Source organism: Prionailurus viverrinus, chromosome B3 (assembly GCF_022837055.1).
Source record: "Prionailurus viverrinus isolate Anna chromosome B3, UM_Priviv_1.0, whole genome shotgun sequence".
Classification (NCBI taxonomy): Eukaryota; Metazoa; Chordata; class Mammalia; order Carnivora; family Felidae; genus Prionailurus; species Prionailurus viverrinus.
In genome coordinates, this window is record NC_062566.1 from 117,735,021 (window position 1) to 117,854,219 (window position 119,199).

At 46.3% G+C, this 119,199-nt stretch overlaps 5 protein-coding genes and 1 pseudogene across 10 annotated transcripts; 3 read left to right on the plus strand and 3 right to left on the minus strand.

The window, feature by feature from the left end:
* Nucleotides 1-5,834: 5,834 nt before the first annotated feature.
* On the minus strand, nucleotides 5,835-11,403 carry NGB (neuroglobin). The gene is made up of 4 exons (XM_047863510.1): nucleotides 11,218-11,403; nucleotides 9,727-9,838; nucleotides 8,380-8,499; nucleotides 5,835-6,979 (listed from the first exon to the last, which is right to left on the minus strand). The coding sequence occupies exons 1-4, from the start codon at nucleotides 11,304-11,306 to the stop codon at nucleotides 6,845-6,847; spliced, it is 456 nt and encodes a 151-aa protein (XP_047719466.1). The 5' UTR covers nucleotides 11,307-11,403; the 3' UTR covers nucleotides 5,835-6,844.
* A 3,464-nt stretch (nucleotides 11,404-14,867) lies between these two features.
* On the minus strand, nucleotides 14,868-57,960 carry POMT2 (protein O-mannosyltransferase 2). 2 transcript variants are annotated; one of them, XM_047862859.1, is made up of 21 exons: nucleotides 57,293-57,960; nucleotides 51,623-51,707; nucleotides 46,497-46,601; nucleotides 44,416-44,524; nucleotides 42,585-42,693; nucleotides 40,543-40,702; nucleotides 39,129-39,235; nucleotides 38,380-38,462; nucleotides 35,506-35,615; nucleotides 31,078-31,144; nucleotides 28,469-28,538; nucleotides 26,652-26,730; nucleotides 25,159-25,310; nucleotides 24,391-24,482; nucleotides 23,236-23,312; nucleotides 20,264-20,335; nucleotides 19,895-19,954; nucleotides 19,703-19,808; nucleotides 18,489-18,629; nucleotides 18,224-18,338; nucleotides 14,868-17,373 (listed from the first exon to the last, which is right to left on the minus strand). In XM_047862859.1, the coding sequence occupies exons 1-21, from the start codon at nucleotides 57,748-57,750 to the stop codon at nucleotides 17,268-17,270; spliced, it is 2,463 nt and encodes an 820-aa protein (XP_047718815.1). In that variant the 5' UTR covers nucleotides 57,751-57,960; the 3' UTR covers nucleotides 14,868-17,267. The 2 variants fall into 2 exon arrangements, with proteins under 2 accessions (XP_047718815.1, XP_047718816.1); XM_047862860.1 differs by lacking the exons at nucleotides 40,543-40,702; nucleotides 42,585-42,693 and having other exon boundaries at nucleotides 46,570-46,601; nucleotides 57,293-57,945.
* On the plus strand, nucleotides 57,944-67,987 carry GSTZ1 (glutathione S-transferase zeta 1). The gene is made up of 9 exons (XM_047862861.1): nucleotides 57,944-58,036; nucleotides 60,997-61,048; nucleotides 62,922-62,989; nucleotides 63,463-63,543; nucleotides 63,893-64,018; nucleotides 65,121-65,199; nucleotides 65,752-65,804; nucleotides 66,249-66,298; nucleotides 67,085-67,987. Exons 1-9 carry the CDS (start codon nucleotides 58,022-58,024, stop codon nucleotides 67,209-67,211), a joined length of 651 nt encoding a protein of 216 aa, XP_047718817.1. The 5' UTR covers nucleotides 57,944-58,021; the 3' UTR covers nucleotides 67,212-67,987.
* Nucleotides 67,988-71,237: 3,250 nt separating this feature from the next.
* On the minus strand, nucleotides 71,238-107,801 carry TMED8 (transmembrane p24 trafficking protein family member 8). 3 transcript variants are annotated; one of them, XR_007153061.1, is made up of 8 exons: nucleotides 107,613-107,801; nucleotides 89,541-89,622; nucleotides 83,496-83,625; nucleotides 81,805-81,931; nucleotides 81,272-81,577; nucleotides 78,480-79,945; nucleotides 71,832-71,837; nucleotides 71,238-71,248 (listed from the first exon to the last, which is right to left on the minus strand). XR_007153061.1 is itself a non-coding variant. In XM_047863294.1 (6 exons), the coding sequence occupies exons 1-6, from the start codon at nucleotides 107,695-107,697 to the stop codon at nucleotides 79,728-79,730; spliced, it is 948 nt and encodes a 315-aa protein (XP_047719250.1). In that variant the 5' UTR covers nucleotides 107,698-107,801; the 3' UTR covers nucleotides 72,960-79,727. The 3 variants fall into 3 exon arrangements, 1 of the variants encoding a protein (XP_047719250.1); XR_007153060.1 differs by lacking the exon at nucleotides 71,832-71,837 and having other exon boundaries at nucleotides 76,557-79,945; XM_047863294.1 differs by lacking the exons at nucleotides 71,238-71,248; nucleotides 71,832-71,837 and having other exon boundaries at nucleotides 72,960-79,945.
* Nucleotides 97,549-97,969, plus strand: LOC125168281 (60S ribosomal protein L37-like; annotated as a pseudogene).
* Nucleotides 107,802-107,881: 80 nt separating the features above from the next.
* Nucleotides 107,882-118,457, plus strand: SAMD15 (sterile alpha motif domain containing 15). Of its 3 annotated transcripts, none has more exons than XM_047863283.1 (3): nucleotides 107,882-110,082; nucleotides 111,059-111,157; nucleotides 118,044-118,457. In XM_047863283.1, the coding sequence occupies exons 1-3, from the start codon at nucleotides 108,046-108,048 to the stop codon at nucleotides 118,278-118,280; spliced, it is 2,373 nt and encodes a 790-aa protein (XP_047719239.1). In that variant the 5' UTR covers nucleotides 107,882-108,045; the 3' UTR covers nucleotides 118,281-118,457. The 3 variants fall into 3 exon arrangements, with proteins under 3 accessions (XP_047719239.1, XP_047719241.1, XP_047719240.1); XM_047863285.1 differs by lacking the exon at nucleotides 118,044-118,457 and adding an exon at nucleotides 117,379-117,459; XM_047863284.1 differs by lacking the exons at nucleotides 111,059-111,157; nucleotides 118,044-118,457 and adding an exon at nucleotides 110,175-110,369.
* Nucleotides 118,458-119,199: the final 742 nt, after the last annotated feature.

A 119,199-nucleotide genomic window follows, 5' to 3' on the forward strand; every position in this document is an offset into this window, starting at 1 on the left:
CGCAGGGCTGCTTCAGAGGAGAGAGACACATGAAGGCCACCGTGGCTGGGTGGCAGGGGCTGTGCCCTGAGGCCTGGAGACAGGGGTGGGCTGATGGCTGCTGGAGGACCAGGGGCCTTTTCCTAGGATCCTCAAAGCCCTGCCACAACAGCTGCCCCTCAGGGTCTCCTCCCAGGGGCCAGCAGCCTCCAGGGTCCCCCAGATCACAGGCCCTGGGCCATCCCTTGGTTCAGCAGACCTTTCAGGGGACTTTGCTCAGGGAGAGACAAAGACACAGATAGGCAAGCTACAGAGGGCGGGTCCTAGCCCCAAGCATGTCAAGTCCCCGACAATGGAATTGGTCAGTCTTCTCTCAGCAGGCCAGGAGCATTGGAGGCCCAGGAGGTCCATATAGCTGGGCTGGAGTGGGACTGGGGCACAGGCCAAGAGGGAGGCCAGGTGCCAGGGAGGCCCAGGATCCCAGTCTGACAGGACTCTGCCCAACAGGGCACTGGAGCAACTGACTGTCACGCTACACTCTGTGGGGCTGGGGAGGAAGCAGAAGGGCACTGGGCTCCAAGAGGCTGTGCCCAGAGGCCAACCCTTGGGGTGGTTTCAGGCACCTCCAGGGCTGGCTCCCCACCACCTAATCCCGTCGTGCTGGGGGTAGCTCAGTTCTATCCCGAGAACACTCCAAGCTGTCCAGAGCCAGGTTTCTAAGTCCACTCTGGGGCAGGCCCTGGGGGAGGTGGTGTGGCGGGGATGGAGGAGCCTGGCTTATGGGAAGGCAGTGCACAGTTTTCTCAATAGAGCTGTTTTCTAAACATCAGGTGGCCCCTGGGCCTTGACAACCCATAGCTGCCCAGCATATCTCCAGCCTCAAATGCTGGGGTTCTCTATCTTGGCTGCAAATGAGAGTCTCCTGGGAGATTTTAAACAATCCCAGTGTCCAGGTCCCATCCCTAAACAAATCTGGGATGGGGCCCAGGCACCCCTATTTTACAAAAGCTCACCAGGGGACTCTAGTGTCGAGGAGGGTTGAGTGGGCAAGGCTCTTATGGGTGGGGAAAATAATCACAGCCTAACACCCCTGGAGGAAGGGATACTGGTCTAAGCACCTCACACTGTCTCTAGCCTTGGGGAGGAAGTAGGGGGCCCCCAACCTGTACATAAGTACAAAACCACAGGCTGAGTGGCTGCTCCTCCCCTCACACTGCCTCCGGGGAGCTCAAATATCAGGCAACAGGTAGGTAATCAACAGACCCAACGTTTGCCTTCTGTCTTATAAGCCATTAATACCCAGTGCCCACACAACTTCCATTATAATCATCTTATTTTGTAATTGTTGTTTGGGCTGGAGAGACACACATGGGGCCTCAAGGGTCCCTTCCGGCTACCCTGTCCCCTTCACCAAGGGTCTGAAGAATCACCTCTTCTCTCTCCTCTAAACACAGAGCCCAAAGTCTTCCCGTTTTGTTTGCAATAGATTATAAGTGCGATAAACCAATGTATATGGTGGGTGTCAGGTAGGGGCAAGGGCTTTGAAGAAAACACAAAGCTGGAGAAGGAGGGGAGTGACTGTAGATGGGAAGGATCTGGAATGAGCTTTTCTGGGGATGAGGCATGTGGGGGCTGCATGAAGGGGGTGCTGGGACGATCTGGCCCGGGAACAAATACAGGGCCCTGGGGCAGCGGGGGGGGGGGGGTGTCAGGGCACACAGCAGAGTAAGGCCATATCTGAGAGGGCAGCAGGACCCTGGGCTTTATCCCCGTGATGTGGAGGCTACTGGAAGTTTCCAAGCTGGGGGTGGGGATGGGGAGGGAGATGTGATCACCTAAGGTTCTGAAGCAATCACTGCAGCCTCTGGGTGAGAACAAGGTGGAGGTGAAAACCTGTTGGGGCTCTGTTGGAAGCATCCAGGAGATGTGGCATGGTAGCTCCAACAAGAACGAGGCAGGGAGCGAGGAGAGAGATGGAGAAGTTCGGAACAGGTCTGAGGATTCATGGATGGATTAGATGTGGTGTCTGAGAGAAAGCAAGGAAGTGAGGACGGCTCCCAGTTCTTCTGCCTGAACAGCTGGGTAAACTGATTTACCAAGGCAGAGGATGCTGGAAGGTGCAGGGAAAATACCAGGCTCTACTTTGGTTGTGTTACGTTTGAAATGCCTAGTAGGGACATTGGGCAAGGGTCTGGATACCGGGGTCTGGAGTGGGGGGCATCGGGCTGGAGATGCAACCCAGAGTCATCAGCATCTAGGTGTTTAAAGCATGGGACTGGCTGAGACCTGGGCAGGAGCTAAGGGGAGGTCCGAGGGAGATGAGAGGGGGGGTCCACAGGGAGAATGAAGAATGAGAAAGGAGGAAAACTAGGAAACCCTGGCATCCGGAATCCAAGGAAAGGAAGGGATTCAGAAAGTAAGCAGGGAGCCCCAGCACTAACCACACTTGACAGTGAATACAGGGCAGAGGGGAGTGAGTTCAAAGACGCCCTGAGGAGGCATCAGTCAAGTCAGAATGCTGGAAATGCCACTGGACAAGTGAACTGGTTTCTCACACATCAAAGGCATGGGGGGAAGGGAGAGGGAGGGAAGGGAAAGTTTAAGAGACACAACCAGATGCAATGTGTGGCCCTTGACTGAATAAACCACCTGCAGAAAGACATCAGGGAAATCTGAACGCAGACTGGGCATTAGGCAATGTTGAGGAGACACTGCTCATCTCTATAGGTATGCTGATGGCGAGGATTAAAGCGGAAAGGGAATCAGCTAGATGTCCCTATGGAAGACTTTACAATGGCATGAAGTCTTAGATTTGCTTTAAAACTTTCCAGCAGAGGGCGCCTGGGTGGCGTAGTCAGTTGAGCCACTGACCCTTGATTTTGGCTTTGGTCACGATCCCCGGGTCGTGGGATTGAGCCGCCTCGGTTCCCCCGCTGAGTGTGGAGCCTGCTTCAGATCCTCTCTCCATCTGCTCCTCTCCCCAACTCGTGCGCTCTCTCTCTCTCAAGTTGTTTTTATTATCATTATTGAAAAAAACTTTCCAGGAGAATAAGAGGTGGGGGAGATCTTGAGCTGCTCACACGGATGCTGGCTGAGGTACACAGAGATTCACTAGGCTCAGGTTTTTGTGCATGTTATATTTTTCCATAACAAAAAATTTAAAAAAAAAAATTTTTTTTTTTTTTGTGTTTATTTTTGAGAGAGAGAGACAGAGTGTGAGCAGGGGAGGGGCAGAGAGAGAGGTAGACACAGAATCTGAAGCAGCTCCAGGCTCCGAGCTGTCAGCACAGAGCCCAACACGGGGCTCGAACTCACGAACCGCGAGATCATGACCAGAGCTGAAGTCAGAAGCTTAACTGACTGAGCCACCCAGGCGCCCCCATAATAAAAAATTTAAAATGAAGGAGCGATCAACTCTTCAAAGGGCTACTGAGCCGAAGAGCAAGGTGAGGAGTGGGACTCAACCTCTGAACAGGGCAGGACGGAGGTCCTGGGTGACCTTGGTGGTAGCAGATCAGGGGCGGGGACGAGAGCCTGGGTGAAGGAGGCTCCCATTCTCTCATAGGCATGAGGAAATGAAAATAGCGAGGAAAGACACTTCTGTAGAGTTTTGCTATCAAAGGAAGTAGAGATGCAGGGCAGTAGCTGGAGTGGGAAGGGACCGAGGGAGGGCTGGCTCCTTGTAGAAGATGGGAGATGGCTGGGAGAATGCGGAAGAATACAGGAGAGAGAGGATTCAGGACTGAGACTGGCACAGAGGAAGAAGGAACCACCCCCCATCCCACATGCACGCACGCTCAAATGCACACACACTCACATGTACACACACACGCTTGCATGCGTGCGTGCACACACAAGTAGAAAGGCAGCCTTCAAGAGAGGTGAACGCGCCCATGCTTACAATGGCTCAAGACCCAGGTCAAAGGAGGGTATTCGGCCTTTCCAGAGGCAGGTCACCCCAGACAAACATTCAGGAGCCTGGCTGCCTGAGTCTCAGCTGTTAGGTCTCGTGAAGGAGGCCTTCTCTCACTGGAGCCTTTGGGGCTCGAGAAAAAATGCTTTTGGTGCCATAGGGAGAAAAGCATCCCCAGCATGCTCCAGACCATGTCTGCAATCACACAGCCTGGCAGGCTGGGTCACCAGAGCTTATCCAAAATGAGGCCCCAGCTGGGAGCTAGAGAGGCCCTGCAGGCACCAGCAACATTGGTCTTGGCGGAGAAAACCGAAGCCTCAGGGCAAGGGCAGTGGGCCCAAGCGGAGCCCCTCCAACCGTTCACAGCCCAGCCCCGGGGCCCCACAAGGCTGTTCACATGATGCCCACTCTTTGTTTTTTAAAAATGTTTATTTAGGGGGCACCTGGGTGGCTCAGTCGGTTAAGCGTCCGACTTCAGCTCAGGTCATGATCTCGCGGTTTGTGAGTTTGAGCCCCATGTCGGGTTCTGTGCTGACAGCTCAGAGCCTGGAGCCTGTTTCAGATTCTGTGTCTCCCTCTCTCTCTGCCCCTCCCCGGTTCATGCTCTGTCTCTCTCTGTCCCAAAAATAAATAAACGTTGAAAAAAAATTAAAAAAAAAAAGAATAAATGTTTAAAACAAATTAAAAATGTTTATTTATCTTTTTTAAGAGAGAGAAACAGAGAGCAGGGGAGGGGCAGAGAGAGAGAAAGGGAGAGAGAGAATCCCAAGCAGGCTCCGTGCTGTCAGTGCAGAGCCCAACGCTGGGTGAGATACACCATGAGATCACGACTTGAGCCAAAACCAAGAGTCAGTCACCCGGCCAACTGAGCCACCCAAGTGCCCCATCATGCCCACTCTTAATGCTGCTGCACGTTCCTGGCTGGGTCTCTACCCCCATCTGCTCACTCTTCCTGACCACACACACACTCGCACACACTCACACATTCTCACACCGGCTCTTCAACTCCAAGGTGCACTGCAGGCAAACCCATTCAATCTCCTTAAAAAAGCCCACCCTGGGATTGGCACCTGCCCAACCAGGGAGGCTCTAGAAGTTTTCCTCAGGGACCCTATGAGTCTTTGGTGCCCTTTGCTGCTGTCCTGGTGCCTGGCCCATTCCTATCCCTGGCCTCACTTTGTCCCCTACGAGGTGGGCTCTCAGACCCCTGACCAGTGAACTGCTTCAGACTCTGGATTAGTGTGGGTGCATGTTGTAACAAAACAACCCCAAATATATAATGGCACAAACACAATAGATGTTTGTGTCTCTTTCCTGTAAAATTCAAAATGGGCCCTTGCTCCACAGGATGGAGAAGTTCCTTGGCCCTACCAGGCACTTCCGATTAGTGGGTGCTCTCCTCCAAGCAGCAATTCGGGGACCCGGGCTCCTTCCATCTTGTGGCTCTGCCACAGTCAACACATGGCCCTCAAGGTCACTGTAAGATCTCCATCGGGCTGGCAGAGGGATGACAGAGCACTGAGGAACTTGCAGGAGTTTGGGAGGACCAGGTCTAGAAGTGGCGCACAGGTCTACACATTCCGTTGGTCAGAACTAGGTCACATGCCCCACCTGTTTGCAAAGGAGGCTGGGAAATGTAGTCTGGCTGTGTACCTAAGAGGAAGAGGAACCGAATTTGGTGCCCTGCCAGCCAGTTTCTATCACAGACCCCTAGGTTCATCTCTGCCATTGGCTTCTTGCCTTCCCCAAGCCTCTCCTTTCTTTTATATCCACTCTCTGGCCTTGGCCCTCCTGACCCCATCCTCCCACCCTGCCCTAGAGCCCCCACCTTACAGCTTCATCTGGCCACAAGCTGACACCCCAGAAAAGACCAGTCCCAGCAGGTCAGAGAGGCACACAGAACAGGTTTATTCCTCATGAGTTTATACAACCACAGCACAGAGCAAAAGGTAAAAGTGCAGACAGCTTGGGCAAGGGCAGAGGGCCTCCCCCGCTGCTTTCTCTTCTATCGCAGCCTAAGTACAGACACACACCAGGTATTAAACGTGGGGAGCTGTGCCCGGCAGTGGATGTGGGCAGCATCAGAGAGGCAGCGCGGGGCAGGTGAGACCCAGCCCTGCTGGGGCGGGGTGGTGAGGAACAGCCACCAGAACCCAGGCCTCTTTGGAGTGAAATCCCCCTCCTTCCGTGCCCTTCCCCAGCCCCACCCCGCCCTGGCTGGCTAGCTGGCTTCTACAGAGTGGTACTAAAGGAGCTCCCAGCAGCAGCACTGAAGGAGGGAACTGGAAACAGCAAAAGAAAAACAAGTTTTACACTCTGTCACGTGACATCTAAGCAGGCCCCTGGGACCCCGCTGAGCCCATCACAGACCCAGGTCAGCTCTCCCTTCCCCAGCAGTTCTCTTGATCACCTGCCCCTACCACCTGTGATTCCACCATGAAGGCTAAAATGGCCCCTCTTGTTTACTTATGAAAGGCAGACACCCCTGGGAGAGAGAAGAATGGAAAGCAGGCAAAATGGGAAGGTGCCCGAAGCTCAGCCACCCACTCCCTGCTTGGCCCAGCTCACCTGAGAAGGATGGATGACCAGAGCCCATGCTCTCAAAGATCTCCACCTTCCCAGCCCCGTGCCACCTCTGTGACCCAAACATTGCTCCTCTCTTAGCAGAGGAGGGGATGCTAGAGGGGGGAAAAGGCAGGCAGGGAAAAGCTACTGGGGACACAAGGAAATCCAGAAGCCCCTTCTTGAAGGAAAAGCCACCCCTGTCTGCAGTCAGGGATGAGGAGGACTGAGACCCAGCCCTGCTCCATCACCTCTCCAGGGTGGTCAAGGGGACAAGGGCCTAGGTGCAAGGAGGCCTAAGGGGAGCTGGGCTACGACAGACACAGAGCAACAGACAGACACAGACAGATGGGGGCCTCCAGGTGGGGGCTGCTGGCCAGGGGCTGCCTCTTACTCGCCATCCCAGCCTCGACTCATGGCCTGAACCACGGCCCCGTAGAGCTGGCTCCAGGCGGCCCGCATGGCTGGTGTGAACGCAGGGCCCAGGCACTTCTCCAGCATGTAGAGCAGGGACTCACCCACCGTCTGCAGAGGTAAGTGGCACCTTGTCATTCCTGAAGGCAGGAAGGCATCGTTCCATTCCACAGGTGAGAAAACTGAGGCCTGGACCTTTCTTTTCTCCTGCACAGGGTTCATGCTTCCCGAGCAAGATTCTGCCCTAATCCTTGGGTGCCACATCGGGCCCCCTTTTCCCTTAAATGTGAGGCCTTATAGTGAACCAAGCATTTCATTCCACTCAGCCTTGCAACCATCCCATGGTTGCCTGGGACCCCCAGCTCAGACCAAGCAAAGTCACTGCCCCCAGGACTCAGTTTCCTCCTCTGCACGGCAGCACTCATGGTATTAAGATCCCAGACTCTGCAACCAGACAGACCTGAATTCACCTCCTGATTCCACCATTTATGAGCTGTGTGGCTTCAAGCAAGTTTTACAACCTGAGCCTCAGTTGCTTCATCAGTAAAACAGGGAAAGTAAAAGTTCCTACTTACCAGATTGCTGGCATGATTAAATGAGACCATCTATAAAGAGCCCTTAGCACAGCATCTGTACACAGTGAGCCTTCAAGAATAATAATGGCTCTTGTTTGTTATTAACCATAACAAAATATCGCTTACTTATTCCACAAATGTTTACAGAATATCCATAAAGACCAGGCACCGCACCAGTGCTCTAGTTAGAGAGGCCAAGGTGAGCGTGGTCCCTTCCTCGGTGTGCTGGCCATCTGGCAAGGTGACTGGACTATGGGGTAGGCTGTCACGTCCATGGCCCCCAGTGAACCACACTTCAAGGATTCACGCCCCCTGAGTGGGGTCCCTCCACCTGGAGCCTGAGCTCATCGCGTGCCTGGCTTTGGCCAATGGGCGTTACCAAGGGGGCTGCAAGCGGAGGCAGGAAGTGTCCTGGCACATCGGGGTTCTGGCCTCTTGGAACTCTGCGAGGAAGCTCAGCTAGGCCACCAATAACGAGACACCACAGGATAACGAGACACCACAGGGAAAGAGGTCCCAAAGGATGACAGGCCAACTTGGATGCACCAGCCCCAGCCGTGCTCTCGGCTGAGTGCGGTACACGAGTGGCTCCAGCCCCACCATGCAGAGCAAAAGCACGGCCCCGCCGAACCCAGAAATCGTTTGCTTGGGATGGTTTTATACACAGTGATAGGAAACCGGGCAGACTGGCGAATCCCAAAGGCTCCTTAAGTTTCCACGGTTCTAAGAGAAGCCACACCACGGAAGAAGAATTGGAGGCTCAGAGAGGTCAAGGCAGTGCCGGGGGTCACATGGCGGGGGAGACACAGATGCAGGCCCCCAGCCCTAGTCATCTCAGGGTATGGAATGGGGAGAGAGAACAGGTGGGCAGGGAGGACAGGGAGAGTGGTGGCCTCAGGTCAGGAGCTCCAGAGAGAGGGGAGCCCCATTACCCACCGAGAAGGAGCTGAACTTCACACCCACGGCACGGTGCTTCTTGCCCAGACCAGCAAGGTACTCCTCCAGTGAGGACAGGTCCTCTACATTGGTCACCGCAGTGTCAATCACGAACATCACCTGCCAAGGCAGAGGAGCAGTGAATCAGAGAGGTCAGAGCAGTGCCACCTGTTCACAACCACAGTCTAGATGGGGGTTCCAACCAGAAGTAAGAGAGGTCACCAGGACCCTCAGTTTTCCAGGATCAGAAATGTAAGGCAATCAGGGCACCTGGCTGGCTCAGATGGTAGAACGTGCGACTCTTGATCTTGGGGTTGTAAGTTTGAGCCCCATGTTGGGTGTATTGATTACTTAAAAATAAATAATAAAATGTTTTAAAAAGAAAGAAAAGGAAGAAATCAAAGGAGGAAGAAAGAAAGAAGGAAGAGAGGGAGGGAGGAAGAAAGGAGGGAAGGGAGGGAGGAGGGAAGGGAGGGAGGAAGGAAGGAGGAAGGAAGGAAGGGAGGAAGGAAGGGAGGGAAGGAGGAAGGAAGGAAGGGAGGAAGGAAGGAAGGGAGGAAGGAAGGGAGGGAAGGAGGAAGGAAGGAAGGAAGGAAGGAAGGGAGGAAGGGAAGGAGGAAGGAAGGAAGGGAGGGAAGGAGGAAGGAAGGAAGGAGGGAAGGGAGGAAGGAAGGGAAGGAGGAAGGAAGAAAGGAAGGAAGGAAGGAAGGAGGGAAGGGAGGAAGGAAGGGAGGAAAGAAGGAAGGAGGGAAGGGAGGGAAGGAGGAAGGAAGGAAGGAAGGAAGGAAGGAAGGAAGGAAGGAAAGAAGGAAGGATGGAAGGGAGGGAGGGAGGGAGGGAGGGAGGAAGGAAGGAATGGAGTGCAAGGCAATCTGAGTTTGCATGCAGGAAGTACTCAACAGTGGCCAAACTACTAATGTTATACTGTGAAGGCAGCTCCTCTCCTCTAAGGGTCTCAAAGCCCTAAACTTGGCAGCTGGATGGTGCTGTCCACCCTGGACAAAGAGAAACTGAGGCACTGTGAGAGTCACAAGCCTCTAAGGGGAACCCCAGCTTGGCTGTCATAGGCAGATGGCCCTAGTGGATCAGTGCCGACACCACCCTCAGGAGCCAGGGACAAGGCTGAGGGCAAGGGTGGGGCTGGGACCAGCTGGCTGAGCACAGGGTGCCCCAGACTCTGCCCGGCTCAGCACAGAAGGCAAGGAGCAGATGCCCCTGGCATGGGGGAGCAGCAGGAGGGGAATGAGAGCAGGCCAGGGCAGGAGGAACTTTCCCTATCCCAAGTCTCTCATTCTCTCCCAAGAAGGCGTTCTGCAGGATCTCAGAGGCCGCTCTGCCTTGTCTCACCTTCCTGATGTGGTCCAGGAACTCGGGGGAGGACAGGCAGTCCTCTGGGCTGGAGAACTGGCGGCAGTTGTACTGGAAGAGGGGCAGCAGGTCAGGCTCCAGGTCAAACAGCCTGTGGGGGGGGAGGCCCAGGTGTCAGTCCCTACAGGCCCCCACTGGCTCCGCGAGCCCTAGCTGCCCAGCAGTGGTGGCGGGCGGGGGGCGGGGGTGTGTGTGTGTGTGTAGGGATTCAGCCGAAACCTAGAACACACCCACCAACCGGGCACTGACCCCTTTGCCATCTTTGCCAGTGCTCCTTTCCCTCCTCCTCCACCGGCTCTGAGGGGCATCCTCAGTGAGTCTCTAGGCCTCTCACAGGACCCAGCATTGAGAAGCCCCTCCATAAACAGTTCAGAGGGCTGGGACAGGGAGTGGTCCTCAAATAGGAAAGCCCTTCTCTCTGTCTCTGTCTCTCTCTGTCTTTTCTCTGTCTCTGACTCTCTCTCTTTCACTCTTGGGTCAGAACGTCTGAGTCTCATCATGTCTGGGGGGGCTTGGGCCAGTGATGATAGCCGTACTACTGAGAATTTCTTACACCTACTGGTCATTGAGTACTTTACATGTAGTTAACTTCTGTATCCCTCACAATCCTAAGCAGTAGGTATGACTGTTATCCCAGGCTTACAGCACAGAGACTCTAAGTAACTTGCCTATGGTCACACAGCTTAGAAGCAGCAGAGCCACAGAGGGCTCCCCTTTTCCCTTTTTGTTGGTGTGTGTGTCGGGGGGGAGGTGGTGGTTTGCAAAAGCCTCCTCAGAAGTTCCGGGCTGGCTTTGGGAGCCAAGGCTCCTGAAAAACCATGGTGACAGAGCATTGGCTCTGGTGATGACAGAGGGGTTACCTAGAGACTCTCGAGGTAAGGTTGAAGACTGGCCTCCGTGCCCTTGGGTCTGGGCAACCCCTTTCCCCTCTCCCCAGGGGTGAGACGTGGGCGTGTATCGTCCCCTCCCTGGCTGTTCTCTCCTCCCAGCCTGGTCCTTTCCTCCGAAAGGTTTATCCTTCTGTTGGCGGCCTGAAGTGTGCACTCCTAGGGCCTGGCCAGTGCCTGCCCTCTGGGAGCCAGGCACACCCTCCCCTCACGGGCCCTCGGGGCACCCCTCAGGCACCACCCAAGGAAGGAACACTCAGGAATAGAGCCAGGGAGAGGGCGCAGCGCGGGGAGCAGAGCCCGCTGGCCAGAGTGTAAGGAGATGAGCAGGGGAGGACAGCCGCCCGTCCCCGGGGAGGCCCCCCCCCCCCCCCACGGCTGCGCCCACCGCCCGGGGAAGCGCAGGAGGGGCTGCGCCACCCGTCGTCGCGCTCGCTCCTTTGGCGCACTTCTGGAAGCGCCCCGGCGCCGCCGAGGCAGAGGGCCAATCTTTCCTCCTCCGGCGCCGGTGCAGCCGCCGGGAGCCCGTTTCTGGCGAGGCACCCCGCCACCCGCACCTCCGGGGCGCTCGGGGAACCCTCACCTGGCGAACAGCACGGTGCCATGCTCCAGCGGGCTGCGGCTCACCGCCCGCCAGCTCTGCCGGATCAGCTCGGGCTCCGGGCGCTCCATGCTGGCCCGGGGACGCGGGGCGCGAGGCTGGGACCCTCGGGGCGCGGGCACCGTCACCGCACGTGCCGCGCCATCTCCGCGGCGACGCGGGCCACTCCGCACCCCCTACAGCCCCCGCGCCTCAGCCGGGCGGGGTGTAGCCGCCGCTCCTTCCCCGCCCTAGGTGGAGGCGCCCCGCCGTGCCCGCCGGGCTGGCGCTTCCGGGGACCCCGCTCCGGCCGCTGCGCCCTGCGCGCCCCGAGGCTCCGAGAGCGCCCCGCCCCGCGCCGCCCGGCTGGGGCGCTTTAAAGCAACCGCGGCCCCCGCCCTCCTCCGTCCGTCAAGGCGCTCATCTCTGGGCAACCGGCTGTGGCCAGGGACGACCTGGTGGCCTGGGAAATGCCTGGGCGTCAGAGCTTAACAGAAAACGTCGAGCCTCTCTGGGCCTCAGGTTCTCATCTGGAAACTGGTGATGATTTCACCACTTAATGGTTAGGGCACCCAGCTGAACTTGATCACCTTAGGAGGCTCTGCATGTGCCATCTCTCCACAAGCTTCCCTCAAGCGCTACCCGGAGGCATTAGACTTTGTCCCCCTTGGCACAGGTTCTCCTTCCTTCCGCCTGGAAATCGGACCAGGGGACGCCCAGCACCTGCCTGTGTGACCAGGCCCAGGCTGGAGAGGCTCTCTGCCCTAGCTCTGGGTCTGAGGCATCCGCACTCCCCATCCCTGCACATTGGGGGTCACCAGGGCTCTCAGCCTTAGGGACAGGGCCGAGACTGCAGCCATTTCCAGGCAGGGCTGGGTGTTCTTGAGATCATCTTTAGCAATCTGTGAGCTCCAGTTCTAACCCCGGCTCTGCCGGCCAGGGCCAGGTCTGGGGTGCAGCGGGAGTGACCACTGCAATACCTGGACATTGAGGGAGTTAAGTGCCAACATGCTATTCCACGACTTTCAATAGACTCAAAAAATTTAAACGGAAGTACTACTTCATTCTCTAACTTGAAGTTCAGGTAGTGCGATCTCTTGCTTGCCATTCAGAGTGTGAAGCTGACCACTTGCCAGGCCTGAGCCTCTCTCTTTCAAGCACCAAAGTTCCCCCGGTCCCACCCCAGTGTGAGTGGCCCGGGCTTTGCAGGGCAAAACCCTCGTTTATCTTTCATCATTTCCAGTCTCAGAGCCCAGCTCCTCCCAGCCTGCCTGCCTACTTCTCTTTCAGTGTCCTCAGCATACGGTAAGGGAGTTGAGTAGTGAGGTCTCTAGGGGCCTTTTGGCCCACCTCCTTTCGTTCCATGGACACAAGGCGGTGCTCAGGGCCAGTGGTCATGAATAGCCTGAGGCTCCATGCCCAGGAGTTTGTGGGGGTGCATCCCATTCCTCTCTTCCCCACCTCCCCACACATCTCTGGGGTCTCTTGGCTGAGCAGGAGAGCCAGGCTAGAAGGCCTAGCTTGTGTCCTAAAGAGTCTGAGATCGGGGACTAGATTTCTCATTCGGTATCCCATGACCCTACAGCCAGGTCAGCAGGTCAGGGGGGAGAAGGCCATATTATGTCTCTGGTGAGCTTCACCTTTCAGTGCCCAGATGTTCTGTGCTCTGTGCAGGCCACCTGGCTTATCTAAGGTTTCCCACTCTACCCAGTCTGCATTTCCTGGCAACAGTCTCTACTTGAGAACTTCTTGATTCCTTTCTCCTTTGGGAGAAAGTGTCTGGGTCTAATAAGTTAGTTCATGGCAGTTAATGGTTTTAGCTGGTAAGTGGTAGAGTCAGCACTCACTCTGCCTAGAATTCTAGAGCCAGGAGAAGGGTTGCTAAGTGCACTGTAATCCCTGCTTCCCTGGGAGAAAAGGCTGGAGAAACTAGCTGGGCCTCTGCAGGGCCAGCCGGAGAGAGGGGAGAGGAGGTTCCAGGAGACAGAAGGTCTGAGTCCATATCAGAAGTTCCCAGGATCTCCCCTCCTTGCCTGGCATCTGCCATGACTCAGGCAGGAGGTGCTAACAGAGGAGAGCTGAGTGCTGTCCTAGAGCCAGTGCTGTCACTGAGTGGACTGTCAACAGTAGACAGTGACAGAGCTGGCATTCATGGAGCACTCCTGTCCCAACTCTGTGCAAGGCTTTTTGCGTCATTTACTCCTTGTCTTCACACTGTCTCTGCCAAGAAGGTACCATTTGTTTCAATCTGGTTATACCGTTGAGGAAACAGAAGCCCAGGGGTTCGGTAACTAGCCCAAGATCACATGGCTGTAAGCGGTGGGGCCAGGAGTTGCCCTCAAGTCTGACTCCAGCCTGTTCTCTGGACCTCTGTGCTCCTCTGCCCCTTCACTTTAATGGACCATGACCAAGAGCTCTATCCGTAGTTCAGACCAAACCAAGGTCACTGGGTTTGGGTCAGTGGTTCCTGACTGGTGTACTGGTACTGGTATACTGGAGCTGGCTCTTAGATCGCCTCGGAGAGCCAATGGTGTGCACTGATCTTTCCAGATTCTCATCTAGTGACGTCAGGTTGCTAGCCTGAAATGGGCCATGGTGAGAATATGTACACCATGGAAATTGGCAAGTGCTACCCACCAGGCCTTTTTTCCCCTCCCAGAAAACCACTGGTCTGGGTGCACCAGGAAACACTGGGCCCCGGGTGCACTGTGGATGTGTTAAGCAGAATGCACAAAGGAACGTGCTAAACGTGGACACCTCTGAGCTGAGTCCAGGCCTTCTCCCCGGGGACCCAGGGTTGTCTGTTGTTCTGGGAAGGTGCTTCTATCCCAGGACCAAGCCGGAGAAACAGAAAAAGCCCAACTTGGTGTCCAGTCCTGGCCCTGATATTGACTAATCACAAGAGTTGAGGCAAATAATTTAATCTCTCATGGGTAGAATGGAGACAAAAGCAGCACTGACTTCACTGTGCCTTTACGAGGATGAAGTGTCACTGATGTGTCGGTGCTTAGTAAACTAAGCTGTGCCGGTCAAGTGTGTTTGGTCCCTTCCTAACTTGCCTGGACTCGGCGTCTTCCCTCCCCTGAAGCTCTGCACGTCCCCCTCCCTGCCTCCTCCAGCCCCTCTTGTCTCAGGGGGGAGGGGGAGTCAGGCCGCCTGCACCTCACAGGGCAGTGCCACTCCTCTCCTCTTCCACCCACTGCCCCACACACACCAGCGCTCACCTCCTTGGGACGCTCGCCATCACTCCCGATGACAAAAGACCCCTGCGAGATGGGGCCTCTGGCGAGCACAATGGCAGCTGCTACAGTGCTTGGCTGTGTGGCTGTCTCAGACATGGACACTCTTACTCTCCACTCTCCTTGCCCTCCTGTGTGGCAGGTTACCAGAGAAACAGTCCAGCTTCCGACTTATTTTGGGATAAGTTTAAATAAAAGAACAGCCCTCATTACTCAAGTAACCTTGTACGTGGGAGGGCCCCAATGTCCCTCGGGGTGACGGGGCTCACCTGCCCAGCCAGGGCCTTTGCTGAAATTAGAATGGCCTCAGACACCGGGACACGGTGGAACGGTTCTTGCCCCCAAAACATTCTTCTCTTTCTGGGAGCCCGAGGGAAAGTCAGGTTCAATTAAGTACAACAAGAACACCATGGCTTTCAAAACAAGGGCTATTTATTACAAAAGTAAATGGCCTCTGATTATCTGTGGAAACCTTTTTTTAATATAAAATCGTGGCTCAAGAAGCTGGCTGGAGGTTGTGCTCACAAACATCTTCTTCCTCCACCAGCAAGTTTGTGGGGCAGATCACATTTCCGCCAATTCCTGGGCACTGGAGCTCATACTCAGGGCACCACCCCGACAGCCCCTCTCCCCAGCATCTGCCAACAACAGAACCTGAACACTTGCAGCTGCGTCCACCCGCACAGCCTCATCCCCAGAGAAAGGTCTGTTCATCTGGGCTAAGAGGAAGCGGGGGGAGTGAGCAAGCTATCCTCTCATCCTTGGAACATAGTAGAAGAGACGGAGGAACCCTTCATTCCCAGTGTGGCCAAATGAGGAGGGAGCCACAGGGAGGAAGGTGGCTGAGCTTTCTCATTCCCCACCCTCCCCCAGAGTGGCTGCCCCTCTGGCTCCTTCAGGGTTCCTCCCTTCCAACAAGTTCCTATTAGGAAAGAAGAAGGTGCAAGGGAACAACGGCCACCTCCCAGTTGTCATCAGGCCAGTGCTCTTAGCTGAGAGGCAAGCGTAGATTCCTGCACTCTCCCTGGGTGGGCAGGAGAGCCCACCCAAATGGCTGTCCCCACCCAGCTCAGAAGAAACCAACTCTCTGCCTTTGGTGAGGAGAGACAGCGGTGCGGTGGAAAGCGCAAGCAGAGGTTCTCCATCCCTGTTCTTTCCTTCCAGAAATGCAATTAAGCACACAGCCCAGACTCAGCACACAGGCAGCACTTCCTGCCAGGGGAAGTCAAAAGGGCTGCAGCCCTGAGAGAGGGAGGTCATCACACCCCAGATCTAATTAACAAACCTGCCTTGCTTTTGACATTGCTGCATTTCCTCTATTAACATTAATGATGGCTGGTCCGAACGGCTAAGGATGGCCAGAAGCTTCCCTCCCCACCTCCCAGTAGATAGCACAGTCTGTCCCTGGGACCAATTTCCAGTCTCCGTGGCAACCGCCTCTCAGAGATGCTCTAAAGAGCTCTGACCCTGTCAGAATTGGTGGGGGCTACAGAGGAGGGAAGATGAAGTGTGGCAGAGCCTCATCATTAAACCTGGAAGCATCACAGCCCTCCGAGACAAAATACTCTGTCATGTACTGGCGGGAGGGAGGCAGGCTGAGGAGCTGGCCTTGGGCTGGTTCGGTTCTCACCCAAGGGTTTCCTTAATCTCTTCTATTTGGGGAAGAAGTGAAAGGAACAGCTAGCTCTGAGCTTCTTCCTTGGGCTTTAAAGTGGCAGAGAGTAGAAGCTTTGCTGCATTTCTAGGTGCTCTGGGTCCTTGGGGAAAGAGATTAGTGAAACAGTGACACAGAGAAAGGGGAATGAAATGGAAATGGGGTGTCAGCAGGGGAAGACTAGAGAAGTAAAAGGAACACCTCATGAGTGACAGGGACATCAATCTGGACGGGCCACACGGCCTACTGGGACCCCAGCCCGGCACCACAGATCCCTGCCCTGCTGCCCATCACCCTCGGCTGCTAAAAAAGGGGCCCCAAAGGCTCTCCCAGCCACCAGGAGAGTGCATCTGCCCCACTGGCGCAGCCAGGCTGGATGCAGAGGGAAAAGGACAGTAGCAAGAAACACCTCTGGCAAGCAGGCCCTGCGAACACAGAGCAGCCCAGGATAGGGTGCCATTCCTCCCACAAGGCATCATGTAATACTCTGAGAGTGAGGAAGCCAGGGCTGGTGAGCTCTCAGCTGCCTTGCTCTGGAGACTTCCCAGCAGTTGCCACCCGGGAAGCAGCTGGGAGGCCGGCCCTCCAGCCCAGAGGTGCTCCGCTCTGTTTGTTGGGAGGAGAGCGGCGCAGCGTGGACAGTCCCGTCTGCTCTGGTCTTGGTGATATCCCAGAGTGGGGTCGGTGAGCTCAGCCTTCTTGGAGGTCAGAGAATTTATGATGGTCTTACTTTCAAACCAAATCCAGCGTGAAGGAAAATACCAGAAAATACTACTGTAGCCCTGGACTATTTCTTGAGTTTATGACACTCAGCTGTCCACAGTCACAGTCTATATTCCACAGGTATATGGGCACATGTACCCTCACACCCCCACACACATCCCTCCTTATGTTGCACACTTGGGGAAACAGACCAGAGAGGTGGTGTCCTCTATTGCTGGGCCATTCCCAGTGGTGGAACCTCTGCAGAGAGAGCCGTGGCTCTCCCTTGTGTTGGGTTAAGTTCCGGGTGTGCCCCCAGAGCTCGGTCCTGGAAGGCAGCAGAATTCCTCAGGCTCCTCGGGCAGCTTCGCCCACAGCTGGGAGGGTCCAAGGGCTGGCTGCACAGCTGGCTATGCCCAGAAAGTTCCTGGACTCAGGCTGAAGTCCTTGCAGTAGCCTCAAAAGTCCCATGATTCAAGCCACCTTAGTCCTGCCATGGGACTTCGGGGATCCTGGGCTAGGGGACCAACCATCCCGTAAGCCAGAGGGTGGAAGAGGTAGAAGCTGTGAGAGAGAATCCAGAGGGGGGGCGGGTGGCATCCAGTGCCTTGGCATTGGCAAGCGGCCCTACAGACCCTTGAAATTCAGCCACCCCCCTGCCCCCTCACCCCCCCCCCCCCCCACTAGAGTTCATTAGGTCTTCTCCACCTACAAGATCTGCTTGTTCTTGTCACCACAGTCTGTCTGGTTTGCTGTTTGGGCACACTGTTGTCTGAGAGCTTAGCAGATGCTGACTTAATGACAATGAAGGAAAGGGCTCCTCCCAAGAGGCCCCAGGGAGAGACCAGCCCAGGGGTCTGGTCATGGCTGTTTGGCTCAGAGTATATGTTATAATGTGCATGTGCTCTCAGGTCACAGACCCACCATTTGCAGTTCATGCTTTAATGCTGCCTCCCTGGCAGCACTAAAGGCCAGTGACTCCCAATAGGGGATCTGTGAGACTGGCATGAAGGTGGGGAGAGGAGGGGAGGCTTGCCAAACACCCTCCTTCCAGTTATTCTGAGCCACAGCCCACACCACTCTTCCCACCCTCTCCCTCACCCTGCCTCCTCCAGAGCTGTCTGGTAGGGAGCCATGGTCATATAAAACCTGGAACCTACTGGTAAAAGGAAACAATGCAGAGTTAGCCCCTGTTTCTCCTATCTGGCTGCACATTAGGGTCACCTGGGGAGCTCTGAAAAATGGAATCAGAGCCTCTGGGGGTGGGGCTCAGTTACCGGAGTGCTTTAAAAGCAGAGTTTAAAAGCAGAGTGCTTTAGAATCCCAGGGGATTCTAAAATGCATCCAGGGCAGAGGCATCAGACTTGTGGGTGGAGAGTGGGGGACAGCTATACAAGGAGTGGGGAATACTCACCTGTAGGCAGTTCCCAGGAGCAGGCTCAGGTTTCCCACCACATACAGGCCCCTGGCCAGGGAAGAGGAGGCCAGGCTCCAGGCCCAGAGCCGCAGGAGAGTGTCCCACAGAATACCTAAGTGTAAGAAGAGACCTAGCACCAGTCTGTCAGAGGATGACTTCTGGGATGCAGCACGAAGGAGCCACTCCAGGTCAGGAATCAGGGAGACCCCCTCAGCATTGTTCCTCTGCCCCTCTCCCCCAGGTCCAGGTAGGCAGTGCTGACCTGTCAACATGCTGGAGAAGAGCATGGCTGGGAAGTAGTGGTGGAAGTAGAGAATCCGGCCCATCAGGAAGAACGGGAAGTAATGGAGAATCCAGCCAAGCAGGAGCTGACCGCCTCCTCGCAGCAGGACCTGGGACAACCCTGGGCCCCAAGCAGCACAGCCCAGGTTATAGCCAGGGAGAGGGCAGAGACCCGGGGTCCTTGTCCAGCTCTGCCCCTTCCCTGCTGTGTGACTGGACCGGGCTGCCTTTCCTCATCTGGAGAATGCTGAGCAAGCCTAGGCAGCTGGAAGAGAGGAGCAGCTGGCCCTCGAGAGCCTTGCACATTACCCACTCAGGGAGGCTGGCACCCATGCAGGTGCACCAAACACCAGCAGGAGGCAGCCTAGCCTCTAAAGAAACCAAGATGCTCACATCCCACAGGTAGCTGCCCCCATCCCACCTCCGTCTCCCACACCTTTGCTGCCACACAGATCTTTGCAGCGGCCGACAGGAGGGAGGTGAAGTTGGAGATGAGGATGGAGGGGGACAGAGGGGGCTTAGGACTGTGGCTGTTCACAGAGGGAGCGGCACAGGGTAAAAAGAGCCTGCGGGAACGTTTCAGGGGCTGCAGTCCGTGCCCTAGGGGCTCCTCCCTACCCCACTAGAAGATGGGCCATGGAACAGGGAGGAGGCAGAGGAGAAGAGGTGGGTAGCTCTCTATAGAGTGTAAAGGTTAAAAGCAAGGCTCTGGAGACACCTGGGTGGCTCAGTCAGTTGAGCATCGAACTCTTGATTTCGGCTCAGGTCATGATCCCAGGGTTGTGGGATCAAGCCCCCATGTGTTGGGCTCCATGCTGAGCATGGGAGCCTGCTTAAGATTCTCTCTCTTCCTCTGCTCCTCTCCTCTGCTCTCGTGCTCGTGCTCGCACTCTCTCTCTCTCTCTCAAAGAAAAAAAGTGAAGGCTCTGAAGTCAGACTGCTTGGGTTTGAATCTCAGCTCTACACTTACCAGTGTATGTTCTGGGACAAGTCTCTTCTCTTTTTGCCTTTGCTTCCTAATCCATAAAATGGGGGTAAGAATGTTCTACTCTACAGGGCTGTTGGGAGGATAGGCATTCGGTGACTGAGCTTTAAAGAAGGGAGAGAGTGGGGGCTGAAGGCAGAATGGCCCGGCAGAAGTATAGGCCCCAGCCAGCTGCTAGGTCAGGGGAGGGAGAGCCCAAGGGACCCAACCTTCAACCTCCGCAGGCAGGTGTGCCCCTCTCTGCACAGCTACAGCAATGATGCTCCCCAAGAGGAGGTAGAGGGCAATGCTCAACAGATTCAGCCACCAAACCACCTGCATGGAAAGGAGAATGGGCAGGTGAGAGGAAAGCCGCAGTCCCCAGGCTAAAGGTCTACACAGGGAGAGGGCTGGGTACTCACCGGGTTGCCAAGCAGATACACACGGAAGTCTGTGTCATTGACCCCTGAGAAGCGCAGGCCCTGTGGGGCAGAGGACACCCTGCTGATCCAGGGCCCAGTGCATCCAGGCCACACGTGCTCCGGTGGGGGGAAGACCAGTTACCTTTCACAGATAGGGAGCCTGGGCAGGAGGCTCAGAAAGTGCCAATTCTACATGAGCTCTCGGGGAAGGTGGGTCAGATTCAGGACAAAAAACAGAGCCCTGTCGGCCAGCCACCTCATGCCAGGTAAGGCCTTGCCTAGTTACCCTAGCTCACCCCACCCAACCAAGTCTCAGTGACCTCTTTTTTGGCTCCATTTCCTGGGATAAACTCTAGCCTTGAGCCCTACCTGATAGTTGACAGGCCAGTGCCAGGGTTTGGACGTGAACTCATTGTCCTTGGGTTTGAGACCATTGTTCCCCTGCAGGAAAATGGCAAAGAGAAGCTAGTCAAGGCAGAGATCTAGAGAGCTGACAGAAGTGTGAGCAATGGGCATCTCTGACATATGGCCAAGTGTCCAGAGGAAACCTCCCCCTACCGTCCCCCTCCCTGCAGGGAAGTCAGGTGCTCATTTTCAGTCACTGTTCACCTGCTTACAACTGCCTTACTTCTCCCAACATACAAGCCTCCATTTCCACCAGAGACAGTCCATTCAGACCCACTATGCTTGAGAGAAAAGAGAATGAAAGACTTGTTTCCTGTGAGCACAAAACATATACCCATCTTTCAGACCAAGGAGAAGGTGTGAAGAGAGCTAGTGGGGATACAAAATCAAGCCAACTTGTTCCCTCAGGAACCCAATTTCAAACACAGAACCAGAAATCTGATGAGTTCCCAGACTTGGAAAAAGTTCCTTTAACCTAGTGTTTCTCAACTTTTTTTTTTTTTTCATTATTGCCCCTCCTGGAACTTTTCAGACATTTTTTTCCTAAATGCCTCCAATGACATTTTAATACCACAGCAATACCGTAAATATGTTTATATACTGGATGACTACCTATGCTTCATACATGAAAAAGTTAACGGTTTTCTGCCCTCCAAGAACACATTTTACCCTCTGGGTGATATTACGCATTGAGAATACATACTTTAGCCTGAAGGAACAAGATTCAGCCCCTTTAATCCAGTGGCTAAGACTGTCCTCTACACGGCAAAATCAGGGCTTTTCAAAGGCAAGAAGGAAAGGATCAGGACCCTGGATACTAAGCACAGGTCTGGTGTCAGCCTCATTATCAGAACAAATTGAGAAGGCACTTCCTGAGAACAGCTGTAAGATGCTGTGAGTTAGGTCAGGGTTTCTCCATTGAAGGGCCTCAGAATGAAGAATGAATCTGGACCCCAAAGGAGCTGTGGAGGGAAATGAATTCCTTCAAACCAGTGCAGTTCAGTCCCAGGCTCAAGGACTCCAGCCAGAGCTATAACAAACCAGGGGCATCCTATTTACTACATTAATGTCAGAAATCCAGTTCCTTTACTAAACCAAGAAATGGAAGGAAGGAAAAGTCTGTAACCATTACAGGCATATACATTTGTACACTGTTCTCTATGCTTAACACCTTGAGTGGGCTCGTTCCAGCTGACCTCACCAGACGAGGCAGCCTTCTCTGCACAGGACTCAGGCCCTCCACTCAGCTGGCAGAAAAGCCCTCTCCCGTGCAGTTTCCATCATCTGGACTATTTTGATCTCTTTCCCCATCTTGATGCTACATTGGTTGAGTAAGAAAGCTCCCTTATGCCCTTTTATTCTTTGGCTCTACCTCTTAAATAATGAAAGAAGAAACGAGACTATTTAGACTTAGTCTTAAAATTCTACCCAGACGAGGACACCTGGGTGGCTCAGTTGGCTGGGAGACTGACTCTTGATTCCGGCTCAGGTCATGACCTCACGATTCATGATATCAAGTCCCATGTCAGGTTCTGCGCTGACAGTGCAGAGCCTGCTTGGGATTCTCTGTCTCCCTCGCTCTCTGCCCCTCCTCCACTCGTGTGCGCGCGCACGCACACACACACATGTGCTCTCTCTCTCAAAATAAGTTAACAAAACTTTAAAAATAAAAAAATTCTACCCAGACCTAAAATGATATTTTGACTGACAGGCACATATTCAAAGGAGCTATGTCATCAGGCCACAGTGACAGCTACAAGCAGAGAGTCAGAGAAGAAGTGACCCAGAGATCACTTGATGTGAAGTCATCACCTCACAATGTGCAAAAATGACAAAATCTGAATTTTTTAATTTAATCTGGTGGAAGAAGTCAACTATATTTACTGAGTACCGCCTATAAAATCACTTCCAGGGAGGTCCACTTGACAACGGCTCAGCAGGGGAAAAATAACAATCACTAGACCTCTCTGCTGCCCTGTGGGTGGAGTGATAATCACAAACCTGACTTGGGATACAGTGACTCTTAAACACCATTCCTGCAGAACACTGGTTTCCATAAGCCAAAGGAAAGGGGTCTCTTCTACACATCCACACCGCAGCAAGGTTTCTCTAACACACCGGGAGAAGTTAAGATAATGGGTAGAACCTTCTCAACTTAAAGCTCTCTTCTCTCAATTGTTCTTACGCCTTTGAGCTACGACTGCTGTCAGATACCAATGATGGAGAGTACAAACAAAGAATCTTATAAAACCTGCAAAAGACTCAATCAGGCCCCCTAAATAGATCCCAAGTCTAGGAACTTGAGGGGGCTCATGGTAGGGATTTTATGCTGCAGCTAAACAACATGCTCAGGTTAGCTATTCATCCTAATTCATTCTAACCTCAGGTGATGGAATGAACTATCAGCATCTCATGCTCTTCAGGCAAGAGCACTCTGGCTTTCAGGAGCTCTGCCATTTGAACAGATTTGAGAATCACTTAGAAATGGAAGAGTGTAGCAGTAACCAGCACTGACTCTGCCAGCCTCGCTGTGAAGCCCGGATCCACCTCTTACATTTAGCTGTGTGACCCTGGGCAGCTTTAACCTCTCCGTGCCCCAATTCCCTCGTCTATAAACTGGGGACAATAATCTCCATAGGACTGTAATAACCACTGAATAAGTCAGTTCACGTGCAGTGCTTAGAGTGGTGGCTGGCACATAAGAGCTACATACGTGTGCACTGGTGTCTGTTGTCATCATCATCATCATCATCACCACTATCATCATTCTGTGATAAGGGAAATGCCTTTGAAAACCAAGTAAACTGTAAGTGAAGACCCTTTCAAAGTCCTCCATGAGGGGGCAGTGGATCTATACATAGCTCCTGATCTGTGATGCAAATTTGTGGATGGCAAGAGCTCGTAGAGAAGCCATCGAATGAGAGGGGCCACAGTACCCGGATCATCACCATGTGGGACTCCAGCAAGACCTCAGGAAAACTGGGCTGCAGCACGTCCAGGCTGATGTTCGGCACTAGGCAAAGAAATGACAAAGAAGAAAACCTTGGTCGCACATTCTCCCAGCTGTCCACAGCATCCACACTGTAGCCAGAGTCTGAGTGCAGCCTTCCTGATGCTCTGGCTAACCAGTAGGTAGGAGTGTTGAGGAGACAGAAGAAAGCTTGACCCAATTCTTGATCATCCGCCTTCAGCTTGTGTGAAGCACTCATGAGGCATTTGGAGAAACACAAAGGCAACAGACGATGAGGCCTGTCTCCGGTCTGTCCCTGGTGTGGCCACCGCTCTCGGCACCATCACCCTTCATTATGGTACAGCTTCAAATGCTGCTCTCCCTGCCAGGCAGGTCTGTGAGGACAGGGGCCAAGTCCACCTCATCCACCAGTGTCTTCCTGGGACCCCCAGTCTTCCCCTCATACTCACTAAAGAGTTGTTTAATTGGTGAATTAATTAGCTGGTTGGTTAAATTAGGTAGTAAGAAGAATGTAAAATGGGAAGCATGGAGAAGGGAAATCAAGCAAAAGCTTGAAAGGGGTGGTTGGGGAGGACAGACGATGAATCCAAAGATTCACCGAGTTGAAGATGACACTGATGTAGAAATGTCAAACAGGAGCCTGGGAGTACAGATATGGGGCTCAGATCAAGGGCTGTGGCCATCGCTTTCTGTACAAGTGTTGGCTGGCTGTGGGGAGGGGAGGAGCTCTACATAGGGGCATAAAGGGAAAGCACCAGTCTGCTCTAACCCTTGAGAGTGGGAAGCACCCCTGGTACAGGGGACAGAACAGCCCAGAAGGAGATGAGAGAGGTGGGCCTGCACTGCAGGCAGTCAAGGCGAAGCATTAAATCCAGGGAGAGGCAAGGAAAATGAAAAGAGGAAATTAGCTCTGGTCGTGAGTGAAGTCACTGGTCACTTTAGGGAGAGTTTAAGGAAGACGGGAAGTTCACATGGATGGGAAGAGAAAGGAGCTACCTTCATACAAAAACTCGTGTGAAGAGATTCAATAATGATACAAAGTGACAGCAGAGTCTATAAAGGTTTATTTTTCTAAGATAAGAGTTACTTATAAATGTTTCCAGGAAGTAAGTTCACTCACGTTTGGGGTTGATATGGTCCTCCACATTCCAGATAGAGTTGAGGGTTTCCTTTAGGTATGGGGTGCAAGTAACCTCCAACTGCTCCCAGCCCCTGTGAAAAGCAGTCACAGATGTCTCTCAGAAGATGTGAAACTCACCAGAGTAGCACTGTTGAATCTCTTAAATACACAGGACTCTGTTCTTTTCAATCCAGGGGCTATGCTTTTATCAACCTCACTCTTGTATTCCACGACTATCACAGAAGTCATCTAGCATAGAGCATTCCCGCTTTAGGAAGGTCCAGAGCAGTTAGAAGGTCCAAACCAGATGAACAAACATTGAACTCTCAGTACACATAAAATACCCAAGGGACTCTGGAGTTCTCTGCTCTATAACACACCCGATGCCTTTTCTCCCTCTATTTACCATACAAAAACATGAGGGGCGCCTGGGTGGCTCAGTTGGTTAAGCATCCAACTTCAGTTCAGGTCATGACCTCATGGCTCGTGAGTGTGATCCCTGCGTCGGGCTCTGTGCTGACAGCTCAGAGCCAGGAGCCTGCTTCAGATTCTGTCTCCCTCTCTCTCTGCCCTTCCCTGCCCCACCCCTACCCCCATGCTCTGTCTCTCAAAAATAAATAAGCATTTAAAAAAAAATTTTTTTTTTTAAAATACAAAAACATGAGGTAAACATTGACAATGGAGAAACAGAAGTTTCTGGTATACTGCTTGTACTGTGAAAGGAGAAGCGTGAGCCTCAACTGGGACATCAGTACCCCAAAGACTCACCATTTGGGCAGGACCTTTCCCGAGGAGCCCAGGACACAACCTGTGACCAGATGGATGAGTCGAATTCGACTTCTCAGCACTTTGATCCGGTTTCCAAATTTTCTGTTTACAACCTCAATCCGCCAGAAATCATTGGAGTCTCCTGTCCCATTCTGCCATGTAAATCAAGGAAAAAATACAAAGAAAGCAAGATGACTTTAGAGAACGCATGTCAGGAAGGGGAAATGCCACCCTTTCAGATGCCACCATGTTACAAAGGTCAAAGACTAAATGGGCCTCAATGGATAAGGTGGGAAAGGGAACACAGCAACACCCCAAGTGATACACATTCCTCAGCACTCACTATCACAACCAAGAAAAGTAGTGTAACTTCTACAGCCTGCAGTCCGATTCTTCACTTCATGGGACTAGAGTTTAAATTCTAAACATATGTTTTTACTCTTAAACCAAACTCAAGACATCACCCTGAACCAACAGAAATAGATTTGGGTCATTTGCACCCATTACTTGGCCATCTGGACACTTACTCATCTAAGCCAGAAATTAAGACACTTATGTCTAATTCTCCTCAGGAGATACCCGCAAGAAAAAGATGAGTTGTGGCTCCAGTACTGTAGGCTGAGCAAACAGAAAGAGGGTTGGGAAGTCCACCTAGCAGAATCGTTACTGATTCTGCACCAAAGCCTCTGCAAGGGAACATAAGATGGTCCTAAGTCTAGCTGCCCACAAGTTGTTTTGTTTCCAAATTACTCCCCAAGCCATAAGTATAAAGCTTCTTCTATTAACTACATCACCCCAAGGTAGTAAAAATCTCAAAATAACGTGGTGATTAACATCGCTCTGCAGAACAGGCAAGTAATCCTTAAAAACAAAGCCAATGAAGATTTGGGATCTGGCAAAGGATAAACTTATATATTCACCTAGGATCATATTGTGGATCCATGGCTTCTATGTCCAATGTGATTTTATTTTATTATTACTTATTTTTTAAGTTTTTAATGTTTATCTATTTTTGAAAGAGAGACAGAGCAAAAGCAGGGGAGGGGCAGAGAGAGAGGGAAACACAGAATCCGAAGTAGGCTCCAGGCTCCAAGATGTCAGCACAGAGCTCGATGCAGGGCTTGAACTCACAAACCATGAGATCATGACCTGAGCGGAAGGTGGGCGCTCAACTGACTGAGCCACCCAGGCGCCCCCTCCAATGTGATTTTAAAAGAAACCCAAATAGTATTCATATGTAACATTTATTAAGTGTCAGAACATAAGAATGGCCTGGTTATCATGGGAGGAGAGAGATGGAGACAAATGGAAGCATATGTTGCTTTTCCCACAGCAAACTTAGCCAAAACGTTCCCAATGTTAACAGAGTCCCTGTGTAGCCCCCAATCCTTACGAACATTGCAGAATTCCAGGGAGGATGTATTCTGCCACATGGCCCTGAGCCAGGCCTCACAATTTTTTACATCCTACTCACACTCCAGTTGCTCACTTACTATGCCATAGCCAGTGACCTGATAGTGCTTTCGGGTCAGGGGGGCCTCATGATAGTGACTGTGCAGGTTCCGAGAAGTCCTAGAAGTTAAAAGAGAGAGAAATATCATCATCCTGGAAAAAAGAGATATGCAGTGTCTCCTCTTTTACTGAGGATATTCACAATCATCTGTTAGGGCAAGAAAAATTAGAATCTGAACTATGAAATCCAACTTATCAGGAATGTCTTGCCTACTTACTTACAAGAAATACCCAGAGAATCAGAGAATCCCAAACCAGGAAGGACAGATGGTAGGAGTCCTGGACTACATGCCAAGAAAGGGGTTAACTTCAGCAGTCAGAGGGATGACTTATCACATTTGGTGGCTTTGAAACACTTAGCTTGCCTGACTCATGAGGCAGCTTTGGGGAGAAGAAGTTAAAATCTGTATTCTATACCTGCCTGAGCCAGCTAAGCCTCCTCCCTCCCATTTACTCTTTCTACCCTCATTACCAGTTTTACAAAGTGGGGAACTGTGGGGTAAGTAGGGGGATTAATTTAGCTTTTATTTGCTTTGTGCCTTTTATAATAATTCTTACTTTTATCTACAATAAGTGTTCATTATAAAAATTTTGGAAATTTCCAAAAATAAAACTTAACAATAAATAATAACTTTTAATTTGTTTATAAAACAAAATGAAGTTTAAAAGTGTCTATAATCCTACCGGATAGGAAAAAAAAAAAAAAAAAACAAACACTGCTTATAGCTTTTCTATATACATAATCCCTGATTTTCAAAAAAAATCTGTACCTGATGATTCTTGTATACATAATTTTTGCAGGGTTGCTTCTGCAATCTATTGTTCCTGTTCGCTCTTGCACATGGTGCCCTATTTCCTTGTGTGCTTAGTTATTTTTTACTATGTACTATTCACTGTCACTGAAAAGCTATTTATGGGAATGGATGACAATGTATTTCCCAAAAGCGGATTTATATTTGCTTTTAGGCAGGTACCTAGGAGATATTACCAGTCTAGGATTATGTTTGTTTAAATTCATGGCCTAAAGATATCGAGACCATCCAGATAAAATTAATTTGGGCCACAAATTCATGTGAGGATCAATTGGTAGTTACAACTTTTCAGGAACCAGAGATAGCCCCTCTTCATCCCTGCTCCCCCTGCTCAAGCCCTTTGGGGTTCCAAGTTTAGGGGAAGGATTACTTAATAAATTTACCACATTGGGTGAGCTTAGAGCTTTGAATTTACAACTCTTTCTCTCAAGGCAGACAAAACCAAAGATCGAAACTCAACATTGTGGGGTCAAGGCAGAAGGGGCTGCAGCACCCCACTCATTTCTCTGGATTCCCACTTTCACTTAGATTTTGGCCTGGTAACTCCCTACTGTCTGTCAGCTCTTTGATGCTTTAAGATGTTTTCATATCATTCCAGCATTTTTAGTCATTTCCAGTGAGAACATTGCTTAAATAAACTAGCTTGCCATATTCTCAGAAACAGACTTCTATGTTTTCCTAAAGGCAGCCACTTGAGAAGAAGCTCTGGATAACTCAAATATATATATATATTTTTTTTTCTCTAGAAGAAGGGAAACTGAACAGTGCCTTCAAAGTTCGAACTCCCCAAAGCCAAAAGAGGTGGACAAAACTGGCCTGCTTGTTTGATCAGCCTTCATAAAATGGCTCTCCCATTCTAGCACAGCAGCCTTGTTCTATTTACTAGAGCCTCATCCAATCTGACTTCTATTTATTTCCAGCTTAAAAGAACTCTCTACCTTTGGTGCCCATACCACTCATTCATCCCAGACAGCAAATTTACTTACTCTTTGTGTTCTAGCCGAATGATGTCTCCATGTCTTACAAACTCCACTGGTAATGAAGGGTCTAGGGGATCTGCCGAGAAGAAACAATCACTGATATCTGAAATCATTCACTCATTAGTGCCAATTGAGGGCCTACAGGTAAAGAGTTATGGTACAATATGGTATATTTGAGAGGTACAGATAGAGTGCTGGGAGAACAAAGAGAAAGGGCCCCTCACTGTCTCAGAGAAATGCTTGAAAAGACTCTTCAAGGAGGGGAGAATTTTGTCAGGTGAACAAGTGGGGCACAGTTGTATGAAAGAATAAAACACTTTTGATCAAAGGTAAATGGTTTCATATGAGTGGGAGAGTGGGCGGGAAAGACAGTGGGAATAGGTGAGGGTGTGAACAAGTAGGGCCAGACAGTGAAGGACAGGCCTGTATCTGACAGGTACCGAAGCCCCCACAGGAAGATTTTTAAGCTGAGAAGGCAAATAATAATATTTTCCTTTTAGTAGTAAAAATATAGTATTCCAAAAATTAATTCCATGTAAACGACCATATGCCCAGCTTTCCTCAGAATCCAATGTTAAACCTACAAATTTTGCCAGTCATTATCTTGTCTCTGGCAAAAACCTGCTAAGTGTGAGGCAAAGAAAATGATGAGGTAACAAAAGAAAGGGACCACATCTTCCAGAAGCCAAGAGCAATCAGGTCTAGCAAGGCAGTGACAATGGCAAAGTTGCTGGCAGTAATCAGCAACACAAAAGGATCCTTGCAAACTTCTGTCCCAGACAGTGAGACAGTGACACTCAAGGTCAGGAAAGAGAAATGTGCCAGAACAAATCACTGGCTCTCAAGAGAAATAGAGAATTCAAGTGTAGAGATGCCCATTCCTCTGTGGACTTTAAAGTCTCCGAAAAAGATTAATCAGCAAAGTGACAAAATAAGTCAATGGGGAGGGAAGAGGGAAGTTTCAGCTCACATGGATTTGGCGGGGTGGGGGCATTTACAGCCATCAAGAACACAGAGACCTAAATAAATAAAATCACAAATGAGAGAGGAGAAATAACAACTGAACCACAGAAATATCAATAATCATATGAGAGTATTATTTTAAAAAACTATATGCCAACAAATTGGACAACGTAGAAGAAATGGATAAATTCTTAGAAACAAATAAACTATCAAAAGAACACAAAGACCTCAGTATATATGGCCCCCACTTCCCAAAGTGCTTATACCTCTCTGTCTTCACACAAAGCCTCAGTTGCCTAGGTGAAATGCAACCACCCTAATCTAGAAGCCACATCGAATAACAGATCCTAGATGTTCAAAGATTTGGTCGATGCCCACATAGCTTTAGAAGTAAAGAGGTCTTGGGGCGCCTGGGTGGCTCAGTCAGTTAAGTGTCTGACTTCGGCTCAGGTCATGATCTCACGGTTCGTGGGTTTGAGCCCCACGTCGGGCTCTGTGCTGAACGCTTGCTCAGAGCCCGGAGACTGCTTCGGATTCGGTGTCTCCTTCTCTATCTGCCCCTCCCCCACTCACGCTCTGTCTCACTCTCTCTCAAAAATTAATAAATCTAATAAAAAAAATAAAAAGAAAGAGGTCTTGCCTTACAACCCCTCATTGTGATAGACCACTTATGTTTATCCTGTTGGATGAAAACAATCAATACTGGTATTATAAAGGTATACAAACAGACTCTGACCAGTGGTGTCACAACATATATCACTGAGGATTAGGAGGCAAAAACAGTGGTTGTGTGTGCCACATTTCTAGTCTCAAGACCACAGCAAGAAGAGTTGGGGAAAGGAACAAAGAAGGTGAGTTTAGATGAATAGCCGCCCACTGCCACACAAACACTCAGGAGCAGCTAACTCAAGACAGGCTGAGCCAGGTGGTGTTTACTGAGGAGTCACAGAGAACGCCTGTGACATAGGACAATCAGCAGGGGCTCAGAAGGTGAGCAGGAGATGCCCTCTGTTCTCTTCCTAGCTGTAGCAGAAGGCACAGCCTGCAGGTAGCTAGATCACTGACCAAAGAAAGATCCAGATATAGCCCATGTCATAAAGTCCTGAGAGCCCATTAAGTGTGCTTCAGAGCAGCTCTGCCCAGGCCAATCAGGGGCAGGCCAGCAGGTACTGAGTGAGGGGCTAAGCACCAGGCTAGACGAGCCCAGCCACAGGCCCTCAGATCAAGACAACTTGAGCTGCACCATATGCTGGGGTCTGCAAGGCTTGGTGTGCTCTCAATTAGAAAGGACAGCAGCTACCATGTGCCCTCAGTTGGGGCTACTCGACCAGCCCCTGGCAGCAAGTCCAGGCAACCAGTTCTGGATTAAGCCTGAACCTTGGCCCCGCTCTCTAGCTTCAAAATGACAGCTGTCAAGAGTGAGATCTTATCCGTCTTGCTCACTGCTTATCTCCTATGTTGACTGCAGTGCTTGGAACATAGTAGGTGCTCAAAAAATAACTGTTGAAAGGATAATTGACCTCAGTAAAGGTATTGCCCAAGAATGATCAGGAGAGCCCACCTCTGTACCATTTGAAGGCATGAGAAATGTTAAAAATGGCTCAGAGTGAGCAATAACACAAGAGACATCACTCAGTTCCCTACCGTATTACCTGCATTTGTATTATGTTTCTTGATAATCCACAGATTGTTGTAGTCCTTGTGCAAATAGGTGGTGACCTGAGGGGAAGGGGTGGGAGGAGGTAGGGGGAAGAATACCATCACTATCGGCACAGCCACAGGACAATCAACAACAAATCAACATTGCCTAAGCCTCTTTCAGAATCCCGAGCTGCTGACCCGAGAGGCCATGTTTCCCAATGGGGTTCAGAAGTAACACTGGTAAGATTCTCTCCTTCCATCTGCATTTAGAGGTTTCTCCCACAACAGCCTTTTTGATTTGTCTCTTCATATCTTTCTGCATCTTGTCTTTAAAGTTTCAGCCACCTAGAGGAGGAGCCATGATACCTTGTATAACATAGTCTCCAGCATACAAAGAGGATTTAGTGCATTTTAAGAAGTAATTAAAGGATGCCTGGGTGGCTCAGTCTATTAGGTGTCCAACTTGTGATTTCCGCTCAGATTATGATCTCACTGCTCGTGGGTTCAACCTCCACATCAGGCTCTGCAGCACAGAGCCTGCATGGGATTCTCTTTCCCTCTCTCTCTTCTCCTCCCTCACATGTACACACTCTCTCTCTCCAAAAAAAAAAAAAAAAACAAAAAACAAAAACAAAAAAAAACCAACCTTAAAAAAAAAAGTAATTAAGACCATGCCTCAAACTTTCTAAATGAAAAATTCATGCTATATTTTCTAGAATGTGGCCAAATGAAACTAAAAAGCTCCATAAATGTCTCATCCTAGAAGCCTGAAGTTTTAGCCCACAGCCATCCTATATACAGATTTTTTAAAAATTAAATGTGTGTGTATGCATGTGAACATGCCTGTAACACTGTGATGAATCTAACAGCAAAAATTTGAAAACAGTATAAATGTCACTAGAGGAATAGTTAACATGATGGTATGTCCCAGGACAGAATATTACACAGCCACAGGAAACGTCTCTGAGCATTTTTTACCAGCATAGGAAAAGGCTTATAAAATGCTGATGCTGAAAATGGCTGCCATTTATCACTAGGTACTATTCTAAGCACCAGGCACGTCTTATCTCCATGCTATAGGTACTTTGGTTATCCCCACCTTAATTATAAGGAAACTAAGGTTAAGTAATTTGTTAAAGGTCACCACAGCCTATCAATGGAGAGACATGATTCAAACCAAGGCAGCTAATTCCAATGCTCCCAGGATAGAGACCATCTAACAAACAATTATGCCAATTATGTAAACAAGAACATAAATACCCAGAGACAACAGAAATACTTACAAAGTGAGTTTTTATAACTCCAATTGGACAAAACATGACTGATTTACTTGCAAAGAGATTTGGAATTAGCATTTAAGGAAAAAAAAAATATGCATGTATTATGGCCAATTTGTTTTGGTGGCTTTTACATTCTCAGAAAAAAAAAAATTAGGACTAATGGTATTAAGAATATACAAGAAACTAAAATATTTTGGCAGCCATAGAGAAAGTAAGTCCATGCTCCTGAACACAGATATACAGAGTCCACCTTAGATTTGCTTATGGATCTTAAGATTTTTCTGGTGGTTATGTGTGTGTACTCTGTGTATTTTTTTAAAATAAAACCTATTATTAGTAAAATTCCTGTAAGAAAAATTACTTCTTCATTGTCAGTATAGTCCACGGCCTCTTTTTCCCAGCCAAACATTTGTTTTTACAATGCATTTTTCACTAACACGAGGTCTCCAAGAAACACTGGTATCCTCTAACAACAGAATGTTGTGCACCAAGTCATGTGGATAAAAAGTGATCTTCCAGAATTATGTGTAGCTTTTATCTTTTGGGGGTTTTTTCGTTTTGTTTTTGTTTCATTACTTTTCTATATTTCTCAATTTTATAAATGTTATAGTTTAAAAATATTTAGGGGTGCCTGAGTGACTCAGTCGATTAAGAGTCTGACTGCGGCTCGGGTCATGATCTCGCAGAACATGAGTTCAAGCCCTGTACCCAGGCTCTGTGCTGACAGCTCAAAGCCTGGAGCTTGCTTTGGATTCTGTGTCTCCCTCTCTCTCTGCCCCTCCCTTATTTTCATTCTGTCTTTCTCTCTCTCTCTCTCTCTTAAAAATAAATAAAACATTAAAAAAAACTTTTTTTTTTAATATTTAAAAATGGACACTTAGAGTTGTTGACAAGACATTAAATCCCGGGGCAGTGAGGGTCACTAGAGGTGATTTAGTCCAATCCCCCAGTTGGCAGATGAAGAAACAGGCTCAGAAAGGCTTAGTGTGATTAGGACATGACAGAGCCAGACTCGTCCACTCCTTGGCCCCCACATGCTCTCTCCACACTACCATCATGACATCACACCTCCATGTATGGGCCACAAGTGTGTAACCCTAGGACTAGCATGACAGGGTCCTTCTCTCCCTCTGTACAGTGTAGATGTTCCTGGCCACCATGTCTGTAACTTTACCTTGTACAAGATAGCAGCAGCTCCCCATAGAAGGGTGAGCTATGGTTTTCTGCCCTGACTGTACATAATGACTCTTCTGGAGAGCCTCAAACCAAAACAAAGGCACAACGAATGGGCTCCATCCCAGATTAATGGAGTCAGAGGTGCTGTGTGGTGCCCAGGCATCAGAATGTTTTAAAAGCTCTCCAGTGTGTTCTAAAGTGCTAGAAACAAATGGAGAATCAGGAATGAGAAACTGATACTGACACCCAACACTCTGGGTCAACTTTCTGGTACACTAGTAAATTAAGGAAATAATAATAAGGAATTTTGAAAAGCAAAACTTTTTTGCAAAGTAAAGATACCGGTCATTTTTCAGGAAGAGAAATGTCACTCCCAGCTTCTCAGAACAACAGCCTGCCCTGGAGCCTGCACACCTCCCCTCCCCTCCACTCCCTGTCACTGTGGCTGAGACTTCTGGCCCCACCACTTTTCGAAGTGATCTCAGTTAGTTACGAGGCCCTTTACTGCCATCCAAAGACCTCTTTCTTAGCCCTCACCTTCTCTGAGGCCTTTGCAGCACCTGAACTGTTGACCACCCCTCTCCTGGGGACACTGTCTGTCCTGTACTCTCCTCCAACCTCCCTGTTCACAACTTCCTTCTCAGCCTCTTCTACTAGTGCCCCTGGGAGCACCTCTTACCACTGCCTAAGTATTGCTGCTCCCTAGGGCTCCTTCACTGGCTCTCCTCCCTCTGCACACCCTTTTGGGGCAATGCCACACATCCTTCTGTGTTGCTGACACCCATGTGCTACACACTCAGATCTCTTTCCTGAAGACAAGCCCACAACCTAAAATACACAAAGGAAAGTCATCTCCAGAGCTATTCTTCCTCCTCCATTTCTGACTATGTTGAAATAGCATTATCACACATACACCTTGACCAACCTACAGACTTAGACATAGCTCATCCCTGACAGCCACCAGTTTGGGGGCTCTAACACTTGACCTGTAAAGTATTTCCTGAATCAATTCCCACCTCTATCCATGGTCTTTGCCTCCATTCATCATCCTCTGTCATGATTATTGCACCCTAACTGGTTCCTTGCCTCCAGTCTGCTCTTCCTTTCAATCCATTACCCTCCTGCTGGAGTTACCTTTCTAACCTAAAAATCTAATCACATATTATCATGCCTTAATAAATCTCAACGCCTCACCAGTGTCCACAGAACAAAATCAAATCTACTGTAACATGGAAGGCCTCTACACAACCTGGCTCCCCAAACTCTCCCGACATCCTGCTCCTCCCTCTCAGGCACTGTCCACCACAGCCACACCCGACACCGTGACATGGACACAGTGTCACTCACTCAGGTAATAGTCATGGCTAATCCCCCAGTGTGCATGTCACACATATTATCTCATACTTTTAATCTACACAGCAATGCCATGATGGAGAAAGGCACTATTTATTTTCCTCAGTTTAAAGATGAGGATACTGAAGCACAGAAAGGTTAAGTAACTTGCTCAAAGTCATATTCTAGTGGAACCAGGATTCAAACCCAGATAATCTAGTCTGGTTCCCAGGTCTGTGTTTGTAACCACAATACTTGACTCATCATCCATGGCATGCCAGGCACTGTGCTAGGTGCTTGCACCATCAGGAAGTGGCCATCAAGTAGCAGAGAGACGGAAGGAAGCACTCACAACTCAATGTGGAGAGAGTTATCACATAGGCTTACAAAGCATGCCAGGCAAGCCTCTCATGCGAGAGGCACCTACCACAGTATCGAGTGGAGGTGGGTCATGGTAATCAGAGGGAACACCTACGCTGAAGTCTCAAGAAGCTGGAGCTAGCTAGAGGAAAGAGCAGGAGGGTGCAGGAGGAAGCCTGTTTCAAGTGGGGAAAACAACAACGAAGGTAAAGGACAGCGGGGCAAGAAAGAACAGCGGGTTCAGTCACATGAAACACTCTGGTATTGCTGCAATACAAAAGGCTCTCTGACCTGCTGCTGGCGGGCGCCGATGCCCTCGGGGTAGAGGTGTCTGTGGGAGTGGAGATAGCCGATGGCCATCCGAAGGTTCTTCACAGTTATCACAGAGCCATAGGCCAGATCTGGGAGGAAGGAAGACAGTGAAGGGTGTGAGCTGGCACAGTGGCTCGACTGCCCCTGACGGGGAGGAGCCCCTGAAGCCAAAGAACTCACCGACCCTCTAACAGACTCCACTGGGCCCGTGACCACCTAAAGCAAGATGCGAAGTTACCCTCCAATTTCATCAACTCAAGTGGGAGTTCGCTACAGGGTCTTACCAGTGCCCTCACCCCCTCTTCCCTCCTCAGGACTTCAGAAGCAGCTGGTATTAACAGTGCACTATAATAATCAAAGCACTATTTCTAACAGCAAAAGATTAGAAACAGACTGTCCTTCAGTCAAAGTCTACACATACAACCAACAGAATAAAGACGAAGACATTTCATGTCCTACCTAGAATATTCTTCAAGATAGGTATAATGTTATGATAGACTGTTAAGATAATTTTCACTTTGGATCTTGAGAAACTTAACAGAAGACCATGGGGGAAGGGAAGGGGAAAAATTTGTTATAAACAGAGAGGGAGGGAGGCAAACCACAAGAGACTCTTAAATACAGAGAACAAACAGGGGGATGGGGGCGGGGGAATGGGTGATGGGCACTGAGGAGGGCACTTGTCAGGATGAGCACTGGGTGTTGTATGTAAGCCAATCTGACAATAAATTATATTTTTAAAATAATAAATAAATAATTTTAAAAAATAATTTTTACTTTTGCGAAATCCTTTTGTGTCTTTTGAATCTAATACTATATAATAAAGTTCAACGGTGTTCGTTGTTTTTCTTTTTAACTCTGAATTGAAAACAAAAAACAAAAAAACAGAGTAAATAGTTTACCCAAGAACTTCCCCTCTCCTTGCAGGCCCTGGATTACTGAGAAGCCTCTTTTCCTTCTTACTGTCCCTCTTCTCAGTCCCTTGTAATCTGGCTGCCCTGCCAACCCCGTCCACTGATACAGGTCTCACTCTGCCAGTGATAGGCTACTCCCATCTTCCTTTGTTCATTCTTCCTTTGTGCCAATTACACAGTGGATCCAAAGCTGGAGGAGGCCTGGCTGTGGCCCTGGGAGAGCCCAGTCTTGGGGAAGGTGGCTATACACACTAATGAACACAGGACAATGGGCAAATGCTCCAGTAAAGGAGTAACAATATGTGACATGGGGGGAGCCCAGAGCAGAGTAGGATGAATTCCCATGCAAAGAGTAAGAAGAGTCTGGTTCGATGGAAGAGATCACAGCTGATCTAAGCCTTTTAAATACCGGGTAGGAATCTGCTAAACCCCACAACTCCATTTTTCTATGTTCTCACTCAGGCTAACATATGCAGCCCTATACACTGATGACCATCTTTGCTTCTTGAAATGCTCTGTTCTCCCTTTTCAATTCACACTCCCTCATGGACTGTCCTCTACAGACTTTCCTAACCCCCTTCTTCCTGCATTCCCCGGTGACCTGACTTCAACCCTGTTCTCTTTCTCTTTCTACAGTTTCCGTACAGACATTGGCCACTGTCACAGTATCAATTACTCCTTTAGTTGGCTGATTTCTGCTTTGAAAGCATCAGCTCCAAGCCCACTGGCCCCATTGCATGGATTTCTCCAAGCGTCTCAGTCAAACTCTCTACAGCAGAACTCAATGTTTGTCTTTGTAAACCAATTTTTAACCTGCTTTCCAATCTCTCATTCTGTCCATGGTCTTGGTGGGCCCCCTGTGTTCTAGGCACTGTACAAAGCACTGGAGAGACTAAAAGACAGTCATGCCTCCAAGAGACAATTATCTGGGCTCAAGTCCTCAGTAACATCTTTCCTCCTCTTTCCATGTCCGATCTCTCCTCTACATGCCCATCGGCCCTACTCTTACGGCTGCTGCCATGACGCCCAGCTCAAGTCCAGGGGGTACCCTCTGCCTCCAATTCCCCCCCGTCCCTAGCCATCCTATACTTTGTCATCAGTGTCACCTCCCTATAGCACAGCCTTCCTGTCCTCTTCCCTACTCAAAGGCCCCCACTGAATCTCCAATGTCTGTTTATGAAGTCAAACACCCAAATGTTTCAAACCCTCATAATCTGGGCCCAACTTATCCTTTCAGCCTGATCTTTCAATCCTTCTCTGCGGATAATCTGCGCCTTATGTTGTGTCCTGTTCTTGGCCTTGATCATGCTATCCCCTATGCCCTATATGCCCTCTCCTCCCTTTCCACCCATTCAAATCTACCCATTCTTCCAGAGACTGACTCCAAGGCAACTCAGTCTATGAGCCTATGATGCCCTCCAACCCTCTAGCAGAAGTGATCTCTTGCACCCTTCAATTCACATAGCTCTGTGTTCCCTCTTTATATATTTAACACATACAGTCACCAGATCCTATCCTCTGGAGGGCGTCTATCTACAGCCTCCAATGTGGCAAACGTGTGCTCAGTTCTGATCTGTGAATAACTGGATGGATGTGAGTCACAGGATACCATGGTGGAAACTGACCACTAGCACTGGACAGCCTTGCCCTTTCACCAGATTCTCTCTGGCTGGCTTCCCACAGAGCTGACTTGGATACTTCCACAGTCACAAATAAGTCATTCTTTAGCAGCAAAGAGTTCGCTACTCAGGGTGTCTTTCTCCACCCTGTGTCCCAAGTCACTCTTGAGTGCCTGCCTGTACCAGATCTAACTGGATCTTTCTCCCAGTTCACCATCTATAGGCTAAAATAACTCAAGCTATCATACATGTCTTTTCCAATTCACCTCTCCAGAAAGGCTTCTGCCCTTCTACTTTCATAAAGGCCAAGAGATACTCACGTTCAGGGATGGAAGCATTATGAAGGTTGTTGCCTGAAAGCCGGGCCTGGAAGGCAGAACTGAAGAAGCCATCACCAGGACCACTGTGGGGAAAGGAGAAGAGAGACAAGTTCATGGAGGGAAACTGCAATTTCCCGGGAACCCTAGGAAGAGTTCTGTACAATTGGTTTAAGAGAATTACAATGGAGTGGTGATGTGGTATCATGGGAATGACACAAATAATGGAGGTGGAGACATAGGGGTCCAAATCCCAACTCAGCCACTTGCTAGTGAGGTGATCTTCAGAAGCACCTCACTTTGTTTAGCCTCAATTCCTCATTTATAAATTGGGTTATTTAAAAAAAAACCAAAGAACTCAAAAATGATCGTGATTGAGATAATATGTACAAAAGGCTGACATTTAGTATCTACTTGTTAAATGGGAGCTGCTGCTGGTATTGCTGTGATAATTATCCTCCAACCACACAACTTATTCTGGCCCATCCCTGTTAAACACAGGGACTCTGTTTAGGGATAAGGGGAAGCTTGGCTATTGGGAAATTCTCCTCTTCCTTCAGGTCAGGGTGCTTGCTTTTCTGAGCCCTCTGGATACCCAGAAGATAGAACATAGGAGGAAACAAACAGGTAAAACCTATCCATCTCTTTAATATCCCAACCACAGACCCAGGAGATCACATGCCCCCCCCCCCCCATGGGCTTAGAGGCAAGAGGAAGACTATAAGCGAGAGGCTAGAAAGGCTCTGCTGTACCTTTTGTTCAGCACCATGAAGTGAACAGCGTAAGTGGCTGTGTAGAGAGTCAGGGGCAGCACTATGAGGCACAGGATGCGAGCAGTCAGGTGTTTTCCCACGGTCACCTGCAAACAGAGCCAGTGAGGGGTGCTGGGCAAATGGGGCTTTATTCTACCTTATACCTTATATGCACATTATACATGGGTTTTTATGTATCAGTCAAAATCATAAAAGATGGAAAAACTAACAGCCAATGAGAAAGAGTATGTGGAAACCCTAGCCTTTTCATAACACCCCACCACCTAAGCACTGCAGGGGGTTGAACATGGGCCAGCCCTCTGCTACCTGCCCGGGCCCTCACCCAGGACCTCAGCCCAGCACTGTGCCAACAGCAAGACACTGCGTGCATCTTCAGCCTCATCACTCATTAGTCCCCTCTGCATGGTCACCGTGCTTCCAGTACTATGCCAGCCCCACCCATCACACACATAATTGCTCCTTATCTTAACATCAGGTCTCAGCCTCCTCCCAGAAGCCTTCCTGGACCACATGACCTGGGCTCATACTCTCCTCTGTGCTCTCACAGCACTTTTTGGCTGGACTGTAATTGCCTGTTTAATTATTTCTCTCTCCATTGTCTCTGGAGAACAGGAATCCTTATTTTATTCATCTGCATATTCCATGCTTCACACTTAAAGGGTAGTCTGTCTATATTTTCTGAATGAATAAATGAACTTGGAACTTTGGCTCAGAGGTGATGGAGAAGCGTTATAGCAAAGTAGTTCAGGCCTGGAATCAGCTTCCCCTAAGTCTGAATCCTAGATCTACGTTTTACTCTTGTATGGTCTTGGGAACATAATTACCTCTCTAGGTCTTGATTTCCTCATTTGTAAGGAGAAGGTAATAACTACCTACTTCATAGGACTGTTATGGGAGGTAAATGAGATAATGAACTAAAGCATTCTGCACAGTGCTTGGCACAGAATCAGCTAATAAACTCTAAAGTAATAAACTCTAAAGGCCCTTATTGGCCTCCAAATCTGTAGACCCTGGGTGAGAAAAAGAAAATTGTGAGTTCAGAAAGTCATCCTACCCAATTGACCTAGCATCCCATGCAGCCAGCGTCTGAGCCCAGCTGGACAGAATCCCGTGGCTAGATAGTTTGTAGAGTATTTGAAAAATATCACAGAAACAAATGCCAAAAGAAAATTCCAAGGATGTTAGTTCATCCTCTCCTTTTACACCTCTCCAGCTTCTCAGCCATGGCCTACTTTCTGCTGTCACGCTGCCTACGGACAGTGGCCAGATGGATCCCACCTCGGGCCCAGAATACAGCCACTCCATCACCTGCACCAAAGGCAGAGAAAGGCCCCTGGCTCTGCTGAGCAACACCACGGAGCAATGACATTTCTACAAGTACTTGAGTTCTCACCACTGAAAGACTGAGGTCTCCAAACAGGTGCCAAAGGTCTGAAATGGTGTTCCACCCCACTTGAAGGATGATAAAGAGGCCAACAAACTTGACCCCTAAAGCACCAGCCAGATTAATGCCAGTCAGGCTGAGCCAGAACCACCAGGGGGCAGAGAAGGGCCTGAAAACCAACAAGACACAGAGTTCAGTTTGGCAGTTGGGACCAAACTCAAAAGCAACAGCAATAGTGGGGAAGGGCAGAGGTTCTGTGACTCTGAGAGGCTGTGCCTGCCATCCTTCTTGAGGGCCCCTAACCTCAGGGGACCATGACTTGGCTCCAAGGAGGATGTGGTCACATGCAGGAAGCCATGCGACAGTGAGGAGGATATTTTTCTGGGGAGGGGGGTCATAGCTTTCAAAGTAAGCAGGCTTATTCTTTAGTAGTGACCAGTCAAGAAGAAAGAAAAAGAAAATCCAGAGAATCCCACTGATTCAGTCAGCCATCTCCTTGGTGTCACCTGTGGACCTTGAAAAGCCAGCAATTATTGAGTGCTTACTATGTGTCAGGTGCTGTTCCAAGCACTTTACACGTATAAACTCTTTAACCTTCACTATAAGCACATGGAGGTAGATATTATTATCTTCTTTTCACACAGGAGAAAATCGAGGTACAGAGAGGGTAAGCAGTACAGCCAGCAAGTGGTGGATGGAGCATGGTCCTAGCCCCGGCAGTCGCTTCCAAGGTTTGTCATACTTACAGCACTCTGTGCCGTGATTTTCTGATTAGCTGGCTGCCTCCCCAGCCAGAGTGAAGGTTCCTTAACTGCGAGACCTGTGTACCTCTGTACCGCCAGCTCCTCACACAGTAACCTGGCACATAGTATGTATTCAAGAAATGGCAGGTAGAAGTGTATGTGGTAGAAGGAGAAGATAACCCAAAACCACAGGGAGATGGTAGTCACTGGATCCAGCCTTATTAGCATAATATAATTTAATAAGCCTGGCCATGGTGAAACCAAGTTGACTCCTGGAAAAGCCTAGTTACAGTCAGCTCGTTTGGTTTGAATAGAATGAATAACCTACTCTACTCTCTAGGGGCAGAAGGATGATCTGGAAAAGACTATTCTGGAGGAAGACCAGACCCTCCAGAACAGCTCCAGAACTGACCAGTCCTCTTGATGGGTATGGATCATTTAAGTCAAACTTTATATATGTTATTCCCATTGGTAGGTTGGGACTGGATGCAACCACTGAGGGTAGGGACACAAATAGTTCCCAGGCAGTTTATGTCCTGATGCCCTCCCCTCTGGGACAGAGAGTGTGGAAAATAAAGAAGAAAAGATAAAGAAGAAAGATAAAGAAATGCCCTGGGATCGCCTAACCATCTTTGGTGCCAAGGGGTGGCTTAGAAAATGGTGGGGTTAAAAAAAAAAAGAGGTTAGAGTGGGAGAGAGCCAAAACATAAGAGACTCTTAAAAACTGAGAACAAACTGAGGGCTGATGGGGGGTGGGTGATGGGTATTGAGGAGGGCACCTGTTGGGATGAGCACTGGGCGTTGTATGGAAACCAATTTGACAATAAATTTCATATATTTAGAAAGAAAGAAAGAAAGAAAGAAAGAAAGAAAGAAAGAAAGGAAGGAAAAGAAAAGAGAAAAGAAAAGAAAAGAAAAGAAAAGAAAAGAAAAGAAAAAAGGAAAGGAAAGGAAAGGAAAGGAAATGGTGGGGTGGGGGAAGGCATTAGGACTCCTCCATGATATCCACAAACCCCTACCCAAATCCACCCCATTGTAAAAATAATAATAATACTCTTTAAAAAGACAACTGACATTTTCTTAATCTCATGTAAGGCAAAAATACATAGAAAACATTTTAAAATATATTTTTATGATCTAAAATGGGCACTCTAAGTTCTAAAAAAAAAAGTATGCTTGCCTTAAGTTCAGCTTTAAGACAAGTCCTGAAGGCATCTACCCTGTCTCTGGCCATTATAGAAATTTTGGAGCTTCCACAGCTTCTGACCCCACCCCCATGCCAACCCCTGAAAAGATGGTGTTTCTGACCTGTTGGCACAGGAGTTGTACTTGACCATGCTCAGCATAGCAGCCATGATGAAGAACATCAAGATGGGGTCAAGGAGGATGTACTGGGACAGAGTGAGGCATCCTGTGTCTGAAAAACACGAGCTCAGTGGTCAAAAATGTAGAAATCAGAGATGGGCCCCTCTGAGAACCAAACACCCAACAATAAGAAATAGTGCCCCTTACACTTAATTGCATGTAAGCATTTATGCAGTCAAGACCAGATAAGCCACTGAGTCACCAGGGAGGTGGAAGGCCACAGCTTTGGGGTACACCGAAGCCCAGGAGTAGGAAACTGTATCTCACACTGCTTTCAGACCCATGACCCAAGAAAGGACCATGTCTTTCAATCAGATGGAGCAGTCCTGAGACGAGGGCTCTTCCTCATTTCCACCAGCAAACGGGGAATTCTGCCGCCCTGCTTATGTAACCGCAAACTACCTATACCTAGGGTAGAGTCTTAGGATTTACATGAAGTCTCTGTTGGGAGCTGATCCTCCACACAGGCACCAAAGTATCGTTTTTAAAACAAAATTTCATTACATCAAGCCCCTGCTTAAAGCCTTCAAAGTCTTGCCATCTCACTCAGACTAAGCAACCCCTCATGATAGCTGCCAAAGCCGGCACGGTCTCCCGCCCTGTGCAACCTCCTCTCCCAGCACTCTCTGCCTCACAGACTCCACTATGGCCACACTGGCCTCCTCACTGTTCCCTGAAACCACTAAGTGCTGCCTTGTACTGAACATGCCGTTCCCTCTGCCTGAACACTTTTCCCTCAGATCTCTCCATGGGTTAATCTTCTGCTTCACTCAGGTCTCTGCTCAAGGAGGTCACCTCCTCAGGGAGCTGCTCACTGGCCACCCTACCTACAACAGAATCCCTCCCCATTACTCTCTCCCTTATACCACTCTATTTTCTACATCGCACTACTGTTGAAGTTGTTACATTTCAGACTTACTAATTTACTTGCTTATTTATCATCTGCCCCACTTGAAGGTTAGCTTCATGACAGCAAAGTGTCTCATCAGCATACCCTCTGAGGCCAAAAAAAGTGGCATGGCACAGAGGAGATGTTTGAAAAATAGTTATGGAATGAAAAAAGAATAAATGCTGAATGGGTGAATAACTGAAAAAGGAAATCAAAGACACAATCCTCTATAGAAAGGCCCTATAATCTTGCAACATATCCGTCAGAACAAAGCCAGATTCACCCATGAAACACCCACCTAACTTGGCCTGGACTTCTTTAAATGTAAGTTCTATGAAGTCATGAACTCACTTTCACAAAAACAAGAACAGCAGAGGATCAACTTCTATGGATCAGCTCTCATTTATCCATGTGAGAAATAGCCACAGAAAATATTTAAGTTCTCATTTTGCTATCTCCTGCCACCGAGCTACTTCTGAGACATCTGTACTTGCATTCAGTTGAAATCAGTTACCGAATGCGAACTTATAGTAACCTGAGAGAAGCAGAATTAGAATCATAAGCCTCCTTCAAATACATAAATGCACACACGCACACACACAAATTTATCTTCTTATCTACAGCAAAGTCAAATGTGGATAACTTGGAGGTAATCTATTCCTTGGGATTATGTATGTGAGCTCTCTCCTCTAATAATATAAAGGCTTGCTACATACAACTATTCATATATGTAAATATTACTGGTGAAGAAAATAAGATTTGTAATACTTCACCCAATCCTAAAGTTACTAGGCCCATGGATAGGATCCTTAAATATATTGATTTCTAACTATATTCATACTGTGGCAGTCAATTTCCTAAGAAATATGGTATAAGACAACTTACCAAAGGTGAGAAGGGCAGCAGTGAGCAGTGCTGCTGGGAGGGAGTTGGACAGCTCCAATACAATGAGGTAGGCAAAGGGGACCAGCAAGGAACCAAGGAAAGCACAGAACTATGGAAGGAAAAGAGAAGCAGTCAAACAGCCAACTAAGCTAAGTATCAGAGACCTACTTGACTTGGTACAAGCTAATGTTTAAAATGGAGGACTTTGGGGCGCCTGGGTGGCTCAGTCGGTTAAGCATCTGACTTTGGCTCAGGTCATGATCTCACAGTCCGTGAGTTCGAGCCCTGTGTCAGGCTCTGTGCTGACAGCTCGGAGCCTGGAGCCTGCTTCAGATTCTGTGTCTCCCTCTCTCTGACCCTCCCCCATTCATGCTCTGTCTCTCTCTGTCTCAAAAAATAAATAAACATTTAAAAAAACTTAAAATGGAGGACTTTGATGCAGGCGTGACTTGGTGACCTGAAATCACCTGGAATATCTATAAATAAGAAAGGGCTGGTGTGACAGTGAATCGTCATATCAAGCAACATTCATGTGCCTACTGAGCACCAACTTGAACATTGATATGAAATCAGCAAAGTTCAGCCAAGTAGATGTGGGCAGGATGGCACAGTGGTTTCAAGTAGGGAACTCCAAAGTTGGACTGCCCCATCAACTGCCAGCTGTGACCTTGAACTAGTGTATCTCTGAATCTCAGCCTCCCTATCTATGTAATGTGAAAAATAAGGGTTCCTACCTCATAAGGTTTTCTCTGGAGATTAAATGAGCTAGTTTTATTAGCACACACAAGGTACTCAAAAAACATCAGCTTCTATTACAAAACTGTGGGTGCAAGTTGAGAAAGACTTCTCTAAGGTGTTTTCATATTCTAAAGAACTCTAATGTTATTTTTGTTATTTCTCCCTTGGCTCTCTTCTTCGATCACACCAGAAATCACTCTTTAATCTACAAGTTGCATTTTGATTCTGGAAAAAAGATTACCTGACACTTAAGTATCTGGAGAGCTGTGTTTTGTTTTGTTTTGTTTGGAACCACCAGCCTTCTCTCCACCTCCCTACCCTGTCCATCAAAAGTAAATAGACAAGCTGGGGGAATGGAAACTCTCACATCTTGGTTGCCACTTTTTATCAATAGAAAGCAATGTATCCTAGTGTGAAAGAATACAAGGCTGTTATATTTGGCCTTCTCAATTTCCACAGTAAGTCCATAGTGAGTCAGACCTATATCCAATTACGTACGCTATGTGATGTTCAAAAGTCACTAGGAAGACACAGAATCACTTAAGAATGTGAGCTTGAGGGTAGGGGAAAACTTTGTTTAATATGGTATGACCATGCAAATCATCCAATGGTTAGCCCAAATAAGCATATAGCCTTTATCCAAAGCGTTTTGAGCTCCTTAAGGAGCTTGTAAATAAACACAACCTGCTTTGAGAGCTCCATGTCAGAGGTCAGATTTTGCAGGTTTCATTTAGCTACAGATAAGGGTCCCCACAGAGTTTGGTATTTAGGCCTGGCCATGCTTCATCAAGGCTGGTGCTGAGACTGGGGACAAACATATAGCCTCCCCTAAAAGACTAGAAAACCCCTTTTGGGTGCCTGAACCCTTCACAGGGAAAGAAGCAGGGGCCTGATGGCAGGGGTGTAAAGATGCTAAAATCTTAAGAAGGGCCCTCAGAGGTAGGCAGTGCTCTAGCAGTTGTGGCCATGGAGAGGGATGATGTGTAGCCTATCAATGTGCTGAGGCCAATGTCAGGGCTGCAGGAGACTCCTGGCTGCCTGGGTCCTAGGTAACTCTCTAACTCAACATCTGAAGCCTCACATGGGCTGGGCAATAGGTGACACTGTGTGCTCGCTCCTACCTATGCAATCTTGGTATTATCTGTGGCCTCCCTTCCCTTCTTACTCACCCAGTTCTGAATCTCTATGCCTGAATATCTACTACAGGATGTGGGTCCAATCATCCTCCCTTCCACTGCCACATAAAGTCCCTCTGTCTACACTTGCTACCCTCCAGGGCTTCCAATTATTATGTTCTGAGTGTGGCCCCGGGGTTCAGTCTAGAGCAAGTCAGGAAGCCTTACTCCTCTCATTCCCATGTAGTTGTGATGCTCATATTTATCCCCGGGCTTCTGGAACAAAAAAGTACCATCATACCCACTCAGGTAGCCAGCAAGACCTATCAGCATCTGAGGAGAGAAGGAGAACAAACAAAAAGATGATGAGAGACTTTTAAGATTCCTCTGTCCCCTGAATTTCCCTCCAGCTGCACCCAGACTTGGCTTCCCTTGACAACTGTCCACAGGAGTTGCCAATGTGACGTTTTCTCCTGCAGCTGTTGCAGAGCAAAGAATCGTTTGTCCACAGAGCTCTTTGCTTGAAACAAATCCTCTCTTGTGTTGAGGCCAAGTTCTTGGGAATAGGGCAGATTGAACATTTAGGAAGAAAAATCCCACAAAGAAAAATCCCACTGGCAAGGCCAGTGAGGGGCTCTCTCGTTCAGCCTTCTTTCATTTGCTATGAAATAAAACGTGACAGCTCATGGGGGAAGCCATGGGCAGGGGCTGATTCCTGAAAGACTGATCCACTGAAAGGGAAATGAGATTCCAAGCCAGAATGAGGACGTAGAAAAGTGGCCAAGGAGTTACATACTAGGAATGGGCAGAAGGGAAAAAAGAATGCTAAGACAGACAGACTTTCCCAGAGGAGAAAAGTCCCAGTGGAAAAAATACAAAAAGGTCAGAGACCAGTTTCTCTTATTTCTAATATTTCAAAGGAGGGCAACCTTGGCATGTTCCAAACCAGAACAAATCAACTATTATACTGAGATTTGTGAGTCCTTCAAAACGTTCAAGAAGATCAGCTCCTTCATGTCTATCTTTCCATGGCTATCAACAGTGTAAAAGTCTAGTTTCCACACAAGCAATCAGAAGCTGCTAAGACATAAAAAGTGTCAGCAAATACCAAGCATTTTTAACAGCCCCAAAATGCCCTAGCTGGACCCCTATGCCCCAGTTAGGCTGCGTGGAAGGATAGAGGACATTGGCTGTATTGAGAAAGTCCCTCCCTGAGACGCTGCTCATGGGTCTGGACCACTGGGTCTAGATCACTAATCAGCTCCTGTTTTACTTTAGTTCTAACCAGTTCCACTCTCTATAATTCCATGGCAAGGAACAGAAGCCAAAATGCTTATAAATGATTATAAAGCCTTGTTAAAAAAAAAAAAGAAAAAAGAAAGAAAGAAAGAAAAGAAAAAGGAATCCTAGGGCTCAGAAGTTAACATAACTAATTTAATATAAAATAAGAGAAGGAATTGAAAAGATGGAACTATCCAAATACCTAGATGGACAAAAACCAACAGGTGACAATTAAATGGATGCCCCTTCCCACCTGGGATCTCAGAAGACAAATTCGCCTGGAGCTGGTATAAATTCCCAGACTGTTTGGCTGGTCTGCTAGAGTGAAGAAATGCACAGATGGTTTGCATCTCAGCTCTCTGATTGCAGACAACACTTAATATCTCTGAGCTACAAGTAATAAAACCTTCCTTGCAGGGGGTTGGGAGGATTAGAGACAGTGCAATAAGTCAAATGCTGGCACTGTGCCAAACACCAGTTCCCTCACAGTTAAAAGGGTAGCCCTTAAGGTTAAAAGTAGCCCTGAGCTAATTTTCTAACTAACTCGTTCAAATCAATAATAATAATAATAAAAGTAATAATAAAAACCCTACTAGAATAATGGGAAAATTCATAGAAAACAAATAATAACGGCTAATTAACATATGAAGAAAATGTTTAACTCAACTCATAAAGACATGCAAATGAAAACAGTGACACACAATTTTTCATTCTCAAATTGGCAATGTTTTGAAAGTATGATCATACCAGTGCTGGCAATGGTGCGGGGAAAACAACACTCAGACACTGTTGGTAGGAGATATATCACTATATTTTTGCAGAAAAACTTAGCAATATGTAACACAAATTTAAGTGTGCATATCCTTTGACTCTTTAGTTTGTCTCCTAAGAAACTTTTAGATACACCGACATAAATAATTATGAAAAGATAAGTGTACAAGGATGTTCATTGCAAAATCTTTTGTAATGTCTGAAAACTGGAAGTAACATAAATGCCCACCAATTGAAGACGGGTAAAATAATTCACGGCACATCTGTATAATAGAATAATATACAACATTAAAAAGAATGGACTGCAACAGCCATAAGGAAGGATGAGATCATGCCATTTGAGACAACATGGATGCACCCAGGAAGTATTATGCTAAGTGAAATAAATCAGACTAAGGAAGACAAACACCATATGATTCCACTCATAAATGGAATCTAAAAAAAATGAACAAACAAAAACAGAATCAGACCTATAAATACAGAGAACAAACTGGCAGTTGCTAGAAGGAACGGGGTGACGGATGGGCAAGGAGATACAGGCTTCCATCTATGGAATGAGTAAGTCATGGGAATAAACAACACAGCATAAGGACTACAGTCAATGATATTGTAATAGCCGTGTAACACCACAGCTACACTTGTGAACACAGCATGATGTATAAACTTGTCAAATCACTAAGTTGTATACCTGAAACTAATGTAACATTGTGTGTCAACTATAATCAAATTAAAAATAAATTAAATAAATTTTTAAAAAATGGAGTACATTTTTATGTACTAACATGGAAAGAAGTTAAGATCTATCATGTTTAAAACATAAGTTGCTGAACAATTTTAGTCTGGTCTGATTTATACATGTCAATTGTTCATGTATATGTATAAATATACACACATTTGTATAAAGAATTTCTAAGAAAACATTTAAGAAACTAATAGAAATATGGGGAAAGGTAGCTTGTGACCTTTTACTTTCTTCTGTGCAGATCAAATTTTTCACTACGTGCAGGCATTTTTCTTTAACCCAGGGCTGGGGGCCAGTGTGGAGTAGCAGGTATCAGCCTCAGTACTGTAGGAGAAAACTTCCCATTTGCAACTTCAAGGGGCTTTCTGAGTCTTTGACTGGTTTGGCCTTAGAACCTATGAAAGCTGCTGTGTTCATCACTCTCTTTCAACCAGGCAGAGCACAGGACCATCAGGAGATAAATCGGTGGGGCAGGGGTGGTTTAGAAAGAAGCCTTACATTTCTCCCTTCACACAGGGATGTAAAGCAACGAGGGCTTAAGTAAAAACAAATCAACCAATATTCCACATGCTTCACTGTGCTTAGCACTGGGGGACTCCAAAAACACACAGGCAGTCCCTGGCTGGAAAATTGTGCTGGCTCTCCTAGGAAAAATCTCCTCCACTGCTAGCCCAGTGCAAACATTCAACACATTCCACTGCTTAATTGTATGGTAGTAACAGATGTCATCCGAGTACTGGGGCAAGGCCAGTTTCATGAGGCAGTGTGGTAGAAGAGTTGAGAGTAGACGCTAACCCAGCCTAAACCTTGACTCTGCCACTTAGGAGCTTTCCTCCCTATGGCAAACTTCTTTTCCTCCCTGCGCCCCAGTTTCCCCACTGGCAAAATGGAGATACAATGGTATCTCCACTTCATAGCTTATTCTGAGGATGACATAAGATAATGTATGGAAAATAACTAAAACAGACTAAGTTTTCAATTGCTCTGATTTTTATTGCTGTTATCTTTAAAAGGAGACAGAAAGAGGCATAATATTTTCTTTTTTAAAACTTTTTTGAATGTTTATTTATTTTTGAGAGAAAGAGGGAGTGCAAATAGGGGGGTGGGACAAAGAGACAGGGAGAGAAGAATCCAAAGCAGGTTCCAGGCTCTGGGTTGTCAGCACAGAGCCTGATGCGGGGCTGGAACCCACAGACCACGAGATTATGACCTGAGCCGAAGTTGGACACTTAATCAACTGAGCCACCCAGGTGCCCCAAGGCATATTTTCCACTCTGGCTCTGGGCTCAGAGCTAATTTTGAATTTTTATTTAGTATTTATTTTTGAGAGAGAGACAGAACATAAGCAGGGGAGAGGCAGAGAGAGAGGGAGACACAGAACCCAAAGCAGGCTCCAGGCTCTGAGCTGTCAGCACAGGGCCCAGCGTAGGGCTCGAATTCACGAACCATGAGATCATGACCTGAGTCGAAGTCAGATGCTTAACTGACGAGCCACCCAGGTGCCCTGTGGGCTCAGAGCTAATTTTGAAATAAGCCACCATCCCACCACCCCCTCCAACCCTCCCTGGCCCCTAACCAGTGCTCTTGCGCCCCTAAGCCTGCCTATCACAGCCTACCACCCCTGTCTCTCCTCACCCATGCCTTCATCCCCAAGTACTCCATGCTCCAAGATGACTCCCCAACTTCCTAACAGACAAGTTCCTGTCCCCTTGGTGCTAATGATCTCAGCCTTCATTTAGGAAGAAAAGGCTGATCCATTAGCTTTCTCAGAGGTGGTTGTTTTTAAAAGACTAAAATGAATTCGGATTGTGGGATTTCTAATTGTAAAACATGTGAGAGGTATAGGTCAAAGAATGTGCATGCTGGGAGTGGGGAGGGGGAAAGGTGTTGTGCTCCCTTGTAGACAGCTACCCTAAGCAATCTCTGCTTTATGCAATATGTTCCTTCTCTTCATTTCTTTTAGTTTTTGGAATTGAGATAAAATCCATATACCATAAGATTCACCATTTTCAAGTGTACAATTCAGTGGTTTTCAGCATACTCACAAGGTTGTGTAACCATCACCTCTACCTAATTCCAGAACATTTCATCACCCCAAAAGAAATCCCATACCCATTTGCAGTCACCCCCCAGTCCTTCCCCACCAGACCCTGGCAACTACTAATCTGGTTTCTGTTTCTGTGGATTGGCCTATTCTGGACATTTCATATAAATGGAATCATACTATGTAGCCTTTTGGGTCTGACATCTTTCACTTGGCATAATGTTTACAAGACTCATCTATGTTGCAGCATGTATCAATACTTCATTCCTTTTCATGGATGAATAATATTCCATTGTATAGCTAACTGTACCATATTTTTTAAATATCCATCCATTGGTTGATGGACTGCCTCCCCATTTCTGAGCCCAGAGGACTCCTAAAAACACCAAAGATTTACCATGTAAGCAGCTGGACTGGAATGTCAGGGATTTCTTTCCACAAACCCAAGAATTAAATACAAGATTGAGACTCTGCTCCAACCATTTGAAGAGAGCTGTCAGTCATCACACTGCTTACCTTCCCCAGAGGTGGGTGTACATCAAAGAAAAAGGTACGGTTGATATAATAACTTCCCATTTTTCCAAAGTGAGTCTCATCCCAACTAAAGGAAAAATAGAGAAATGAGAATTTTTAAATTATCATACAATCCAAATAGCCATAATACAACATTGTTAAAATTACAGTTAAAACCAAAGGCTGTAAGTTTTAATCAGTTAATGAGAAAATATGGATTAAAAATTTTTTGACACGTTGGGACATGTAGCTGGCTCAGTTGGTAGAGTATGCAACTCTTGATCTTGGGGTCGTGAGTTTGAGCCCCATGTTGGGGGTAGAGCTTACTTAAAAAAATTTTTTTTGACACAAGTAATTGGAGGAAGACATCACACTGATAATTAACCTTTATTGAGATAGATGAGAAAGGTTAGCAAATATTTACCAACCAGTTAAAAATTTAAGTGAAATCTATACTTATTCTGTAGCTTGAGCTTCTATTCATTTTAATAGAACAGAGTTTTCCTATAAAATAAAAAGGCTTGAGGTAAGGGTTTTCTCTCAAGTCTGTTACCTTCTGACTCCGAGACTACTTTGCTACTAGAAAGCAGATTACTATTGCTATTACAAACTACACCGTGGGGCTATTGAACAGTAAGAGACTACAAACTGGTTGTCACAGGAGTCTAATTTCACTCGTTAACCCTCTGATACTTAACCTGCTGACTATGAACTCACTGAGCTTATTATAATGAACTAATCAGTATATAAAAATTGAGTTAAGAGCCTACCTAGAAGCTATCCTCGTTGCACAAATTATTAAGCAAGTAAATAAGTGATTCTAATATGTTAGCTTTTAAACACAATGCAGAGATCTTGTTCTTCTATATGACCTTTTCACATCCTGCACAAAGACTTTATGGAAGCAGCCCAGTTAATCCGGTACAGCCTGGCTATTTCTGTCAGTTCCTCCCTGCAGCTCAGAAGAATGGTTGCTTTCTAGGGACTAGCCATCCCCAGATCAGTTTCCATAAGCAGTTATTACCAACCTACAACATAAGGGGCAAAACATGCTTTTCCCCAAAGTGTAGGGCTCTTTTTTTATTCTTTAACTCAGTGGGTCCAATAGTAAGGCAGAAGAGTAAATCTATTTCTGCGTCTGTTTGCTTAACGCTCTGCTTGACACGAAGTAAGAACAGTGGCATGGAGATGTCAAAGAGAGAAGTAACTTCTGAGCAGTGTGACAAAATGGATTTGCAGAAAGAAGAGAAATCAGTCCCAGTTCCACCACTTACCAACAGTGCAACCTGGCAAAATCACCCACCCTCTCTGGATCTCTGTTCTTATCTACACAATGAAGACAATAATATCTGTTATGTGCCCTTCACAGGGAAGTATTAGGACTCAATTTAGAAAACATGTGAAAGAACTCTGTAGACTATAAAATCCCATACATTTATAAACTGTCACAACTGGGCACTATTTAAACTGCCCAACACCTCTGGTTAGTGTTGAGGTCTGTTTGGAAACATATTGACAAAGGGGTATGAGATTTTTACTTCAAAAATTTCCCAAGTAAAACTAGTAGTAACATTCACATCTCTTCTTGGCTTTTATTGTGTGTTTGTGTTGGGAGAGACGATCCTCCCTGACTCTCTCTTGCTCCTACAGACCTTGCTGGGTATGCCAAGAATGCAAGGTCCTGGCTGCTCTTCACTCAGGCCATTTCTCAGGATATGTTTGCAGAAAGGCAACCTTGAGAGAAGAGTTAGCATCTTCCTCCGGGACAGAGGGCACTCTTGTTTACTGCTTGTTATAAAACAGTGGATTCCCCAAGCTCAGTATCCCTCAGCTGTGAGGCAACCCACTGCACGTGCAGGCATTCATTCAGACCCATGGCATCACATGGGAATTGGGGAGCAAGAGGAACACATGCCCACCTGCTGATGCTCTCATCCTGCTTGCTGTGCCATGAAAAATAAAGTCTTTTGTCTCTGACCCAGTACTTCGTCTTCTGCCAGCATCCATAAAATAATGACAGGCTAACTTACTAGTTTGTAAGTTGGATAAAATAGAATCCTAGACCCTGACTGTGGTCACAAGCATAAGACGCCGAGACATACCTTTCCGTAAGAGAAAGGACAAGGGCCCCATAAGCTGGGAATGGAATCTGGTAAATAAATGCCCTTATCCAAGTGGTGGGCAAGGAAGGTAGTAAGAGTCTCCCACCATCTTACCTATTAATGAGGCTGAATGGAGAAAGAAACAGTTTGAAAGCTGCCTTGGTTACTGCTCACTCTTCTGGCAAAATAAGAAAGAGATGTAATCATGACAATGGGGCAGCAAGCCTAGCAGGCGCAGCTAAAAGGCAATATGCATATGGCTGCTGAATCAAGGAGTCTCCAAAGCTTTCATAAGTGGTGCCAGCAGTAAGGAGATCTTGCTATTCAATATAGAAAATTGGGGGGCGCCTGGGTGGCGCAGTCGGTTAAGCGTCCGACTTCAGCCAGGTCACGATCTCGCGGTCCGGGAGTTCGAGCCCCGCGTCGGGCTCTGGGCTGATGGCTCAGAGCCTGGAGCCTGTTTCCTCCCCCTCTCTCTCTGCCCCTCCCCCGTTCATGCTCTGTCTCTCTCTGTCCCAAAAATAAATAAACGTTGAAAAAAAAATTTTTTTAAATATAGAAAATTGGGGCAAAATGAACACATTGAAAGCTCCTTGGGTGAGCTGTGTGCTCAAAAGTAAATGTGCCTTGCTTAGTGGCTCAGAACCACTCTCTCCCTGTGTCCCATGATCCCTCCTCCTCTACCACAATCTCAGCTGTGTTAAAAAAATAAAATAAAATAAAATAAAATAAAATAAAATAAAATAAAATAAAATAATTAAAAACCAAGGTCTCCCTCTCCCTAAAGGGGACTGAAGGCCATACACATGTATCCTACCCCCTGCATCCAGCAATCCACAGTCTCCACTGGGGAATGGCATAATCTTTGGATGGCTGTCACTATAATTACCGATGCAGGCCTATTAGATTTATAAGTTCAAGGGGGAAAAAGCACCCAAATTCAACTGACAGGGTCTGAGCCAAGCTCCCCGTAGGGAAGGAAAGGTAAAATGAGCTGTGGGTAAGGCCCCTATATTACTATTGTGGTTCCCGCAGTGGGATGTACACTGGCATTGATCCTATAAGTGTCAAAGGGGATTATCCCATTCCGGGACTGCTGTGTGTTGAGCGGTGATCCTATCCTATCCTGGGTGGTCCAGAAGAAATAATATAAATCCCAAGAAGGGAAAGTGAAATCACAGCCATAAAGAGATAGGGCAGCTAGAGCCAGGAGAGGCCATTCTCCAGGGTAACAGCGCCATCTGCTGGACACAGGTACCAAGCACATACTATTTAAAAGGGATAGCTATCAACCCACTAAGCCTTTATTAAAACTGAGTGCCCGACCCATGAAGGCCTTAGGACTCTTTGGCTTGATATTGACACCTTGGGGTGAGTCAACTTAGAATCGAAGGCTACAAGGGAAGGGCTCAACAGGCTTGCTGGTCAAATGGAAGTGATATAGCTGGCCTGGCCCTAGGGGCATCTTGATTTTTTATAAGAGGTAGGAGCTCCCACTTTGGAGAAACTATCTTCCACTCCGCCACCTGAAGCAAAACTACTGGCTCAGTGGAGTCTTGATTCACAGAGGTTCCTCTCAAGGCCTGGTTCATTGATAGCGTCCACTGGGCAGCAACAATCATCCGGTCTCAGTGACAACTCTGGAAGGCCAGCTGTAATAATGGTTGATGGGCACAATTGGCTGAATTGAAAGTCATTGCTCTTGCCTTACACAATAGTTTTGAGAAACAGACAAGTTATACTTTTATTGGCTCTTGGGCTTTTACCACTAACCTAGCTTCTGTGTGCCACCTAGAAGACTATATACTGAGAAATTTCAAACACTCCTCTTCAGAGCCAAGAACTGTGGGGGAAAATGTCATGGCTTCCTGTCAATGGGACAATCTGGATCACTCACACAGATGCCCACAGTAAGGACCAGTATTCTGATAAGACTGACTGAAATCAAGCTGCAGATCAAGCTTGTACCAAATAGACTCCTGCCATTGCCACCTGGATTCATGAATGCCCCAGGCATGGAAACACATCTATCATCATGGACTGGGCACAAAGCAAAGGACTATATGTTTCTGAAGCAGAAGCCATCACTGTGTTGTGGTGACTTGTGACTCCAGCCAAAAGCTGACCAGTTTGTCTTGCAATAAAGGAGGCCACATCGCACTGGGCATTGACTCTGCCCACTCCAAGGAAACTAACTGTTTTAGGACTTTGTTCCCCTCTCCGGGCTATCACTGGTGCCTTACTGTTATGGACACTTTTTCAGGTTACAGTGTTGATGATGCTGTTCCAGTCTAATTATCTGACTCCACATATGTCATTGGGGTCCTTGAAACTAAACAATGTCATTCCAAACCATCCACAGTCTGACAATAGTGCACTTTTTTTCCCTAATGGCCACATAATAATGAACCAATAGTCAAGGTACTTGATGACATTCCATACTCCCTACCCTCCACAGGCATTTGGTATTGTCAAGCACAGAAAGATTTCTAACTCTGCTTCCCTCACCTCCTCCTGGTTCACACACCTTAGTTAAGCAGTTTGGTCACCTAATGCAGTCATCATCAGAAAGGGCTCATCTCCTCTTGGCCAACAACTGGGTAATGATCAGGATAAAAGAGGTGGAGAGTTATATAAACCTACATTTTGAAAATTTTAGATTCTTCCTGGACTATTCCTGAGCATGATTTGTCTTTCTTTCCCCTAACAACTCCAGACCAGCAGGGGAGAGGGAGTGGGAGATTCAAACTTAAGCCAATATGCTGATGTTCATCCTACCTCCTGCCCCATGAGTAAGTCCTTTATCTCTGACCCAGGAGTCTTGTGTCTTCTGCCAACACTCATGAAACAATAATAGGCTAATTTATTCACCTCCCAGTAGGATAGCCCAGATAGGTTGATAGCTGGCTTTTTGGTCAAAGAGTTCCATTTCTAACATTCCCTACACTAACTTTCTTGTCAGGGATACTGACAAAACATGGTATCGCTTGTTCGCTAATAAATTAACCATTTTCAGATTGTATAAAACTTTTTCTCCTTCTAGTTGGAGACTTTTTAAACTTATCTCATGAAATTTGAGTCCAACAAAATAAAGCCTTTAAGAACACATGTCTCTCCTCACAAAAGGGCCCCAGACCTGCTTCCTGAGACCCCTGTCATCATCCCTGGACACACAAATTGTCGTCCCCTCTCCCCAGGATGATTTTTGCCTCCCATGATGCCTGGAAATCCTGCAGATTAGGAACTCAGGCTTTAGGGAATTCTATACTAAGAATTTCCAATCCTCCTTGAAAGTTCAAAGCACCTTTAAAAGCCACAATCTGAAAGACCGCTTTATCGGATCTCAAGGAATCCCACTGCCAAAACAAATCCCACTGCCAGAGCAAAAAAGACTTCTCTCACAGAGACTGCGCCTGGCCAAAAGCAACCTCCAGAAACCTGTTTCCCACTCCAGCGCAGCCCCGCCCCTCCTCCTGTGATTCCCGCCCCCTTCGTGCCCCCGGGCCAATCAGAGGGCGCACCCCTCCCACCCGGTTGCCATGGGACCCGCCAAGTCCCTCCTGTCACTCACCAGACGTGCGGCGGCTCGTCCAGACGGTGGAAACGGGTGGCGAAGGACAGCAGCGTGACCAGGGCCAGCAGGGCCCACCGGCCGGCTGCCTCGAAGTGCCGCGAGCCCCAACCAGCCCGTTTGGGGCTCCGCGCTGCAGGCTTGGCGGTCTCGTCCGGGCCCACAACCCTAGCAGTCTGGGGCCCACAACGGCCCCGCCGGGGACGCAGCTCGGACCGGGCCGGGCCTCCGCCCACCGCTGGTGGCATCCTGCCCCTCCTCAGGATCGCCCTCCGGCCCACCGGCACGCTCGGTCTTGCGAGCCGCCCGGTCAAGAAGTCATCCAGGTCCAGCTCGGGGTGCCCTGGGAAATGTAGTTCCCTGCGTCGGCAACGGGCCCCGGGGCCCCGGCCTCTGGGCTGGGCAGGGAGTGCGGTCGCCGTCCGGGCCGCTAAGAGGCGGCTAGTGGCGCAGAGCATGACGGACCGCGCGGGCCCGGCGGGCCGGCCAGGGAGAAAACGGGCTCAAGGAACTGCAACTCCCAGCAGCTCCGGGAGTGGGGGCGTGGCGGCAGGGCGGGGCGAGCCAGAGGAGCCCTTAAAGATCATTCTAGTCCAACCCCTAGCTTTACCACAACAGAAGTGTAAGTTCTGACGTGTCGGGGTCTCACAGGGCCACAGCCGTCGACGAGTCGGAGAGTCCCAGACGTGAAGTCTCCGGGCCTGGAAGAGGGGTGGCCCGAGGCGCGAGATGCAAGCGGGGAAGGTCTGTGCCACGCATACAGGGAGAGGGAAACTACTTAGAAACACTGAGAAACCCTGGGGGGCGGGGGCTAAAGGTGAGCTTGGACAACGCACGCTCCCGGCATGCAGAGCGCCGCACGGGCGCCGCTCTGCGCCTGCGCGCTGCCAGCTTCTTGTTGCCCGCCTGGGCCTGTAGTCTAGAGGATTGGGCCCGAGGCGGCGCGGGTTGGTGGACTGTGCGGGGCGCTGTGGAGTCGCTGTACCCTCGCGCTCCACCTGCCTCTTACCGTTCTCTCTGCTAGGTTTTCAAGACGTTGTCCCCTGCTTCCCTCTTCCGTACAGCCCGTGTGGTCTTTCCCAGCCTGTCGGCCCGACGGGTCCTAACACTTAACCTAGGGCCTTCCCGGGTGGTTTGCTTTATGAGAGAGCACCTGGGGAGCGCCTCCCCGCTTGGCCCAGAGCCACGGTGTCACCTCTGGGGGAAGGGGCCCGAGAATCTGCATGTTTAATAAGCGCCCCGATGAACTTTTAAAGTCTTATTCAAGTTTGAGAACCACCAAGGAAGGTAGCGGGCATGTCAGATGGGATGCAGCATCCCCGTAATAATATATAGCTCTCCCACTCACAAATGGGATTTTAGGAGTCGTTCTCTCAAAACATGCGTGAGAAATGGTTTAAAAATAAAATCTGCTAGACTCGTCAGAATCCAGATTTGAATTGGGAACGAAGTTCCTCCAGGGGTAGTGATGAGATGAATTCTTCACTTGGGCTTAAAATCTAGCTCTACAAGTGCACAAGGGAACACAGGGTAGTTGACGCAATTATCACTGGTAAGAGGAAAAGCAGAAGCTGCTCTCCGCTACATTTCCTGATGGCCCATAAGTAGGAAACATGGGGGCAGTGGCATTCGCAGTGACTCTGTGGTCACCCTCAGCACAGGTGAAGATGTAACATTCAGTAATTAGGTAAGACATTTCGTTAAGGATTCTAAGCTAATGTCTGAGGCTCTCTAGTGGTCCCGGCCCTCACCAGCAGCCCCTGCCTCTTGGCCCCAGGAGCCCCTCCAGCCTGACCTGTTAGGGAAAGGGATGTACCTCTGAATAGGGTTCATCTAGTCGTGGCCACCTAGTTCCTCTGCTTCCAAAGACACCTGCGGTCTATCACCTGCCCTCTGCACCAGAGCCATCTTTACTTTCCCCACAAAAGGTGCCTCCAGTACCGGCTGGAACTCCCAGGCTCAGAAACCAACCTGGGAAGGCCTGGTTGATAGTTCAGGGATGTAGTCTAGAGAGGATTGGGCCCTCTCTAGAAGACGGGAGTTGATAGTTCACGGAAGGTGAAGGCAGGGCCACAGAGCAGTTTGGTGTGCTCCGGGGTGCAGAAGGGAGAGGGAACTTGGGGGAAATGTCTGTAGTCAAAGGGATGGTAGTCAGAGGTGATCTAGAAATCCCGTTGTGTTCTCCCTCATCCATATGGATACACACGTGTCTGCCTGGAGATTCATGAGTGCTAACTAATTACTAGTCCTGGGCCCTGCTTTGAAATGCTGACTACCCAAGAAGGACCAGAGAAATGAACTTTGAGTCTTTTAAACTTTAGAGGAGAGATCACACACACACTCAGCCTCCTCCAGGTGCCTCCTCCAGGGTAACAAAAATGAGAGAAGAGGGCCAGGTAGGGAACATGGCAGACCAGAGAGGGCATGCCCTGACTGAAGGAGGCCAGTAATTGTCTCCAATCAGTTGTTGCTACTCAAGAATCCGAGTACACTGTCTCCAGATCTTTTTAAGAAAAAACAGACAATAGGGCTTATATACGAAACATCTTGATTTTTCAATGTTGGCAACAAACTAGAAACATTTTTAATTTTTTTAATGTTCATTTATTTTAGAGAGAGAGACAGAGTGCAAGTGGAGGAGGGGCAGAGAGAGAGGGGGACACAGAATCTGAAGCGGGCTCCAGGCTCTGAGCAGTCAGCACACAGCCCAGTGAGGGGCTCGAACCCACGAACCGTGAGATCATGACCTGAGCCAAAGTCAGACCTTAACTGACTGAGCTACTCAGGCACCCCGAAACATTTTTAAATATAAGTAGACCAAACACAATACACTATAGGCTGTCCTTTTGTGACCTTAGCTTTGGAGTCCATGGGCATATCCCCCAGCTATTTTTATGAGAGCATCCTAAAGGACTGATGGGTGGGTGGTGGGTTGAGAGAGACGGGCACTGCAGCATGAAAGAACTAGAATTCCTGGTCTTTCTGTCGCTGCTGGAAGGAATTATGCTATCATCTTACAGCAACTCCTCATTTTACAGATGAGAGAGAAAAGACTAGAGAATAGAGAAAGCAGGGATCTGCCCAAGGTCACACAGAGCTAGTTCCTGCACTGGGACCAGACCCTAGGTATGCCAGCATCCAGTGCACCACACTACATGAATTACTGCTTCCAAAACCAGGCCACCTTGTCTGCCCAAGACACCAAATCTGGCTCCACCGGGAACATAGAAAACTTCCCACAAGTTGGAAAGAGATGTCCTTTCTGACCAGAGTCAAAGTTTCCCCGGAAGCCTATCTAGCCCAGCTTCCCCATTGGCTCATGGGATCCACCCCTTCAGGGTTCCTCCCCCTGCTCTGCAGCTCTGGGAGAGGGGACATTCCTTGAGAGGCCAAGGGTCACCACAACACCATGACTGAGTCTGGCAAGGTAAGGAAGACATGCAGGCTGGCTGCCCTGTCGGGGGCCCCTTGGACCTCAGGGATGCACGATAGCACAGTTTGGAGCTGAGGGACCCCACCTGACTCCCAAGGCCTCTGACCCAGAGAGTTCGGAGTCTGGCCTGAGTTGCAGACACGGGTCCGGGAACGGAGGCCTGCTGACTTGGAGCCCCCCGGCTGAGGGCCGTTGCCTCACCAGTGGGCTTCTGGGGCTGAGAACCCCCACGAGCATGGGTTAACATGTATCTTCATGCTTCTCTCCTCAGCCCATCCTGTACTCCTATTTCCGGAGCTCCTGCTCATGGAGAGTTCGAATCGGTAAGAACTGTGCTCCCACCAAGAGCCTGGGGGGGATGGAGGTGGAGAGAGCCCTTCGTGGAGAGTTGGCCTGGGACAGAGGGGTATTCTGTCAGACAGGGCACCACCCCCAGCAACCAGTGTCCCCAGTGCCCTGGAGACTTTAGCACCTGCACCTTGAATGGCACCTCCACCTAGGAAGTGCCAAAAAGAGGAGAGTGGGGGTGGCAGGAAGGTGGGTTGTCTTTTCCCTTGGACCTGCCACCTCTCCCACCCTGCTCTCCAAAGCCACTTAGCAACCACACTTAAAGCAGGCTCACAAAACCCAGAGGTGCTTGGTAACTGGCAGGGAACAGCTGGCCTTTCTCAGTTCTTATCTTATTTGATCTGGCAATTAAACGGAACTGGCCAGTGTCAACCCCAGAGGCTTCAAGGAAGCAGAAACCAGGGCCCTCCGGTTTAGTCCCAGCTTGACCCGTCCCTCCCTCAGCTCAACACAGCCTGTGGCAAAGATCATAGTCCCAGCTCATACTGCGGGGAAACCGTGCTGGATGTTTTTATGTGCATGATTCCATTTAAACCTTGGCAACCCTAGGAGGGAGGGATTATTGTTGCCTTCATTGTACAGGTGAGGAAACTGAGGCACGGGGACATTAAATAACTTGCCCAAGACTAGGTAGCTAGTAAGAGGCAGAGCTGGAATTTGAACAGCTAGTCTGCCTCCAGGGTCTGTGTTCTTAACTACTCTACTGTCAGATGAGGAAACCAAGGCACAGGGGCTCATTAAGTTTCTTGCCCAAGGCTGCACAGCTAGCAAATGAATGTGATGAAATCTGAACCCAAGCAGTCTGCCTCCGGTAGTCTGGCCCTAACTGGGAAGCCATCTGCCATGACCCTCCCCCGCCCCACAGTCAGTTGGCAGTTGCTAGAATCAGTAGGCAAGTGCACTGGGGTGCCAAAGGACACAATATCTCCAGGCACCTCCTCTGGGCCCAGAACCTCTGCCCTAGCTGGGCCAGACAGGAGCCACAGGACCCATGTGCAATGACCTCTCCCTCCTGGCCCCAGCAGCCACTTTGTCCAGAGTGGGGCTGACCAGCGCTGAGGAAGAGCCCCGTGCCTCCCAGTCTCTCTTCAGACCGTGACACGTCTCATCCCCTCCCCTCGCTCCTTTGCCTTTGCCCAAGACTAGCCGTCACCATATTTCAGTGCACATGCGCATACACACACACACACACAGAGTCTTCACTAGGCTGGTCCAGTGTTTACCCTCACTTTGCCAGGGGAAATTATCAAAGGGCACAGAGAGGAAATCTGGTCACTAGGAGTCATAGCAGATACTGTGAGGCCACTAAAGAGCCCTGGTGCCCTGCTTGGAATGGGTAGTAATCAGCTCTGAGAACAGAGAAAATGGATGAGAAAGGGAATTCTTCTCTGGAGAGTGTCACCTGCTTGTGTATGCACTTTGTGGTCACTTGAGCACCTGCCCTGGGCCCTTGGACACCTTCATGAGAGAATAATTGCAGGTCTCCAACAAATAAGCCCTGCTTGCCACTGTTCAAGGCCCTGGAGGGGACAGAGGTGACCAGAACACTTCCCTGCTGCCCTCCTGGAGATCCCAGGGTGCCAGGGCACACGCCTGTAGGCACCACTTGGGTGCGGGGACCCTGTGCGGGTATGGAGAGGATGGCCCTGAGAGTTTGGGGGCAAGAAGAGCCTCAAAGACCTGAGGGAGGAGAGTGGGTACTGACCAGGGAAGCTGGAGAGATGAGGACAGGGCCAAGTTGGGCCTTGGTCACCTAGCTGCCTGGAAAAAGAAGCCTCCTTCTGGAACCTCATGTAGCCCTTGGAAGTATAACCAGAAGCTGTCCCCTGACTCTGCTGTCTCTCGTAGCTCTGGCCTTGAAAAGCATCGACTATGAGACGATCCCCATCAACCTCATAAAGGATGGAGGCCAGCAGGTGAGGAGGCTGCCCCCGGACCACCATGTGAGAGTTGGAGGTCTGGTAGAGGGACCCAGAAGAGGGTACAGACTTCTTCCCCGCAAGAGGTGAACCTGCTGGCTCTCCCTGGAGGGACGGGGTGACAAGCTGTGCAGCATGAGGAGTCATGGGAAGGGCCCCAGTTCCAGGCTCTGTGCCACAGACTGGCTTCTCGGTGCCTGACCCCAGGAGGGTGAGTGGCGAATGGGGGTCCTTGCCCCTTGCTGGGCCATCTGGATGTACCTTGGTGACCACAGTGTGAGGTACAAGGGGACACACACAGCCAGGCCATTGGGATGAATCCTATAGTTCAGCAGCCAGTGGATTTTGGAATACTGCCTGGATCCCTCAGGCCTTGCCCAGGGGAGGAGAGTGCAGGTGGGCCGCAAGCCTGGGGTCTTCCTGTGTGCCCAGTCCAGGCCACCTCGTCCATCAGGTCCTTGTCTCCACAGTTCGCTGAAGAATTCCAGGCACTGAATCCCATGAAGCAGGTGCCGGCCCTGAAGATCGATGGCATCACCATTGGCCAGTCAGTGAGTGCAGGGCCTGGGAGGCCCCTTGCAAGAGGGGTGCCCCGAACAAGAGGACCTCACAGCTCTTCTTTGCTTGTGTGTGGCCAAGCGCCTAGGCCTTAGTAGGGACATGATAAGTTCCTGGCAGAGGGAGGGAGCTTGGCTGGTTGTTTGGGGAAGTGACGGAGACTCGAGCATATGGGGACCAAGTTCTGCAGGACAGGGGGCCACAAAGAGCTCTTCCCTGGGGGAGTGTCAGCCTCGCGGGCTCCAGCTGAGGAGGGCGAGGAGGAGTTTGCTGGCCCCGTCACTCTGGTCCAGGGGTCTGCGGCCCTCCCGTCCCAGTGTCTCGCTGCTCCCCTCCCAACAGCTGGCCATCATTGAGTACCTGGAGGAGACTCGGCCCACTCCACGACTCCTGCCTCAGGACCCGAAGAAGAGAGCCCACGTGCGCATGATTTCCGATCTCATCGCTGGCGGCATCCAGCCCCTGCAGGTGTGGCTCTGGACTCGCACCCTGCACGCCTCTCATATGCCTCCCCTCACGCACTCTTGCTTTCAGAGGCACACTGGGTGTGGGGCCTCATAGTGGGGTACCCAGCTTGGGAGTGGGGGCAGCAGGAGGACAGGAGGGCTCCTCAGGGGCTTAGACCCAGACCACGTGGCAGAGGGGCGAGGGATCCCAGAAATCACCTGCCCCGCGGGGGCCCCCAGCCGCATTCTCAGAAGCCCCAGGTTTCCAAGGACAGCCCAGAGGTTCCCAAGGAGGGGAGGGGCCAGGTGGCAGGGGAGAGGCTGAGTGCTGCAGAGCCAGACCCCTCCCCACCTTTAACCAGACCGGCCTCCCTCTCATCTGTTCTGTAGCATAGATTGGGAGTCTCGAGAGATTTTTATCTTTTAAAATTTTCCCTGCTAAAAAATAAGTGTTAAAGCAATTCATCTGTGCTAACCCCTGGCTTAAATGAGGAAGTAGCCCCAGAAAGGTGGAGGGACTTTGCAGAGTCACTCCACTAAGAATGGCAGAGCAGGGGCCAGGGCCCAGGACCCCTGACTGTACCTGTGCCCCCATCCCCATGTTACCTTGTTGTTTGTAACAAGGAGATTGGAGCAGACAGATAGCCCCATTTGATAGATGAGGAAACTGAAGCCCAGAAGTGAAATGGTTCCAGGGGTGTAAGGATGGAACAAGGGTCCAAATCTCCTGAAAGCCACCTATGCTTCTCCCCCATCCACCTCTCATGTTGCACCCCCCTCTCCTCACAAGGGGCCACATAAGGGAGACCCACTGGTTGCAGGGGAGACGGGCCTCAGGTCATGGCCGCGTCCTGTGCCCCCACCCTTCCACACCTCCGCCAGGGTCACAAGCTTCCCGACAACAGGGGGCACTGGGGCAACCTGAGAAGGTGGCTGCTGGGATCACTCTCTGTCCCAGCCCCCATCCACCCTCAGTGCCCAGATGGGAAGAGGGGATTCATGGAGCCCAGGAGGGGACAGATGGACAAGCTGGGGCAGAAAGGGAACTGAGCTTCCCTGAGGGGGCTTGGCAGGCGCAGGCGGTTCCCAAAGCCAGTCACAGATTATCATCTTTGGTTGCATAGAACCTGTCTGTCCTGAAGCAAGTGGGACAGGAGAACCAGCTGACCTGGGCCCAGAAGGCCATCACTTCTGGCTTTAACGGTGAGTCCTTACTCCCACGAGCCATCCCAGGGTGACCTCTCAATGACACAGCTCTCGTGCCTAAGGCCGTGGGCATCTGAAACAGCTTCCCAGGCTCTTTGGTCCTGACAATGGCATGGGTGAGGGTAGGGGGGCAGAGCCAAGGAGGAAGTGGGACTGGATAGTGTCCAAACCTGGCCTCAACCTCTAGTACTTCTGGGCACCTCAGCACCTGAGGCCCACAGCCCTTTGGAGCTGGATGGCCCAACCTCTGCTTCACTGCCCGCTCCAGCCAGGAAACGAAGGCTAGCAAAGCACCAGCCCATCGTGTGAGAGCTGCTACTTCGGCCAGTGGCCCGTCTTGTCCCTTCTTGGGGAGGGAACGGCCACTGGGCTGGAGGAGCCCGGGGAAACATCATCTGCCTCCACATCCCCGGCAACTCTCTCCAGATCTGGTTGTCGCATTCCCTCCAACACACATGCCCCAGCCTGTCACTCAGCTGCCCATTTCAGAACTATGGGGGCCAAGGCCCAGTCTGTGCCCCGAGTAAAATCCTTGTGGCCTCCCCACAGCTCTGGAGCAGATCCTGCAGAGCACAGCAGGGAGGTACTGTGTGGGAGACGAGGTAAGCTCTCCCAGGCCTTCCTACAGCGGCCTTCTCCCTCCACCCTGGGGCAAGAGCAGGCCAGAGAGATTCCGGAGAAGGCATAGGGTTGGGGTGGTTTCAGGGCCCCTCACCTCATCCTGAGGCGTCTCCTCCCTGCTGGGCGCCCAAGGGAAGTGCCTATGATGGTGGTTTTTAACAAGCATGCTAAGATCCACTGAGACCATCAAACCTTTTTTGGCCCCCCACAGAGCCAGTTGTCAGGACAACTGGATCCTGGCCTGGGAGACACGTGCTCTGGGGACAGATGGGGGAGAAGAGGAGGGGGATGGGGCAGTGGGGATGGGGTGGAAGACCCAGGAGCAGAAGGGAACTGTCAAGGGCTGGCAGCCCGTGGACACAGCCAGCCCAGCCTGTGAGTCCGGGGCACACACCCTGATGCAAACCCACCCGACCCTCTTTCAGGTGTCCATGGCTGATCTCTGCTTAGTGCCTCAGGTGGCAAACGCTGAAAGGTAAGAGAGCCCCACTGCCCACCCTCTCCCACCTGGCTCCTCCCCTCTAAATGCCCAGCCTCCTCCCACCGTCAGGCCCCAACTTCATCTACTGAGGAAGCGTCTCATGCGGAGACTCCCTCCAGCTGGCCAGGGAGCCCCGGGTGCCAGGCCACACCAGCCACTGTGGTCTAGAGGAGACAGGCAGAAGAAATCAGGGGAGCGCCCCCGACCATGCCCGTCTTAGCTCATACAATCCCGTATAGCTCCTGCTCCTAAGAGGAGGTGGCTCACCTGGTGGCCACCCCTAGAGGAAACCTCCCGCAAGAGCCTGCTGCCCCCGACATGGTATGTCTGTGCCCAGCAGTGAGCTCTACTCTGCTTTCCTCCAACAGCCCTTCAGGGAGGCATGAAAGAGTGCCTCTCTGGAAGGCATCATGTCAGGCACCATCAGGATACAGAGATGTTATGACACATTGGCTGCCCTTGAGAAGCTTGGGATATGGGTAGAGAGATTATCTGTATATGTAAATGTGTAGTAGGTTCTCGATGAACAGCCATTGCTTGGAATAGGAACAGTAGGCAACAGAGATGCTAGACAGTACTGCATGAGACCCGCCCATCCCAGAGCCGCCTGTGAACAAGGCCCCCACGTGACAGGGCCACCTTCCTGGTCCTTCTCTGGTCAGCTCCAGGGGCCCCATCCAGCCCACCTCTGTGCTTCCCTCGCTGCACACAGGGCAGTCTGCCCGTTCCCCTGCACACCTGGTGTTGAGATGGTGTGAGACAGGTGTTTCTCTGCTACAGGTTCAAGGTGGATCTCACTCCCTACCCTACCATCAGCCGCATCAACAAGACACTGCTGGCCTTGGAGGCTTTCCAAGTGTCTCACCCCTGTCGGCAGCCAGATACACCCCCTGAGCTGAGGGCCTAGCCCTCAAACTGTACCCCGTGGGTGAGGGGGCAGGAAAGGGGTACAGGAGCAGAAGCTAGGTAGGCTGAACAGGCCTGGAAACAGGCAAGCCCTAGGTGGAGAAGCAGGAAATTTGAACTCCTAGCCCTTGAACTTGAAGTCTAGCCCTGGACCTGCCTTCCCACTGAACTCACTCTTTGTGCTTCCAGTACCCACAGTCTGTCGAATGTGGGTAGGGTGGGGGAGAGGATGCTGGGAGGGAGGAAGGCAGGAACATTACCTATTACCTATGTCATGGGCAGTCATGAAGATGCAGGCACAGTGTAGACTAAAATGCCTAGCAAGTTCACCGGAGAGAAGTCAGGAAGCCCGAGCGCCTCTTCCCTTCCCTGAGACTGTACCTGACTGCAAAGAATGTCCACACTGAAATACGGTAATTAAACTGAAGCCCAGGCCTCTAGGTTATATTCAGTTAAGATGCTTTCCAGAAAATGAACATTCTTCCTAGCTGGAATCCCCCTGTGTCTGGGCCAGGAGAGGAAATCAGCCAGCCACTTGCCCACCCTGTGGTAGGCCTGGCCCCTGGCACTTAAGAGCACTGGAGAGAAAGAAGTTCAAAAGCCTGCCTGAGAGAACCAGACCCAGATGCAGAAGAGAACAGATAGAAAAAGCAGAAGGGCGCCTGGGTGGCTCAGTTGGCTGAGCGTCCGACTTCAGCTTGGGTTATCATCTTGTGGTCTGTGCGTTCGAGCCCCGCATCGGGCTCTGTGCTGACAGCTCAGAGCCTGGAGCCTGCTTCGGATTCTGTGTCTCCCTCTTGCCCCTCCCCCACTTGCTCTGTCTCTCCCTCAAAAAGAAATAAAACATTAAAAAAATTTTTTTTTTTTTTTTTTTTTTTAAGGAAAATTAGGAAAGAGAGCATTTTGTGACCAGCTAAGTTTCCAGGGCTAGAATGGTACTATTAAGTGTTGACTGGAACACGGAGAGGGAAGTTGGCCCACATCCTCAGGGGCAGCATTCTCCGGATCAGTCCCAGGAGTAAGCGCTTCAAATAAATCCAGTCGTGAATGGCCTTGGGAATTGGAGGCAGGCTCCTGCGTGGGCAGTGTGAACAGCCACTGATCAGGATGGCTCAGGACCCCAACCAGGTAGCAGCTCACCTTGAGGTCCCTTCTGGAAGTGGAATCAGATGACTTTTATGTCCTGTACCTGAGATTTCATTTCCCCTGCATGGCTAGGGTTTAAACAGTGAACTGAGATCGATGTGTCTGGTTCAAATGGAAGCCGCCACTCTCAGCCGAGTCCCTTCAGCCCTGATCCCAAAGTACCTAGTTCTCCCATCATCCCCTTTGTGGCCTCTTCTTTCCTGAACTCGGGTTCCAGGCTTCAGAATGACCAAAGTGGGCCACTCTTGTTCCCAAGCTGCGTCTGTCCTGGCAGAGCCAGAAAAAAGCACAGGACAGTAGGTGAGACACAGCAGTGACAAGGGAGACTCGGCGGTTCCTCCTGTCCTGCCGCCATCTTTCCCTCAGCTTACCCCAGACTTGCCTGGCTGGGTAAAGTTCACCTGGCCTCCCTCCAGAAAACCTTGACTCAAGAAACGAATCTCAGCCCAGGGATCAGGACTGGCACCTGACTTGGACATTTGAAGTTGAAGGTGATTACAGCCCCCATGGATTTTAAAGACAGAACGAACTCTGGGGAAAGGAGGCTGGCCACTTCAGGCTGTGCTCCCATAGCCCCATGGCAGTCAGCCTTCCTGGCTCTGGAGAGACAGTGGGATAGGTGAGGAGCTGTGGGCAAGGCCAGACGGGCTGCTGCCGCCACTTCCCTGGGATTAAGGAGAGAGCTGGCTCTGCCCCTCGCCAGCAGGCACCTTGGGAGCCCAGATGATTGGAACCGATTTCCAACACTGCTGAGGTTACCAGGTTCCTCCACCCCTTCCTCCTCCCAGTCCCATCTCCGGGCAACAGACAGAGAGACTTCCGGGAAAGCAGGGAACTAGACAGAGTCTGCATCCAGGACAGGGCACTGAGACAGACAACCTGAGACCACTCCTCCTGCCCTGAATGATTCTAGAGAGAATTAGATACAGTGAAGGGGGGGAATGGGTTTTCCTGGAAGAAAAGTGGTGGCTGTCCTACTCCAGCTAGTAATGGATTTGCCACCCCCTCCATTCAGTCCACCAGCTTGCAGTGAGCCTTCCCAGGTGACCCTCCCACCACCCCCCACCCCGGCTGGGAGCAGGGATATGTGGCCGTGCCACAGAGAATGTGGTAGACATGGCCCTTGCTCTTCCTGAGCTTTTGTCCCTCCCCTTACTGGTGGAAGTTTAATTGGCATGTGAACTCCACCACCCAACAGGCCCACCATTGCTTCTCTGCTTGTCTGTCTGACCCAAGATGACTTCTAAGAGTTCAGTTCAGGTCTTCTCTTGGACACTACCAGATATTAACCCTTCTAACCTGGGACTCTATCAGCCTAAAACTGGTGGCAAGAGCTTAATGGGTTTTAAGGAAATCTCAAATCAGGGGAAGAGGTGATACAGCCTCTGTTGTCAAAACATGGAAACCACCCCTCATCTGTGGCACACTTTCCATATTTTTCTCATAGTTCCCATAGTTTGGTCCTCTGATTCAACAGGAAGTTTCTGGTACGTGTCAAATGTAAGGTGAACACCAGCTGTGGGTGGGTAGGGAGGAGAGAGATGAATTTGTGGCTTTTCCTTTAGGCTCAGCAGACATCCTTGGAGTCCCATTTCTGAGGCGCTCCTTTCTATCTGGCTCTCCCCAGAGCCCCCACCCCCAAACTCAGACAAACCTGACCTTCTCCACAAAAACCAGAAATGTGTCTACGGCAGAGAAACAAACTCGCTCCGGGCTCCTGCGAGGTGACTCACCTGGACCTTGCTGGTACTTGCAGCATCCCCGCATCCTTCACCTGCACCACCCAGAGGAAGTGCCTAAACCTTTGTGGCTCTCGGCTGCACTGGCTTTAGGAGGACAGCCGTCTATCTTCCCACCTCACGATGTTTTTGTAAAGGAGATTTTTGTATTTGAAAGACAGAACCTAAGCCCTGGGATCTCTCCACACAGCTGGCAGCACCACGGGCTGGGACCACCATGGCTGCCTTCTTCACCAAGACCTGAGGACAGTGCCTGAGCTCTCGAGGGCCCACGACAACTCTGGGTGTCTCCTGCGGGCTAGGGCACCGGACCTGTTGAGGAAGTGCGGGAACTGGAGATGAGATTTGGGGGCCTGCAAGAGAAGGCAAGCGGGAAGGGGGGGGTGGGGAGCCACCAGTGCAGGGTGAACTGAGGGATGGAGGAGGGGAGTGTGGAAAGGGGCGATGGGATGCGCAGAGGCTCTGGCCTTGCCGAACGACCACAGCCCGAGAAAGGAGAGCGGTCTGGTTTCTGGGCCTGTGGTTTTGAGTCAGAGTGAGGCTACCACTCCATGTGTTCCAGCCCCGGGCCGTCTGCAGAGTCCAGGTCACCAGCACAGTAAGCTGACCTGCCCTTGAGGGATGTGGAGACCTGAGATTTTGCTGGCTTCAGCCCTCCCCGTCGGGAACTGTCCTCCAGGGCCCTGTGGCTGGTTTCATGGGAGGGAGGAGAACCCTCTTTATTCCCAGAAGAACTTAGCTGTGCTCCAGGGAGGGGAGTAAAAGAATGTGGCCTTTCTAAGCCATCTTCCCTGCATGAGAGCTGAGTGCTCTCAAACTCCTATAGGACTGTACTCCCGACCTCCCTGTGACCCCCGTGCCACACAAGGTGACTAGCGTTACTACGTAAGGGCATGTTAGAAGGAAACATGTCCTTCCTGTGCAGCCATGGCTGGCCACCCCCTCCCCTCCCAGAATGTCCCTCTCTTCTTTGGGGGGCCCTAGAAGATCATGAAGGAGCAAATATTTCCCTAAGTACAGAGATGACTTAGAGGTCAAGCCAAATGGTCCTGGGACTTGGCAATAATTAGGATTCTCTAAAGCGTTTTGAAAACTGCCTCTTCTGTGACTCCCTTAGGTCTGCAAATAAGTGGTTTTCAGGGGTCAGATGTATCTTTCAATTCAAAACCATCACCTATTTAGGGCATGTTTCCCAGCAGGAGCCTCTTTCCAAAGGCTGAGTGGGTGGTAAATGTCAAGTCCTTCATTCCCACCTCAGTCGTCAGACCTGTGGGGAACAACTGGCAGATCCCTGACCTGGTATGTCAGAGGCCACAGGGAGACCTGATCTGCAGTCACAGTGGGAGTGGCCACAGGGAATGGCCGGCAGATGCTGGTGTGGTAATTAGGTGTGGAGGGTCTTTCACCTCTACGGAAGCGGGAAATCCCGGCAAATACTTGAGAAGGATGAAACCAGGAAGGAGGTGCTTCCCGGACACACTTGAGAACAAAGCAAAATATACGGGATTTTGTTCCAAAGCAATTTGACATATCCATTAAGGAAAGTAGTACACTTATTGAACACGCAGGTGGATACACATACTCAGAAGGACTCATTGTATCGGCTCCTCCTAACTTTTAAACATAACTTACTTAGCTCTCATTCCAAAGTCACCAGCAGGCATCATTCCACTGCCAGAGAATATGTGAACTAACATGGCTGCCGAGTTTAGCCGGAACCTCATAGGTTAAAGAACATAAGACTAAATGTCAAGAGCTGCAACATATAATCCCGAGCTGTGTCAGGGTCAATGATGTGACAGAAATGAATGCCTTTAAACGTTAAACAATAACCTTCAATGGGCGCCTGGGTGGCTCAGTTGGTTGCGCATCCAACTTCAGCTCAGGTCATGATCTCGCGGTTTGTGAGCTCGAGCCCCGCATCAGGCTTGCTGCTGTCAGCCTCTCAGCGCAGAGCCCAATTTGGATCCTCTGTCTGCCTCTGTCCGCCTCTCTCTGCCCCCACCCCGCTTGTGCTCTCCAAAAAATAAATGTTTAAATAAAAAATAACCTTTAATATATTATGACTTCCATTACACATTCAGCATAGCCAAACATAACTCATAAAAGGTCCCTAGCTCCATGTAGTCTGCCTGGGCTTTTTATGGTTGGTTGTGCCCTAGTTTGGTGGGCAGATCATATCCACTTAACTCACAATTATTTCCAATCTCTTCCTCCCTTATACAGCAGCCTCTAAAATACGACGCAAAGGAAAACAGAGAGAGCTCTAATAGGCTTGTCTTAGAATCACAGATCTCACTAAAGTAAAGATTTCAAAGGTGCTCCTTCCTCCTCAGATAGGAGTCTTTCTCATTTTGTAATAAATACCAGAGACACACATAGGCAGCATTTTAAGAGATGTCTAAGACATTTTTAAAATGTCATTTAAGTGTCATTTTTAAAATGAAAAAAAGGCTGAATTAATATCACCCGGACTGCGTTAATGATTACCCTGGTGTCAAAAGTACCAGTTCCAAATTTGAACACAGTAAGCTCATTGGAAAATGAACATCACTGGAAACCAAATACTGATAAAACTATAATGTTCTATTTAGTAATCATCACTGCGCGCCCACCTGTTCTGCCCTCGGGCCAAACCCAGTCCCCAGTTCGTAATACTCTGCCATGAATTTAAACATGGCTGAAAGATCTATCATTAATCTTTCTCAATCTTTTCTTAATTGTTAATTTTTCTTAATTTTTATAATCAAGAGATTACAGAATTACTCACACAGATTTACAGAATACCTTTCTTCCAGGAGGAATACAGAGATGAATAAAAAATGTCAAATGTAAATCAGGTTCATTAAGATATAAGTCAAATGTTTCAGGTGCATAGTGAAAAAGTTTATTTAGGACAGATTTCAAAACTTGGAAGAGAAGACAAAGAATGCACAAAAGCTTCACAAAACAGTTACGGAATATAAAAACACAAGAACTGAGCTATTTAAAGAACCACAGCTCAGGATCATCTGTGTATCACAGCAACAAATTCAGTGCCACAGGGTGGTAAGAGAAGGTATTTTAAAGGAAAAACCACTCAGCAGGACACAACGATTGAGTAACAATTTGGTACAGAGCTCTTAGAAATCATAGGATCTGTTGACAGCATTTCTCATGATACAGAACATGTAAAACAAGATGACTGCAATAAATGATTGGTTGGGCTACTCTTATACTTTAAAGAAAAGACTGTTTCCCTTTCAGACCCCTTTTGTAACATCAGCGTCAAAGCATGATATAGAATAAGGAAAGGACGCCTTTGTGGTTGCCAATTTGCCAAGAAAGCATCATCATCTTTCATTCAATGGACAGATCTCAGTGCACAGCACCAAAGCAGGCCTTTCAGAAATATAAGTTAAATGGCATAAAGTAGTTTAGGAAATCTGCAAGCACCTCCCTCTATCCCAGTTATCCTTCCCCAAAGTCTGGCTTTCTCATAATCCATCCCTTTGATTACAAAGCAACTTTCTTCTGGGAATTTCAAAATGTTTCCATTATTAAGGGCAAATGGGCACACCAGAGTCCATGGGTTACAGGACTGCTTTCTCTAGACTTCACACTTGCTCTTGAACATGGCTAAATGGACAGAATTCAACTTTATTAAATTAAAACAACTTCATTTATGGGACAATAATCTCAGAAATGGAGGTCAGTAGAGTTTTTAACATGTAATTTCTTAGTACAATGTACTACTTAGGACGTGAGAGAAGGAATTAAGATAATGTTTTCCAGACAACTGTCAGCCTGAACCTAAAAATCAACAATAACAATAACAATAACAATAACAAGGAACATTTTACACAGAGATATTTCAAACCTGAGTGAAGAAGTGAGTTCAGGAAGAGAACTCTTTAAACTGTTGGCTAAGGGCTCTTCTGGAACCCTATATGCTAGAATATCCCAAACCTAAACTTCAGACTTGTTCATGACCCTATATCAGAACTTTTAGAAAATGCCTTTGTCCCCTGGAAGTCATTTCACATATATTATTTTACCCTTAGATAAGTACTTTAAGTGACAGAAAACTGACAGAAAACTGGAAGTTTCACATATATTATTTTACCCTTAGATAAGTACTTTAAGTGACAGAAAGACAGGAAGCCTGTATATCTGTATTTCTGGGGCACTTTCTCCTCACATCTTAGAGTAAGGAAGAGCCATGAAATTAATCCGGTCCACATGCCTGGGACCTAAAAGAAATCAAAGTATGTATAATGGTAATCAGATCATGAGTTCAAACCAGTGACCAGAACCACAAATAATTTCAAAGCCAGCATCTTACATGTGGACTTCGTTTGTGAAGGAATAACTATTTATAAATGAACCCCATCAGGCCTTGGCCCACTGGGTTTTCTTAGCTTAGTGACAAGCGATTCAAACAGCAGGGGTTTGTGTGGCCTTCATGGTTCAGGCAGGAGCAATGAAATCTGGTCACATAATACTTAGCAAAGCTTCTCTCACCCTCTGGGTCCCAAATCCTGCCCTAACCTCAGAATCTAAATAAGTGGGTAAAGGTCAAAGAAGTGCTCACAGATGCTAGATGGGTTAGACAGAGCAAAGGGGTAACACTGACCATCACCAGGTACCAACTAAGCCAAAGCAGTTTTCTCCTGGATGCCTCCCCCATCTCCAGAAAACTGCCCACCAGGACCCAACTTCCAGGGGGTTCCTCTCCTTCTGAGAACACGGAGGAGCTGCAAACTCACACTACCATTGCATTTATAACCTGTGACACACATAGTTCCCAGAGAAGGAGGGCTTGCTCTAGTTATTACTCGACTCAATTAACTTGTTGTCTTCATCAGTATCCCATTGGCATATCCTCTTCATTCACTTGGTAAGGTTAACAAGAGTTCCAACTGGTGTAGTCATACACCAGTAACTCAGCTATCCCAATATGGGACTATAAGTCATAATCCTTCCCCAGTCCTACTTCCAACCAAGGCTGACTGCCTTAGCCACTCAACTCACACTAGATGATTAATCGGATAAACAGAGGCCTTGGATACCATACTGCCAGTGCTAAACAATATCGTAAATAATCAAGATATCATAGAGAAATGGAGGGAGCCTAGTCCCTCTTTATCTCTCAGGTGTGTGGAAATGAGGGCCTAGGAATGGATTCCATGCATGAAGACTGGGACTTTGGCTGTAAAGAGGCTCGCCACACACTGGGTTACTGGAGAGCACCCAGCTTGTGATTGGTTCTAGATACCCATTTCCTACTTACTTCCCAGAGAATCATGCATCGTGGCTTCCTGAGCACAAACACAATTCAAACAATGACTTGCTCTCTAAAGAGCATTAATCCCTTAATGTGCGGCCCCTCACAATAAAAGAAATGAAATTACCTTCCTTCAGACAGAAACTCACCTTCCAACTCTCTTCAACCACTGAGATTCTATAGGGATGGTGCTTTTTCCTTTTCCAGCAAATTCAGGTTTCCAGGAGTTCTACCCTTTCGGCCAGGTGGAAAGAGACTAGTTAAAGACGCTGATGTGGACCTTTTAGACCCAGGAGAAATTCCAAATGGAAGCTCTTTAAAGAGAGAACTGTCCCACTTACTGCTATGTGTGTGACCATTCCACACAGGTTAAAGAAGATGGTGATTCCTACACCTCACAGGGAGGTCAGCCTGCAGGGGCATAGCTGGTTCGCAAACATATGCCTGTGGCCTGAGGCCCTTCTGTGATGTTGGTCAAAATTAACTGATTTCATCCCTTTCTTGGCCAAGTCAAAACCAACGGGGGCTGCCGAGACACAGCTGCACCTCCTCCCAGCCCCTTTCTAGTTTCACCATCCTTCTCCATGGCCCAGAGAACACGGAGATGAAATCCAGCCTCCGGTCAGGGGATTACACTTGGTAGAGAAGACCTACTCAGAAGGAGTCTATCCTGTTGGGAAAGACAGCAAAAGGGGTTTGGAGGTTTCTCCAACAACCATAATGAGGACCGGCAAGGCTTCTGACTTCAACAACAGTTCCAACTAATGAAATACAGACTAAAGAACTAAACAAAATTGGGATATGAGCAAAACTCTGGGATGCATTTGATAGCTTATCTCTCTTCCCCTCATTTCACTCTCTTTTTCTTCCTTACTATCAGTTTTAAAAGGTAGTCCCCAAGCTGCACAAAACTCATTCACGCCTCTCCCCCTCCCTCCACTAAAACAATCATCTTTTATGTAAATGTTAGAGTCACTCAACTCCATGCCTTAGAATCATATACTTTGGGGTTAAAAGGCAACATTTTGCAGAAAAGTGGTCTTAAAAAATAAATATAAAGATACAGACTTTAGGATTTGGGTTTTCGCCTAATTGTTCCAAAGAGGAACTGGATAGGGCCCATCAAAAACATCAAAACTCAGATATTTTCTATAACTGGTAAGTTTTGCAATAATGTTGAGTCCTACTGATTAACATAAGACAGAGAACTCTCAGATTTAACTCTTTCATATACACGTAGTAGGGGGCAATATGTACTTTTAAAAAGTCTGAGGTTTCCCTTCCTAAATAACAGATAAAAAAATATTTTAAAAATACATGAATGGCCTTATTTCAGGTTGTTACCTACTCCCATTATAAAGCTATACATTGTCTGAGGATTGAGTCTTAACTCTGGAGTCCTGAGGACCTGTCATAAAGCAACAGATTAGAATAAAGTCTTTCCAGAGCAGCGTCACAGTTACACTTACTCTACTTTTCAGTCCTCTGCTTGCTGAAAATTCTTTATCAAAAAGTGTTAGAAAAAATTAACACTTTAAACATGTCCTCCTTTCTAAAAGCCCCATCTCTCAACAGAGTGGCCAAGCTAAACAGACTGAAGAAATTTAAGAAGTCAGCTACTGTGTGTAGAGAATTTCTCTCTCCCACTACAAAGCATTCTCAGAATTCTGTTTGTTAGTATTTATTTGTGCTCTAGAGAATAGGGTGACAGGGGAAGCAGAGGACTTTGATTTCATTGTTTGCTTTTAAGAATTTGGACAGGGAGAGATTAAGGAAAGGATGATCTCTGAGGATTCGCTGGGCTATGAAATTCTCAGTAATTACATGTGCTTCCACAAATAATATTTGGTCCCTACAGTTCAATGATTGCAGAAATTTAATAGGAGAAGAGTAAATGGTTAGACAGCAAAAATATCTTTTTAGCCATTTTGTGCTAATGGAACAAAGAAACGCCAGTGCAGGATGAAATGTAACAATGTCCAGGATTTCAAAAGTGACCAGACAAAAAGAGGCACATGGAGGTGACAGGAACAGGTCCCTCAGGCTTCCCTGATGCACCAGAACCAGGATGCCAAAGAAAGTAAGTACAGAGATGCTCATGGCAAAAATAAAGAGTGTTTGTTGTCCCAGGGAGCTTGCTAGGGCCTGACAGCTCCATTTTAAGAGAAAGCCAGAAGTTAATAATAAACAGGAAAAATAAATAAGCAAGGCTTTAGCTGACTGGAGAACAGCTCAGTAGAAAATTATTTTATAAAGATTAGACTCAATTAGCTAAGGCAGGATTCAACTTCATGCTGAAAGAGTGCTCGCTCCGTTTATCTCATGATTAGATGATGTGCAGCGAGTTTGCTTTTCGCTGCCCGAACAGATAGTCTCTAAAATCATTTCTAATTTCTTACAAGGTAGATAAACGCTGGCCAGTGTAATCCTCTACAAAACGCACTGAAATATAAAACAATGGTGGTGTGATGCTGCTCGGTCCACAACATCCTACCCTCCGTGGGGCTTCGCTCCCAGGGGAAGAGAAGGTACAGGCTGTACAGCCCTTTGTTGGTGACACAGGTGCTACCATGAGGAGCCCTGATCGAGTTCCTGCTCCCGTAGGGAGGACAGGTTTGGTGTCAGACACCTGCACAAGAAAGGGATGAGCCAAAGGAAACATCATGAGGAAGAGGACTCCTCAGAGCAGGCAAAGGACTTCGAAATCCCAGAATCATAGGATATCTTTGATTGGCAAGTCAACTCCCCTGCACTCAATCCTGGGTGAATGGGCAGGGCCCCTCACGGCCTGGAATTCCTCACAGGGAATCCTGGGGGAGGGTGGCATCGTCCACCCCAGAAGGGCAGAGTCCTCCCAAAGCACCCTAGGACTGACCTGCAGGAAGGGAATTATCACTTCCCAGCTTCTAAAATCATCATCTCACTCCACAGAAGAGGAGGCCTAAATGGCTCAGAGCAGACAGAAGCCTTCTAAGAAACAGATGGAAAGTATCTCAGAGGCAAAAATGAAATGTGCCAAAAAATAAATAAAGTAATAAATAAATTGAATCATTCCTCAAAATTCTAAGGCAGTAACAGACTCAACACAAGGAATAAGAAACAAGGAGGTACAGACAACCACAGTGGTCCCCTCTCTGCCCAAGGCCCAGCCACCCCACCGTTTTGGCTACTGACTGAAGCTCCCCTATCCTCCCATGGCACTCCTGGGCCTCATGACTAATACAGTGGGAAGGCTGTGACCCGGAAAACGCAAGCTTTGGCCTGGTAAAGACAAATCCCATCAGCAGCAACAGTGAAGTTTCATTACCACCTTTTCTAAGAGACTTCGAACACCGAAAGCTTTAAACCCTCAATGCAAGAAACCTAAATCCAGAAACTTGAAGTCAGATTGTTTCTGAAGAAAAATTACTAAATAACACTCCTACCCTCGAGATAAAAAAGAATGGTGGGGAATCTGGAGTGGTTTTTGTTTTTTAACCTTGTCTCTCAGATTATACCCCTTCTTTGATTATACAAAAAATAATAATTCAGTAACATTTGACTTGCAAAGATGTGGATTCTGAGATCAATCTAGTACCTAATTTCTACCCTTTCCCCTTCAATTGCCAGCACCCTTGCTAAGGGACACTACCTCTTGAAGCAGGAAGTGACGGAGGCAGTTTCTCCCCTCTGGATCTTAGACTACGTGATCGTCACTTAGACTGCATGGACGTTCTTGCCGTGAGGGCAAGGACACAGGCGTGGGAAAGGCAAGAGGAGGGCACGAGGCGGAGTCGAACAATCTGGACTACTAACACCCCTCCAAAGGCAGTGAGGGCTCCCGGCCTGTGCTACAGACCAAGAAGAACCAGCAGGCGGGAATATGGCAGTGGTGAGAGGCTGGACAGAGCTTTCTCCATCCAAAACACTGGGTTCCTTCATGGACAATGTGCTTTTCCTCTTCCAGCACTTTCAAAAGATGAAGACTGGGTGCCACTAAACACATCTGCAATATAGGCTGTGGGAGAGGAGAGAGCAGCAACTGGAATAATACCTCGTACCAAAACAAGCCTATTTTTAAAAGACAACACCCAACTACCCTTTAGGCTTTTGCCCAATGGGCTCCTTCACGGAGGGACGTGGCTGGAGTCTGAAGCAAGAGGAGCGTGAGTCAAGGACCACAGAACAGGAGCACTACACCACCACCTGCAGAAGCCGAGAAGGGGGAAAAGCTACATGGGGTCAACAGTCAGGCATGCCAGGCAGGACGTGAGGGTCAGGAGCCTCACGCTCAACTTTTAGCTCTTGCCTATCCAAAACGAGAGGCACCAGCTGGCAGCCTGCTCCAGCCAGCAAATACCCGCCTGCCTCCTGTCCTGGCGGGCCTTCAGCTAGTGTAGTAGATGTGGAAGTAGAGAGTCTTGTTGCGGAGCAGGGAGTAGGAGTTGTCGAACTTGAGCAGGTAGATGCCCTCGCCAGGGTAGTCGTGGCTGCCAGCCTGCACGTCCCGGTGGCTGTCTCGCCGGTACACGGGCATGACTTCCCCATAGCGACCTCGAAGGGAGCTCCTGGAGCCTCTCTCTACGTCTCCAACTGGGACAGGGTCTGCATAAGCAAAATGGCACAGTGTTGGGATATGACTTCAGAGACTGAGTAATCCGACCTCAAGAGAAAAGAATGGACCAGGTGACTTAGTGGCGTTTAGCCGGGGGAATGCTCTTACCCTCCTACGGGAATTTGGAGATGTCTGCTGACCTTTTGGCCATCAGAGAAACTAGTGGGTGATACTGCATTTAGTGCCCGAGTGTCCAGGAGCACTTAACATCAGGATAGTACCTGCCCAGCAAAGAAGCATCCCACCCCAAATGCCAATAATGTCTCCACTGAGAAACAATGATTTAGCCTTATACAGCCCACCTAGTTCCGGAAGTGTCTGGACATCTCCAAGAGGGAGAAAATATTTCGAAGGGAAGATTCTGACATCTCTTCATTCAACAGGAGAAAGAAACAGCTAATGGAGGTAGGAAATACAAACACACTGAACAGAGTGACCCAGAACTTCTACTTGGCCTCCTAAAGAACAGCTAAGTAAGACACAAGGTTCCCCCCACTGCCTAAAAACCTGAAGATTTCCCTGCAGACTTGCCTTTCCACGAAGAAGCAAGGGATTGATTTTTAAGATTATATAGAAAAATCAAGATGCTTGGAACCTACTTAGAACCTACTCATACTATTGTAAAAAAAAAAAAAAAAAAGCCTCTGAGTCATCCTGAGTAGGCATTGCAAATAACAACTGGAATAGAGCACAGAAACTATGTTTAAAACTACTCTGGGCCTATTTTGCAATATTTACAGATATTAAGTCACTACGTGGTACATTTCAAACTAATATGATGCTATACATCAATTATATCTCAATAAAGATTATTTAGGTTAAAAAAACCTGCTCTGGGCATGAAATGAAGGAAGTAAACAGTAGTCGGCCAACTGTGACAGGCTGGAGAGGAGTACAGTCAGCAATGTGCAATCACCCAGTTTGGTTCCAGACTAAGAACAATGGCAAAAATATCCCAAACTATGAGAGAAATATAAAATAATCTCGGTTTATACATGATCTATATACTGCAGCACTGACCCACCCCTTTCCTGCCCATCCCATCCCTTTCCCCAAGGAGATGTTGGGGAAACAGCTGGATACTGATTAAAAGCAAAAGAAGCTTTCCACTAAGGCACCAATACCAACCCCACCAGAATGTTCTTTGAGGGTCAGACTTTGGCCTGTACCACTCAGTTTAGCTTACAGTGCTGAAAGCAGGATTCCTCGCCTGCATTCTAAGGAAGGGAAGGACTGGTATAATACGGGAAGTGGTCATTAGAAACTGGGTTGAGCCAGAAGAAGCAAATTGCAAATTATGCTAAAATTAAATTTACCTTCAATCTCTTCCTCCTCTTCTTCATCTTCATCCTCATCCTCACTGGAATCACTGACCTGCACAGTTATGTCAGTGCTGGTTACAGGGGTCCAGTCAAAATAAACTCCAAAGCCAATGTCATAGTCATCAGTTGCAAACTCCCAGCAAACACGCTTCCCCTCTGGATGGGTAGGTACCCGGATGGTCACCACCTCACCCCGCTTCACCACCAGACGGCTGTTCTTCTCTTTGCCCAGCTTGCTTTTGAATTCCTTCATCTTGGTAAAGGTCCAGATGCACGGAGGAGCCATCAGAGGTGGGGACACTAAAAGGACAAGCAGCTTACTACTGAGAAACCAAGAGAAAATACAGCCAAATCTGGCATTTTGCTTAGGCAGGGTGTCATAGTCAAAGACATTCTTTCTACTTCCTGGCTTCTTTGACTGCCTTTCACAAGTCACCTTCTTAGTTTCCTTCCATCTGTCTGCCTGTCTTTATTTAAGCACCCACGGGGAACAAAGAAACTATCTTCCATACCCCCAAAGGTCTCACCTTTCCTGTGATCCCCCAGGAGATCTGCAGATTCCAAATCAGCTGAAAGGATATCTATAGCTCCTGTGTGCTCAGACTGGATCATAACGATGTCCCCGGACCTTTGTGGAACTTGGTACTTGGCCATCTGCACAATGGAAATCTGATTAGAGCACTTACTAGCATGGCAGATTCCAATTAGCCTCCTTCCCAAGGGGGCTGCCCACCCCTGCCCTATTGCCTCTACTTTCCATCAGCTCAAAGCCTGATGTGCTATGTTCCCTCCTCCCTTTTGCAGCTCTCCCACTCCAGACCCTTTATAAAATCCTTGCCCGTGAATTTCCTCCAAGCTTGCTACTGACTTCTGCACCAATAGTGTTTCTGTGCCACACCGTGACCTGCACAGCACCTCCCTGTGGCCCCTCTCATGACAGCGCTTGCATCCGGGGTTTAGCCCGGCTCTGACTCTGCCACACAGCCTCCCGCTACAATCCCCACTCCCAGGCTACCTCCAGATCCCTGTCAATCAAGTCACCAAAGCACTGCAGAGAGAGCCTGTGGTTTATATTCTCTGTCCCTGGCTTATCCACGGCACATCCGGGATGTCCCATGCCACTGACTGTCACATCCACTAACAGTGTTCTGTAAACAATTGTCATTTCACCTGTTTTAATGTATTTAAACAGTCCATTTGCTGCCAGATATCTAACCTCCACGGAAGAGTACAAGCATCCCTTGAAATTCGAAGCCCTCGCTAACCCATGGCAGGAGGCTGCAGTCTCTCTCTAGCGGGTTTCACATGAAACCACTCAGATCAGTGCTCCCGTTTCTTGTTTTTATGCCATAACTTCTTGATCCTTCTCCAAGCAGTCAGCAGGCAACTCAAGAAATGTACACCCACTGGCCACACGGGACAGCATACCAGTGAGATGGCTATCCAGTTAAGAAACCAGAATTATATTTGCAAGAAAGAAATTTTGAACTCATCCCAGACTATATTATCATAATATCTCTTTCTGAAGATATTACCTCTATTGCCAAATGAGGTGAATCAGACTTTGGCTAACCTGCTTACATGAGTCTTTCCTTTTCCACAAGGCTAAACAAAGGATTTAGTTTGCAACATATTAGCAGCACAGCATTAGTAAAGTCACCAACAGATCTTGGCTTCAGTTCCCTCATCTGTAAAATGGGAACATAATGGTACCTGTCTCATAGGTTTGTTCTCAGAAGCAAATGAAGTATTGTGGATAAAAATGCTTCGTAAAGCAAATGTAATGATAATGTTTGGCATTGTCTTTATTGACCATAATACCATTAGTCATTATAATATATGTGTTAGTAACAATACAAACAACTCCTTCCTCCATGGCAGGGAGATTACTGCTATCTACACCACTTCTATGGAACCTTGACCATAAATCCTGAGTAGATCTACCACAAAAAAACTGAAGCTAAAACACGATCCCATGGTTGAAGGCTCTTCACATCCAGAGGATGTCAGACGCCACATGAGCATCCATTCTAACACTTCATTTCTTGAGTAGCTGCTAGTTCAGTGATGGGCCCTGAGGGTGACACACATGACCATTCTCCAAATAAATAAAACTGAGACGCCCCAATGCTTTCTAGGTCCAACCCATCCACACACATCTAGATTCTGGTGCCACACACCGCTCCTCCCGAAGAGACTGCGACATTGCCCTCCCTACCTTGTTGAGGACCTGGGCCTGGTCTGCAGGCAGCGATTCCTGCTCCACCAAGGCCTGCGCCTCCAAGGCACCAGCTGTCTTTCGCAGATCTTCGGTGGCATCCTCACTCGCTCGAGATACCGTCTGTGGCCTCTCAGAAGAAGACAGCATGTCAATTCAAGGACTCTTTCAAAGGGCACAGTAGTCTTGGAGAAACTTAGAAATAAAACAACCTTCAAGGGACATCTCCCAACCTCTGCTTTCCTCTGGCATTTGGGTCCACTGTCAGTTTAGCTGACCACTGCCCTGGGCTGACTTGGCCCACAATAAAGCGGTGACAGCGTGTGACGGCCCAGGACTGATGAAGCCAGGCCCCAGGTTCTGAGAACCATGGCGAACACGCAGGTCAGTCATCTGAATTTTGTTCTCTGGGACCCACACCATCTGCTCCACACAGGATTTCAACAAAAGTCAGAATCCCAGTTCTGTTCTACACATAAAACTTGTTAGAAGCAAACAGAGGAGGCCTCGCCAGGGCCAGAAATCAATCACCAAAACACAGGGGGCGCAAACTGATTAGCAAGGCAATCCCTCTCCAGTCAGGCTGGGAGCAGTCTTTCAGCCTTTCCGCCTCACACCATCCTCCAGATCACACTGGCTAATAAAAGAAGGTCATCATTTTCTTTCCCTTTTTAAGCACGTTAATCTATTATCCCGATGACTTAAGGCCTGACAATTTGAATACTTTTAAAGAAGCAGAGGAATAATTTCGGCTCTCTTCCCTTTCCCCTGGCTTCTGGAAAGACCACAAAGTGAGCCAGGTGCCAGGGCAATGGCACAATACCCCAGGTCTCTTGGAAATCTGTTGTCAACAAAAGGTGGCATGGGATTCTTTAGAGCAGCAGTCATCAGAGTTCAGTGTGAGGACCGCTGGGGCTCTTCAGACTTTTTTTATAATAATTCTAAAACATGATTGCCTTTTTTGATTTCCATCTTCTCAAGAGAATACATCAGAGTTTTCCAGTATAGGACACGAGATGTTGCAACAGAATGTATGCGGAAGCAGATCTAAGAATCCAACTGTCTTTGTGAAGCCAGACATGAAAGAGAGTTACAACATCTCTCTTCTCACTAAATTATTTCTGTTTTGGAAAATAGTTGTTTTCCATTAAAAGCATATTATTTATGTTTACGTGCAATGAGTTCATTATTTTCATTTTTAAATCAATAACTATTTTTTAATTTCTCAGTTTTAATTTCTAATATAGTAAACATTGACAGAGATAAACTACAGGAAAAATTCTTTGGGATTCTCAATAACTTTGAATTGTGTAAAGGTTTGAGAACCACTGCTTTCAAGCATCATTTCCCCACTGAGTCAATGAATGGAAAACAGTACCAGAGACAATATGGGGAAACAGGACTTATTTGGTGTTCATTAGTTTCTTTCTCTCTTCTTTTTTAAATTATAAACAAGAAAAAGCACTCCTAGTTTACAAATTACCTCTTTTCAGATAAAATAGAGCCATCTTTTGGAGTATACAAGTCACCCCAACCTACCTCAGGACAAACAAGAGGTAGTCACTATAAAAACCAAAGGTATGGGATACTGTTGATTTTTATGGTTTTGCTTGGGTAATCCTGTGTAAAATGTAAATTAGTCTAGGCTGCAAGCCTATTTTTTCTCTTAAGCCCAGAAATTCCAGTCTGCTTTTGTTTCTTGACACTCTTTATCCCTATCTGTGTCTTCCATTAGTAAGTGAGCCTGATGGCAGGGATGGGCCCTGTTCCCGGCATGCATGGCATCTACTGCCAGGCCCCTCACATGGAACCCTCATCTCCTAAAATGACCTCATGTCGTCGTGCCCAGTCCGTTGCAGTCACAATGGCCTCTTGAATCTCTGACGGTCCTCAAACACCTCAAGCATTCGAGGGTTTTGCACCCGCTGTCACCTCAGCCTAGAATATCCTGCTGCCAGTTACCTGAGGGCTTCCTTCAGGCTTCTGCTCAGCTCTCACTTCTAGGGAGGCTCCCCAGATAGCCGCATGTTGAATGGTTCACCCTGCCCTAGCCCCATCAGTCCTTCTAGCCTTACCCTGTTCACCTGTCTTCACTGCACTCACTACTGCCTGACATATTATGTCTCGTATCTTGTTGACTGCAAGGTGTATATTTGTTTTCAGATTTTAACACAAATGAAATGCAGGATGTCCTAAAAACTGGTGGTGTCTTACAACTGCCCGGGGCCTGGACTGACACAGTCTTTGCCCAGGAGATTTGCCTTTGCTTCTGCCAGTATTCAGGAGGGCTTCCAAATGAGACAACTTGAATAAGTTCTGTGTGAGGGTTTTGTTCAAACTCCAATGGCACGGTGAATTTAGACCACAAACTGGTGACTACAGACTCATGGTTCATATTCTCAGGGGAGATCTTTTTCTCCTCCCCTTACACAGAGCCAAGATGGAAACATTCAACTTTCCTTGCGGTCCTTCTCTGTGTGGAGGGATCTTTTTTCTTGTTTACCTTTTCACTGAAGGTTCACACTTTTGGTGTCCTAGCTCCATGAAGGATGGGAGCGGGTGGGGGTGGGAGGGAGTGTCTATTACTAGACTCTCTGCCTGGGACATTTTTCCCTTTCTTGGTAGTTCATTAAATAACAGTACATCTTACAGGTGATGGCAACTTAGAGTCTATGAAATAGGATGTATGCTTGCTTTCTGTCTGCCCTTCCCACTAGAATATAAACGCCATGAGACCAGGGACTTGGACTGTTGTATCTCCATTGCCTAGAACACTGCCAGGTAAGTAGCAGGCTCTCAACAAATATCTGTTGAATGAATAAATAGTAGACGGTCCCAAAATATTTGTTGAATAAATAAATGAATATATTAATTTTTGTTTAGGAGCAAAATAGAAATACTGGCATGTGAGAATACAAGTTAATCTGACCATTAGCCTGACCTTACTGACAAGGCATCTAAAATTAAGTCTCCTCTTTGCCTTTGTGTATGCTACTTTGTACAAATATTGTTCTGCTTATTAAAGAAGTTTTAGGGGTGCCTAGACGGCTCAGTCAGTTGAGCATCCAACCTTTGATTTTGGCTCAGGTCATGATTTCATGGTTCATGAGTTTGAGCCCCACATCGGGCTCCACACTGATGGTGTGGAGCCTGCTTGGGATTCTCTCTCTCCTTCTCTCTCTGCCCCTCCCACGCTCTCTCTCAAAATAAATTTTAAAAAATCTTTTAAAAATAAATAAACTATTTTAGAGAATTGTTCTTTTTAAATTTTTTAATGTTTATTTATTTTTGAGACAGAGAAACAGAGCGCAAGTGGGGGAGGGGCACAGACAGAGGGAGACCCAGAATCCAAAGCAGGCTCCAGGCTCCAAGCTGTCAGCACAGAGCCCAAAGCGGGGCTCGAACCCACAAATGGCTAGCTCGTGACCTGAACCAAAGTTAGCCGCTTAACCAACTGAGGTACCCAGGCACACCAACAAATAAACTATTTTAAACAGGACATGCAACAGCCACATGAGTTTAATGTTCACATTAGCATTTCATGCTCTGAAGAATCAATGAAGGGTATTTGGGGAAAGATAAATTGCAAATCACTTGATGCCAATGATAAATCACATAAAGGAAAAACTCCCACTGTAAGCCTTCTGGTTTGTGCTGACCCAGAGCAGGAAGGCCATCCCAAGGGAGGGGACAGCCTGACCAGCCTGCCAGCCTCACTGGCAAGAGAGAGAGTTAGGCCCTTCCATTTCTAATATACACAAAACATAAACACTGCACTTCAAGCGTCATTTGGACTGGACTTCTTTCTTCACACACTAGATTTTAGAAACAGAGCTTTAAAATTAAATCTCCTTTTTTCTAAGAATGTTGTAGATTCTTCACTCAAAACTTTATTCTTAGGAGGTTAACATCAGTCCGTGTCAAAAGCCAGCCCCCAAACATCCCTCAGATCAACATCCAGAAAAAGGCTGGTGGCAGCAAGAAGGAAAAGGCGCTCCCTCCTGGGATTTGAGGAGAACAGGAATTGTCTCAAATCAACACAGCCTTGGGGAGGCTTGGTCTTCTAAAGGGACTGTTCTATAAATAACCTAGTAGCTCTAAGCATAGAACTCAAAACCCTTCTAATGCTACTTACCAGAACGAGCTTTAGAGAACAAACCTAGAGCTGTGTGAACTTGGGCAAATTTTTAAATTCACCGTTTGTTTTCCTCATTGGAAAAGAAACACCTGTTTCAGTAGGGCTGTTAGGAGGATTAAACGGTAGAATGCATTTTCGCACCTAGTATAGTACTGAGCAAATAGAAACATTCTGTAAAAGGGGCGTCTGGGTGGCTCAATGGGTTGAGCAGCTGTCTGACTCTTGATTTCAGCTCAGGTCATGATCCCAAGGTTGTGGGATCAAGCCCTGCATCAGGCTCCACACTGAGCATGGAGCCTGCTTAAAATTCTCTCCCTCTGCCTCTCTCTCCTGCCTGCACTCTCTCTCTAAAATAAAGATTAAAAAAAACTTTTTTAAGAAACATTCTGTAAAAAGTAACTATTTTATTATCATTATTATGGAGAATATTCAATGAAGCATAGCTATTATATTATTATCACTAACTATATTACCATAATTATTATATTAAACATTATTACCTCCCATCATCTGAATTCTGGGGGAAAAAGCTTTATTTCATATGCAAAAGTAAGAAGAAAGAAATTCTACTCAAGAAATAACAAACTGGGGCACCTGGCTGACTCAGTTGGTGGAGCATGCAACTCTTGATCTCAGGGTTGTGAGTTCTAGCCCCACAATGGGCACAGAGTTTACTTAAAAATAAAATAAAATAAAATAATGTTTTTTAAAAAGGAAGTAACAGTAGCACCTGGGTGGCTCAGTCGGTTAAGCCTCCAACTTCGGCTCACATCATGAACTCAATTCATGAGTTCGAGCCCCACATCAGGCTCTCTATTGTGGGTGCAGAGCCCGCTTCGGATCCTCTATCCCCCTCTCTCTCTGCCCCTTCCCCACTCACATTCTCTCAAACTCTATCTCTCCCAAAAATAAACATTTAAAAAAAGATTTTAAAAAAAGGAACAACAGATTGTTTAAATATCTTGACATTCCTCCCTACGCCCAGCCATCAACTTTGTGTGGGGCATTGAGACCACACTGGTTCTACTCAACAGTACTGTGCCATGAGCAGATCAGTTGGGCTATAATATCCATTTGCTCAGGGTTCTCCAAAATACAGTTTTTCATTAATTATTCCATTAATTTTTTGGGTTTCCACTTATTCTAGAGCTCAGTACAACTGTTTCCTTTCTGCTATATACTCTGATATTAATGACAGTAGATAGATGAAATGGATGGAGCAGGAAATTAAGAAGAACAATCTGAGGGGCACCTGGGTGGCTCAGTCAGTAAAGAGCCCAAATTTGGCTCAGGTCATGATCTCACGGTTTGTAAGTTTGAGCCTCATGTCAGGCTCTGTGCTGACAGCTCAGAGCCTGGAGCCTGCTTCGGATTCTATGTCTCCCTCTCTCTTTGCCCCTCCCCCACTCACATTCTGTCTCTCTCTCTCAAAAATAAATATTTAAACAAATGTTTAAAAAAAGAATAACAATATTGAAGGTTCTCACACTGGTTTAATCTAAAAATTACATTAGAAAAAAACCCCTCCAAAAGTGTGTGTGTGTGTGTGTGTGTGTGTGTGTGTGTGTGTGTGGCTGTGTATCTTATGGGTAAAAACCAAACACACATTGTCTTGAAAGTCTACCTGGGATCCATGTCTAATGTTTTAACATTTCAACCTGGGCTTCAAGAGAAGATAAAAAAGACTACACTTTTTGTTACAATTTCGTTCTCTGGGAGTGAAGAAAATTTCATAATCTGAAAAAGATCTGACACTGCCCCTAAACACACTTAAGGGCTAATTAGTCACCAAACCATCCATACTCTTCACTCCAACTTGCTGTCCCCCTCAAAGTTGCCATCCACATCTCATTAATCCCTTATCTCAGGAGATAAACCTCTAGGAGCCAAGCAGTTGCTGTCCCTACCTGTAGGGTGAGGAATGGGACTCTGGATCAGAGGCAGAAGCCACTAGAGAGGTCACCTTGGTGTTTTCTAGATCTTCATTCTCTAGAAAATCATGGAAAGAAATATTCAATATTTGAGAAGAGGCACAATCATAATTATCTTGTACCTTTAAAAAAATCTGGCAGTTTCAACCAACCTTCTCTTTACAAAAATATCCTGGGCATCAATTTCTGAGAGGCCCAGTGCATAAATTATTCAAGTCCTCACATCCAAGTATTCTCAGACCATCATAACCCATTCATGAAAGAATAAAACCCTTTCCAAAACAAGTCCCCACAAAATTCATTCTAATTTAAGAATCACACTTCTCAGAAAGCATATGGTTAAATTAGGTAAAATACAGAAGGAAGAGTGAGATTTAGGATGAAATGAACTGGAATCAGAGCCAAAGGATGGAGGGTCATCTCCACATTCGGTAGGCTCCCACCACATATCAGAGGGAAAGGATTTTTATAATTTCTTTCACTTACTCACTCACTCACCAATGACTTACTGGAGAACTGTTAGGTAGCCTCAAGGAGCATACAGGTGAAATGCATAATGAAGGCCATGTCCCCCAGGTCACAAGCCTAGGACCGGTATCATTGCCATTTTACAAGTAAGAACACTAGGGTACAGACAGATTCAAATGTGGGCAGTCATGCTCCTAACCTTTAGGTGCTACTAAGTCTTATGGTTTATTCATCTAGACTTTCCTTGAGCACTCAGAAAATGGTTCAGCATATTTAGATAATCCCTGGTTTAACCTCCTTTAGTTAAGACTGAAAGAAACTGAAACCCAAAGTCCACTTCTCAATACAAAATACAACTTAATGAAGTAAATGTCAAAAACTGCAAATTTCAGAGTTTGGTAACAACATAAAAGTGCAAATGATGGACAAATCCTTCTGATACAACTTAAATCCAACCTCATTTTTTCGTATGTGAAAAGATCTATTTTTCTTTCTGTCAACTCACACTCTCATAGATAGAAAGACCTTAGAGCTTATGCCACCCAATTTTCTTCTTGGGACGTAATAGAAAATACATATATTAGTCTCTGCCCCCAGTTCCTGGCACAGAACTCCAAAAATCCTGATGATTTCCTAAGTGAAAAGAGCACTAGGAGCATGTCTTGTTCTAATACTTGGTCTTTGATTCTAGTTCCTGACACAGAGTTCATAAATCCCTTGGCATTTACTAGGTGTTAGTAGTGTCTTATGTTCTAATGAGGTGACTCTGCGTGGACGCCTGGATGGGGGCTGCTCACCAGAAAGACCAAGCCATGATCAGAGGCTTGGAATTGTGACCCCAGCCCCATTCTCCAGCGAGGGGAGAGGGGCTGGCAATGAAGTTAATGGTTGATCATACTGACATGATACAACCTCCACAAAAACCCCCAAAGTACAGGGTTTGGAGAGCTTCTAGGTTGGCGAACACATCCATATCTTGGGAGGGTGACGTACCCCAACTCCCAGGGGACAGAAGCTCCTGCACTCAGGATCCTCCTGGACCTCATCCTCTGTATCTCTTCACCTGACTATTCATCTGTATCCTTTCTCATATCCTTTAATCAACTGGTAAATGTAAGTATCTCCCTGAGTTCTCTGAGCTGCTCTAGCAAATCATCAAATCCAAGGAGGGGGAGGTCATGGGAACCTCCAATTTATAGCCAAATCAGCAGGCGATTGTGGGTAACCTGAGACCTACTACTCGAGACTGGCATCTAAAGTTGGCTGAGGAACAGTTTAATGGGACCAAGCCCTTAATCTGTGGGACGTAACACTATATATCCAGGTAGAGTGTCATAATTCAGTTAAATTGTAGGACACCCAGATGGTGTCACAGAATTGTTTGGTGTGAGGGAAAAACACCCACCTCTGGTGTCAGAAGTGCAGTGAGAGGCAGTCAGTGTGAGAGTAAAGTAGAAACTCAGAAGGACTAAGCTTTCTTTAAACCTCCCAACAAAGGAACTGAGTCTCAGACAATTGTCAAATGTTTCCCAGTTCTGTGAAGAGGCCCTTTTCACAGAGACAATGAGAATACAAAGTTCTCCCCTATGTTGACCTAAGTAAAATTTGTTTCCTACTAAGCCCTGCCCTTCTATCCTTCCTCGCAATATCCTTTCAAATATTTACAGCCTGCTATCATCTTTCCTGCAAATTCCTCCTCAGGCTGACCATTTCCAGTTCTTTCAATCATCCCTCAGACGACCTCTGACCACACTGGCCTTGTTCTGTTGTTCCTCTTTGTTCCATTTAAAGTAAGGGACTTGGGGCACCTGGGTGGCTCAGTCGGTTGAGGATCTGACTTCAGCTCAGGTCATGATCTTGCAGTTCGTGAGTTCGAGCTCCATGTCGGGCTCTGTGCTGACATCTGGGAGCCTGGAGTCTGCTTCAGATTCTGTGTGTGTGTGTGTGTGTGTGTGTGTGTGTGTGTGTGTGTGTGTATGTCTGCCCCTTTCCCACTCACACTCTGTCTCTCTCTCTCAAAAATAAACATTAAAAAAATTTTTTTAACTCCTACAACTCAATAGGAACAATCCAAATAACAATCCACTAACAATCCAATAACCCGATTTAAAAATGGGCTAAAGACTGAAATACACATTTCTCCAAAAAAGACATCTAGATGCCCAACAAGTATATGAAAAGATGCTCAGCATCACTAATCATCAGGAAATGCAAATCAAAACCACAAAAAATGAAGTATCACCTTACCCTGTTAGGATAGCTATTATTAAAAAACAAAAACAAAAACAAAAACACAGCAAGATAAGCATTGGAGAGGATGTGTAGAAATTGGAACCCTTGAATCTACATGAGAATGTAAAATGGTGAAGCCACTATGGACAACAGTAGTATAAAGATTCCTCAAAAAATTAAAAATAGAATTACCATATCATCTACCAATCCCATTTCTAGGTATTCATCCAAAAAAATTTAAATCAGGATCTCGAAGAGATTAGGACTCCAATGTTTCAGTGTGACACTAGTCACAATAGCCAAAATGTGTAACAACTTAACTGTCCACTGACAGATGAATGGGTAAAGAAAATGTGGCAGGGGTGCCTGGCTGGCTCAGCCAGTAGAGCACACGACTCTTAATCTCGGGGTCATGAGTTCAATCACCACATTGGGCATGGAGCCTCCTTAAAAATGTGGCAGTTTAAAAAAAATGTGGTATACACACACACACAATGGAATATTATAATATTCTTTAAAGAGAAGGAAATTCTGCAACATGTGATTACATGGATGAACCTTAAGAACATTATGCTAAGTAAGCCAGTCACAGAAGGATACATATTGCACAATTCCACTTATATGAGGTATCTAAAATAGCCAAACTCACAAAACCAGAGAGTAGAATGATGTTTGTCAGGGCATGGGAGGAGAGGGAAATGGGGAGTTGCTAGTCAATGGGTATAAAGTCTTAAGTCTATAAGATGAATAAGTTCCAGAGATCTGCTGTACAATATTGTGCCAATAATTAACAATACTGTATTGTACACAAAAAAATTTTAAGGAAATATTTAGAAGCACTTCACAGAAATAAAAAGAATAAACATTAGTAAAATAAACAAAGGAAACACCATGACAGTTCGGTGTGTACAGCAAGTTCAGCGTGTCCCGCCAATTTAACTCATTATTTAATGAATTCCTAACAAGTGGCTGGCCCCACACCAGATACTCGAGATGATGCACTAAAGCAGACACAGTTCTGGCCCTCATGAAGCGTTTGGTCTAGCAGGGCAGACTGTGAAGGGCCCTCATCCCACAGATGATCAAGAATTTTAAGCTTAAATTTAAGCTAGGAAATGACATGATCAAATTTATATTTTTTGGTAGAATTCTATAGCAGCTGTTGGTAAGATGGATTTTGCCAGATCAGATGGGAGGCCTTTCCCCAGTTCACGAGAGATAATGAGGACCTAATAGTGATAGCTGAGAAAGAGTAGAGACGACTCTCTTAGAAAATCATTAGGTGGTCAAGTTTGTTTTCAGGATGCCCATGCTGGTGACGCTTATTTTCTTTATATATATATATATATATATATATATATATATATATATATATATATATATATATATACACACACACACACACACACACACACACACGCTCTTGGCTTCAGAGTAGATTCCCATAATTCATCACTTACATAAAACACCCATTGCTCATCCAGCAAATGCCCTCCTCAATGCCCATCACCCATTTTCCCCGCCCCCACCCCACCCTTCACTATATGTTCACAAACCATCTGTGACATATTCTAGAACTTTGCTGAGAAGGTGCATCAAGTTTAATGGTCTACATTAAACCATGGTCTACTGGTCTAAACAATGGTCTACTGGATTCTAATCTGTTCTTCCCTTTGGATAACTGATATATAGGTTCATTTCTAGTCCCTGACATTCCTCAAAGATAGCACACAATTACATTTGCAGATTCTTTCGGGACCCCAGATGTGGTAGTCATCTGTCAATCTTTTGGCTTTCAAATATCCAACCTTCTCTGGGAGGGGATGGGCTTTGTAAACAGTGAACAATGGAAGTCAGAATGGAAGATTCTTCTTTTTCCAGCCCCCAGGAAATTAGGGAACAGGCACATGACCTAAAATATTCCCACCAAGAATTTGAACTAGGAGTGGCACAAAAGAGAATTCATCTAGTGGCAGCCAGAGAGCCCTAACCAAATTGTTCTTGCTGCTTAGCCTCTGGATTGGCCTACTCCTCAGTTTTCCAACAATATGATGGGCCTCCTGTATCCTTGCAATAAGCCACTTTCTGCTTAAAGCAGCCAAAATTAGTTTGTACTGCTTGTAACCAAGAACTCTGACCAAAATACCTAGATAGTATTTGCATAGGTCCAGAAATCTGAACTTAAAGTAGCCAGACATCCTATCTTCATTCTGATTATCTTTATTATTACAGCCAAGACTTAGTGATCTTTACTATATGCCAATTACTTTCTAAGCATTTTGCAGGCAGCATCTTTTTGAATTCTCACTTAATCTCACTGAAGTTGATACTAACATTACTTCCTTTTTATCACTCAAGAAATTGAGGCTCAACAAAATCAAGTTAACTTGCCCAAGATGGCCAGCAAATAGGAATAGAAGTGACAGGAGTTCAGGCAGTACATGTCCAAAGCTAGCACTCTTAATAACTAGATTATACACTGAGACCTCTTCAAGTCTTTATTGTGAAATAGAACATAGAGAAAAGTACACAAAAATGTGCAGCTCAATAAATTATTACAAAGGAAACATGCAAACTACTACCTAGGCAAGAAACAGATCAATCCTAGCACTCCTGAAGCCCCACTCATGATCCTCCCAAACATTACCTGCTCCCTTCTTCCATAACCATTGTCCTAACTTACAGAATCATTTCCCTGCTTTTCTTTACAGCCAGACCACCTAAATATGTATTCCTAGTGTTACTTCATTCTGCCTGAATGTAAAGGGGAATAATTTCCATGTAAAGGGAAACAATGCAGAATATTTTAAAACAAGCCTCTTTCACTCAACGTTATGTCTGAAGGACTTAACTATGGGGGCACCTGAGTGGCTCATTTGGTTAAGTGTCCGACTCTTGGTTTGGGATCTCATGATTTGTAAGTTGGAGCCCCACATCAGGCTCTATGCTGCCCACAAGAGCCTGCTTGGGATTCTCACTCTCTCTCTCTCTCTCCTCTTCTCTTTCTGCCCCTCCCCTGCTCATGCTCCCACTCTCTCTCTCTCTCTCTCAAAATAAATAAACTTAAAAAAAAAAAAAGAGGGGCACCTGAGTCAGTTAAGCAGCCAACTTCAGCTTGGAATGATCTCACGGCTCGTGGATTCGAGCCCTGCATTGGGTTCTGTGCTGACAGCTCAGAGCCTAGAGCCTACTTTGGATGCTGTCTGCCCCTCCCCTGTTCATGTTCTGTCTCTCTCAAAAATAAGCATCAAAAACATAAGAAAAAAAAAGAGAAAGACTTAACTATGTTGTTGTGGGTAAGTTTGTTCATTTTCATTGCTATATAATATTCCATGAATATACCATAATTCATTAATATACCATTGATGAAATTTGGGTTCTATGTTTTGGGCCATTATGACTAATGCTAATTTATCAATATACCATTGATAAAGTCTGGGTTCTTTCTAAGTTTTTAGCTATTATGAATAATGCTGCTATGAATATTCTTGTTCATGTCTCTTGGTACACATGTGAATACATTTATTTTGTAATAAACCAGAAATGGAATGGTTGAGTAATAGAAATCTGAATAAACTTCTATAGACAATGCCAAACTATTTTCCAAAGGGGTTGTACCAAATATGTACTCGTGCTAGTATTGAAGAATATTCCCATTATTCTGTAGCCTCTGCAATACTTGGTCATAGTAATAGTTTTTATTTGGGCCATTCTGATTGGTGTATGCTCATTTAGTTTGCATATCACTGATGACTTATCATGTTTCTCGGCCATTTGGAAATCCTCTTTTATAAAATGCCTGTTCAAGTCTCTTCCCTATTTTACTGTTGGGTTGGTTTTTTTTTTAACAAAATGATCCTTTATTGAAATATTTTCCTTTGTAGTTCTCAACTAGCTGAGCATTCCACTGTACCACACTGTTGATGTCATCTATAATGCCATGAGGGTGACGGCCATCAACATCACAGCTCACAGTCTGGTGGTCCCTAGGATCTCTTTAATGGTTCCAGACAGTTCTCTAACTAAAAGATGGGTGCCTCCTCTGTCCAGCAATGACGACAATCTCATCAAAACTGATATTTCCATTGTGCTTAATATTCTTCTGTTTCTTTTTATATCTTGGCAGTTCCTTGAGGGCTTCAATAATGAGGGCAGACACAGAAAGTACCACCTCAATCTGGGCCTATCCATCTTGGTCATTTTCATTGTAATGCTCAGACCCTTCCAATCACTGGTTGCTTTGGCTACGTCATTATCAACCTTTTTAGGAGAAAGATTTAGGAAGCCAATCTTGGGGCCAGGGAAGATGTAGCACCAACCTCCTCACTGGTGCACCTCAGGTACATGACTTTGATCTCATTGGGGTCAAATTTAGGTGGCATGGTGGAAGCAGCTGGAGTCAGATGACCTTGGATTAAGGACAGCTACAGAAAATTACACCTTGGCCACCTCCAAGCCAAAAGCTGAAAGCTGGATTGTCTTTTTATTTACTTATAAGAGTTCTAAATACAAACCTTTTGTTAATTACATGTGTTACAAATACCTGCTTCCACTCTGTGATACATCTTTTCACTCTTAATGGTATCCTTTGGTGAACCAAAGTTCTTCATTTTAATGTGTAGTCAAAATATATCACTCTTTTCCTTTATTAGCCCTTCATGTGTCCTGTTTGAGATGTCTTTCCCTATGCTGAGAACAATATATTCTTCTATATTATCTTTTAGGAGCATATTGTATTGCTTTTCACATGTTGGTGTGCAAAATCCAACTAGAGTTGATTTTTTGTGTGTGTGCTGTGTGAGGTAAGCATCAAGTTTCTTTTCTTTCCCTTCTTTCCTTTCTCTTAGGATATTCAATAGTCCCAGCAACATTTACCATTCTTTCCTCACTATTCTGCAGTACAATCTTGGTTGCAAATCAAAGATTTTGTTTCTAGGCTTTTATTCCATTCCTAGGACCTAGTAAACTATTTTGTAAAAGCTTTAAAATAAATCTTGATACCCTGATAGAGCAAATCTTTCCATCTTGTTCTTACTCAGAGTATTTTTATATATGCTATTTATGGCCTTTCATTCCTATATATACTTTTTAGAACTAGCTTGTCAAATTCCATGCAAAAAAACCCATCAAAACCCCACTGGGACTTTTACTGGGATTGTATTTTATTTATATACCAAGTTGGGGAGAACTGACATCTTTACAATATTGAGTCTTTCAATATAGGAATATGATACATCTTTCCATTTATTTATTATTTCATCTCTCTCAATAATTATGGGGTTTCAGCCACAGAAATGAGATGACAAAGGTGACATCATCATCTGGAAAGCATCACAATAAGACACACATGTTGTGGCGCCACTGTGGCTCTAAGGCCTACCACCTTTGGAAGTCAATCTGCGGCAAATGTGTCTATCCTGCCAAGTGGAAGAGAAAGTATAACTGGAGTGCCAAGACTAAAAGACAAAATAATACTGGGCCAGCTGAACGAGGCACCTAAAAACTATGCTGCAGGTTCAGGCCTGGATTCTGTAAAGGAACAACACCTAAACCCAAGAGGGCAGCTAATGTGGCATCCAGTTCATCTCAAGGATTTCAACATTTAGTCACACAATAGATGTTCTGGTTTCAAAAATAAAATAATAACAATGTACTATAATCTTCTGCACAAAGGCTTTGCACATATTTTGTGAGATTTATTTCCAGGTATTTGAACTTTCTTTAATCTATGGTAAATAGTACTTTTATATATTTTTAACTTCATTTGATAGGCATTTGATAGGCATACTTCATTTGAAGTGCATACTTTATTTGCACATATTACATTACATTACATTTATTGCACTTTGCACATATTACAATTTTTTAACTTTATTTTTGAGAGAGAGAGAAAGCATGAGTGGGAGAGGGGCAGAGAAGGAGGGAAAGAGAGAGAATCCCAAGTAGGTTCCACACTGTCAGTTCAGAGCCCAATGCGGGGTTTGAACCCAAAAACCGCGAGATCATGACCTGAGCGGAAGTCAGATACTTAACCGACTGGGCCACCCAGGCGCCCCAGTTACTGCATTTTTGACAAACTGAAGGCTCATGGCAACCCTGTGCCAAGCAAGTTTATCAGCACCATTTTCCAACAGTATTTGCTCACTTCACATCTGTGTCACATTTTGATAATTCTTGCAATATTTCAAACTTCTTCGTTACTATATTTGTTACAGTGATCCATGATCAGGGATTACACCTCTGCTGAAAGCTCAGATGACGGTTAGCATTTTTTAGCAATATTTTTTAAAATTTAAGTTATTACTTTTTTAAGACATGGCTGCGATTGCACATTTAATAGACTATAGTGTAAACATAACTTTTATATACACTGAGAAACAAAAAAAACTTCATTTCAGATGCTTTATTGCGATATTTGCTTTACTTCAGTGGTCTGGAACTGAACCTGCAATATCTCTGATGTATGTTTGTATATGTAAGTGCAAGGAAATTTTGCATACTGACTCTATACCCAGTAATCTAGCTAAACTTATTCTAATAATTTATGTGTAGATTCTTCTGGATTTTCCATGTACATAGCCATCATCTGCAAACAACAGATTTAACAGGGTTCCTTTCTAATCCTCATATATTTTTTTTTCTTGTCAAACTGTATTAGCTAGAATATCCAATAAAAGTGGTGAAAGTGGGTACCCTGTCTTATTCCCAATCTCAAGAGGAAAACTTTCAAATCTCACCATTAAGTTTGATGCTGCTTATAGGGTTTTTGTAGAGACATGCTTTATCCAATTAAGGAAGTTTTCTTTTAGTTTGCTAAGAGTTTTGAATCATAAGTGGAGGGTAAATTTCATCAAACACTTTTTTCTGCATTAAGCTGATCATTTTTATCCCCTAATATATTAAAATGATGATTTACACTTACTTTTAAAGAATGTTAAGATGACTTTGCATTCCTGAAAAAAACCCAGCTGGGTCATATATATTGCTGGATTTAGTCTGCTAATATTTTGCTCATGACTTTTTGCATCTATATTAATGAGTGAGATGAAATTGTGATTTTCCTTTCATCTGGGATCATTTTTATTCTGCCTGAAGAATTCAATTGTTCCTTAAGTGCGTCTGCAGGCTGACAAATCCTGTATCTGATTATCTGAAAATATCTTTCTTTTACCTTCATTCCTTTTTTTTTTTTTGATGAGTACTTTTTTTTGAGAGAGAGAGAGAGAGGGTGCAAGTGAGTGAGGGGCAGAGAGAGAGAGAGAGAGAGAGAGAGAGAGAGAGGGAGAGGGAGGGGCAGGGCTTACCCAAAGTGGGGCTCAAGCTCACCCAACATGGGGTACAAGTTCACCAAGCATGGGACTCAAACGCATGAACTGTAAGATCATGACCTGAGCCAAAGTCAGATGCTTATCCAACTAAGCCACTCAGGCACCCTACCTTCATTCTCAAAGACTATTTTCCTGGGGATGCCGGGGTGTCTCAGTCAGTTAAGCATCTGACTCTTCATTTCAGCTCAAGTCATGATTCCAGAGTTGTGGGATCGAGCCCCGAATCAGGGTCTGCACTGAGTGTGGAACCTGCTTAAGATTCTCTCTCTCTCTCTCTCTCTCTCTCTCCTTCTGCCCCCTTTCCCCCACTCACACGCTCTCTCTAAAATTTAAAAAAAAAAAAGACTATTTTCCTGAAAAAAAAAATCTATATTGGTATCTTCTTTCAATAATCTAGCTTCTACTGCCCTGTGCAGAAGTCAGCTGTCAGTCTAATTACTATTCTTTTGAAAGCAAACTGTAATTTTTCTCTGGCTACTTTTTTCTCTCTGCTTTGGTTTTATAGCAAGTTTAACTTAATGTATACCTACTGTAGATTTCATTGTACTTATCCTGCTTGGGATACACAGGACTTCTTAAATCTGTGCATTCTGTTAGCTTTGGAAAATTCAGAGCTATTATCTCATCAAACATTGCTTCTGTCCATTCTGGCTCTCCTCGCCTTCTGGGACTCCAATTATACAAACGTTAGACCTTCTCACCATATCTCCTATGTCTTTTGCCTCTTTCCTGAATTTTCCATGGTTGCATTTTTACATATTTCCTTCTGGATATTTTCTTCTTTTTTTATGACCAAGTTCACTATTCTCTCTTCAGGTGTAGTAACTTTTTGCTAAAGCTATCAATGGAGTTTTAAATTTTCATCTGTATGTTTCAATTATACAATTTCTATTTGGTTCTATTTTTATAAATTTCAGTTCTTTGCCAAATTTCTGAAACTTGTCTTTGATCTCAAACATAATAAATATAATTATGTTTCAGTCTGGTGCCCCTTGGGATCGATTTTTACTGTCTGTTGTTTCTTTTGATTTTTGTTCATGTTATCTCTTCTCAGGAATCTGGTCATTTATGATATGTGCCAGAAAACTGTTCTCACAAAATTGTTTGAAGAAATCATCTGAAGCCTAATCTGAATGAGCCTTCGGAGATGTGGCTTTGCTTCTTCCACATACCTGGAGGCATTAGCAGCCTGAGGGTACCTTAACCCAATTTCATGAACTTAGATTTTTCCGAAGGTGAGCTGTAATCCCTGCAACGGTGTACTTCTGATTTACCCCTACTTCCAGAACGTGGCCTTTCATAGTCCCAACCTAGAGAAAACGGGATTCACCAGGGTTCCCCCCACTTGGTTCTGAACGTTAATGCTTGTTGCTTTAGTCCAGACAAGCACATTCACAACGTTGACAAGCCTCCCCACTCAAGAATCCAGCACATGCCACCAGAGGAGAAAGGACCCCCAAAATGGACTCTCATCCTTGAACTTCTATCTTTATACTTCTGCCCTCACATTGATTACAGCCTGGTAATTCTTCATTATCTAGCTAGCTCCCCAGGATCTTCAAGCAAATATTTATATGTTGACAATTATTTTCTAATTGTCCCCAATGGGAGAACTGATCCGATTACCTAGTCTGCCATTACTCAAAACAGAAAGCAACATTGCCTCTTTACCTTTTTCAGTTTGAAAATACCTTACTGAATAAAATGGAAACCAAATAGAAATTTTAAAAGTCTGCCTTCTTTCTGTCACTGGCTAACAGTATCAGCTGATCTAAGCAGTGGTTCTATCCCCCTTTGATTTATCCTTGGGTGTAAATGAAATTACCACAAAAATAATGAAAGGCAGTAGTGGACAAAGTAACAAAAAATTAATCCCTAAGGAGACTTATAACCTGTATTTCATAAAAAATTCATCAGAGAGAAAAAGGCCCAGAAAGGGTCAATTCCTGATGAGCACAAAGGTAATAGAGATGTCTCTTACAGTATAAGAACAGTGAAAAAATCTCATGACCCATCTGCATGTATTTTTTCTGAATAGGTAATATAGCCACATTATTCAAAATTCAAAAAGCGTGAAAGTATATAGGGGAAATTTCCACTCATCTCAGTCCCCACCTCCCAAAGCAACCAATGTTATTAAGTTTTATACAGTCTCCCAGAGATACTATACACACATTAAGTGTGTGCATATATATTCTTTTTTATACAAATAATGAGGATATTAAACATACTTTGCTTTTTCCATTTATATCTCAGAGAGCTTTCCGTAACTATATATTAAAAGCTTTCTCATTTTCCTCTACAGCTGATTAATATTTCATTGGCTGGATATCCCATAATTTATTTAACCAGTTCCCTACTGATGGACATCGATGTCCTTTCTAACCTTTCGCCATTACAAACCATCCTATATATAATAACCTTATGTCTGTGTCATTAAACAGGCACAAGAAAAATCTAGAGGATAAATTCCTGGAAGGAATGGATCAATGAGGGCATATACTATAATTTTGATGGATATTGGCAAATTGCCCTCCACAGCATTTGTGTCAATTTACACTCCTAACAGCAACGCACAAAAGTATTTGTTCCTGCACAACAGTGAGACACCAAGTTGCCCAGAGTTTTATGATTTCCATGTCCCTTATCATAAATTAGGTTGAGCATTTTTCATATGCTAAGAGCCACTTCTCAGAGCATTTTAATAGCTCAATGTATGCAGGAGAAAAAAGTGAAAAGAGATAGTGCTCTTGATTTTTAAGGTTAAAGATACATGCTAAATTATAGAAGAGCTACTGGTAAAACAACGTGTAACTAGATTCAGAGAGCTAGGAAGTAAGAAAAGGAGAAAGAAATACTTAAGTTTATTTCCAGAAGTATCAAGTGTGGAAGATGCAGTCCTGCTATAGAGAGAGAAAACAATTACAAACACAGCTTTTCAAGTTTCCTAAATTTATTTAATGAAATTTAGACCACTATAAAGAAGAAAAAGCCATGTTTTCCTATAGGATAGCTTTTAATATGCCAGCCAAATATAGACAAATTCTACAAGCATTCCTCGAAGAGACCAGAGAAACCAGGACAGCTTTTGCAAATTTAGATGGTATATGGGAATATGGGGGGGGGGGGGGGGGGGAGAGTGTTAATGGGTATATATTTATTTCAACACACATTAGGAAAAGTTGATACATCAAAATAGTAACAGCACAGATACCATTTAGAATGAAACAAAAATTTTAATGTCATTTAAAGAAAAAATAATAACCAAATAATTTTGGAATGTATTCTCTAACATGGCAAAAACCATGACTGTGATACCTGCACAGCCGAAGTCTTGGAAATAATGGGCAGAGAAAGGAAAATGGAAGCTCAGGAATAATTAAATTTATAATTGATAGCCCCTAAAGCAAGGTAAAGAGGGAAAAAAACTTTCCTATGATTTCTTTTATATTTGACAATATTTAAAATACTAATTTTCTTCCTGTTACCAGAATATGGTTTCAAACATTCTGATCATGTTTCAGATTTAAATTTATGGTGTACTTTGTACTTTCTCTACAAAGAGAACCAAAAAAGTGTTTTTTTCCTAAAGCATTTGAATATCAGGTCAGAGTTCTTTAGAACAGGTCTCATAGGACTTCCCCTTCACTAAACAGGCTGCAAAGGCATAATTAGCCTGGCCTTTTAGATTCAAGGGCAGAGGAACCAAAAGCAGGTTATGTGGTTAAAGACTCAAGAGGCTTAAATAAAAAGAAACCGGCTGAATTTACATTCCAACCAAATCCAGAGACCATGTGGTCCAATTTTTTGTCAGTCCTTATGAGCGAAATAAGCTCTTAAGTGGTCATTCATATTACAAACTTTGGGTTATGGAATGAATTACGACAGGACTAATTGGCTATCTCAACACAAAAACACAACTACTATCAGAAAAAAAAATTACCACAGGCAGACAAATTTATTCCATTTTGATATAAAACTGCAATAGAAAACCAAAACACTATAAGGGCTCTTTGGCATAAATTTCCACTCTTTTGCTCTATGCAATATGGTAGCCACCAATTTTTCAATTCCAATGTAAACTGAAATAGCCACAGTAGGCAACATTTCCATCCCTGCAGAAAAACTGCACTGCTCAAAGACCTACATAAGAATCATGAACAAGTTCACATGACCTGTTTATAGTCCTTAGCATCTCAGTACCTCGATAGCTCTCAGGGTCATATACACCAAACCAAGTACTGCTGCTAACTTCAAGGTCATAACAGATTTGCCCTTTATTTTCCACAAAACTCAATAAATTAAAAAAAAAAAAAGTCTGTTCTTAAGTGATGCAATATGTATACCTCAGAGAGTTACACTATATAAAGAGCAGTAGCCCTCTCCTCTTGGGGACTAAAGGACCCAGGTGCCCCAAATAAAAGATTATTAAAAACAATTACAGTTCACAAAACAATAAGAACGCTGCGGCCACTGCAGAGCTGAGTTCAGAAAAAATAAACAGTTTTCTTACTTCATCACTAAAACTTGAGCTAACATGAAGACACTCAAAAGGTACTTTCTGCAGAGAATATTATTAAAAAACAAGTTATAGTTACGATGGATAATTGTAGATTCCTGCTTTCAAGGAATAAGATACACCAAAAAATCAAAACCTTTAATTCAGTAACAACTGAATGTCCAAACTCATTTCTTAATTGCTGTTTTCCCTCTAAGAGAGGATGGCAGAAATCTTTCAATTTCATCCTTTCTTAGGCCTCCACTGCTTACTTACTGGATCATTTTCCAGAGGAAGGTGGCATAAGGATCCAATCAAACTCTTAATTTGAAGCAGTTTTTTAACTTCATTCCCCAGGTTATACAACACTGAGCCAAGCCAGATACGTGATTTCCACACTGCTTTGGAAACCCAGCTGCATGCTAACTCAAGGTTTCTCAAAGGAGCAGTGCTGACATTTGGGGCCAGATAATTCTTCATTGTGGGGGCTGTCCCGTGCATTGCAGGGTGTTTAGCAGCACCCCTGGCCTCTACCCACTAGGTATCAGTCATAGCCCTCCTACTCCTCCCCAACCCTAGTATCAACAACCAAAACATCCCCTGAGCATCCCCAGGCAAAATCAGTCCTGTTTGAGAACCACTGCTTGTCTTTCTTTCTTTTTATGTTTATTTATTTTTGAGAAAGAGAGAGAGAGAGAGGGAGAGCGAGCGAACACGAGTAGGGGAGGGGCAGAGAGAGAGAGAGAAGGAGACACAGAATCTGAAGCCGACTCCAAGCTCTGAGCTGTCAGCAGAGAGCGCGATGCAGGGCTCGAACTCACAGACTGCGAGGTCATGACTTGAGCCGAAGTCAGGCGCTTAACAGAATGAGCTACCTAGGCACCCGGAGAACCACTGCTTTAACCCAAGGAACGTTCTTGAATATCTCAACCCTAATTCTTCATATGCATTTGGTGCTCCACCAAATCTCTGTGTTGAGACTCTGTCTCACAATCCAGCAAATATTTGTAGAACCTCTAGGACACATCAAGGGCTACAGGAGATAAAGAGACAAGACAGATTCTTCCCTTCCCTCAAGCAGATTTCTTGGGGTAAGTGCATAAAGAACTGTAGTATCACATTCAATTATATGTTTTGAATTGCTGATGTTTTTTCCAGTGGTACTCTTGTCTTACCAAACTAAAAACACCTTGAGGGCAAAGACCATAATCTGCTCTGGAACACCAATACTGGCTCAACAGCCAATAAAAACAAATGATTGTAAACTTCATCACAACAAGGTGACAATTTCCTATAGGCAGTAAAATCTTCACAGTTAACCTGGACAGTAAATTAACCTCTCTCAGCTATAGTTTGTTCCCCTATAAAATGGGGAGGGGGCGCCTGGGTGGCTCAGGCAGTTGAGTGTCTGATGCTTGATTTAGGCTCAGATTGTGGGATTGAGTCCCATGTCAGGCTCAGTGCTGAGCATGGAGGCTGCTTAAGATTCTCTCTCTCTCCCTCTGCCCCTCTCCCTTGAGCGCGTGCTCTCTCTCTCTCAAATAAATTAATTAAATAAATCAAATGGGGAGAAAATGACTCTTCACAGGATTAAATCAGATAATACAAGTAAATCTTTTTCCACTTTCTGGCACAGAGTAAGCATTCAATTAATGTAAGTTACCATTACTATTATTTTAAGAGCAACAAATCCTACCTCAAGGGAAAGAACTTGCTCTGGGCCACAGTAACAAACCCCTACATGACAGAAGAAGAAACCAACACTCACCATGTTAAGGACAAGAGGAAGAAACTAACCAGAAGTATTTTATCAATGTCCTGGGAACAAAAAGAGAATTCAGGAACCAATTAAAAGGGGTGAGGGGGAGAGGAGACTCACTCAGAGGCAAAACCACCATCCTCCAATATAGTCCTGGACTATTCTTAAGACTTTTCTATTTAAAATGTTTGGGTTTGTTTGCCGTAAGCACACAAGGAGCTAAAGGGGAAGTTGAAAAGAAAAGAAAAAATCCTCAACTTATAACTATTGACATATGCAAGGGACAGATGTTTATGAGACTTTTGAGTGTTCATTTGCTGAGTCTCTTAGAAACTATGCTTAAAATTTTTATTGCTATAATGTTAAATACATGCCATCAATTTTGAATATACTACAAAGCTTAAAAGTTCACATGAAGGAAGAAAAGACAAAAATTGTTAGATATTTTAAAGAGAACATAAAGTCATGGGGAAAAGCTGGGTGACTCAAAGGTATGTATGTGTGTGTGTGTGTGTGTGTGTGTGTGTGTGTGTGTTCCACTGAAGTAGCATTAGAAGATGGGAGAGATTTGGGATAGAAGTAAAAGACGAGAAAAACCATCGTGCTGGAAGACACACATCCAGGAACACCTCCCACAGCACCTTATTCTCGTAATAACGAATACCACCAGTATGGTTATGTACCAGGAGCTAGGCACCAGTGCCTCGCTCTCACTGGCTCATGTAATTTCCCCAGCAGTCTTATTAGACAGGTACCAGCAGCACCCACATTTGACAGATGACGAAACGGAGATAGGGAGAAGTGACTTGCCCAAGGTCAAATCAGTAAACTGAAGATTCAGACTCCGACCCAGGCGCCACCTCTACCGCTACAATTTATGGTGCCTATTTTAATTTCAGACTTGGAAAATTAATTTATACTTGCCACTTAGCGAGACCAGTTGTCTCCCCCTACCCTTTGAACCTCCTGGTGTGGTAAGCATAAGGAGGCCCGAAAGGTGAAGTGTGCCAGATGCACCCTTCGCCCCTGGGATGGCGAACCCTTGCCGAGGAACTGGCGTGGGTAGAAACGGGGACGGTCTCCCGAACCAGAAGAGGAGGGTGCCGGCGAATGAGGGAGGTCGCCAAAGTCCCTAAGTCAGCCCCTACGTCCTGCCTTGGCTCTGGCCATGACGTTCACTCAGAAGACCCGGAGCCTACCGGCTCCCTCCCGGCTCTCGTCTCCCGCACTTTGAGCGACGGAGAGGGGCGGCGAGGCGCGGGGGCCCGCGTGCAGAGGCCAGGACCAAGCGGGGCTCAGGCCAGCGGAAGGCGAGGCTCCCCAGGCGGACGCGGGCAGAGAGCGCGCGGACAGGTGGGGAGCGGGGTGCGGAGCCACAAGCAGGGGGCAGCGAGGCCAGAGGGGCTGGGGTCCGCGGCCGAGGAGGAACCGGCGGGCGAGCTCAAGAGGCGCCGCGGGCAGAGCAGCCCCGTCACCGCCAGCTGGGCCGATGGGAGGACGGAAGCGGGGCAGGAACCACGCCATTTCGAAAGAGGAGTAGCGAACAAGCTCGAGCGCAGCCCCAGGCTGGGCGGCGGGGATGGGGGCAGGGGCGCGGCCAGGGGCAGCGAAGGCGGGGGCTCTGCGCGGCAAGGGGCTGCCCGGGCGGGTCCGCTCCGCCGCGGGGCGCGGGACAGAGCGGGGCAGGGCGCGGCCCGAGGGTCGCACGACGCGCCGGGCCCCGAGGCCGGACGGACCCACCCGCCGGCCCCCGGCTTGCGTACCTGAGGCGGCCGCCTGGCTCCCCTCCACTCCCGGGCTCTCCCCGGCGCGGCCCGCCGGCCCCCCGGCTGCCTGCCGCTCCGACATCTGCAGCCAGCGCCGCGAGCGCCTCCGCCGCCACCAGCGAGTGGCTCCGGAAACAGCCGAAGGCCGAGCGAGCACGGCGGCGGCGCTCCGGGAGGAGCCGAGTGGGGCCCGCGGGCCGGAAGGGGCCGAGTGCCGGCCCCGAGGGGCCGCAGGGGCTTTGGGCAGCGGAGGCTGGCGACGCGGACGCGGGGAGGGTGACTGCGTGCTTTTGAACGCAGGTTTTTAGTCAGGGCTAGACAGAACAAGCAAAACCTTGGGAAGATTCAGGAAGACCCGACCGGAAATCATGGTATCCATAGAGACGCTATCGGAAGTTGGGGTTGCTAGGAGGCCTGAGCGCGTTGGCCAATGCGCGTCATGGCTGAAGTCCCAGAATATTACGATTCAGGCTCGGATGAAGGAGACCTGGAGTATGAGGACCTCAAACTGCCTAGGTCACTTAAAATGGCTCAAGATGGCGAAGTTGACACCACGGCAGAAGTAGGCCTGGAGCTACAGATTGACCAGGAGCCACAACCAGAGGCGGAGGAAGAGGACCTCAAATTGGGGGCGCCAGAGAATGTATACCTACACCTAAAACCGACCAGCATGTCTGAGGAAGAGATTCCCAGGGAGTCAGAGATAGACCTTTCTAGCAAGACTGATCCAGGGATGTCCCGGGAGGCACAGTCAGAAACACTCAGAGAGATGGAAGAGCTCTTCCAGGATTTGGATGTCCTTATGCATGATAAGGAAGAACCAGGCTTAGAGTCACCAGAGGAGGCCAAACTAGATCTTAGAGAGGATGTACTCATAGAGTTGGCTGAGGAAACAGATCTGGAGCTACCAAAGGAGACCAAAGGGGCCTCAATTAGTGAGACTAATTTAGAGTTACCAGAAGAGACCAAATTGGAAGTTCTGGAGAGTTCACTTAAAGCACAATATGAAGACACAGGTCTAGAAACTTCAGAGCAGACCAAACCTGAATTTCCGAGTGAGAAACCAAGAAAATCAATTGAAGAGGCAGATCTACAACCGCCAGAAGTGACCACACCAGAGATTCCAAAGGAAGCACAGAGAGAGTCACCTAGGGAGGAAAGGACCGAACCATCTGAGCAGGCGAAACCAGAGTTGCCAGGAGGGAAACCAAGAGAAACTGAAGAGTCAGGTCTGGAGCCAGCAGAAGAGACTAAAACCGAGGCTCCACAGGAAATACAAAGAAAAGCAACTGAGGAGAAAGAGACAGACCCACCTCAACAGACTAAAGCAGAGTTTCCAAAGGAGAAACCAAGAAATTCTACTGAGGAGGCAGGTCCACAGTCCCCAGAAGAGACTAAATCAGAGATTCCAGAGGAGGACGGAAGAAAATCAACTGAGGAGAAACAGACAGAGCCACCTCAGCAAACTAAATCAAAGTTTCTAGACCAGAAACCAACTAAGTCTAGTGAAGAGACACAAAGGAAATCAACTGAGGAGAAAGTTCTAGAGCCACTAGAAGTGACCAAATCAGAATTTCCTGAGGAAAAATCAAGAAAATCAATCAAGGAAACAGGTCTAGAGCCATCAGGAAAGACAAAACCAGAAGTTCAAGAAGAGATACTGAGAGAATCAACTGTGAAGAAAGTTTTAGAACCACTAGAGGAGGACACTAAATCATCAGGTCAAAATGATAAGCAGAGAAAATCTGCTGAGGAGATAGGACTAGCACCACCACAGAAGATCAAATCAGAGGAGACAGTAAGAGAGTCAACAGAGAAGAAAGGTCTAGAGCCACCAGAACAGACTAAACCAAAGTTTCCAAAGGAAGAACCAAGAAAATCAACTGAGGAAACAGGTCAAGTGCTGCCACAGAAGACCAAACCAGAGGTTCAAGAGAAGACACAAACAGAGGAAGCTACAGAGAAAGATCTAGAGTTACCTGATAAAGCCAAACTACCACTAAGAAAAGAGACACATGTAGAATTTTCCAAGGAAGATTGGCCAGAACTAGTTAAATTTAAGCAGTCTGTAGACAAGGATCAGCTAGAGTACTCTGACTATCAAACAAGAACGTGGTCGGTAAAAGAAACCAAGAAAGCTAAAAGAGATTCTATGTTTGGGTCTCCCACAATAAGTGAAATAGACTCAATAAGTACAAGTTATGAGTTCTCCAAAGAACATAATGGACTGTTTGAGATTACTGATACCAGTAGTGACTTCTACGCATATGTCTCAGATTATCAGAGGGATTTGGGGGAGCCTTTTGGTGAAATAGTTGAAGATTTGTCCCCAGAGTTGAAGGAACTGGCACACAAAGATGAAGAAACCCCGCCAAAAGAAAGTATAGAGCTACAATTTGAGTATCTTAAATGGAGCCCAGAGAAAGTTGCAGAGTGGATTAGCAAGCTAGGCTTTCCTCAGTACAAGGTATACAAAAGTAATGTTTTTAAAGATCACATTCTTTCATCTTTCTCTTATTCCTCTTACCCTTACCTGAGCTCTTGCTTCTTCTTCCCTAGAAGGAGCATAGAAAAGTCCTGGACTGTGGTAGAGGTAACTTGGATTTTAATTTTGGCCTTTCTACTGATGTATTTTGTATTTTGATAGAGGAAGGGAGGGTCACATTTGTTTCCCTATTTATCACAGTAAGTATACTTCTTTGTAATTCTTGAATAAAGACTAAAAAAATTATATAGGCCTCTTTTCACAGATAAGTATCTTTCTTTTTGACAGATTTTGTCCAAGGTAGACTTTTGGTACTTTGTCAAGTTTAGTGTCAGCTCCCTTAACTTGTACTACTAATCTTAAGTGTCTGCCCCAAAAATGTCATCTGTATCATGAGCATCTAACAGTATTAATGTAAATAGTTCATCAAGAGTAGTTCTATTAAAAAGATAGAGTTAATACCAACTATACTTCAATAAAAAATAAAAATAAAATTTTAAAAAAGGAAGCTGGGAAAAAAAGATAAGAGAAAATCTTATTTTGTTGATGCCAGCTATGTTCTTAGGCTGCCACAAAACAACATAAGATCTGTAATCTTTTGCACCCCAGTACTGAGAAATGTAATTGAGGAATGAAAGAAGCATTGGTTGTATCATGCCAAAAAAAAAAAAAAAAAAAAAAAAAAAATATATATATATATATATATATATATATATATATATATGGGCAATGTGAAGTTTAATCAAGAGCTCAGGTGGAAAAAAATGTGGGATTATTAGGATTATTATTAAATTTCAATTTGCTTTAAAATTTAATTAAAATTTTTTCTCTGTATTGAACCAGAAACAAACATGATTTGTCTCTCCCTTCCTTCTCTTCCCCCAATTCTTTCTTCTCCTTCCCAACTTCCTGCTATTTGCCATAAATCATTTGAGTGATGTTCTTGTTATACTAACAGGAGTGTTTTACCACAAACTTCATCAGTGGACGAAAACTCATTCATGTAAACTGCTCAAACCTCCCTCAGATGGGGATAACAGATTTTGAGGACATGAAGGTGAGTTGTGTTTAATGTTTCCCTATAGAGCACTGTGTTGTAGAAAAAGGCCACTTATTACAAGTTGGTATTTCCAGTCATACCCTCACATAGCTACCAAGTACCACCAGATAAATATCTTACTCTTTTTATGTTCAAAGATGATACAACTATGTGTATGAGCTCTAATTTCAACTTACATTAATAGTGTACTGGATTTTCTAAATAAAAATAAGGAACAGAATTAGCAAATTAGTAACTTGTAATACAAATTCCTGAAATGTTTAAATACCAAGAATTTCAGCTTCTTATGAGAAAACATTTTTCAGAGTCTGCCAATTCATTTTGCTTCTTTGACATTTTGATTCCAAAAATACAGTATCAACAATGCAATAAGAAAAATTCTAATTATCCTTTTCTGGTCTTGCAGGAGTAGGGACACCTGGCTGGCCCAGTCAGTAGAGCACGCAATTCTTTATCTCTCAGTTGTGAGTTCAAGACCCATATTGGGTATAAAGCTCAGTTAAAGAAAAATTGGGGTGCCTGGGTGGCTCAGTCAGTTAAGGGTCTGACTCTTGATTTCAGCTCAGGTTATGATATCATGGTTCGTCAGATCAAGCTCCTTGTTGGGCTCTGCACTGACAGCTTGGGATTCTCTCTCTCCCCCTTTCTCTCTGCCCCTCCTCTGCTCATGCTCGTTCTCTCTCAAAATAAATAAGTAAAACATTTTTTAAAAAATTGAAATCCTCAAATGATGAATCCAGTGGTCTATCCTTATACCTCAAGAACTTTGAATAAGCAAACTTCAAAATATTTATCAAAGTCACCAAAGTGTGACCCCCTCCTTGAGGTCACTAGAGTAATAAAAATTAAGACATTTAAAGGTATCTTAGATAAGCTTTGCTTGACACATAGGTACACTTAAAAAAGCTAATTATACACTAAGACACAGTAACTTTTTAGAGATCACACATGAACTTAATGTTGGTTCTCAACCCTTTTGGGAGCTCTCTTGTGTCGTCTGAAATTGGCCCCTGTACTCAGAGGGCAGGGAGAGACTGAAGAAACATGTAGGCCACTCCAGGTTGGTAGGTGGCAGTTTTAATAATAACAAAGAGAATTTACATATGAGGTTTCTCCTGGGTGGCAACAAGATGAATGATTTCCATGCCTGTCCTCTAAATCTCAAAAGTTTATAAAGAAGCCCTAACAGGGGTCAGTCATGTATACTGTGCAAGTGTTTTCAACACCACATCACCTTTCCAAGGCCATGTCCTTAGAGCAGCCTCAGGAAGCGGGAAAGGCAAGTGGAGCCCACATTCCAAGGACAGGGAAGGGGGTAAGGAGCCTCTGGGTGCCCAGGTCCAGCTCATAGGTCAATCAGCAGTCACATCTTTTTTTATCACATTCCCCCACACTTAAGCATGCTATAGATACCTTTTTTACTGATAAATAAGCACTTTTAGTTCTACCATTGTAATTACAGCACCTAGTACATCCAAAATTCATCCCATAACAAAACTTACATAGTGTAATGCTCTTTTCCATGATAACTCTCCTGTATCATCATTCATGGACTTGGGCAGAATAGCAGGACTGGGAAAAGAGCTGGTGGCTTGAGAGTGCAAAATTCTAGGCATGCTGATAAGAAACTGAACCCCATTTGAATGGTGCATCCGATTTACAAGCCTTGCAGTTAATATATGGCCAGTTTCTATTCTCTTCAACTTCCTTAATGCAATTATTCATGCCTCACCTGTAGAAAGAACTCACCATTCCCTTTGCTCTTTCTCCAACGTACTGAGAAGATGACAAAAGAGCTAGTGGGTGGGTGAGACTGATGGGGAGTACAGAAGGGACGAAGCACTAATTCTTCTTTGAACCTGGCCAAAGGATCTCTTAAACCCACCATGCTATCATTCCCATTTGTAGTGATGCATTAGCTTGGTAAAAAGGGGAAAGGAAGTCAATCGTATTTATTCTAGGGACAAGCTAAACAAGATAGCATTACACCTGCTTCAGCTTTGTCTCTTAGAGAATCTCAAAGCAAAAAAATTTTTGAGAGCACGCGTGCACACACAGGGGAAAGGGACACTGGGAAAGGGAGAGAGAGAATCTCAAGTAAGCTCCACACCCAGCTCAGAGCTTGATGAAGGACTCAATCTCACAACTGCAAGATCATGACCTGAGCCTAAATCAAGAGTTAGACACTCAAATGACTGACCCGCCCAGGTGCCCCAATTCTCAAAATATTTTTAACTGTTCACTCCATCAAGTGAACAAAAGAACTCTTGGGAAATATTTGGGGAAGAACATAGGTGAATTGCTTATTCCTTTTGTATGCATGATTTTACATTATAGAATATAACCTCATAAGCTTTATATCCCAGCAATTTTACTACACTTGCCTTGTTTCAAACTATTTGAAAAGCACAGATTAATAATATGTGAGGAAATTCTCACAAGACAAAATATTTTTCTTTAACTTTCAATTTTCAGATAATTTTAGTTTTATAGAAGAGTTGTGAAGATGGTACAAAGTTCCTATGTACTCTTAACGCAGCATTCCCTAATGTTAACATCTTATGTAACCATGGGGGCATTTATCAAAACAAAGAAATTACCACTGGTACAGTATTCCTAAGTAAATTATAGACTTTATTCAGATTTCTTATATTTCTCCACTGATGTCCTTCTTTTATTCCAGTATCCAACTGGGGATACCACTTTGCCTTTAGTTGTCATTGTTTCTTTGGTCTCCTCCAATATGTGACAGTTTCTTTTTTGTTGTTGTTCATAAAGTTTTTTATTTAATTATTTTGAGAGCAAGAGAAGCGCAAGTCGGTCAGGGGCAGAGAGAGAGGGAGAGAGAGAGAATCCCATGCCAGTGTGGAGCCTGATGCAGGGCTCGAACCCATGAATCATGAGATCATGACCTGAGCCAAAGTTGGATGCTTAACTGACTGAGCCACCCAGGCACTGCTATGTGACAGTTTCTTGATCTTTGTCTTCACGACCTTGACACTTTGAAAAGTAGTGGCCAGGTATTTTGAAGACTTCCCTCAATTATGGTTTGTCTAATGTTTCCCATGAAACAAGAGATCACAGAGGTGATGAGCCCTTTTCATCTCATCAGGGAGTACATGATATCAATGGGCTATATTACTGGAGATGTGAACCTTATCACCTGATTAAGGTGGCATCTGCCAGTTTTCTTCATTATAAAGTTACTGTGTTTCCCTTTTCATATTCTATTCACTAGGAGTGAGTGAGTAGGTCTGGCCTACAGTCAGAGACACGGAAATTAAGATCCACCTCCTGGAGGGAGGAGTACCAGAGCTTATGGACATATAGTAAAACGACCACAGTAATAAATATGCTGGAGAAGACACTTTGAGGCTACGCAAATTGGTTTCTCCTTAAAGTCTGGCCCACTAATTTTAGCATCCATGATGGATGCTAAACTCTTGCCTGCAACAGTTAGTACTGTGTTGTTCTGATGATGGTTTTCTATTTCCCTCATTTCTTCCATGTTTAACTGGAATGCTTTGTAAGCGATTCTATGTTTAATTGTCCCTTCTCTCCCATTTGGGAGTTCTTTCAGTTTGGCCCATGTGTCCTTTGGACAATGCTCCCCTTATTTTTTTCTAGTACTTTCTGGCACTACACATCACTTCAGACTCATTGTTTACTTTCCTTGCTGCAGCTCTGGAAGCAGCCATGTCTCCCAGGAGCCCTGGTTGCTTTTATCAGGGAATGGAATTTAGAAACCACAATGTAGCACCAGTTGTGCTTGTTGCTATGGGAGTATCATTACTTCTAGGCACTCTGAGCAGAAAGATGTAGGAAACATACGTAGATATGCAAATCTCATGTAGATACAAATTTCTATTTATTTCTGTAAGCATGAGTTCATCCTGTTATCTCTGACTCTAGTCCAGCACCACTGGGTTCATTCTAGCCTTCCCATCCTTCCGATTCCCTACCCTACTTTGCTTCTTTATAACTTCTTTCTCTGATAGGAGAAACCTGATTCTCTTTATCTATAAATATGTATATGAGAAACAAATTACCAACAGAGTACAGTGTTTGTCTACAGTTGTTCTTGTCTTTAGCCTTACACCACCTAGACAAAGCACCGTTTTTCAAAGTTATTTAGGTCAGCTAAATAACTTTCTTCCCTACCTCCTTCAGTGAGATTATGTCTTACTTTGTAATATAATTATATTCATTTGTCCACAGCCTATATTCTATATGGGTTCCTGAGACGTCCTGGCTTTTTAAAAATTGGGCGCCTGGGTGGCTCAGTCGGTTGAGCGTCCGACTTCGGCTCAGGTCACTATCTCACGGTCCGTGAGTTCGAGCCCCGCGTCGGGCTCTGGGCTGATGGCTCAGAGCCTGGAGCCTACTTCCGATTCTGTGTCTTCCTCTCTCTCTGCCCCTCCCCCATTCATGCTCTGTCTCTCTCTGTCCCAAAAATAAAATAAACGTTAAAAAAAAAAATTTAAAAATTTGCATATAGTAAAGTCACTCCTTGCAGTCTGTAGTTCTGTGGGTTTTGACAAATGCACAGGATCATGTATCCACCACACAGAACCATAAAGAACAATTCTGTCCCCCTTGTGTCCCTTTGGTAGTCAGCCTATCCCCTCACCCCAATCCCTGGCAACCACTAATCTGTTTTTAGTCCCTGTAGTTTTGCCTTTTCCAGAATGTCATATAAATGGAATCAAATAATATATAGCCTTTGAGTCTGGCTTCTTTCCCTTAGCAAAATGCATTTAAGATTAATCCACATTGTTGGGGCACATGGAAGCCTCAGTCAGTTAAGTGTCTGACTCTTGATTTTGGCTCAGGTCATGATCTCATGGTTTGTGGGTTCAAGCCCCCCATCAGGCTCTGTGCTGACAGCATGAAGCCTGCTTGGGATTCTCTCTCCCACTCTGATCCTTACCTCCCCTGCACCACCCCCCCCCCCGCCCTCTCTCAAAATAAATAAATAACCTTAAAAAAAAGTTTAATCAACATTATTATATGAATCAACAAGCAGATTTTAAGGAGACTATACAATCTGTTTTAATAATGGTGGTATAGATAATTCATATTTGAACCATAATGATGACGTCTTTAGGGTTTTTTTTTAAATTTTGGGGGCGCCTGGGTGGCGCAGTCGGTTAAGCGTCCGACTTCAGCCAGGTCACGATCTCGCGGTCCGTGAGTTCGAGCCCCGCATCAGGCTCTGGGCTGACAGCTCAGAGCCCTGGAGCCTGCTTCCGATTCTGTGTCTCCCTCTCTCTATGCCCCTCCCCCGTTCATGCTCTGTCTGACTCTGTCCCAAAAATAAATAAACGTTGAAAAAAAAAATTAAAAAAAAAATTTTTGTAATGTTTATTTATTTTTGAAAGAGAGAGAGCGCAAGCTGGGGAGGGGCAGAGAGAGAGGGAGACACAGAATCCGAAGCAGGCTCCAGGCTCCAAGCTGTCAGCACAGAGCCAGATGCGGGGCTCGAACTCACGGATCACCAGATCATGACCTGAGCCGAAGTCTGACACTTAAATGACTGAGCCACCCAGGCACCCCGACATCTTTAGGTTTAATTATAGGTTCCAATTATGTAAATGTGCATAGTTACATACATAAGGTAACCACAAACAGTATGTATTATATTGTTAATGATGAAGCAAAACTATCCGTAGCTTACAAATAAAAGAATAGCAGCCTTTAAAAACCATAATCAACACAGAATACAATGATGATATAGTAATAATAGAATCCTCTTGAAAACTAGAACTGTTACAGATTCTGCATGAGACCATTTGCATTGAGCATGAGGCTCCATCCTAGAACGCAGAATTAAGAATCCTTAGGAAACTCTTATAATCTTCATAAATATCTGTATTCCTGTAATCCTTACTAATTTAAGTAAGTTACTAGTAAATTGCTCTAAGTCTTTGGCAAAAATAAGATCTGCTGCTTATCATTTATCAGAACTAATGAAAGAACTCACAGTTTTATATTAATTTATAGCCCATCAAAGGTCCCTCATGGTCCATTGATGAACTTCAGACATAGAATTAGATGAGAGATGGTTAGATTTTATTTCCTGATTCCACATCTAACCAGTAGCTTTGTAACACTTTTAATTTCTGCATTAGAATATTAAACAGTATTGGGCTCTCTCAGCCTGCAGTAGGCACATAGTTCTTTTGGTTAATAGTGAATAAATCTGTCTATGATTACAGGGTCCCTCCTGGGGGCACCATCTGTTAACCTCAGTGAATTTGTGAAAGAACCTGCTCTGGTCAGGGGCACTCAGGGTGAGGTGCTGACCTAACAAGGTGCTCGGTGTAGCAGCATCAATTACAAATGAGAATTCTTAAGAGCCACCTGTAGTAATTTGGATCTCTAATTCTAATAAAACAGCTGGAACTTTAATGTCTGCTTTTTAGTGTTTGAGATTTGTTTTTAGTCAAACAAATTAAGTAACTATTTGAGTTATTATTTTTTTCTTAATTGCAAATTAACTGAGCCCCTTATAGACAAGTTATTTATTAACCTTCCCAGAGACAGTCATGGCTCTTAATCTGAACATATTATCTGCTCATATGGCTGATCAGATTGCTCAGCCAAAAGAAAGAAATGAACCCATCCATGGCAAGCCATTGCCAAGAGCCTAGAAACACCTTTAAATGGAACTTATAAAAAGGTAATAAATCATTTGATGTTTCTTATAAGGACTTTATTTTGAGGCCAGGCTAGTAAGCATTTCCATGTGTTATTTCATTATTTTATTTTCCCTTAGAAATAACTTAAAAGGTTACCATTCAAAAGGCCTAGGAAAATAAATAAAGCTTCTTTAATTTATATTTTCAGTTAACCCCATTAAAAAACTGTTCTTGTATTTTAGGTAATTTCTCGGCATACACGGGAGCTACTGGGAATTGAAGAGCCATTATTCAGACGCACCATCACCCTTCCCTACAGGGACAATATAGGCTTATTTTTAGAGCAAAAAGGTCATACTGGGGTAAAATCTGATTCCTTGACCTTATCTGAATTTGTGCAAGCAGCAGGATTACAGGACTATGCTCCAAAAGTAACTGCCCCTGAAAAGAATGAAGCATTGTATTACACTGAACCGTAGGGAAGAGCCATTTCACTTACCTGAAAGATCAAACTAAACTACTTGGGGGAAGAAGTATGGTCTTTTGGGTTCTCTTTTTATCTTCTTCATTAAGGATCAGAGTTAGAACTCCTGGCTCCACCCCTAGTTCTGTCAGCACCTCGCAGCACCTTCCTTTTATTTGGGTTTCAATTTAGCTCCGTGTTTAAACAAAGATATCAATATTTCTCTTTCTGGGTAATTATAAGGATTCCTGATAAATTTCAGTAATGTATCTGGTATAGGAACATGTTAGGGAAATGGAATTAAAAGTAAAATCTCCTAACAACCTAATCTTCTCGACAAATGCAAAAAAAGAAACAGTTGTATTATTGAATCAGCATTAAATCAGTCAGTGATGTATATCACAGGCAAGCTGCTAAAGAAGACTGCAAAGTCGAGGAGATCTCACCCTTTTATATAGCCAGCCAGACAGAATCCATTACTTACATGTTAACTGTCTGTATCCAAAAGAAAAAGAAAACTTCTCATATCTTTATGACAAACATGAAGTTACTATTGGAGCCAGGCACTTAGGCCCAAGAGATAAGGTACCATCCTCCTTAATGCTCACATTTCAAAGAGATGGCCCCAAAGCCCCCCAAACAGACAGTCTTGGGATGTAAAACTGGTAGGTGACTTACTCAACTTTTTAGAGGATTTATGTACATGTCAAAAACAGAAAAATGATTTAAATTACATGTTTTGTAAAGGAAATGTTGTAAGGAAAGGGAGGAGGGGAGTTCTTTCATTTTTTGCATCAGAGAAAAAAATTTTAATATTTTTAAAAATTTATATTTATCCTTACAAACAACATGGCTTATAGAAGTACCACTGGACTATGGAATAGGGACTGGAGTTTGTTTACCAGGCTCTTTTATGTGGTACTTTCCAGACCTTT

Excerpts from the sequence above, each read along its gene's own strand:
- TMED8 (XM_047863294.1), bottom strand. The coding sequence starts at position 107,697 with ATGTCGGAGCGGCAGGCAGCCGGGGGGCCGGCGGGCCGCGCCGGGGAG. Across the intron at positions 89,623-107,612 it reads GAGCCAGGCGGCCGCCTCAG|AGAATGAAGATCTAGAAAAC; the intron begins GTACGCAAGCCG and ends ATGATTTTCTAG. Across the intron at positions 81,578-81,804 it reads CCTGGGGGATCACAGGAAAG|TGTCCCCACCTCTGATGGCT; the intron begins GTGAGACCTTTG and ends TTGTCCTTTTAG.
- SAMD15 (XM_047863283.1), top strand. The coding sequence starts at position 108,046 with ATGCGCGTCATGGCTGAAGTCCCAGAATATTACGATTCAGGCTCGGAT. Across the intron at positions 110,083-111,058 it reads TAGGCTTTCCTCAGTACAAG|GAGTGTTTTACCACAAACTT; the intron begins GTATACAAAAGT and ends TTATACTAACAG. Across the intron at positions 111,158-118,043 it reads CAGATTTTGAGGACATGAAG|GTAATTTCTCGGCATACACG; the intron begins GTGAGTTGTGTT and ends CTTGTATTTTAG.
- NGB (XM_047863510.1), bottom strand. The coding sequence starts at position 11,306 with ATGGAGCGCCCGGAGCCCGAGCTGATCCGGCAGAGCTGGCGGGCGGTG. Across the intron at positions 8,500-9,726 it reads TCCTGGACCACATCAGGAAG|GTGATGTTCGTGATTGACAC; the intron begins GTGAGACAAGGC and ends CTGCCTTGGCAG. Across the intron at positions 6,980-8,379 it reads TGAAGTTCAGCTCCTTCTCG|ACGGTGGGTGAGTCCCTGCT; the intron begins GTGGGTAATGGG and ends TTACCTCTGCAG.
- POMT2 (XM_047862859.1), bottom strand. The coding sequence starts at position 57,750 with ATGCTCTGCGCCACTAGCCGCCTCTTAGCGGCCCGGACGGCGACCGCA. Across the intron at positions 31,145-35,505 it reads TCGGCGCCCGCCAGCAGCAG|GTCACCACCTATTTGCACAA; the intron begins GTCAGAGAGCCT and ends CCTTCCCCTCAG. Across the intron at positions 20,336-23,235 it reads CCCACATGGTGATGATCCGG|GGGAACAATGGTCTCAAACC; the intron begins GTACTGTGGCCC and ends ATTTTCCTGCAG.
- GSTZ1 (XM_047862861.1), top strand. Across the intron at positions 63,544-63,892 it reads GCATCACCATTGGCCAGTCA|CTGGCCATCATTGAGTACCT; the intron begins GTGAGTGCAGGG and ends CCCTCCCAACAG. Across the intron at positions 64,019-65,120 it reads GCGGCATCCAGCCCCTGCAG|AACCTGTCTGTCCTGAAGCA; the intron begins GTGTGGCTCTGG and ends TTGGTTGCATAG.